This window comes from Gopherus evgoodei, chromosome 3 (genome assembly GCF_007399415.2).
Source record: "Gopherus evgoodei ecotype Sinaloan lineage chromosome 3, rGopEvg1_v1.p, whole genome shotgun sequence".
NCBI classification, from domain to species: Eukaryota; Metazoa; Chordata; order Testudines; family Testudinidae; genus Gopherus; species Gopherus evgoodei.
The window spans coordinates 141222406-141341303 of record NC_044324.1 but is presented as its reverse complement, the minus strand read 5'-3'; the positions used below and the strand labels follow the sequence as shown (position 1 = coordinate 141341303).

The 118898-nt window shown below is 43.7% G+C and overlaps 2 protein-coding genes across 3 annotated transcripts; one reads left to right on the top strand and one right to left on the bottom strand.

Annotated features, from left to right (window-relative positions):
* Window positions 1-5500: 5500 nt before the first annotated feature.
* Window positions 5501-25428, bottom strand: AGT (angiotensinogen). The gene is made up of 5 exons (XM_030554272.1): window positions 25390-25428; window positions 15127-15943; window positions 8715-8982; window positions 7808-7952; window positions 5501-5921 (listed from the first exon to the last, which is right to left on the bottom strand). Exons 2-5 carry the CDS (start codon window positions 15917-15919, stop codon window positions 5733-5735), a joined length of 1395 nt encoding a protein of 464 aa, XP_030410132.1. The 5' UTR covers window positions 15920-15943; window positions 25390-25428; the 3' UTR covers window positions 5501-5732.
* Window positions 25429-41253: 15825 nt separating this feature from the next.
* On the top strand, window positions 41254-91843 carry CAPN9 (calpain 9). Of its 2 annotated transcripts, XM_030556852.1 has the most exons (20): window positions 41254-41612; window positions 56253-56322; window positions 59034-59152; window positions 61273-61406; window positions 61983-62151; window positions 63124-63207; window positions 64220-64305; window positions 66274-66351; window positions 70290-70450; window positions 71164-71321; window positions 71818-72026; window positions 73031-73067; window positions 74968-75048; window positions 76195-76252; window positions 79065-79129; window positions 80950-81018; window positions 83723-83801; window positions 84142-84258; window positions 86476-86534; window positions 87659-88643. In XM_030556852.1, the coding sequence occupies exons 1-20, from the start codon at window positions 41400-41402 to the stop codon at window positions 87683-87685; spliced, it is 2073 nt and encodes a 690-aa protein (XP_030412712.1). In that variant the 5' UTR covers window positions 41254-41399; the 3' UTR covers window positions 87686-88643. The 2 variants fall into 2 exon arrangements, with proteins under 2 accessions (XP_030412712.1, XP_030412713.1); XM_030556853.1 differs by lacking the exons at window positions 86476-86534; window positions 87659-88643 and adding an exon at window positions 91737-91843.
* Window positions 91844-118898: the final 27055 nt, after the last annotated feature.

The following is a 118898-nucleotide window of genomic DNA, read 5'->3' as shown; positions in this document are numbered from 1 at the left end:
ACAGACAGTCCAACACCCCCCCCACACCGCCCGATCGCTACAGAGGCCACCCTGCCCCCAACCGAAAGGGGACCTGGGGGGGGGGGTCTCAGCTCAGTTCCCCCCCCACTCTGAGAGCTGCGGCTTGAGCGCAGGCCAGGCACCCCTCCCCTCGCTCGGCACTTACCGGCTCTGCCTTGTGCCCAGCACTTCCCACCTCTTTTCAGACATCAAGGAAGGCTGAAGACTTGCAGCAAAGGAGTTGGAGATGATAGAATGTCTACATGGTTTCTCAGGCTTTGGGTGTTTCCTGAAGCCCTCGCTAGGTCCAGTTTTTTTACATGTAAAAGGCAATAGAGAACAGGGCTTTTTATAGTAGTAGCAGCAGTGGTTTGTTTTGCAAAAATGATACACTGAATATTGTCAAAAGTGATAGCACTGTGTGGAACCCACCATGTGCTTGTCCTGACAAGCAGACTGATAAGTCAGTACCTTTACTGCCCTGGATTGAGGACTTGTAATGCCTTGGACTGAACTAATGCTGGATTTTGTGTGTAAGGTGGGCTGTGCATGATTGTTTGCTACGCCTGTCACTAGAGGTGGCTCTAGGGATTTTGCTGCCCCAAGCACTGCAGGCAGGCTGCCTCCGGCGGTTTGCTGCGGAGGGTCCGCTGATCCCGCAGGGAGGTCCGCAAGGAGGTCCACCGAAGCCGCGGGACTAGCGGACCCTCCACAGGCAAGCCACCAGAGGCTGCCTGCCTGCTGTCCTCGCAGCGCCGGCAGAGCCCCCCTGCCCGGCTTGCTGCCCCAAGCATGCGCTTGGCGTGCTGGGGCCTGGAGCTGCCCCTACCTGTCACTTTTCTCAAATATAATCGAGTCCTCTTCCTATCTTTTTAATAAAATGCAGTTTGAATTTTGCTATTCTCAAGCTATAACTGTCAGCTTCCCACTGAGTTTTAAATACAGCATGTGACATCCTGACTGAACAAAAGAATACATTGAAGCGTATTTTGACAGTGTATTCGGTATATAGTTTGCAGTAAGAATTTTTCACCTGTTCAGAATCCACCTTTTAATTTAAATGTAATAGAATCTGGCCTCTATTTTCTAGATTTACAATATTACTGTCTCCATTTCTGTAAAATAGTGGAAAATCATGTCTGACTGGTAGCCATTGATTGTCATTTAAATTGCAGTCAGCATCTCTTCCTGAAAACCAGGAATAATGCCTTTGTTAGTGCTGTGGAAGATGGACATTTTTTTTTAAGATTCATGGAACCACTTTTTACTTTGTGAAATGCGCATGGATTTAAATTCAACTATATTCCTCACATAGTGAATTCCAAAGCCTGCATGGGCCACTAGGTGCAGATGGAATATTTTGTGCTTTATTTGCCACATTTTTTTCTCTAAACCACAACGTTCTTTCCTCCTCTCAGGACCCCCACGCCCATATGTGTATATAGTTCAATTTCTTTTCTGCTCAAGACCAGCTTTAAATTGAGAAGAGGAAGCAACGACCATATAGCAAACAAGTGAAGACTTAAGGGCTCTTTTGGCTGTTATACAAATGCATATTTACATCTTAGTTTTCTACATCAGTATCCCTAGTCTGTTCTATTTTTGATAAAGAAAGGAGAGTAGCATTTCAATATCTTTTGGTGAAATTTACAATAACCTCTTACAAGATGCCAGATGAGAGGTGAAGTGGTCCCCTCTTTGAAAGCTGTTTAAAAAGGCACACTTTCCAAATAGTTTAGGGGAACTGGAACAGGAGAATCTATCTTGTCTCTACAGTAAATACTTCAATAGAGTGTTTACCTCCTTCCTTCAAAAACTCATTGGATTTTTCAAGGAACATCTAGTTATGAAAGATCCCGATTCTGCACCCTACCTCTAGTCCTCTTCTATCATTTTTCCACAACTGGCTACTCCTAGTAACTGAGAATTTTGTGTATAAAGTACGGTAGATTCATGGTCTCAAAGGCCTTAATGGTCTTCTTGAAGAGTCTGGCTCTTCTCCCTTTTTAGTTTACAGAAAAGTCTTGAAGTAGGGTTTCTTTTGGTTGCGAGGGGTGGTTGCTGTGAATATCATGGATTATGACTGAAAGCTTTATTAAAGAAGCTTTTGTAGTATTTTTTAAAGATTTATTGAAGTCTGGGTTCTTCTGATCTCCAGAAGTTTATTCCACAGCCAGATCCTCTCAGCTGAGCGTACTGTTTTCTCATTCTCCTATCAGTCACCACAGTTCCACACTTTCTTCAGGTGGGAAGAAAGATGGTCTTGTTTTAAATAGAAAATAGCTTACATCCACATTAATATATTAAGTTAATCAATTAGTTCAGTGTTTAACTACTTCATTCTATGGACCATTGTTAGAGAGTCTTCTCCTTTCTCTGCCATAGGCCCTATCTGCCACTGCATTGTTCGCTGAATATTTCATTTTGTGAACTATTGGTGAGCCACAGACTTCAGCTGAGAAGCCTGAAATCCCACAGAATAGGGCATTATTATACTAATCAAAAGGCTTTGAGGAATTTAATAGAAAAACCAGGACTATCAAAAAGTATGAAATGTGAGAAGTAGTATGGCAGTATCCTGAATCTTGACACATGAATGGGAAGTTATAAAGAAAGTACTTGTGAGTAATAGAAAAGCTTAATGCCCCAGCTGTCCTTTTAAATAAAATGTTTGTTTTGTTGAGAAATGACAGACCTAAAATGTGATGATTTTGTTTGTGGTGTGCCTTAATAGAATTTATACTGCAGTTGTACACTGTAAAATAAGATTAACATAAGAACAGCCATACTAAGTCATACCAAAGGTCCATCTAGCCCAGTATCCTGTCTTCTGACAGTGGCCAATGCCAGGTGCCCCAGAGGGAATGAATAGAACAGGTAATCATCAAGTAATCCATCCCCTGTCACCCATTCCCAGCTTCTGGCAGACAGAGGCTAGAACACCATCCCTGCCCAAGCTGGCTAATAGCTATTGGTGGACCTATTCTCCATGAACTTATCTAGTTTTTTTTTAATCTTGTTATAGTCTTGGCCTTCACAACATCCTGTGGCAGGGAGTTCCACAGGTTGACACTGCATTGTGGGAATAAATACATCCTGTTTGTTTTAAACCTGCTGCCTATTAATTTAATTTTGTGACCCTTTGTTCTTATGTGAAGGAGTAAATAATACTTCCTTATTTACTTCCTCCACACCAGTCATGATTTTATAGACCTCTATCATATTCCCCCTTAGTTGTCTCTTTTCCAAGCTGAAAAGTCCCAGTCTTAATCTTTCCTCATATGGCAGCCGTTCATACCCCTAATAATTTTTGTTGCCCTTTTCTGAAACTTTTCCAATTCCAATAAATCTTTCTTGATGGGGCAACCGCATCTGCACGAAGTATTCAAGATGATATTTTCTGTCTTATTATCTACCCATTAATGATTCCCAACATTCTGTTCGCTTTTTTGAATCCTGCTGCACATTGAGTGTGGATATTTTTCTGAAAACATCCAGTGACTCCATATTCATTCTCTCCATAAGTCCTGCACAAATATGCTCAGTTTAGAGAGCTTTTCTAAATGCCAGCTTTACAGATTCACCCTTGGGCATGAAAATCAATCTGGATTCTCCCTGGCTTATGCATCATCCCCTGTACTAAAGATCCTGCAGCTTTACCAATTCTGGTGGTGAGCCAGAGAGGATGTGATCTTTCTCTCATGGCTTTATTGACTCTGCAGGGCGAAGGAGAGTAAAAAGTAGTAAACTTTTAAAACTCATAACAGACAATGGGAACAAATCAAAGTACGGTGAATTTTTATATAGACACCTAGTCTTTAAATGCCATGTAAGCTTGCATCTCATCCTCACAATGCTGCAGTGCTTGAGCCAGCATTTACACTTCCTAGCCTTCACTGTTACTCAAAATCCACTCATTTTTGCCTGTAGCAGTGTATCCCTTTCCTCTGGTGCATGTGCTCTCCTTTCCTCCTCACTAAGCATCCACTGCATGGGACCACTGCCACACGCATCTCCCATTCTGCTAAGTGCTCTCATTAGTATTACCTGGGCAAAGCAGGGAGGTCAGACAATATGGAATTCCTTGTCTGTGGATAGTGCTTTGTTGCTACGGAACTCCCTAGCACCACGGCTAGGAGTATTTTCTGTTTGCTGAATAATGCATGTGGGGTAATCATCTTCACCAGGAAAATAAAGCCTCTTGTGCTTTGATGATGAGAAGAGACAGGTTTTTAAATCAATACCAGATTTTTGAAAGTTTGGCAGTTGTCTACATTATACTGGCATCTATGCCCATGTACATGGTGTGCTAAGTTACAGCTTAACTTCTGTTGTAAAATGTGAATCTTAAGACTTACAGCAAATCTCAAAAGTGGGAATGAATAAGGGATCCAGGTATAAACTGTATGTTAACTATAGTACTGACAAGGCCATTTGTAAATGTTTTGTGAATTTTTCCTAGTTTAAATATTTAAAGTAAAAGTTGCTTATGTATACAATGCAAGCACAGTATTTAAATGTTAGTGTCTTCTGGAATACGTACAGCATAATCAAATAAATATATAGATAGTGTATTTGAAATCATAGTCTTTCCAGGTTTGGCTGTATTAGTTACTCTTGTCTATTAGGATGTGTAAAAGGTTGCGTTCTGGAGCATTTTAGCACTATTTGTAGAGTGCCAACAGTGTGTTGTGTGCTTTACAGACAGGTTGTCAGACAAGGGGTGAAATCCTGGCTCCTTTGAAATCAATGGCAAAACTCCCATTCACTTCAGTAGGTCCAGGATTTCATCCACAGCCCCTACCTCTACAAATTTACAATCTAAGGGCCTGATTAAACTTTCACTCCCAACAGGGAATCTATTGACTTCAGCGACTTGACTGATTGGGCCCTAAGAGCTTGGTTCTGCAACCTTGACTCGAACGTAGTGGCACTTACTCATGTCACAAGTCCAAGTGACTTCCAATGGGACTACATGCTTGAGCTGGAACTACTGTACTCAATGAGAGTTAAGAATTAGAGCTGGGCCCTAAATAGTAGTACAGTAGTTCCTTTCATTAAGGTCATCATAAATGTGTATAATAAATGGTTCTCAGTGTAGATATCTAAATAATGATGTGTGGTTTTAAAAAAATCTGAACTTTTCTAGTGGAAAAATAAGGCTTTCCAAAGAGGTGTGTGTAATAACATTGGTCTTTCAGTTCATCAGTGCAAACCAATCTTATATTAGCTTCCCAATACAATTAGGAAATACATATTACTTTCCATTCGGATGGGGAGGTGGCGGGGGAGAGAAACATCCCAAAAGCATGCTCACAAGGTATTGTTTTAATACTACTTCTGTAATACAATCTGTGCTGCTCCCACACAGCTACCCAAGTTTTCAAATGTATAAAAGAGCTGAAGATACCCCTCCTTTATATTTCTCTGCAATAAAACACCAGTTACATTAAGCAGTCAAACTTCACACTGGAATCATCATGTTCTCAACAGACAGACAAAAGATTTTCCTCCCTCTCAGTGGATGACTAATTGGGGAGGGGGGGTGAATACATAATTATCACTAGCATTTTATCTTTTAAAAGTTGTATTTGAAATACCAACTACTTCATTTCAAAGCTAACTCCAGCTGCTCAACAGGATCATAGCTAGAAGAGGGAAATGGGGACTAGAAACCTGGGATGCTTTGCCCTTCTTTCCACTCCCCCTGCCCCACCCTGCAGCTTTTGGCTTTAAAAACTGTTCAGTGGGTTTGTTACTCTGCCAATTAAAACCATTGCCTTTGAATTCTTCTCATAAACTGCTAGTAGGAACGGTTTGTTCAGTGTTACTTCCAGTGGCAGCGAGCCTCCATTTTCTTCTAAGAGGTCTTCTGGTAGATCTGCTCCATTCTTCAGTTTTAAAAGGGCCTTATTTATAACCTGAAAAGCAAATACATAAGTGAATCTGGAGTCACCAGAGCATGAACGTGAAGCGATAAATGAAATCCTATGAAATATTTTCATTTGTTTGTAATAACTAGTGACATGGAGATCAGCAGCAAACACATAAGCAGTTTATAGATAATTGAGGTGTTTGTTCCAGTAAAGCGCGCACACCAAAAAAAGAAGCTAGACAACCAGGCAAAGGCTCAGTCTCATTCTACGGGTTAAATATAGAAATCCTATTCACTTTGATGGGGTGAGATTTCACCCTAATCAGTCCATCTAGGTAGAAAAATCAGGAGTAAAGTCACACATGCTGTCTCCAAGAACACTTTTCTCCTTTTCATGAATATAAAGACCATCTCCCTAGTGTTCCCTCTCAGGACCGAAGGTTAGGTCTCTGCCCTCAAATAGGTAATGTGTCTCACTTCCTGACAACCTCATTGCACTGGTTTTCTGCACAGACTTATTTCTTTACCTCTGACTTAAGTTCCAGGTGCTGCCTATTTTCTGCTGATTGCCCATTAACAGGGTGAGAGAGGTTTCTTGATAGGGGCAGTTTTTATTAAAGTCAGGTTGGCACTTTTGGAGCAACAAAAACCTACCCCAGCATTCAGAAGCTTTCCTTCCATTGCTCAGTGACCATCTCTCAGCTTCTGAGACCTACCTGATTTCCAAAGTTATCTACCTGGGTATTAATTTGCAAAGGATAAGCCTTTTAAAGGTTTGAAAGAAGTTTAATTAGTAACACATTAAATCAGCCATTGATTATATGGAAATTAGTTGATGGATGGACTAACTGATGTTTGTACCGTGCTTTGAATATGAATAGTGCTATAGAAAAGCAGGGTGTGTCTGTAGTAACTGAACACACAAAAACAAGGTAAAATAAATTAACCATCCCGATTCTATGCACAGTTGTCATCTTAACAGTCTAGTGCAGCTGTTGTATCCTTGGGAGCAACAGTTTTAGGAAGAAATCACTGGAGACACAGGGAGCTGTAAACCTTGGAGCAGCCATTTATTGCCACACACAGAACTAACCAACAACCAGCCAAAACTGGCTGGGCTATCCCCTAATAATCTAACTCAGTTGCCATAGCAACACAAGATTCTATTATCATGACAACCAAATACACAAGGGGGATGGGTTTGGGGTGGGGAGGTGTCGCAAGTGCTGGACTGGCATTAGGGGATGGCAAGCAGGGCAACTGATCTCACCACAGAGGGCCCTACAAAGCTAAGTTATATGCTTCAGTCCATGCTCAGGCTTAGGGAGGGGAGGATGAAAAAAAAAAATTAAGTCCAAAGTGAGCTGCCAGCACAAAAAGTTGAGAAATACTGGTCTAGTGTGTCCATGTTCCAGATGCAGGTTTCAGGTAATGTAGCAGCTCCAGTGCCCCGTGGGCTTTGGAATATGAACAGCTGAATACCTACAGCCCGCCCTCAGCTACAGAGGTTACAGTTTGAGCTTGCTGAAATATTCATAGTGGAATACCTTTGTCAAACCATGCTCCTGCTCATAAACAAACAAAACAAACAAAGTTCTATTACATTATTTATGAATGACAGGGACCCTGTCTCCCTATATTTTTGTACAGTGCCTTATGCAATAGAACTTCAACCCTGGCTTTTTGATTGTGGTGCAATTTTAATGCATGTGTAGCAATGATGTCTGAACTGTTTATGCAAACAAACTTCAGCCTGGGGGTTGTTCCCAGAGCAGTTACTTTGTTGCTCATGGCCATTCAGTATGGCACATCCTTCCCCCGCCCCCTCTAACACCACTTCTTTGCTGTTTATGTAATATTTTTAGCTGATTTATAATTTGGACAAGATACATGAGTGAAGGTGTTTCTTAATATGGATGGTGTGTACTGTACCTTTCCAACAGTAAGATTGGCATCGCTTATTTTAGTAAGATTTGCTTTCTTCCCCAGCAGTGCAGACAAATTCATGTTCGTGAGCAGTTCCTGAAGGTCATAGGCGCTTTGTATTGTTAACTCTGGCAAAGATAATTTAATATCTCTATAGAAAATAGATTTAAAAAAAGAAAGATATACATGATTATTCAACCAATATCTATTTGAGGGAGGCATAAAATGACATTGGATTTTAAAACCAGTGGAGGCTAAACAGAGGAGGTGTGCATATAGGCATACAAGAATAATCACTTTTCAGTGTCACAGACCAATAGAAGCTGTGTGTGCTGTTTCTGAGGGGTAACTTGCCCCCTGTTATGGGTGGAGTGATAATGAAATATGGCCAGTAAAGTAATGAAATATGGCCGATCCAGTAAAGTATTTAGGTAAGTGTTTAACTTTAAGCATGAGTAGCCCCATTGATGGGGCCTGTATTACCCATTCTAGCAAGGCTTTTGTTTGTTTTTTGCTTTTTTGGGAAGAGGTAAAATCTTGGCCCCACTGAAGTCAAACTCCAACTGACTTCAATGGAGACAGGATTTAACCCCAAAATCCTGGTTATCAACACATAAAGAGAGGGGACAAAATAAAGGTGAAAGGTTATGACTTGAGAACACACATAGTTGTACAAACTGGGATAAATACAAGGGTTAGCTTTCCTCATGCTTCTAGACAACTGATCATCCCCTGGTGTAATGGAGTTGTACAACCAGATGCATTGTTGTGTTTCAGAAGGGTTGTTATGCCTTCCTCGGAAGGACCTGGCTACTGTTAGAGAGAGGAAACTGGCTAGCTATGGGCCATTGGCTTGTTCTGTTTCAGTAATCCCTATATTCTTATGTGAGATTGTTTGTACATTTAAATATACCTTGGGGATAGATTTTGCAGCCAAGTAGAAGATGGATCCAAGGAAAGTTCCGACTCTATCTTGTTCAGGTCATTGCTGTTGATGGGCTGCACCAGTACAAGTAAAGCGTTCTCACTGACAGGAACTTTAATTACGGAAAAATTCTTGCTGTCGTCCCTCTTGTACTGAAATGTTCCAGTTATGGACATCATGGGTACCAGGATCTTTGTGCTTGAGTCAGTCCAGAACTCCTGAAGCTCTTTCACTTGGGAGGCTCTCTTCACATTGGCTGAAAACCAGATTGAGAAAGGGACGAGGTCCAATTTATTTATGTATTATCGCTATTTAATCATTACAAGAGTAACTTTTTCTTTTGAGAATACAAATGTCACATTGTGTAAGAGAATTACATGCCTAATGTTCACTATGTGAGTGTACGTGCTGTGCTGCTGAATGCACCCGGATAGGCAAAGGCTAAGGTACCCATGGCACCATATGTAAAAGAACCATCAGACTGTTATTGGGACTACTATGGTCATTCAACAATTTCCTATTGTTGTATTCAAATGTTTTGTATCTGATGAATATTAAAAAGAAACTCAAAAATTGATATAATATTGTTGGAAAGTAGGAATTGTCTTAACCTGAGAGCTAGTCTCCATCAATAATTTAGACATGGCTGAATTTGATTTTATTTTTTAAAATAATTTTTGATGAATAATAGCAGTTTATTTTTAGGATTTTTTTCTGTTTTGAATTATGTAAATTTTCACAATTGCACAAAATTATGATTTTAAGCATTTTTTTTATTTTTATAAATTTAAATTTTCATAGTTGCAGAAAATTATGTGGTGGTTAGACAATTTAATGACAGTAGATGTAGAGATTCAAAAAGTTTCAGCTTTATAACCATTAAAACACAAATTTTCAACATTGTGACAAAATATACGAAGTAAATATCCTTAAATCAAATTCTAATAAGTTCTCAAGCTGCATGTTTTTAATTTGCCTACCTGTAAATTTTTATAATCTATTAAACAGTTTTTTCATCAGTTTGTGAGTTCACGGTGAACTTGACATTTACATATAATCTAGACCTTCCAAGCCTAGATGTATCAATATTTTGAGTATCAAATATGTTATGAATAATAAATATGGAAAATGAGGCTGCTGTGAGCACATGTAATGTACACACTATGTACATTACTGTACAGAAATTCTTGCTTCTGAAACACGCTTGCATGAGAAAAGTATTATGCACAATATTACCTCACCTGAAAGAAGAAATGGATAAGAAGATACATGAAAGAATTATACACAATAATGAAGGGTAGAGACGGTATATTGGCCACAGGTATTCACCTCTTCTCATAATATAAGAATAAGGGGACATAAACTGAAATTAAAAGGAAGCAACTTTAAAATGATAAAAGGAAATTTTTTTTTCATACATGGTAAAAAAAAATAGTCTGTGGAACTCATTGCCACATGATATTAGAGGCCAAGACTACAGCAGTATTCAAAAACAAATTGGACATTTATATGGAAAACAAGCATATCCAGCATTGTAAAAGTAAATATGTTTTTAAGGAGTTTTGGAACCCTCACACTTCAGGCCATACCTTAAACCAACCTCTAACTATTTTGGGTTAGGAGAAAATTTTCCTGGGGTGTGGGGGGGAAGTCGCAGGTTATCCCACAACTGCCTCCTGTAGGGATTCTTTTTGCTTCTTCCTAGGCAGCTAGTGCTGCCCTCTGTGAGAGCTAGGACACTGGATTAGCTGGACATAGGGTCTGCTCCAGCACAGTTCCTATGATCATATTAAATAAACATAACTCTCACTTTGAGTCACCTCACTCTGATCACGGAGCTAATCTCACTGGGATTATTAAACACAAACCCAAAAGCCTGCAATCTGAACACTGAACACAGTTGAGGAACTTCACTTGCTGGTGACATGTTATTTTGCTAAATGCTGTCAGTGAAAAGTCCTTGGTTTGACAAACAAATCAGCAACACTGACATCTGCGAGAGCTTTGCCATTGACTTTGGGTGCAGAGTCAACCTCATTACCATTTGGTGGGCCAGATCCTCAGCAACTGTAAATCTGCACAGTTCCATTGGCTACACAGATATCCCCAGCTAAGTTTCTGGCCAACTGTTTTGTAAATCAAGATGGGATGTTTGTCTAAAAGATAAGCCTTAGGATTTATTTTGGGGAAGGTCTATGGCCAGTGCTCTACAGGAGGTCAGACTAGATGATCACAGTGGCCAATTCTGGCCTTGGAATTTATGAATACTGTGTGTATTTAATTAAAGGTTCTTTCCCACTTACTCCTGCTGAATATAATGATGTGACAAATGGGCTGGCAAAGTCTCAGTAGCTTGGTGATTGCTTTCAATATTTTTGGAGGGTGAATACTTCCCAGGATAGAATCCCCCATTGTGTAAGTATGGCCTATGTTCTCTGTTCCTCTCTCTATACCTTTACAGTTAGTCATATTAAAGTGCTTTTTTCTTATAATAGGAAACGAAAGAAAGAAGCGAGTGCCTATATAATAGGAAAAGATCATCTTAGCTGGACAACTGAAAGAAATGCTTTTTTACTGAAAGTCAACTAGTATCAAGTCACTGCCTTTGTGTGACCTGTACACTGCTTTATCAAAGGAAAGAAGGGCAAGAGAAGGGAGGGAGAAAGGCATAGAGGCTAGCAGAAACATGCTGAAACTGTAGGCTGACAAGCTAGGAGAGGACTGTAGACACACACACACACACACTCCACTGCATCACCACCAAGAGAGAACCATTTAGGGTGACCAGATGTCCCAATTTTATAGGGACAGTCCCAATTTTGGGGTCTTTTTCTTTTATAGGCTCCTATTACCCCCCAACCCCATACTGATTTTTCACATTTGCTGTCTGGTCACCCTAGAACCATTCAAGTAACATTTCCCATACTTAGTAACACGATTTTTGCACCCACCTAGTAAAGCAGGTCAGAAAATGGCTTTTTATTCTGTGGAAAACATTGACCTTTTGTCAAAAAAACAAGCATTTTCCATTGAAAACTAATGTTTTGGGCTTTTCAATGAAGTGTCTGTGGTTTGCAGAAAACGTTGACTTTCTGTGGAAAATGTTCCACTGAAAAACAGTCTGGATGTGGAAAATTTTCACCCAGCCCTACCATCTGACTGTGCTGTTGTAGGATCCAGCTTCTCATGTTGATTTTTAATTATTTATTTTTGCAACTTTGAAAAACATTTTCTAACCACTCCACCCCATCCCAATAAATTGTGTGTTTAATCAAGCATGGCCTGCAAGGAATTTCAAAAATGGTTCTTGTTCCCTTTTGTTGTGGCTGTACTATGGTCGACAGTCCCTTTATGAACATGGTGGTTGTACCACAATACATTCTGTAGTGTGGAGAGGGGCTCAGTCTTTATTTAAAATCACTATATATAAGTGTGTTACAACTCGGTGGTCTAGAATATTGAAACCTTGGTTTCTAATTGGATCACTACCACCTAGACAGTCCCATGGCTATGGGTAATTTCTTATGATCACATGTAATATAGCCTAGAAGAATTTGATATATTTTCCTTTCCTGCGTTTACTGGGAGAAAATGTGAAGCATGTAAGTGTAAGCTAACATGGCTGCTCTTCAGTAAACAGAAGAGCCAAGCAAGATCTGCTGAACCATAGGGATGGGCTGAAGCAATGGTTATTTTCTAATTCCCCCATGTCTGAACTGCTTTTCTCCAGCCCCCATGTGGAATCTGTGGCACATGTGTGCGTGCATCCTCCTCCTAAGAGAGTAGACGAAATAGAGCTAGACCGGTGAAGCAGAGAGACATGACACACGTACATTCCTAAATCAAACAGTGAGTTTCTAACACATGAAGGTGATCCAAAGAAATCGCTTTGTTATAGAAAATGCTACCCACTCACAGCAAAGTTAAAAGGTAAGATTCATCTCATAATAATACCTGTTATTTCTACAGCACCAACACTGAGCTAAGCACCTTATAGACCAGTCTGAAGATAAGCTTACTGCCTCGAAGAGCCAGTGCCTTTCATCTGAGGATCATAAATTAGTTTACAGAGGCCTGGTTTATCCTAAAAAGTTAGGTCGACTCAGCTACATTCCTCAGGAGTGTGAAAAATCCACACCCCTAAGCAACTTAGTTAAATTTACCTAAGCCCTGCTGTAGAGAGTGCTAGGTCTAATTCTTCTGTCCACTTGGCTACTGCCTCTTAAGGAGGTAGATTACCTATGCTGACATGAGAACCCCTCCCATTGGTGTAGGGAATGTCTACACCAGTGGTTCTCAAACTTTTGTACTGGTGACCCCTTTCACTTAGCAAGCCTCTGTGTGCGACCCCGCCTTACACATTAAAACATTGTTTTATATATTTAACACCATTATAAATGCTGGAGGCAAAGCGGGGTTTGGAGTGGAGGCTGACAGCTCGCAACCCCCCATGTAATAACTTTGTGACCTCCTGAGGGGTCCTGACCCCCAGTTTGAGAACCCTTGGTTTACACTGAAATGCTACAGTGGTGCAGCTGTACCATTGTAGCATTTCATGTGTAGACAAGCCCTAGCATTAAAAAAATTGAAGCTCATCACACCCACAAGAGATAAGGAAGTCTGATCTCCAGCTTACAGGTGGGGAAACTGAGGCACAAAAAGCACCCAAGCTCCATTAGATGTCTAAGTTTCATTGAAGGTCAGTTGGAATTTAGACACTTTTGAAAGGGGGACTTAAGCTGCTGTCACTGAGGGTTTTTTGTAAATTTTACCCACATGGCTTAAGTGACTCATCCAAGGTCACAGAATGTGACAGTGGCACATCCAGAAACGGGACCCAGTTCTTCTGACTCCTAGGGCTCTAGCTTAGTCACTAGCCCACAATTCCTCCCCAGTTTCTTTTGGCCATTAATACATTGTGCAACGTATTTGACAATAGAGTTCTCGTCATTACAATTGGTGGTCGCAGCCACTTGACCCCTTGGTATCACTGACCCAATGTTAAAGTGTGCTCTCCACCCTTCTTTAATAAAGACTTAGGATGAGGTTTTCCAAAGCACTCAGCACTGAACTAACTCTGCTCCCATTGAAAGCCATGGTCAAACTCCAGTCGACTGCAACAGGAGCAGAGTAGCCCAGCCCCGAGCCCGTTTTGAAAAGCCTATTAATGGAGACCAGCACCAAAGTGACTGCAATATAACCATTTAATTAAATATTAATATTATTTGGTTCCTGTTGTCCCAGTAGTAGTGCATAACTCTCATGAGAGAGGCTGTATGGAAGTGGAAGCGTTCAATTTCAAGGATCCCAGCGTGCCTTAACAGACTGTAGGCGTAGACATTGCTCATCCACCCCTGAAGAGCAGCCACCTCTTGGATGGACTATGGCAGCTCCTGTGTGCCAGTAGCAGCCTAGTATTTTAGAAGGGAATGTGGAGGCTAACTATCCAACTGGAGCTACAGGGGGAGTTCTAGGTAAACAGAAAGGAACTATCCTGGTTGGAATTGGCCAGAGCATCAGATAGAGTTCTTCTATTCTTGTGAAACTCCTCTTCCTCTGAAAAATATGCTGGCATTTTTGGGGACCAGGAGCCCTTTCCACCTGTGCCCTGTGAAATGTGCAGGAATGGAACCATTACTTTAGGACTTTGGCAGTACTCAGGGACGCTTCTGATGTAGCATCTTTGCCCCACCTGGGGCCCGCAGAGAGGCAGAACAGGCAGGCAGTGGGTATGATTGGTCTGCTTCATAGGCTGGGGACACAAACTTATGGATCTTTACACAACTGGTCAGAGGAAATCTCCCTCCATTCTCCCCTCAGTCCCCATTACGCATGGCAATGACTCTGTGGCTGGCTGACAAATGTTGCCTGACACAGTCTGTCTGTAGATGGGACACTGATGGCATATGCACCAGAGGAGAAGGATGACCGGGAGTGGGACTCAGGAGATCTGGGCTTAGTTTCTGAGACAGACTTCCTGTGTGACTCTGGGCAAGTCATTTACTTTAAATGCAGTTTCACATCTGTAACGGGGATTGTAATACTTCCTTTTTCCCACCCTTTGCCTTGTCTATTTAGACCATAAGCTCTTTGGGGGAGAGTGACTGTTTTTTGTCCAGCGCCGAGCACAAAGAGGAACTTGCTCTACCAACAATACAGACAGTACGGCTATTATTATTTATTAAGTGCAGTACTAAGGCCACATCTTGCAGCACTCTAGGGTTTCAGCTGAGGTCATCTAGCTGCTGATCAGGCCTGATCCTGCTTAACCTAAGAAAGCAAAGCCCAAGGTGGTAGAGCTGCGAGGTACAAAATGTGCTGGATTGCAGAAACAGATGAATCTGAGGTCATTAGTTGCCCCCCTGAGATTGCCATTGAAATTCATGTTCGTTGTTCTTACCTTTAAACTGAATGTAAGTCACAAACAGTAGGGTGGTAGAAGGGTCTATATTTGTCAGTACATTCTGGGTTCTGCTGACATCTTTGCCCTTCACAAAGCTTTCGATTAGTTCTGCTGCCTGAGTTGGGTTTGTAAAGTCAACAGCTCGGGCATAGAAATAATCGGCAGAAGAGGCCAGGCTGTGCGCGAGTGATTCAGATAAACGCACACTGGGAGCAGAGAAGAGGCAGGAAAGCTTGGTAAAAAGCAGATCATCAGCTCCGCTTGAGAGGAACAGATCATCCATGGTCTTCAGGGTCAAAAGGACTTTGTGTCCATCCACTTTGGAGGTGCAGTCTGGGTCACCGGAGGGGGGAACGAATCCCAAGAAGTTCTGTAAATCAGCTGCCGTCTGTTCAGAGGCCCCTAAGTAGAACGACAACAGAGACCTGTAGAGATTGGTAGGTGACAGGAGAATGTTTTCACCCTTCAGCGTTTCCTTCAGCACGCCATAGAAGCGCATACCAAGAACATGCACTAGGTCTTTCAAGTAGCTCAGCCTCTGGTCACGCTTGGTATCCGAGCTTTGTGTTCCCAGCTTGGTTTTGTCTTTCAGGTTCTCTTCGTAGGCAGGGATGGTTTGGGACTCAATGGAAATGGGGACAAACATTTTCTCCTCCTGCGTCAAGTTGTCCAGCTCCTCACAGCTGCTTTTGTTATAGGAAAACAAATGGAAGGGGTGGACGTAGACCCGGTCACACACTATGGGGCTCAAGCACAGGAAGAAACACAGGAGGCTCACTGCTGGACTCATGTTGAAGAACAATTTCAGCAAAGTCTGTTTAAAAGAAAAAGAAAGTGTGGGGAGGGAGGGTTAGCTAATTAACATGCTGTTTACTTTGCTCCTCCCACGTACAGTGTGAGATATTAATATAGCTTTTCCTCACAGATCAGGAAATCAGATGGGTGGGAGTTTTCAGAAGGGTTTAGTATTGGCCTAACTCTGAATGAAAACAATGGTAAAATATCCATTGAGCCAATGGGAGCAAATGCTGGGTGCTCTTGAAGATCCCACCCGCAGTGTGTGTCACTGGTATTCATATAGCTCTCAGGCACGTAGCATCTGAGTGCCTCTCATTTCAATGGGCATATCTTCACAACACCCCTATGAGGTAAGGAAGTGCTATTAACTCCATTTCACAGATGGACAACTGAGGCATAGAGAAATTCTGACTTGCCCCAAGTTATACAGGAAGCCTGTGGCAAAGTAGGGAATTGAAGCCAGGTCTCTGAACTCCCACCCTGCTGCCCCCGACCCCATCAGCACTCCTTTGTGTATCTAATCATCATAGTACTTAGCACTTATTTTCAAAAAGCAGTACAAACACTCAGTAATTCTCACATGTGGGTTGTGTTCTCTCTCTACCTCTCTCCCTCCTTCCATGGAAACTTCAGTATTAGCAGATATTGGAATATTTTTTTCCACATTACTTCCCTATAACAATTGCTGTTCTAGAAGTCATGAACAACTTTTGCTATACTGGATTAGTAATTTCCATCTTGTACTGAGACAATTTTTGACTCTCATTTTACTTCTCTAGAAATCCTATTTCACTGTGTGAGTTCAGTCTGGATTTCTGAGCGTATCCATGCAGAGAGAGAGATGCATGCATACCCAATACTGATGTGTTCTTACAGATTTTGCATGTTCTAATTATCTTTACTGTTATACCAAATTTTGCCTGTTTCTGTATTTTTGGAGCGTCGTCTTTAAATTTGAAGCTGTGGATTGGAAACCTGCATGTTTCATATTAAAAGGTATCTTAATTTATGAATTTGCAAGATAGTAACATCCATCGTACTTCAAAATGTGTTTATATAGGACCAGATTCTGACACCTTTCATCACAATGAGCAGTGTCTTATTCCACTTATGGGGTATAATACAACTTAACGTGAGCAAGGGTATCAGAATTGGATCTCTCTTCTAGCCCTTTCCTGGCTCTGCAGGGCTCATGAATGATGCAAGATGAGAAAACAGGCTCAGTTTTCAGCTCTGCTCTTCTTTGGTAGTTGTAGAAGGTCTGACTGGCAGCTGCTGTGAATCTGGCAGTCTGACTGAGCCTGCTGAGAAGTGCCCTTGCAACATTCTCTGCAAAATGGGCTGTGTTCCTTTTCACCACCTTCCTTCTTGGTGCTCATTGTTTACACTGATTGGTGGTGTCGTGATCTGAATACATTCTCTGGGTGGTAGGCACTTTCATGGCATGATTTATGATACCCGATTGTCCAGATGGATGGCACTACAGCTGAGGATCTCAAAGTGCTTTACAGTTAGTAATGCTGGAAACCTCCCAGCACCTGTCTGAGGCATTACCCCATTTTACAAATGGGAAGATTGAGGCACAGAGAAGTTAACTACGAACTAAAATTGACACCATAAGACAGATGCACTATCAGGTCTGCCTGCACATTAACATGTACATTTAAATCCCCAGTTGTGTACACCTCTCTAGCCACATGTGTGCAAGCTGGGGATTTGCTCATGCACAATAGATTAGCTGGAAATTTGGACACCCGCCTGTTAGGATATAGATATTCAGGCCTGTCTGCAAAGGCCTATACTTTAAGAATTTAAGTGTATCCTTATTACTTAGCTAGTTACAGAGGTATAAAAGAAAGAATAAAAAACCACTGTCTGTCTATATAATGGCCTTCTCTTACTGTGACAGTCTGAGGCCTGGTTCTTCAGCTGAGCAGCCATAAACTAGGAAATGTATGGTCACATCCTCACATTCCAAACTAGTCATATTAAAATAAGGCAATCTGGGGCTGTTAGGAAGGTGATTCAATCAATCACCTCCAGAGAAAGGGAAGAGCGTAAAACATGTAAAAGGAAATTTAGGGCTTGTCTACATCACAAAGTTGCAGCGCTGGTGAGGGGGTTACAGCGCTGCAACTTAGGAGGTGTACACATCTGCAGGGCATCACCAGCGCTGCAACTCCCTGTTTGCAGCGCTGGCCGTACTCCCGTTTTGTCTCAGGTGTAGAGGAGCCAGCGCTGGTGAGCCAGCGCTGGTAATCAAGTGTAGACACTTACCAGCGCTTTTCTTGACCTCCGTGGAATAAGCAGCATACCTGAGGAAGCCTCTGGTAATCAAGCAGGTCTCCTTCCCCGGTTTGCTCTCGCGTTCCCCGAACCCCCGTGCAAGCAGGTCTCCTTCCCTGCGGTTTGCTCTCGCGTTCCCCGAATCCCCGAGCAAGCAGGTCTCCTTCCCTGCGGTTTGCAGGGGGGTTCGGGGAACGCGAGAGCAAACCGCGGCGAAGCTGGTCTCCTTCCCCGGTTTGCTCTCGCGTTCCCCGAACCCCCGTGCAAGCAGGTCTCCTTCCCTGCGGTTTGCAGGGGGGTTCGGGGAACATGAGAGCAAACCGTGGCGAAGCTGGTCTCCTTCCCCGGTTTGCTATCGCGTTCCCCGAACCCCCGTGCAAGCAGGTCTCCTTCCCTGCGGTTTGCAGGGGGGTTCGGGGAACGCGAGAGCAAACCGCGGCGAAGCTGGTCTCCTTCCCCGGTTTGCTCTCGCGTTCCCCGAACCCCCCTTGAAGCCGCCCAACAGCGCTGCAGTGTGGCCACATCTAACACCACTTGCAGCGCTGGTTGCTGTAAGTGTGGCCACTCTGCAGCGCTGGCCCTATACAGCTGTACTAATACAGCTGTAACAACCAGCGCTGCAAAATTGTAGATGTAGACATACCCTTTGTTTGATAGTTTTCTGTCTGGTAAGAACTCACTTATCAATAGACACAGCTGGTGAACCCTTATGTCTGTATAGATGTAGTTTTAAAACCCTGATGTCTGTATAGATGTAGTTGTGAAATCCTCACTTCTGTATTGTTTGTATGTTTATTTGCATGGTCTCTGTCTGGTTCTGTGATTGTTTCTGTCTGCTGTATAATTAATTTTGCTTGGTGAAAACTAATTAAGGTGATGGGATATACTTGATTAGCTAATCATGTTACAATATGTTAGGATTGGTTAGGTACATTTTAGTAGAATGATTGGTTAAGGTATAGCTGAGAATATTACTATATAAATTAGGGATAAACAGGAAGTACGTTGGGATTCGAAAATAAGGAAAAAGGAACTTGAATTTAATCTTGCTGAAAGTTCACCCCAATAAACATCAGATTGTTTGCACCTTCGGACTTCAGGTATTGTTGCTATCTGTCCATGCGAGAAGGACCAGGGAAGTGTGAGAGTGAAGGAATAAGCTCTCTAACATCTTGGTGCTGTGACTCGGATGCATCGCATCGGATAGGTGAGTGGCAGCCTGTAGATCCCCCTCCCCAACAGTCCGCGCAGCTGCTTGGAGGGGATATAGCGAACTCTCGTGATGGTAGTTGTGGGTTCTGGCAAGCTGGAATAATGGATTTTTTGAACAAATGGATAAGAAAGAATCAGGGCCCATACCAGGTGCAAGGATCCACCTGGGATAAGATGGGGGAAGTTTTGGGATACCTCAAGGGAAAGGAGTGTAGGAAAAAGGAAATGGTATTACAAGGTTTGTGCTCTGGGATGGCATACTGGGTAAAAAGGGAAGCTGATCTCCTCCAACATATTAAGGATTTGGAAGGGATTGTGGATCAGCAGTGGATTTTAACAGAAAAATCTGTGTTAGCAGTAGAAGTAGCGGATTTGAAGGCATGGGATGCTGCACGGACAGAGGAGTCTTGTGAAGCAATCTGGAGAGAGAGAGACGAACTGCTGGGGACAGTAGGAGACTTAGAGGAGGAATTGTATCAATGTAAACATGGGAGCAATGGACTTAGGGACCCCAGACCATCCGCCCCACTAATGGACCTGAAGGAGACACCTCCACCACCTTATCCTGAAAACACACTGTACCCACCACTGCCAGTGGACGTTGTAAGCCGGTGATCCACTGTTACAGCCCCTGCAAAAAAGATTACCCAGGAGGAAGTACAGGAGGCAGGAATAGTGGCCTCAGAAGGGTGGGGGAATCATGTCCCACAAGTAATAAAACAGGCAGAAATCCGCCCCTTGTCCCAGAAGGACTGGGAGGCAGTACTGGGCCGTTTGGAAAAGGTACCCCGGGAGGATTGGGATCAGTTTGTGCTGTGGCTAGTAGCTAGTAGAGGTGGGCAGGGAGATAAAGGGTCTAACTCGTAAGAACCAGATGATCATATGGTGTAGTCTTTTGGGATGGGGCACCTTAGAAATCAATGTGGCAGAAGTGGCACACCCATTTCTAATCCCTAGACAGGTGGCAAAACAGTTGCAGGGATAAATAAAGTAAAGCGAATCCCTGGGAAAACAGGGAGAGGTGCACTTAATTGCATTCAGGCATAGGCACGGTGCTGGGTGGATCCCCTGGACAGTCCTTGGGTGATACCCCAGACAGGGGCACCAGGACCTGATAGGGGTGTGGAGCACGGTAGGAGTGTGGAATTGCTGGAAAAATGATTGGAGCTGAGCAATCCTCAGTTTGTGGGGCATTTAAGTTTGCAGCACCCTGAACTTGCTCCCAATCAGCTACCCCAGTTTCTGGAACAGGCAAATGTGTGGAGGCAGATGCATCAGGGGGGAGAGCCGGTCCATGTTATTACTGAAGGGTATCTGTACAAGGTGGAAAGGGGTGGGTCAGCCCAGAGGGGAGGAGGTAGAGGGCAAGGTCATGGCTTTGGGGGGGTAGTCAGGGAAGAGCAGGAAGCTATAGAGCAACAGATCCAGAGACTGCAGGCTAGATTGATTACCCAGGATCTCACCAGATCAGGGGGAACGTGGCCCCGAAGGCCAGGGGACCGGGACTGCCTAAAATGCCAGACACACAATTTTGCTTGGAAACAGGAACGTTTTCAGTGCCAGGACCCCCGCCCCCCCCCCCATGTGAACCAGTGGGAGGGACAGAGGTGAGTGCTGCGATTTAGGGGTGCCTGGGAAGGCATCCTGTCCATGTTCTCAGTTTAGGACAGGATGCATCTGGTCACCCCACGCTCCAGGGAGTGATCAAAGGGAGTCCCAGGAGAGATTTTTTGATAGACACTGAAGCATCCATCAGCTTAACCACATGGGAGCAGGGAAGGCCCTCAAAAGGAACTGTGACAATTGTAGGGGCAACGGGAGTGGAGACACAGTTAACCCTAAGGCGAAAACAAATCAAAAAAATCTGGGAAGAAGGGAAAATTATGTGGGGTTGTAATGATGTGCTAGATCTGTTGGGGGCAGGAGATTTACACAAGCTGGAACTTGTACTGAACGTAGCCAATTAGGTGTGTTTACTGGGGCAAATGTAGGACGGTCAGGGCTATACCATTCCTATGGGGATAGCCACTATGACCATTAAAGCAGCACATGCCCTCCCACCACCCTCGGCTGGGTGGGAACGCATCCCTGTGTGGGCACGGATAACCTGAATTGTGGTAGGGGCAGCATGAAGGTATTGATAAAGAAAGGGCACCCTCCCCCCCAAAAATAATATCCTATTCCTCGGGAGGCATTGGCAAAGGTGGGGGCAACTGTTGGGAAATTGAAACAAAGGGGACTAATTAGAGCAGTTGCATCCCCTTGCAATGCTGCTGTGTGGCCAGTAAGAGCCAAACGGCATCTGGCGCCTCACTGTGGATAACAGGGCACTAAATGCTCTGGCCAATTCACCAGCCTCAGTAGTGGCAGCGTACCCTGAAATGCTAGCCTGCATTGAACCCCAGTTCCGAATTTTCACTGTGTTGGACATAGCAGATGGATTTTGGTCTCTGCCACTAGCTACCTCATGTCAGTATAAAACTACATTCACATGGGAGAGCAATCAATTCTGCTAAACAATCCCCCAGGGATATCGGGACTCCCCTGCAATTTTTCACAGATACATAAAACAGGCTTTGAAGGGGGTGAATTCAGCAAGGTGCATACAATATGTAAACAACCTGTTGCTAATGTCAAAAACAAAGAAGGAAAACAGGAAACTAACCAAGCAGATCCTGCAAGCTTTGGCAAAAGCAGGGTTAAAGGTCAATTAAAAAAAGGCGCAGATGGGACAAACAAAAGTAACCTACTTAAAAGTAAAAGTGTCCCAAATGGAAAGGAAAATCAATAAAAAACAGGTACAACTAATCCAGTTACTGCCACTGCCTACAAATGTTAAAAGCTTGCAAAGTTTTCTGGGTCTAACTGAATTTTGCAGGAATTTTGTGGCCAATTATGCAAAAATAGCCCAGCCTCTATTTAACCTAACCTGAGCCTCCACTTAAAAATGGTCAAAAAAGTGTACTGAGGCAGTAAGAGTACTAGCCCATATTTATCCACAATTGCAAACACATACCCATCTACCTAAAAAATAACATCCCCCACCTGTGAAAAAGTTCTCATTGTTGCTCTCTGTCACGCAAGAAGGACCAGGGAAGTGTGAGAGTGAAGGACTAAGCTCTCTATCACTGCCTACTTACTGAAAATCAGGCCTTAAGGGACTTGTTCAAGGTCACGCAAATCTGGGAAAGAGGCCTGGAATAGAACCCAGCTTTATGGACTCCCATTTCTATGCCTAAATTACAGATCTATTCTTTCTCCCTATTTAGCTAGCATACTACCTCCTTTATTAGTCCAGTCATGGACTTCAGCACTACAACATTTCCTTCTTTCCTTCAGCAGCAGCTTTTGGCTTAAATCCATTGGTGGTGCTCAAAGCAAACTTCCCATCCCAGAGTTTCGATCAAGACGCAGCTAAATCTCTAAGGCATCAAATTTATGTTGGGATTATTTAGTAAATTATAGCAGACTGCTTGCAACTAAACTGAGCAAGAAGCTTTTCTGCATAAGATGCTTTCCTGCTCCTCTTCTCATAAAAGGCATAGCTACTCCTCCAGCTGTGCTGAATGTATTTCCAGCCAGATTGTCTCCTTAGCATTTCCCAGGTGATCAGTAGGCAAATGCAACAGAAAGGCCAAGAATTAAAGGGCACTGCAATTCCATCCCTAGTCCTTATCTCTAATAGGACTTTAGCTCATTAGAAACCAAGTTTTAAGAATCCTTTCCCATGGTGAAAATGATTTTGTCCCATCTACACTAGCAGTGAATCTGTCTTCTGCCTTGGGGCATGTGATTACCAGGCTAGCTGTACTGTGTCCCTTCTCAGCTTCTTTCCACACACGGCAGGCTTCTCCTGGACTGAAATTCTGCAATTCATCCATTCTCAGAACAGGGCCTGAGTTATACGCCCTGTACTAATCATGTCTAATTCTAGGTCCAGCTCTCCTTGGACCCTGCCAGGGTATCTCAGTGGGAGCCTGAGCCAACATGTGCTTACAGAGAGAGAGAAACAACTTATTTGAAACAAAGCCTGATTTATTTTGCCCCAAAGGGAGACAGCTCTTAAATAAGTAGGTTTAAACCAACATAGAGGCCTGACATATATGCCCTTACCTCAGCTGAACCTCTCTCTTTATCTGTAGCTTAGGTGGCTCTGACTTGGGAGAAGCAGCCTACGCTGCTTGCAACCTTCTCTCTGTCAGCCTTTTCACTGGCACATGCTGGCCAGACAACCTCTCTCACTCATCCAAAACCCCTTCTGCTTTCTAATACCTTTCAAGGTTATTTGTCTCCTTTGATCCAGGCTTAGCCTTGGGGAAGCTACCCCAATTTACCCTGAATGGAGCCAGCTATTGTTACCTAAAATTCTTTGAAGCTGCATACTTGAGGGTAAGTCCACACTGGAATAAAAGCCCCTCAGCACAGCCACAGCTGGTCCCAGTCATCTGACTCAGGTTCATGGGGCTCAGGGACTGTAAAATTCTTGTGTAGACATTTGGGGTCAAGCTGGAGCAGGGGCTTTGGGGACCTGTGAAGGGGGAGGATACCAGGGGCCAGGCTCCAGCCTGAGCCTGGATGTCTACACAGCAATTTTACAGCCCTGCAACCAAAACCCAAGGCAGCTGACCAGGACCAGCCGTCAGTGTTCACTTACTGAGTAGACATACCCTGAGAGGCTGTCTTGTCTGTGAGTCTGTTTCACATTTCCTGGGTTTCTTACCCACCCCACTTTACAGCCTCCTTTGATTTTAACTCTGCATTCAGGCAGGTAACTGTCCCAAACTGAACAGGGGGACGGTCACACTCAATATTAATAAAAAACAGTACAGACATTCTCCCGGTTTGTCATAGCTCCATTGCTGGCCACCCTTGTTACCAGCAGGACAGTTTCCTAGTGCAGCCAGATCCATAGCATTACTTCTTCCAGATGAGCACTGAGGCTGTGCCTGTATCTGAAAGAGAAGATTTCACTCTCTGGGGATGCCAGTCCAGACCCTTTCACCAGCACTAAAAAGTCATTTAAAAATTAACACTCAAAGCAAAACCATCTATTCAATCAACAGATTTGCTAGCCATTGTCCTTAGTCTCACCTTGCCCTCTTAGGGTATCTTCCGCAAACCCGGCTCTCTCAGCACCTGCTGTATCTGAAGCACTCTACCATGACTGCTGGCACATTTATGCCTTTTTGAAAGGGAAGACCCTTTCCAGTGCTGTCTGCAGTGCTGTTCCACAGAGCTACATTGCATCACCAAGTGGAGGGGTGAGTGGAGGCTAGATCAGACCAGATGGGACCAGATGAAACATGAGCGTGGCTGAACACTAGACCTATTGGCGGGTTTACAGATCAATACACAACCTTTAACCAAGCATAGCACAGTCTTCTGTTATACATTCACTGGCCTGGCCTGTGACTTTCTGTTATGCATATGGGCCCACAGTAATGCCAGATAAAAAGCCAGCTCACGTTCTTGTAACCTTTCACCCCTTTCTCTTCTCTGCTGACTACAGATACATTGCTACATTTAGGACCAAATTTGTTCCTGGAGTAACTCCACTACAGTGTGACTTTTAAACCATTTTTAAAGCTACCCTGTAAAGACATTCTTCTAATAATTAGATGGCAGCCCTTTGTCGGGTTTTATCTGCACTAGAGTAGGGTTGCCATGGTTTTGGAAATTAATACAGGCCTAGTGATAGAACTTGGGCTTTCAGAAGAAAAGAATCTCTTTCCGATCTTCCATTTTAGGCCATCCAGCAATGTAGACTCCAGAGATAGAGGTGGCAGAATTCTACTCAAGGAGAACTCTGACTGCAACCTGTGCAGCCATTAGGAACTCTAGGAAGTTGTTTGCTTTCCTCTCCCTCAGATATTGGTTGTACACACAAAGACAAAGGAATAGGCATGTTTCCCAATTAATCCCACCTGGCGACAGCCACTTGAAGGGTACACAGAAAGCACACACCTGTCAAACCTGGTCACAAGTCAGAGCAGAGGATCCCAGTCTGGTTTCCCACGCTTTGGGTCTGATTTCAAGATGATGATTTGCTTCCTATATTATTCCCACCATTGCCTAATCCAGGTTACACATTAGCTTTCCCTTCTTATCTGATTTCTGTTCAAAATGTTCTGGGATATATTGCTGTGTTTTTCCATTGGTTATTAATCCTCATTGCCTCCTTCAGTGAAGAAGAGCAAATAGTGGCTGAAGAGCTGATTTCATCATCTTCACAGCCATTATTTCCACTGTGTCCTACTTTCTCATCTCTTTGGCAATATTGAAATTAAATCAGTCCTTGCCAGGTATGCTTACTGCCCTGCCGTGCCAACATGGAATCGTTGCTGTCAGATGAACCAATCTCAGTGTGCAAATGTTATCAAATACTCTTCATAAATGTTAACCCTAACAGAGAGACATTGACCTGAAAGCTAGCTAAAAAGTAAATATTAGATACAGAGAATGCAAAGACATTTTAGTCCAGGCACTTGTATCTGCTGATCAGCAGAGGATGTGGCTACTCCTTTGCTAAGGACAGTCTGCACTCTGAATAAGCATCTAGCATGAGGAGGAACGTTCTGGATAGGACTGAGGGAAATTCAAGCACTTTCCTTTTCCACAGAAGTAAATGTAAATAATGTATAGTTAACCCAGATATAGCGAAACTCTCTTGATAGTGAAGCAGAGTGACTGTGTTAAACTTTTCAGTGCATAGCAATATGCTAATAACAAGTTTGAGTGTAATGAACCTCTGCCTTGTTCTGTGAATAAGAAGCTTTGTTATAAGAGCTTCCACTGTACAGGTTTTGGAACTCAATATAGGCCTAAAGATAGACCTTTTGGCTTAAAAATAAATAATCTCTTTACCATCTTTCATTTAAGAGATCCAACAATATGGACTCCGGAGAGAGAGGTGGTAGAATTCTACTGGATTTGGGGGCTTGTCACTGTTGTCTTTCTTTCTCTTTCTTTCTCTTTTTCTCTTTTCTTTTCTTTAAAGAATAGGATGCACCTTGAATAGAGCTGTGCAAACGCACTGAATTACTCACAAAAATTAATTTGCTTTCATATTTGTGAGCCTTTTTGTTTCCCAGGAATGCTTGTAACCATTCATGTCTTGTTTGCTTTGTTTGCAGAAAGCAAAGTGATGTCTAGGTGTGCATGTGCAGGGAGAATCAGGGGAAAAGGAGAAGCATGTGTGGGGCGAAAGAGAGGGGCAGAGGAAAAGAAAGCATGTGCAAGGATAGAGGAGGAAAAGTTGACATAGTTACAGTCAGGGCCGGCGCTTCCATTTAGGCGACCTAGGCAGTTGCCTAGGGTGCCAGGATTTGGGGGGGGGGTGGCATTTTGCGGCCCTTGGCAGCAATTCAGAGGCGGGGGGTCCTTCCACGCTCCGGGTCTTCGGCGGCAATTCTGCGGCGGGTCCTTCACTTGCTCTGGGACCTGCCTCTGAAGTGCCCTGAAGACCGGGAGCACGGAAGGACCCCCCTGCTGCCAAATTGCTGCCGACCGGGAGTGCGGAAGGACCCCCGCCTAGGGCGCCAAAAACCCTGGCGCCGCTCCTGGTTACAGTGAAAGATGTACAGAAGGATCAGGAGAGAGAAAGGATGGTCATGGGGAAAGGAAATGAAAGGGGACAATGTCATTAATTTTTTTTCCAAAAAGGACAAACATCTATTGTGTTAAAGGCAGTTAAAAATACTTGAATACTTTCCTACTTCCCTTTCCATGGAAGCAGCAGCTGTAGTTGTCACAAGGAGGCCAGGCAGTAGTATAGGAACCGGTCCATGAGATACTTAGGGTAATATTTTCAAAAGCTCCTAAGTGACATAGGTGCCCACGTCCTATTTTCAAAAGTGATTCAGGCACTTCGGTGCCAGGGTCTCATTGGGAGACACCTAAGTGCCTAAATCACTTTAAAAATTAGATGTGGGACCCTACATCACTTAGGTGCTTTTGAAAATTTCCCCCTTTCTCTTTTAAGAAGTCTGCACTATGAATAATGTTGAGAACTCTGCTCCCTGATGTATATGTTGTATTGGGGCCTGAATGTAATTTCTGCATATCCTACAAAACCCATGTTCTCTATGCTCACTTTGCTGCACATGAGTGGCCTATTTCAAAGTAAACAGACTGAGGAGGGCAAGTTTTGTTTAAAAAATAATAGATTTATGTACAGAACTAAAAAATTAGTTTTCCCCTTACCCTCTGAGAACTGTTGCAATGCTGTCTCTGGTTTGAGCCTGATTTATTTATTTTTGTTATCTGTGATGGCAAAAGACTATACAAAGTGATTTTGTTAACTATTATAATGAAATGTCAATAAGAAATAGCTTGGTAAATGGTTTTTTTTCCTGGTTTTTTTTTTTCTGTATTTATTTACAATGTTGACTTCTGCCCTCAATCTCTGAAAATGCTATTCCCTGAAGGCAGCTGGTGAGCATGGGGCTGTTCAAAGGGCTTGCCAATTTTTGCATTAAAAAAACATTGAATCACAGCATTCAAATACAGATGATAAAACAGGGACATTATGGAATACCTCAATATTTGCTACAAGTTCTCACGGTGAAGAACAGTGGACAAATTTGTGACTAATTGGAGACAATAAGTAAGAAGGAAAGTTGAATAGCTCTGAGGTTTAAAGTTGAAGATTTTTCAGTCACTGTCACCTTGTGTTCAATAATATAGGGCCCCAATCATCAGCTGGGTATCATTAGATTCTTACTCAGAATGCCTCCTGAAGCCAAGGAAAGGCTGAGTAAGGGCTTCCAGGAGTTTGTCTTGGATAACTGCCCAAAAGAGGGCCAGATCTTCACAAGTCCTGTGACTCACCTATCATGGCTGTCTCCAAAGAAACAGAAGTTCACTGCTTCCTGCAAGAGCTAAAAAAGCACTATTTTAAGAGAATTCACTATGTGTGAGAAAACAGAACTGGGTGTGAGAAAACAGGTGTCAGAGAAAGAGAAAATGAGAAAAGCAAAAACATTATTACTACTTGTTTTACTTTGTATTACGGTAGCACCCACAGGCCTGAGCCAGCATAAGGGCCCCACTGTGCTAGGGGCTGTATAGTAGCATACCAAGAGACAGTCCCTGCCCTCAAGGGCTTACCATCTAAATAGACAAGACAGGCAAATGGTGGGAGAAAAGCAGAAAATTGGGACCTGAGTCAGAGAGTAAGTGATTTGCCCCAGGTCACCCAGAAGTCTGTGGCAGAGCTGGGAATCTCCTGATTTCTAACTTCTTCTGAAAAATAAAAATAGAAACTTAGCAACAGAAAGCAAAAAAGAGGAGAGAGGGAAACGAGAACAAGGAGAGCAAATGTACAGAAAAAAAGATGAACCAAGGTACCTGTATCAGAGCACACAGCATGGAAGGATGTTGACAAGGGAGTACCTAAGCCCCAGTCTATCACAAATTAGAAGTCCAATGAAAAAAGAATACAAGCCCCTGGGATGTAGAGTGCTATCACTTTGAAGGGAAAATGCCTGAGCTGCAGCTGCTCATGCATGGAACGGCTTCACTGGTGACATGTCAGGTATATTAAGCAAAATTCACAGTTGTGGTCCAGCAGTGATGCTGCAGCGCAGATTCTGGATGGGGCTAGCCACAAAGAGGCTAATGCACAATTCCTGATCAGCAAGGATAAATAAGAGTAGGATGTAGAGGAGGAGACAACTGTTTGCCAGCATGTCTCTTCATAGACTTTGCCACTGCAGCTATTTCAGGCAGTATAATAGGCCTCAGGGTTTTCTGCGGGGGTTTTGTGCTACTTAATTTTAAAAGTATATAAAGGTAGAGCACTCATGATCTGGGATTCTCTGCATCATAACAGCTTTGTCTCTTAGATTAGAACATAAGAATGGCCATACTGAGTCAGACCAATGGTCCATCTAGCCCAATATCTGGTCTTCTGGCAGTGGCTAGTGCTGGATGCTTCAGAGGGAATGAACAGAACAGAGCATTTTATTGAGTGATCCATACTCTGTCATCCAGACCCAGCTTCTGACAGTGAGAGGTTTATGGACACCCAGAGCATGGGGTTGCATCCCTGACCATCTTGGCTAACAGCCAGTGATGGAGCTATCCTCAATGAACTTGTCTAATTCTTTTTTGAAACCAGTTATACTTTTGACCTTCACAACATCCCCGAGCAACAAGTTCCACAGGTTGACTGTGAAGTACTTGTATTCATTTTAAACCTGCTGCCTATTAATTTAATTGGGTGACTCCTGGTTTGTGTATTACTTACTTTCTCCAAACCATTCATGATTTTGTAGACCTCTAGCATATCTCCCCTCAGTCATCTCTTTTCCAAGCTGAACAGTCCTAGTCTTTTTCATCTCTCCTCATATGGAAGCTGATCCATACTCCTAAGCATCTTTGTTTTCCTTATCTGTACTTTTTCCAATTTTAATGTATCTTTTTTGACATGGTGGCCTTTTTTGGTCCTCTTACTGTTTTTATTTATTTATTATTATTGTTGTTGTTATTATTTGGGTAGACATTTAATTTGAGCCTCTGTTATGGTGTTTTTTAAGTTTCCATGCAGCTTGCAGGAATTTCACTCTTCCTTTTTATTTCTGTTTAACTAGCCTCCTCATTTTTATGTAATTCCCCTTTTCGAAGCTAAATGCTACTGTGATGAGCTTCTTTGGTAGTTTCCCCTCCTACAAGGATGTTAAATTTAATTCCATTATGATCACTCTTACTGACCAGTTCAACTGTTTCACTTCTCAGACCACATCTTGTGCATCACTTAGGACCAAATCAAGAATTGCTGCTTCCTTTGTGGGTTCCAGGACTAGCTGCTTCAAGAAGCAATCATTAATTATGTACAGAAAATGTATTTCTGCATCCCATCCTGAGGTGACATGTGCCCAGTCAGTGTTGGGATAGTTGAAATTCCCCATTGTTATTGAGCTTTTTTGCTTTATTGCCTCTCTAATCTCCCTGAGCATTTCACAATCACCATCACCACCTGGGTCAGGTGGTTGGTAGTATATTCCTGCTGCTATATTCTTATGATTCAAGCATGGAATTTCTATCTATAGATATGCTATTGTACTGTTTGATTCATTTAAGATTTTTGCTATATTTGACTCTGTGCTTTCTTTCACATATAGTGCCACTCCCCCACCTGCATGACCTATTCTGTCATTCCCATATATTTTGTGCCCTGGTATTACTGTAACTATCTGATGTCCAGCTGCTATGCCTGCTGTTCCTGAATAATCCCACTCTTTAATGTCATTAAATGATATACCAAATTCTGGCAGTTATTCCCAGTTTATCCATCGAGTCATTCAAATTCAAAAGCCAAATAAGTCTCCCAAAAGTCTATTGGGCTCCCCCAATCACCCAGCATGAGCAAAGTAAACAGCTGCTTTGTAGATTACCATGCTGAGCAATTTGTTCAGAATGTACCTTCGTGCTCTTGAACAGAGTTATCCTTTGCTCAACTAAATTAACTCAGTCCTCCTCAAAATGTCATCCTGGCTACTGGTACATGGAGTGTGGAAAGCTTCTAAAGGAATATTGCCCTTGAGGAAGATCTGCACTGCATTGATATTCTATCCGTGGTGCTCATCTAATGATTTATTACCTACAAATGAGTTTATATTAATGCTAGCTCACTTTGTTCCATCTTACAATTACGTTTGGTTTAATAAGACGTCTGTTTGCAGGTCCAGGATATCGAGATTTATCTGCATTTGTATACATTTCTCTTTCTTTTTCCACCCCCTGCTCCCCAGGGAAGATGCATGTTTTTACCAGTGTTTTTAAAATGATTCCTATATAAGGATAAGTAATATTCCTGTGTGTGTGTGTGTTCAGTTTTTCATCCTAAAGTATCTCAAAGTACTTTACAGATGGTGGTTATGACTACAGTAACACACAGAGGCCTAACTTGAGATTGTACTAGATACAGTACACATACATCGTAAGAGCGTCCCTGCCCCAAAGAGCTAACAATGTAAATAGACCAGACAGACAAAGGATAGGAGGGGCAACACAGACACAGTGTGGAAGTGATTTGCCCAAGGTCACACAGCAAGTTTGTAGCAGTTCTGGGAATAGAATCCAGATCTCCTGATTCCCAGCCCAATGCTTTAATCTACTAGACCATGCAGCTTCTCTGTCAGCATTGCTCAAGGGAAGGGAAGGAAATACACCGCCTGAGTGGCAGTGCCTGTAGAGTGTTATACATTGGGAGAGCCTGCAGGAGAACACTGGACAGTGAGAATTGCTGCACTGGCATTGCCTGGTGCAAGAGAGGCAGTGCAGCCCTACCCCAATGCTTTCCATCTGAGCAAACCAGCAGTATAAGCTCTGTCAATTTATTGAATTATTGCATCACAAACAAGTGTGGGGGAAGAGGCTTGACTATTGCTTTCTGGGATGTAATGTTGTATGCCCTAGGATTTAAATTCCTACAGTTCCTGGAAGCAAATATCCAAATCTCTTTAACTTTCCAAGGTGAAAAATTAAGTTCCATGCAAACTTACTGTGTGTGTATGTGATGGGGGTGTCTTTCAGATGAGATCTTTAAAACCAAATCTGGTCCGCTTTGCAGGGATGTTAAAAAAAATCATTGCATTTTTGTTTGTTTGTTTTCACCCTAAGACAAATTGTCCCCCTCTCCTCATCACTGGGCAGTATTCTGGGCACTGGCTGGCTGCTACTTTCCATCCCAGAAATGGCTGCAATTTAGCAGTGCTACAGATAAATAGTTTGTAAAATGCATTAAAGCCAAATGTGCTAGATACATGTACATTGGTTTTACTTAAAAGTTTCCCATATTTTGAAAGAGTCTACCAATTTGAGAGAGGCTCCTCATTCTTAAAATGGGGGATACTGGGAGAACTGGAAGTATTACTCAAACTGGCAGAAACATTTTAAGAGAGAAGGATTTGGAGAAGTGAGCTATGTAGGTGGTTTTCAGAACCCAGGGCTTGGGTTCATGTTCAATAGCCCTGAAATCTTTTGAACAGTTCTTGTGAGATTTCAGTCTCAAATGGCAAAAACCTCATTAGGGCCCTGATCCAGTGTCCAACGAATCAGTGGGAAGGTTCCTTTGGGCTTTGGCCCAGGCCCTTACTCAACTGCTCTCTCAAGATTTTGGTCATCTCTGAACCAGAACTGACAGACTAGGTCTCTTCCAGTTTGACATCCTCTCCAGAACCTAACTGGGTTTGGATCTACAGATGGGAATCTGAACTTCCCTGAAATGTCAAGCAATTTGATTCAAAGTTCCAGTCTTGGCTTCATTCTCATAGATATATAGAGAAAGGGTTTTCAAACTGGGAGCTGGGTCCCCTCATGGGGTCGCAAGGTTATTATATGGGGGATTGCGAGCTGCCAGCCTCCACTCTAAACTCGGCTTTACCTCCAGCATTTATAATGGTATTACATATATATAAAAAAGTGTTTTTAATTTATGGAGGGGGTTGCACTCAGAGGCTTGCTGTGTGAAAGGGGTCACCAGTAAAAAAGTTTGAGAACCACTGATGTAGAGTGAGCTATTACCATTAATAATGTGTATATATATATATATTTCAAGATGAAGGAATAGAAGGAATACTGTGAAGCTGGCCTTAGGTGAGGGCTGTGCATAGACTATTTACAATAGAGCATACAATTTTTATTTTACTGAGACAATATATCTTAGTGGCCTGGCAGTTTTTTCTGGTTCTTTATCAGGTCTTTTATTTACCAGGCATACTGGTAGAGCTCTGTGTCTAGCTGCATTCACTCTGTGATCTTATTCTGTATGATGGTAGCTCTGCCTCAGAAGACTAGGGACCTTCTGTTGGCAGAAGACAACATGTCTGCCAATGACTTGCTAGCTACAATCCTGTCAGCATAGGCTCATGGTGAACGCTACTCTGCATAGGAGTAGAAATGCCAGCGTGTCACTATTTGCTGGTCTAAGGTTTGAAAATTCACACCACAGGAAAGAGTGTTATCAGATCCATCTTAGAACTACACTGCCTATTTTCTTAGCTGATTCTGCCCCCTTGTGAAGCTGTACAGCTAGATCTCCGATAATCTGTAATGCATAATGTATGTGGGTTTGTATATAATGATCGTAGGTATGTGTGGCTATCAAATAGTCACTGGGGACAGTGTTATTTCTTTACCTTATTAAGCCTATAATTTTTTAAACAAAAGCAGACAAAGCTTTAGATATTAGCTATATCTACTATTGTTTTACAGGAAGTAAAACTAGAAGTTGTCAATTTTCTGTATTTCGGAAGTAAATAGCACAACAGTCGTTTTGAAAATAAGAATTTCATGTTCTTACATTTTTTACTGGATACTTTGTTAACAAATATTTATTGTGCTGCAGTTTGGGATTCATTTTCATTCTGTTCCAATTTTTTTAATGTAAAGAATCAAAGACATGAAACAAAACGTTACTTTAGTTCCTTCCTTGGTTCAGTAGTTAGGTTTGTAATAAAATGAGTGACATCAGGATTGTTGTGTAGTGGAAAATTTTATCCAAGGGATAAAGATAAGGAAGAATAAATTTGGCCTAGAGTATTCTTAGTGGGTAAGGTATTAAGAAATTCCCAGAGTCCTCTCTGTTCCCTGTCAGGACTTTGAAGGACCCAATAATGAAAGTCGAAGAAAACTATTGTGGTACTAAAATTCTGCATGAAATTTATTGTACTTATTAAGACTGATAACTGCTTCTAAGGAGAATAAACTATGCTCAAACTGACAATCTACAGCTTTTTAAATTAAGGATTTTTGGTGACAATATAAATCACTAAAGTACAGGAGTGGTTAGTATGTAAATATTACATATAAAACTACATTAGACGGATGTTATTTATGTTGCAAATTCAAGCACTTGCAAGTTATGGAATGCCTGAGTTACAGTTGCCTGTGCAACCTTAATTCTGTCTCCTTATGCATCCTTCCTGAACATTGACCGAGGCAAGGGTCCTGTCAAAAAAGTAGGTTCCCTTGTAAATAAAGACTGTACTATAATGCTTACACACAAGAGGATAGAAGTAATGTTCATGTTTAGTTATTATTTTGTTAGGCTACTAATGTTTTCCTGAGCAACATAAATGAGAAGCAAATGGTGATTTTCAAGCGCTTGTATCTCAGCAAAACCTGAATGAATTTCAGGGACCCTTCTGATGATTGTCAAAGCCCTGCTGCAAACAATGAAGTGGAAAAGCATCTCAAACAAAGTGTCAAGACTCTTTTATATTATAGTGTGAAGCAAGGCAACCTAAATATAGAGGATAGTACCAGTTCCCCCTATAATGAAGTACTGGTACTTAAAACACAGGCTTTGTCTTCAGTGACAAACAAGGTGTGTTTTTTTACCACAGGATAACTAACGCGTGTTAGCTATCTCAGTGTAAAATCCTAGTGGAGACAAAGCACTGTAGTTTGACTGTGAGGTCGGCTAAGCGAGATTAACAGCAGGCAAGGAGCATAGTTTGACCTCGCCTATCTATATCACAGGAAAAAGGACACACTTATCTTCACTAGGGTTTTGCAGCAAGAGAGCTAATTTGCATTAGTTATCCCACAGAACAAACACAAATTTTTGGCTATGAAGATAGCCACAGAGAGTTGGAGTAAAGATTGTTATTACTATTTATTTGTATTACCATAATGTGTAGGAGCCCTAGTCCTGAACCAGGGCCCCATTATGCTAGGTACTGAGCAGACAAAGACCAATTGTGTACTGTCCTGTGTAGATACTGACAAAACATTTTAGATTGAAATGTCTTTTATTTGATGTTTGTATAGTGCCTGCCACAGTGGGTCTCAACATGGCTACAACCATTTATCACTATCCCAATATAACTGTTTAATACTAATAATGAGCATTAATTGGGCTTCCTTAGTAAACTAGAATTTTGGTACCTATTGTTTTTAATGCATTTTTTATTGGCTTGAGGGATTTTCACCCTTGATCTTCAAAATCTTTTTTCTCACTGTTCTTCAGACCGAATAGTAAATCTGAAACATTCTGAGCACATTTGGCTAGTGTAGAGCAAGTGATCTCTAGACAGACAGACAGGGTGGTCCAGTGGATAGGGCATAGGAGAGCCAACCTAGCCATGGACTCATTGTGTGAGTTGGATCACTTAACCTGTCTAAGCCTCCGGGTTCACCCCTTGGTAAATTGGAGAAAATAATGCTTAGCCACCTATGCAAAGTACTTTATGATCAACAGAGAAAGTGTACTAGGTGTTCTATTATGACTCTGTGCCAAACAAAACTTTCTCAACAAAAACTCTGTGCTGGGAATGATTTCAGCTGGCTTGAACGGTCATTAAACCCCAAAACATGATCCTGATTTGTGAAAGGTTTGCTGCAGCTTGTGATCCTTTCAGTGAACTTGACCCGAGGTATGAGTGAGGTTGGACAGAGTTTCAGACAGAGTTGGGCCCAGTTGAGCAACTTTGAGCCAAACGTTGGCGACCATGAGAAACTCTGTGATTTAATGACTGTGATAGGAGCATTTGAACTTAAACCTCAATGTGAAACTCAAATGTAATCTACCGATACAAACTGAGACTAGTGTTTTAACGTAGTAAAAACAAAGGTGTCTTGTATCATTTAAAAAAACTCAGAGAGGGAAAGGAAAGAAACAGATATTGAGCTTCATCAGCATATGGATGATATTTTAAACAATTAAATGTTTAATAGTATCCTTACAGACACAAGGGAAATGATAAAATACTCTGGACAAAACCCAACAGTGACCCTCAAAATACTGCCTACTCGCATGTTAGTTGGATTAGGATAAATTCAAATAACCTGAAACAATCCTTTAGAGAGGGATGAATCATGTTGAGTTGAGCTTATGTGGAAGATAGCCAATGAACAGGAGTCCTACAAAATCAGGCAGGTCAAAGGCTTTGGCTAAACCCAGCAAAATTAAAAATGATGACAGACCAAGAGATTTAACAATGGAAGGGTTATTGAAGACCTTAATCAAGTCTGTTTCATTGGAGTGATCTGCTTTAAACCCAGAATGGTAAGAGTAAGCCAGGTCTGGATAGCAGAGAAATGGTATAAATATGACTAAGAAAAACACACTCAACAAGTTTACTGACCAAGGAAGAGATTCGGTGCTGTGCCTAGACAGAGCACAGAACTCTCAGGCATAGGCGCTGGGTCATATGGGCCTGTGGGGCCCAAGCCCCATCAATGTTTGAGCCAGTGGCACAAGGAGAATTTTGTTAAGGAGAGGGCCCAGGTTACCTGCCCCACCACCTCAGATTTGAGTGGCATTGCAAGCTGGCACGTGAGGTGTGACACCAGTAAAATTTGGCCTGTCCTCCCCTCTGTCATGCCGTGCCTACCTGTGGTGCTTCACCCCTCCCAGATCAACAAGTATAGGTGGATCTGGCTCTTACACCCCTACTGAGGGCTTCAACCTTGACCCCCTGGGCTCGACCAAAAATTGTATTTGTAAGCCTTTGGGAGCTAGGGGCTAAGATGGCTTTAAGTTTTACCTCCTGATTCCGGGCTGCTCTGGAAACTAATGCAACCCCCTGGTATACTTTAGTTATGGCAGCTTGTCTCCATTTCCCTGTGGACAGCAGGACTGCCCAGAATCTCAGCAGTGCTCCATGCTGCAGCCCTGCCTTTGGCACATCCCTATACCAGGACTTGGGATGGCATCCACCGTTCCTGTATTTGGGGTGATTCTCCCCTGGTCAGACCCAAAACTTTCAGGGTCCTTTATGCTGCTGTGACCCTTTTACCAGCTATACTAAGGCTGAAGGAGCAGGTGAGAATCTCACCCAAAGGAAGGCAGAAAAAAGGAATAAGAATTACAGGTCTAAGGCAGGGTCTTTCAGCATTGGTCTTGCTTATAGCACTCTTGAAAAAAACCAACAAACCTCCAAGCAAATCAGAGCTTGTAGTATTTGCCAGTACGACGCGCAATGACAGAAATGAGCAATGGAAGGAAACTCACAAGAAGACATGTAGTAAACTTGATTTTATTAAAGGCAACAAATAGCCTCTGAAGAGCAATTGCAGTGGGAGTTAGGCACCTAAATACCTTTTAAAATCTGGGCTTAGTTGTTCAGATACACTGGAGACACTGATAGTTACTGCTGTGATGGGTGTGTTATAAGACAATAGCTAGATGGATTAGAGAGAGACAAAACTAGAACACTGAGAGCTCTAGGGAAGACGGCATAGAGAAGAGAACCCCGTACGGTACATACATTCCGTTACTGTTGTTTAGTGGTTCCCAGACTGTGGTGAGCGGAGCACTTGCTGATGGACTATGGAGAGCTGGCTGGGCACATAGTGCTGATGCTCCTCCTTGTGGCTACACGTTCAACTGCTTTAACAGACAAAAAATACAGTAAATGCTAACCTGATATTACTCTTCATATGGGTGTTGTATGATCCCCAACGAGACTTGAGGTAAGTCTGTGCAATCACCGGCCAGAGGGGGGACAGATTTGTGCCATCGCCAGTGACAGGGCAGCCATGTCCATGAGATCACCAGGGGGAGGGGAGTCAGATCCGTACGATCACCAGCTAGGGTGACCAAATGTCCCGAATTTATAGGGACAGTCCCTATATTTGGGGCTTTTTAAAAAATGGGTTCCTATTACCCCCCTACCCCCATCCCAATTTTTCACACTTGCTATCTGGTCACCCTATCACCAGCATCTAGGAGACAATCTCTATTAGCCTGTGGCCCACACTATGAAAAAGCATAAGAACCCTGGCTGTAGGCAACATAAAACTGTTTGCAAGGTATCTTATGAAGAGACATCTAATGTTGCCTGGAGGAAAAGAAGAATAAGAATTCAGCCCTAGCATGAACTGCGAGCCTTTACATCACTCATGTCGCAGTGCTGTGCCCTCGAAGAGTACGTCTTGATACGTAGCTCCTATTAAGATATTTACACCCCACAGGAATGAATTACAAAATCAAAGGTTTTTCAGTGGCCTGCAGGAAGTGAGTTTATCTCAGTCAGTGTCCACATCACAGCTGGCAGCACCTTAGTGCCTTTCCTGCCCAGGGCCGCCCAGAGGATTCAGGGAGCCTGAGGTCTTCAGCAGCGGGGAAGACCTGGCACTTCAGTGATGGGTCCCAGGGAGGAAGGATCCCCCGCCACAGAATTGCCACCGAAGACCCGGCACTTCAGTGGCAGGTCCCAGGGGGGAAGGACCCCCCAGCTGCATGTCTTCGTGGCACTTTGGTGGTGGGTCCCGGAGCAGAAGGACCCCCCACCACCGAATTGCCATCGAAGACCCGCAGCAGAAGAAGCTCCGGGGGCCTGGGCCCCGCGAGAGTTTTCCGGTGCCCCAGGAGCGAGTGAAGGACTCCGCTCCACGGGCCCCGAAAAATTCTCGTGGGGGCCCCTGTGGGGCCCAGGGCAAATTGCTCCACTTGCCTCCTCCCCCCCTGGGCGGCCCTGTTCCTGCCAGGCTTAGTGGAGATCAAGGACTGAATTGTCTTCTCACTCCTGGAGTGATCAGTTCTGATCTTGAGGTTTTAAGTGGGATACTATGGAGGAGCGTGCACTGCTGCTACCCATGTTGTACCTGTTCTGTGAAAGAACAGAAAGGACATTGGTATTCCCGGCTATCCCAAGCACTACATTTACTTCCCTTTAATGTCACCATCTGTCCATTCACATGGTCATATTTAGCTATGAACGACTGGCATCACACTGCCTCTCGCAGCTTGTGTTCACTCTGAGAGTTTGAAGGAAGGCCACAATGCTAAAAACCAGTGTTCTCTTGCTCAAGAGAGGAATAATAAGTCACAAGGCTTCTAAGTCACCAGTTCAAATCCAGCCCAGCCGCGTTCAAAAGCTGTTAGCAAGTTAGATGAAATGGGTTGTTACTCTCAGTCCAGACGCAAGTATCACAATAATCATCGCTGTAATCCGCATCCTTGTTGTTAGTTTCACCAGCCTGTCAGGAATCTTCAGCATTGTCAATCTGGCACCTATCATGAGCCTGAAGTTCACAACATCATTTCATAGTTTTCTTGCACTCCACTAACCTGACGTGCAAGCTTGGGCAATTCATTTCCCCTCTCTGTGCCTCTGTTCTCCCCACCTCTTGTGTCTGTCCTGTCTGGTTAGACTGCAAGCTCTTTAGAACAAGGGTTATCTCTTACAATGTGTTTCTGCATAGCTGAGCACGGTGGGGCCCTGAGCTCAGTTGGGGTAGCTAGGCAGTCATAGCAATAATACAATTCTGGGAGGTAAATAAGGAAATATGCACTCTGAAAGTGAAGGGTTTGCTTCCCACATTGTTATGGAAAAGAACAGAACAGAAAGGAATTCATTCTGATTCACCTAATTGATTATTTTAGCAGGAAGATTGACTGAGCTGGCAGAGCACCAATTAAAGTGGAAGAAAAGCTAGCAGTGTTTGTATGTCAAGGCAGTGTTTTGTAATACATTAACTATATTTTTTGTCAAGTAGTCTGCATCTTCAACCTTTGCAGGCATGGAAGAATGTCCATTCCAACTTTGGCTTTGAAATAATGTTTTTTATTTTTATTTCTTCACAGCACTCACAGAGTGCTAGGCACTTTGCAGATCAGATAGATGGACACACTCTCTAGTGTGAAGATTCTACAGTCTAATGGACATGCTGTGATAGGTGAAAGCTCCAAACAAAAGTTCATGAAATAGAAGGTTGGGTAGACATGGGTCACAAACCACTAAAATTTCCTTTCAGGGCAAAGTGCCCCCTTCCTTACCCCACATTTGCCCCCTCTGTCCAGTGCCCATCTTCCCTCACCATTCAAACCCCACACACATACCTTCCCACACCACCCAGCCATGCTGTGTTCGCACTCCCCCGACACCCTGGGCAATTCATCCTGTGAGTATTCCACACACACCCCTCATCACCCCTTCCTCATTTTGATATCATGCTCAGCGCTGAAGGTTCTTGGGCCTATGGGCAGTTCCCATCCTTGTCCTGTCCCATGGAGTACATAGCAGGAAGAAGACCCCCCTTGTTCCACTTAGTCTGTGAGGAAGCTCTTGAATTCCTTCTGGTTCTTCTGTTATATGAAGGAGGATTGGGGCTTTGTTGGCCTCCTTGCAGAGGTAATATCAGGTGACCTTTGGCAGAGGCAGCTCCAGACACCAGCATGCCAAGTGTGTGCCTGGGGCGGCAAGCCACAGGGGCGCTCTGCTGGTCGCCGCAAGGGTGGCAGGCAGGTTGCCTTCAGTGGCATGCCTGCAGAGGGTCCGCTGGTCCCGCGGCTTCTGCGGACCTCCCGCAGGCGTGCCACCGAAGCCGCAGGACCGGGGACCTCCCGCAGACAAGCCGCCGAAGGCAGCCTGCCTGCCGTGCTTGGGGCAGCAAAATACCTAGAGCTGCCCCTGACCTTTGGTCAGGGATAGGGAGTGGTGAAAGGAACCTAACTGGTGAGAGCCCATAATTAGGTAACTTTCTGTCAGGAGCTGTGAGAGTTTTTCATGCACAGTAGCATTTCTCAAAGTTATTCAGCCAGGAAAGAAAATAGTTTCACACCCTGGCCATATCATTAGAGCATAAAAGGGTTGGCTGTCTCTTCCTGGGTGCAGCAGGTTCACATCACATGAACAAAATAGAGTTATCTCTTAACTCTTGTTTGTGGTTCCTGAGGCAGTACACCAGAGGGCCTATGCCAAGTAGCTGGAACTCCTAAAAAGGGCAAACAGTTTGCTTTTCTGTTTGCTCTCAGGGCGTTCCTTTCTATTGTTATTTCAGGTGCACAGGGAGGTCTCCCTGTCATTCAAACAGGTGCAAAAGAGGAGGTGGTTAGGCACATTTTTCACTTCCCTGCAGCACACAGGCTCCTTTCATTCTTTCTTGTAGAGAGCATCTTGTCCTTTTCTCTTCTGTTTGGTGGGTGCTGGAGTTTTTCTCTCCTTCCTTCCCTTGACCTTCCACTTCCCATTTATCTCTGTGATCACTGAAGCTTTTGTTACTGCAAGTGGGGCAGAACAATGCCTTACACATACCGGCACTTGAGACCGCGGTCTCCCCCTCTACCTCAGAATGCTCGTGCCACACACTCCTCTGGCCAGACATATGAGGAGCTGAAGCGCCAGTGTCAGCAGAAGGGGACCCTATTTGAGGACTGTGACTTCCCAGCCAATATCTCCTCTCTCTTCTACAGCGAGAAGCCACCCATCCCCTTTGTATGGAAAAGGCCTAGGGTGAGTATGACACAGCTTAGAGGTTGTTTCCACTTTTGCTGTGTGTCAGATATATATCTCCATCTCTCCTGAAAAGAATCAGATGACACTGGACTTCTTAATGAACAATCACCAAAACAAAAAGGAACATAACAGGGACAGAGCACCATACTTGTGTATGGAGCTTTATAGACAAATAAGAGATATGGGGTGAAATCCTGGCCCTGTCAAAGTCAACGGGAGTTCTGCCTTTGCCCTCAATGGGGCTAGGATTTCACCCATAGTCTCTGCCCCCAAAGAATTTACAGTATGGATCAGGATCTGCTCATGTAGAATAAGAGAGAGAATCTTGACATTGTCTGTGTGTGGAAAGAGATGGGGTGGATAGATGAATAGATACATTAGACCTCTTGTAGCTTTACATATATGCAATATAGATGTGTATGCTGTATGTCTTATTTTTGGTCTGACCATCCTCTGGTGATTTTTACAGCAGTGTAACTTCATTGTATTCAATAGAATTATTCCTGGTTTGTGCCTGTGTAATCCAGAGTGAACTGAGTCCATGATTTTTAGTAAATTTGTAAGGGCCATATTGTCCATCCCAAGTAAGGGCTGTGGTAGGTTGTATCCACAGCAGATTGAATGTTGTTGAGTTCAGTGGCACTACACACATGTTTGAAGTTAAGCACCTGCCTTAATCTTTGCAGGATCTGGCCTAATATAAGACAAGCTGCATAGGTGTGTTGGAGGGGCATGAGAAAAATGATGATAACAGTAATCAGATCATACCATGCACAAACAATGTGTGTGCACAATGTGGTGGTTTTGAAACATTTTTTTAAATGGCATTTAAAAATTCCATATCAAACCATAACTCCTGTAACCCCTTCCCATTGCTTCTACACTGCCAAAAAAACTGACTTATTAACTTTAGAATTTTGCATTTAGTTAGTTTTGTTCTTTTGTGCCCCCCTTCTGTAGTCTGTATAGTAGCATGCTGCATAGCAGTCCATATAGACTGCCTCCAACAAGCCAGCTGCTTAGCATTATTCCCAGACAAATACTATGTTAAGATAGAGCTAAGAGTGAGAGTACATATGAGTCATTTAGAGTAAAATATATTCCAGGTATATTATAATGATCAAAAAACCTACCGTAATAAACCAGGAAATCCACAGTTAAGGTTAGATTTAAAGGAAATTCAGACATGTTAAGACCTGGAAATGCAGTTGGGCCACTCAAGCAACCTTAGCTCTGCCCTGTCTGTCACACACTCTTCAGTCACTTAAAACTGGCTGGAATCTGGTGTATACGTTACATTTGAAATATTTGTTAAGGATTAATGCTCATCTTTTCCTGCCATTCTTCACAACAGAAAATTTCTCCTTCAGCAGGAACTTTAACTCAGCCCAGTAAGGACACGGTGAAGGGGGAAAAGAATGGAAAAATAAAAACAAGTTTGTCTTTAAAAATTGATTTAATCCAAGCTGCAGCCACCAACACTAAAATGCCTTGATCCTAATCCTACAGGTGTGGCATGGTGTCACGACAGTGCAGAGTCAAGACTTCTGTCTTTCAGCTAGGAAGAAAAATTGAGGGAAATGCCCTTTGATCATAAAAATATTCAAGTGAAGCCTATGCACAAGATTTCAGTGAGTTTTAATTATATGGGACATTTGAAGAGCCTGTGTTACTCTGTTACTGAGATTTTAAGAGCAAAACAAGGGTCTGCCAGCAGGTGCTATATTTCTCAAAAGACCCATTCTTAGTTCATTATAGTTTCTAAACTAATTAACAGATTTACTGGTAAATTCTCAGAAAATTCATTTTGTATCCAAAGTGTATGTGCTACAATTATGGGAAGGATGCTCTCTAGTTTTCATACATAAAGAAGAGGCTGAATCCCTGCTTTGAGTGAAAAATTCAGCCTTAACTATGGAATTGCTACAGACACTTCTCACATTAGGTCCTACTCCCCAGGCTGCCGAACCCACATGGGACTGAGGCCACCTGAGTGCTGTCTCTACTGCTGCCCAGGGACAGGATGGATCCCTGCAGGTGTTAGGTTCGAGAGGGCATGAAGTCCATTGACTCCATCCAGTTGTGCAACATATACTCTGAACATAAGCTATAAATTTGAATGTGTGGCCATAGTAAAATAATATGGCTGTGTGATTCTTACATACTGTATCTGGTACCAAACACAAATATTTGTGAATCTAGGGCAGCAAAAGCCCTGTTTACCTTTCTTCTGAAACACACAGTGACTATCAAGTAGTCAATAATGGTTTTTTTTTCTACCAGAGGTCTATTAGTATCATTATTGTTTCAAGTCGTTATTTGTAGCAATGGAGAGTGGTCTGTCTTCAGTGTCTCTTCCAGATCCAACCATCACTAGTTTTTGCAAGCTAAATTGTGAAGAATTTCAAGCCAAATAAGTGACTTGACATGGGATGTGCCTTTAGGCTATGATTTCTGCCATGTGAAAGTGTGTGTGTGTGTGTGTGTGTGTGTGTGTGTGTGTGTGTGTGTGTGTGTGTGTGTGTGTGTGTGAGCAGTGTAGCAAGAAAAGCAGCTAACAGGAGGGGGTAAGAAAGTTTAAGGTACAGCAGCCCACACGCTACTTTAAGTTTCACCTTCTTCTGGCTCCTCAGCATGTAAATCAAGCCTGTTTACTCTCCCTTCCATATCAGAAGGACTTTCTAATTTGTCAAAGGTGTGTGTGTGTGTGTGTATGTGTGTATACACAGTATAGGCCAGCTGGTGTACATTCGCATAACCTCCCTGAAGACAATGGAGCACTGCTGATTTACAAAAGCTGAGTATCTGGCCCTATATGCCAAATCCCAAATGCTATAAGATAATAAAAGCTATTTAGCAATAGTATCCTGATTTCTCTTTCTTATTTGAAAAGAAAACCTTAAAACTGTATCTTCTAACAGATACTTTTAAAATTAATTTTGGAGAACATGTGACCCCTTCCTCATTTTTTCCCTCTTGGCATGATCCACCTCTCTTTTCTCTATACCCTCATGTATTATTTAGATTGTTAGTGGCTAGCCCAGTATAAATATCACATATTCTGCAATAATTACAGTGCCTGGGAATGTTTTTTCCCCATCGCTTGCCAATGCAAATGAATTTGTGGTCTAGAAATGGACTTGAACCAAAACTCTCCCTATCTGAAGAACCCCCACCAACCTCCAGCTCTGGAGTTGAATGTTGCAGTCAGTTTGGGGCAGAGATGAAATGTAAGGTCATGAAAATGAGATTGATTTACACCTGTTCAGACTCCCTCAGACCGGCTTACACACACATTCTCAATATGGAAGGGAGACCAAGTTAATGTAAATCACCCTCTTTTGAGCCAGAAGAAAGCGTAAATTAAAGTAGTGTTTGGACTACTGTAAGTATCACCTTCTTTTATCGCTTTGGTATGTAAGTTACATCTACTTAGGGAATGTCAACATGGGGAAAATTGACCTGAATAGCTACTGCAGAACAAGCCATTCCGTAATAGCTATTCCAGTCAGATTCCCATATATGTAGCATATTCTATAGTGTTATATAATGTCAATTCCCAGATTTTGGAGGCGTGTTGGTGTTGGACTGAAATCATATCACATAGTAAGGCATTGCCATGCACCTGTATCTACATTCCATTAGTAAGAAAAATGAAGGTGTGTCTTGAAACTGCACGAAAAAACAGGTTCAGTAAAAGTTCAGTACCTCAAGTACCTTAGTGGATGGATTTTTCAGGTTCTTCGTAAACCTGAAGCCTCAGCTGATAGTAATGTGCTCCAGATTTCTAGTTGCCTTTAATTAATACACTAAATATTAGCAGCTTTATTGCATGGATCCAGCCTGGCTAGAAGTCTATGGAAATTATAGGACCTGATTCTCCTGTCCATTACTTCAATGTGAATTGATAGTGGTTCCACTCAAGTCAATCAAGATACACAAGAGTTAAACTTGCTCATACTGTCCCACCATGTCCTGTTCCAGCAGGTGTTGGTATTCTGTATTCTTCAGGGGTGATCTCTGCTTTCTTGGTTCCAAAAAAAGCAGAATACAGAGTGGGGGTTGGGATCTCTCCACGGCAATATAGACTACAAGACAGGATGAGGATTTTAAAGAGGCAAATCTGATGTACATTATGGAGGGCAGGGACCAATGAAGGCAAACTCTCAGCTATGTAATAATTTGATCCAAACAAGGCTTGAATACTGAGTATTTTAAATTATCCACAGCCAAGCTTTATGGACTGGATCCACAAGCCAGTGAAGTCAATGAAAGATCCCTGTTGACTTCAGAGGACTATGGATCAGGCTCATGAAGACCAGGAGTCCCCCACAAGATTCTCACCACACAACCACAGGCTCTGCACTGAGAGTTTAAATGTTCCCTTAGGTCCAAGCCCAGTCAGCATGAGAAGCTGACTCAATGCCTCATCTACTGGAATCTTCCCCATCTCCTAGCCACCACTGGTTTCAGAGAAGAACGACCACACACCAGTGACTTTAAACTCTGGCTCTTCCACTCAGGAATTTAATTTAACCCTTGCTCCCAGGATAAACAGCTTCTATACAACAGGCTCTATATCTGTTTTATGGGGAACACTCTTTCTGTCTCTCCTTTTATGGTCCATATGCATTCCATGTTTGGTTTGTAAATAGATGTTTGTTCCATAACTATTGAATATGAATTGGTTTATAGCCAAATCAGCAAATTTGCCATGGAGAGCTGTGACAGTCTCCTTCCTGCATCATAGAATACTGTTGCACCCAACAGTGGAACTCCTCTCTGTGGAGGACAGGGGGCTTTGTGTGAACTCTGCTGATGGGAATCTCTGGGAGTCATTACATCAGTGGATTGCCTGCCTGCCCTGGTCACTGTCCCTTTTTCAGCCAATACCTCCCACTTTGGGGACTGAGTTGGGCTCCTTATGACCTCCCATCTCCCCTTTGTAAATGAAGCTGCTGCTACTTTGAACCACTGCAACTTGCCTCTGACCTAGCCCTTGCACCATCATTCATGCTGGATTAAACTGAGGGATCAGGGCCTTCTTTCAAGGTGACTCCAGGATGTTGTGTAGCACAAAACTCTCACAATTATAACACTGTAATATGGTAGGGTTGTATACAGGCAGAACAAGAGCAGCTGCAAAGTCACACTCCCGAAGTTTGGAGTGTGCTATGCAAAAATCACAAGGAGATGTGCTTTTAAAATGTAGTGATCCTGAAAGGTGTAGGCTTGGTAGCTCTGGAAACTGAAATCTGTTAAAGCAGATGAGGGCCACCCATGGTTCAGCTTTCATGTCCATTCATTCCTTGGGACCTGATTCTCCTCTGGGTTACACTGACGTAACTGACAGTCAGGGACGTTACCCCCAATTTACACTGTGGTGAGCAAAAGAGAATTGAGGTCTACGTCTCTCATAAGATTGGCCACAAGAGTGCTAATTATGATGCAGAGTCAGTTCTCTAGGAGCTGCCATGTGACTACCAACTCATTTTACAGCTGCTACCAAACAATCATCAGATAGTAATACAGTTTGGTTTCTATTAATCTAAGAGAGATTCCCACTAGTGGCCTGGATTTGAAAGGCTCCTTATCTCATTACTACCACAAGCCATTTAGTCTGGTGGGAAGGGTTTTCTATACAAGTAGGATATGAAATACCATTTGTAAAAATGAGCTATGATACCTCAATACCATGCAATTATCCAGAGCTAGCTGGTGTTGGTTACCAACATCCTGCCTCGGGAAGTTGTGCACATAAAGAGCATGGTGGGAGCTCTCTGCACCCAGTATGTAGAGAGTAAACGGTTATTGAGCGGGGTACACAGTTTTAGGGCTTTACAGATTACGTTAAACAGTTCTCTTCAAATGTGAGTTTCTTAATCGCTGCATACTTATGTTCCCTGTAAGCAGCAATTCTAAAATAATGCATATTGTTAAAATCACAATCCCCTCACTTTTTCCTCCACTGTAATGTTGCAAGGACTATGAATGGTCTTTTTTTTTTTATCATTTAGTTACAGGTCACACATTCCAGGGCCCGGGGGTATTTAACAAGCAGGTGGGTCAGGTAATGACAAGTTCTGGTTTGACTTGCCTTTGTTTTCTGTAACTGTGACACATAAACCTTACTAATGCTTCTTGCCGGAAGGCATTTGGCTTGAAGGAATGTGGGCAGGTCACTTGCCCTCTGCCACCTCCTTTGAAGCCAGAAAACACTCTAAAGGTACCATCCTCGTCCCTAAATGAGCATAAATTATGTTGATTTAATTTGTGACTTGCAGCTCTGGATAAAGACTTTAATTGCCAATGGACATTTCTCATTTGCACCTGTGGGGAGATGTTAATGTCTGTCTTCTCCTCTGTAAGGCTATGCTCTTTTGGCATGCTTGTGTCTATTTCAATAGGAGCAGGATTGAGCCTTTTTGTTACAAAGATGCAGTATTATCCTCCCTAAGGGCTGAATCCTGAAAGGCATTGAATGCTTTCCAAATGAAGGAAGGTGGCTTTAAACCACCTTTGTGCCTCACTGTATTCTTAGCCGGGCATCCTGTGTAAATTAGAGCAGTCTCATGGTTGCTCTAGCTTGTACTCAGCCAGTATCAAGTCTCTTAGGGCTCTTCCTCAGATGAAAATAGCTGCAGGACAGGGATAATCTGAACCCTTCCCCTAGCCATAACCCCAGCACTCTCTATCACGGTGCTGTGAGGGGGATCTGGCACAGAGCCATATGTCTGGCTTTATGCCACTCTGCAAAACCCTTATTCTTGAGGCCAATTCTACCCTCCCTTTGCCACCAGACTACTATAAAGAGACCAGGATGGAACAGAGAATTGGCTTCAATATGCTCAGCGCATTGCAAGTGGGGCACTCAACGTCTTATTGGGTTGGGACATGCAGTTTGATCATTGAGAGGATGGGTCGCTTTTTTAATCACTTGGCTGCTGCCTCCTGAATTGGGAACTTTGGTCAAAATGCACCTCCAGGTCTACCCTGTTTGCCAGGTCCACTACCAGGTCTTTAACAAGTCAGCATTCAAATGGCATGTTGGCAATTCAAAGGGATGCTGCCGTATTCAGCGGGGATTATCAGCAAAGGGGTTACCTACAGAACTTGGCAATATTTCATTGCAACAAGACTGGGTGTAGCAAACTGGCTCATGTAGATAGGAAAGTGAAAGGCTTGCCACGTTATAGGGTTTTATGTGATGTTAGCTACCCACTTTTTAAAAACATGAGTTGTTCTAAAGCTTGTTCAATAGATTCTTCCCACTTCTAAGGTGCCTAGCACCAAAAATATATACAATATAATATGTATACAACTTCAGCAACTTATCCCCATTCCCCACCCCAACATAACACAATAATCACACTCTGTAAATAATATAAAAATATCCCACCCTCGCTAAGCATATTAATCCCCAGCCATCTGCCTCATGTACAAAAGCCTGGCAAAACAGATTCACTTTATAGTGTGCCCTGATAGTCTAAACCTGCAGGCTGTTTAACTTACTCATTTTGGGCTATTGCCAATTTTCATTGCCCGGACCTGGACCTGGCCTTGGTTAGCTATGAAGGAATCAGAGTCTCTGACACTACAGAATTATGACTGTTAAATACACTAAAATAAATACAAACTAACTCATTTTCCTTCTAGGGAACTGCCGTGTTTGAAAGATTGCATTTGCTCCCCTATTATTGTTTTGCTGTTGAACTTTCTCCTTTTGCAAAAGCATCAATAAAGGGGCTTCTTGCTCGGCTGCTTAACTGAAATAGTGTGGCCCCACTTGTGACAGATATTGCAATTGCATGCAGTATCTTTGGGGACCATACCTTATTCAGTTTATAGATCACGATTGGCCAGAGATGCTATGCAACTCCAGGGGGCAAGGTTATCATAGCTCTTCCAAGAACCAAAAACAACTGAGGGGCGATTAAGGAACCACATAGGTTGTAAACATCTTCAGAGATATACCACTCCCGGGGGAGAGGGCGGGGGTTGCATATACTGGTTCAAACTGGGTTTTCCAGAGACCAAGAAATAAAAAAATGGATTTTGCTATAATGAGGCTGGGTTTAAACTGACTGAGGGCCTGCTTTCTGATCCAGCAAATGGACAGGACCTTCTGTCCAAGAGGGCCACTGGGTTGGAAGAACTTTGGCTTACCTAAGACTGATGGTTGATCTCCGGTAAGCTTTTAGCATATGTCTAGGACCTTTTGTCATTTATTATGTTTTCTCTGGAACCCTTTCAATAACTGTGCTTGCTTAGAAAGCGTGGTGCGGTAACTTGTTATTGCTGGCAATACACTGTTCACAGCCCTTGGAGAGAAAGCAAAGCACAAGCACTGGCCATTTGGCAGACTGGCTGGCCGGGGATGTCACACGGCAAAGCAAGAGGTTGTGCAGTCTTAAAACCTCCGGTCAAAAGGGCATGGGACAAGGGTCCCTGCCCAGAGACAGATGACAGCTAGCGACCCGAAACCTAACTGAGCACTCCTAGTATGTACCACAGAGGATGGTGCAGGTACCTTGAAACATGGAGCTACCACCTATACAACCAGTTCTGCAACAGGATTTCAGGACAGATTGACTGACTGGATTCACAGGACTTAACCGTTTTGTTCAGATGAATTCAACGAGGCTTTATTGGCATGACAAGCTATACAAATGTTGCCAAAGTGTAAGAAAACAGAGAACTTAGGTATGTGTCAGAGGCATGTACAACACCCCCAGGGTAGGGTTACGTATAGTGCTTAGGGTCTGATCCCGTGTCCAGTTGTCTCAGGAAAGATTTCATCAGGCAACGAACAACAGACTTCTGGTACAACGTGAACCAGAATTCACTGAGCAAGAATCACTCTTGCTGGGGATATTTAATCAGAGGTGGCTGCCTCTTTTCCATTGGGCTGTCCTTTGGGGGGAAGCAGCTTAAAAATCCTCCAGAGATCCACAGAAGCTGCACTACTACTAACTGCTGCTGTTAGGTGCTGAATCAATGCACCCTGCCTCCTTTTGGACCAGCACCAGCCACTTTTTGGACTGTGCTAGTCTCCTCTAGGCCCCCTGGTGGAAGGGAAATTAGAGATGGCTACTGTGCATCACCATATCATCACTTGGTAGATTTTCCACCTCAGGGACCCTGTGTCTGAGTTTAAGCTGGTGGAAGCTGGCATAGTCCTAGGGCATGTCTACACTACGGGATTATTCTGATTTTACATAAACCGGTTTTATAAAACAGATTATATAAAGTCGAGTGCACGCGGCCACACTAAGCACATTAATTCGGTGGTGTGCGTCCATGGTCCGAGGCTAGCATCGATTTTTGGAGCGTTGCACTGTGGGTAGCTATTCCTTAGCTATCCCATAGTTCCCGCAGTCTCCCCCACCCCTTAGAATTCTGGGTTGAGAGCCCAGTGGCTGATGGGGCAAAAATCATTGTCGCTGGTGGTTCTGGGTAAATGTCTTCAGTCATTCCTTCCTCCGGGAAAGCAACAGCAGACAATCATTTCGCGCCCTTTTTCCCTGGATTGCCCTGGCAGACGCCATAGCAAGGCAACCATGGAGCCCATTCAGCTTTTTTTTTTTACAGTCACCGTATGTGTACTGGATGCCACGGACAGAGGCAATACTCCAGCGCTACACAGCAGCATTCATTTGCTTTTGCAAGATAGCAGAGACGGTTACCAGGCTTTCTGTACTGTTTGCTGCCAGTGTAATTTGGCAATGAGATGATGGTTATCTGTCCTTCTGTGCTGTCTGCTGCTATCATGGGTGCCCCGGCTGAGATCGGCCAGGGGCGCAAAGGCAAAACTGGGAATGACTCCCCTAGTCAATGCCTCCTTTATGGTTTCTAAAAATAGAGTCAGTACTGCCTAGAATATGGGGCAAGTGTACTAGAGAAGCAGTGTATCAGAGAGCACAGCTGCTCCGTGTCAGATCCTGCAGAAATGATGAGCTACATGCTATTCATGGGGGATGCCCCTGCAACAACCCCACCAGTTGCTTCCCTCCTCCCCCAACCTTCCTGGGCTACTGTGGCAGTGTCCCCCCCATTTGTGTCATGAAGTTATAAAGAATGCAGAAATAAGAAACAGTGACTTGTTAGTGAGATAAAATGAGGGGGAGGCAGCCTCTCGGTGCTCTGACAGTCCAGGCAGGACTTTAAGCGGTGCGAGGAAGAGGAGCCCAGCATGCCGCTGCTATGATAGTCCAGGCAGGACAGAATCTTCTCTTTTCACATGAAAGGGAGGGGGCTGATGGAGCTCAGCCCCCAGTTGCTATGATGAAGACGGTTACCAGCCGTTCTGTACCATCTACTGGGAACGACCGAGAATCATTCCTATTTTCACCCAGGCGCCCCCTGCCAGCCTCACCTGAAGCCAGCCAGGAGCACTCACGGGTTGATAAGAAGGACGGTTACCAGTCCTACTGCACCGTCTGCCACCGGGGAGGGGAGAGGAGTGGATAGTGCTCTTCACTTCTGCAGCATCGCGTCCACCAGCAGCATTCAGTAGACATAGGGTGACATTGAAAGAAGTCAAGAAAAGATTTCTTTCCCTTTTCTTTCACGTAAGGGGGCGGAGTAAATTGACGAGCTATTCCCTGAACCACGCCGTACAATATGTTTGAACCTACAGGCATTGGGAGCTAAGCCAAGAATGCAAATACTTTTCGGAGACTGCTGGGGACTGTGGGATAGCTGAAGTCCTCAGTACCCCCTCCCTCCCTCCATGAGCATCCATTTGAGTCTTTGGCTTCCCGTTACGCTTGTCACGCAGCACTGTGTAGCCTGTAGATTTTTTTTTCAAACGCTTTGGCATTTAGTCTTCTGTAACGGAGCTTTGATAGAACAGATATGTTTCCCCATACAGTGATCAGATTCAGTATCTCCTGTATGGTCCATGCTGGAGCTCTTTTTGGATTTGGGACTGCATTGCCACCCGTGCTGATCAGAGCTCCACGCTGGACAAACAGGAAATGAAAATCAAAATTTTGCGGGGCTTTTCCTGTTTACCTGGCCACTGCAACTGAATTGAGATTGCTGTCCTGAGCGGTCACAGTGGTGCACTGTGGGATACCGCCCGGAGGCCAATACAGTCGATTTGCGACCACACTAACCCTAATCCAATATGGTAATACCGATTTTAGCGCTACTTCTCTCGTGAGGGAGGAGTACAGAAACCGATTTAAAGAGCCCTTCACATTGATATAAAGGGCCTCATAGTGTGGACGGGTACAGCATTAAATAGGTTTAACGCTGCTAAAATTGGTTTAAACGCGCAGTATAGACCAGGCCCTAGGATGAATTTATTCTATGATGTTCAGCCTGGAATAGAAACAGGACAGTTGGGTGGTATCTAATGGCTACAGTGGGCAGAAATCATGCAGAAGACACGTTCCCCAATGCTTCAGAATTATTTTCTTCCCTAAGAACAGAGGAATTGCCGTACTGCCTCAGACAAGGTCCATCTAGTCCAATATCCTGTCTCTGATGGTGGCCAGTACCATATGCTTCAGAGGAAGGTGTAAGATCCCTGCACTAAGCACATCTCATCACAATCTCTAGTAGTTAGATATTGGTTTAAATCCTGAAACATGAGATTTAATATCCCGGCCACCATTTTTTGTTGTTGTTGTTAATTATATTAACTCTAAACATTCTTGAGATCCATATAAATGTCCAATCATTTCATAAGTTCTTAGCCTCAAAAACTTCAGGTTTAATGAGTTCCATAGATGCTGGAACAATTTATATAGTGGGGATGCTGAGAAACATTGAACCAAACGGTAAACACTGGATATGATGGAAACAACTTCAAGCCAGGAGCTGAGGCAGTACCCTTAGTTCCAGCACCTAAGGTGAGTTCCACAGTTTAATTACACGTTATGTGAAAAAAAATCCTTTAATCAGTGTTGAATTTCCCGCCTATTCATTTCATTGACTGTCCCCTTGTTCTTGTGTTATGTGATGGGAGACCAGAGCTCCCAACCTACCTTGTCAAGACCATTGATTATTTTGTATATTTTTATCATGCCCCACTTATTAATTTCCTTTCTAAGGTAAACATTCCTCATTTTATCAATCCCTCTTCACAAGAGAATATTTCCAGGCCTAGGATCATTCTCATTGCCCTTCTCTGAACCCCTTTGAATCCTGCAATATCCTTTTAGAGATGGAGGGACCAGCTCAGCCCACAGTCTTCCAGATGAGGCTATGCCATTGATTTATAGAACTGCATTATAATATTCTCCATATTATTTGCCACCCCACTCCTTATGCGACATAACACCTTTGCTTCTTTTTTACCCCAGCTGCATATTAAGCAGAGAGGTCTTAACTGAGCTATCCACACACATGCCTGCGTTGCTTTCCTGAGTTGATCCAGTTAATTTAGAATGCTGTGAGACGTTTTAGTGGTTTACATTAGCCCCTCCATTGTGCATTACTTTGCATATATAGACATTGAATTTCATTCGCCATTGTGTTGATATGCCTCAGAAGATGACATGGCGTCACTGAAAGGTATTTATTCTTATGGTATTGAAACTGCTACTGGATAGAAATAGAGGGCCAATTTATGCTCTCACTTACACCCCACCATCCCATTAATTTTAGGAGCTCAGCACTTTGCAGGTTTGGACCCATAGCATAGGTGCTGGAACTAGGGGCTGAGGGCGGGGGGGTCTACCGCTGACTTGAAGTGGTTTCCATCATATTCAGGGTTTACAGTTTACTTCAGCCCTCCTGATGACACTCAGTATTCCCTATGTAGTCATGAGAGGCAGGATGGCTTTCTAGAGAGAAATGGAGATAGATCGCAAAATGTATGAGAGAACATTTTGTCCATATTATTTCTTTTCTTTCCCTAGGGCCTGATTGAAAGCCCAGTGAAGTCAATGAGAGGCTTTTCACTGGCTTCAATGGACTTTGGATAAGGCCTTCATTCTGTAACAATCAATTCTGCCAGCTTACATTTATTGTTCAGGATGGTGGGCTAGATGTTTATACTATCATATTTTCTGTGTGTCCTTTCAAAGTTTCTGTTTGTCACTATAGTAGATTTCATTGCTATAGAATATTGAGGTGATTGCTTTCTGGTTGTCCTGAATGAATACTAGCTAGTTCCATTCACAGATGGGCACTAGCATCTAGCTTCATTCTCAAGGGAGACATGAGAAGGTATTTGTAGCTACCTGTTTTCCAGGGCAAAGGTGAAAGTGCAGGGAGATCTCTTAGGTGTGCCAGGGAGTCTGTGAGGGTAGAAAAGGAGAAGGAGGCCTATTCATTGAAAGAAAAATGATCCAGGAGTAGGGCACTAGCCTGACATTTTAAAGGAGTGGGTTCAGATCAGTGCTCACCACAGACTTCCTGCGCAGTCTTGGGCAAACCTCTCTATGCCACAGTTTCCCATCTGTAAAACAGGGATGAGAGTAGTTCCTTAGCTCACAGGGGTATTGCAAAGATAACTACATCGAAGATTATGAGGCACTACAGTAGGGGGAGCCATATAAGTACCTAAGATATTTAGATAAAAGGGGTACTTCAAGGACAAAGATCAATAGGTGCCCATCATTAAGGCTAAGTTTTCGTCCTGGATATTTTTAGTAAAAGTTAGGGACAGGTCACCTGTCCCTGACTTTCACTAAAAATACCCATGACAAAATGAATCACCTGGGCAGCTGCGAGGAGTGGGGGTGGGAGCTCCAAGGTTTCCCTCTGTTGGCTGCTCCAAGCAGTAGGGGTCTCCCCTGCCTCTGCGGTGGCCAGGAGCTCTGGGGATCCTCTCTGCCACCCACTGTAGCTGGGAGCTCTGGGGGTCCCTCTTGCCACCCACAGCAGGTGGGAGCAGCGGGGGTCCCTCTTGCCTTCTGCAGATTCTGTGACTTCCGTGACCTCTGTGACTAAATCGCAGCCTTACCCATCATGCCCCAACGTTCCATTCAAGGAGACACAAGTGCAATCGAGAACCAGCGGCAAAGCAGTGAATGCTTTTTTTTAAAGTGACAAGTTAGATTTCAAGGGGGGAAATCCCTGACAGATTAATTGTTTTACAGACATAATTTTCGATCCAATGCAGAACATATGTGATATTTTTAATTGAACTTAAAATAATCAAAGAAATGCCAGTCAACATTGCTTTCCTTTCTACAAGTGTCTTATCGGCTCAGCCTCTCTCAACCTTTGGACACTCAAGGGTGTGGAGTGTCATACTTGAGCCAGCTCCCACTTAAAACTAACATTACTTGGTAAAGCAAACAAAGGTTGGGATCAGCCTCTTTTTTCTTTTTTTTTTTTAAGGGAAGATGTTATGGTTGCTCACCATTGCCTATGCTATAAATGCTCTACAAGTAAACACAGGCATGCACTCTCTCAGGGTTGCCAATCCAGTACCTTTCATCAGCACTCCATTCATTAGAAAAAATTAGAACAAATGATCGTTTCATTGGGACACGCTATAATTAGCAACAAAGGCTCAACACAGTGTAACACAATGTCTGTATTATTGTGTGGTAGCCAGTTTCTCAAGGCTTGCAGTAATACATGTAGCATATTGGTGATAGGTTCATCCCCTAAATGTTACTATATTTGTCCAGGCATATTTTAAATGATTTTTTTCCTCTCTTACTCTTTCAGGAAATTGTTAAAGACCCACAGTTTATAGTTGGAGGAGCCACAAGAACTGACATTTGTCAAGGGGATCTTGGTGAGTGTTTTCCCTTTACAGAATTATTCCACACTTATCCAAGTGCTGTGGTACAGGAGATTCTAGAAGGGGGCAGGGTGGTGGTGGTTATTATCGAGTAGTAATTCCTAGCTCTTATGTAGCACATCTCATCAGTGGATCTCAAAGTCCTTTACAAAGGAGTTTAGTATCAATACCCCCATTCTACAGGTGGGGAAACCAAGGCACAGAATAGGGAATTGATTCGCCCAAGGTCACCTAGCAGCAGAGCTGTGTCTAGAGCCCAGTCCAATGCTCTATCCAGTAGGCAAAACTGCCTCTCCAGTCTTTTGTTCCCTAAACTGGTGGAAGAAGTGAAACTCAGAAGTAACGTGTTCTCATTCTAACCCCATACCCATTTCTGGATGCCTCAATAAAGTATTGGTTGCTGTGGAAGCAAACATTCACTTTCTTCCCTCCAAATTAAAGAGACAGAGCTGTGAAAGGCGAGGGAGAAGTTAGTGCTGCCAGTTGCCATTCATCATGAAATTCACAGGAGAGTCCCAGGTCTGTGTCCTGTAAGCGCATAATAGCATCTACAGCAATGTAGAGTCTCAAATACTTTCCGAGCAGTCTTAAAGTCATGATGCAGCTATCCTCATGGCAAGGCACTGCACAGACACATACTGATGTTGTGTCCCACCGTGTCAAAGCAACACCACAGGTTGATGCCAGTGTTGTGTTTGACATGATGCTGCAATATTATGCACTGATGCAGCATGGCTGCATAGTAATGCTATGACACATCTACTTGATCCTGCAAGATAAAGTCTGGAAAGTGGTTACCCTCAGAGAAAGAGCAAATAAGAATATAAAAATTCATTTTAAAATGATGAAGGTATTTAGTACAGGCACATAGTGTTATGTGACTAACTTCTAAATTGGTTTTAGCTTCTGACTCATCCCACTCTAAATAATGGGTGCTTTGGATTGAATTTCACTACGCTCAAAAAGTACCACAGCTATAGAATCGTACAGAATTTTAGAGAATTATATTCTTGCTATGCAACACTATAGGATCATCCAAAAAACATAAAGAAAGTTTGCAGTGGTGTTGTAGCTGTGTTGGTCCCAGGATATTAGAGAGACACAGTGGGTGAATAAATCAAAGACATTACTTCACCCCCCTTGTCTCTCAGAAGAAGGTTTATCATTTTCTATTGAATTCTATAGGTTTTAGAGTAATTTCTATTCAATCCTATTACATTTCCATAGAAACCTATTTGTTTAATCCCAGCTGAATTCCATAGGACATTTCCATAAGGTGTACATTGCAAGTTGAATGATTTCCTAATACTCTTCCAAAATGGCTTATAAGGATTTTTCAGACCTTTGTGCCTCCTATGAGACACTCACTACTCCCTTCACTCCATGCAAATAACCCAGGGCTTGCAGCAGGCCTTTTGGTTTGGAAAAAGTGCACATGACTCATTTTTGTTCTGTTTCATTCTTGAGCAGTTTCCCTTCCTGTGAGTCACTAACACAAAGCCAAGGTTTTGCCTTTATCTTGAGGAAGAAAAACACACAGAAAAGGGCAAAGCCTGGCCCCATTGAGGCCAATGGAAAGTGTCCTTTATTTCAGTGAGATCAGGTCTTGGCTCAGATGCTATATGATAGGGGTAGGCAACCTATGGCACGGGTGCCGAAGGCGGCACACGAGCTGATTTTCAGTGGCACTCACACTGCCCGGGTCCTGGCCACCAGTCCAGGGGGCTCTGCGTTTTAATTTAATTTTAAATGAAGCTTCTTAAACATTCTGAAACCTTATTTACTTTACATACAACCATAGTTTAGTTATATATTATAGACTTACAGAAAGAGAACTTCTGAAAAGGTTAAAATGTATTACCAGCACGCGAAAACTTCAGTTAGAGTGAATAAATGAAGATTCGGCACACCAATTCTGAAAGGTTGCCAACCCCTGCTATATGACTTCCAAGGAAGCTGAGAATTGAGTGGTTCCATGTGGCATCTTGCCTGGTTGGTGCCAGCTAGCCAGCCAGTCTTCTCCTGAAGTTTTAAGTTAAACAGAATATTGATGTGTCCTTAGGTGGTGGGCAACCAGCCATCATACTGCTTGCTTATAATAGGAAGTCATGTGAAATGTCACATGTAGCATCAACAAATTAAGCCTCTTCAGACTTTTTTTTCCCCCAGTGGCAATAAGTACTTCCCAGACTTTGTGAACTTTCACTATAATGAGCTAAAGTCTACTTTACAGTAATATCAGTGTAAACCCAAATAACAACGGTCTTTGCAGAATTCATCTGGATTTACAATAAAATAGTAAATAAGAGCAAAATTAGCCCACTGCATGGAGGAAAACTGCTGACAGTAGTTGTATTCATAGTCAGTTATGGCTGGTTATAGCTGGTTTGTGTAACATCTCACATTGCACAGGAAATAAAATGCAAATAAATGAAATGGATGTGAGTTTACTCCACCCAATGAGGACTCTTAATACATAGTTAAATGCAGAACCTGTAATACATGTAGGGCAGGACTGTGATCTTTGTTACAGTGGCATAAATCCAGAATAATTCTACTGACTTCAGTTACACTAGCATAACTGATGTCAGAATCTTACCTGTACAGTTTGAGACAAGGCTGCTACAGTATCTTTTTCCTGTAGATTGTGAATATTTTCACGATATATTATTGGTGATCTGTGTGTTGGTGTTTTCAATTTGCAGGTGACTGCTGGCTATTAGCAGCTATAGCTTCTCTTACACTGAATGAAAAAACATTAGCCAGAGTTGTACCTCAAGATCAAAATTTTGGACCGGGTTATGCTGGAATATTTCACTTTCAGGTAAAACAGCATAAAATGCAAACACTTCTAGGGGCAGGGTAGCTAAATGCATGGTCCATTTAGTGGCAGGGTTGTCCGTTTGCTGTAGAGGTGGATTTCATAGTGTTTAAGACCAAAAGAGATCTTTAAATCATCTAGTCCAGAGGTTCTCAACCTTTTTCTTTTTAAGCGCCCCCCCACCCCCAACATGCTATAAAAGCTCCACGGCCCACCTGTGTTGCAACAATTGTTTTTCTGCATATAAAAGTGAGGGCTGACATTAGGGATAGCAAGCAGGGAAATTGCCCAAGGCCCCACACCATAGGGAGCCTCGCAAAGCTGCATTTCTTAGGCTTCAGCTTCAGCCCCAAGTGGGGGGGCTCAGAGCCCCAGGGCTTCAGCCCCAGGCAATGGAGCTTTCGCTTTCTGCGCTGGGCCTCAGTGAGTCTGATGCTGGCCCTGCTTGGCAGGCTCCCTGAAACCTGCTCGCAGCCCCCCAGAGGCCCCAGATCCCTAGTTGAGAACCACTGATCTAGTCTGACCTCCAAATGATGACCAAGGCATTCAAAGCAGTACTTGCTAAACTCACCTTAAGTGAGAGTCTTGAGAAGAAACCTAGAAAAATTTTAACTTCCCACAGTCACATACTGTTTTTCTATTATAAAGGGAAATACGGAGTTCGAAATCATGGCATCATCTCAGAAAGGTTTAAATACCCTGGGCCAAATTCTACGCTCAATTATATGTGTCCAATCCCACTGCCAGGAAGTCATAGTTGTAATCAAGAGGAAGACTTGGCCCTACAGTATATTTGGGTTTTTAAGATGGCTTGAGTCACATGATATTTTATATCTAGTTCAGATCAAGAAATATTGAACAGTTCCTAACCACTTTTAATATCCATGTATCTGACTTAGTTCAGATTTCTGCTCCATCTAAATAGTCCAATATAATGTAATAGTGATAATTGTACACATTTTTAAAACAAACTTCTAGAATGTAATATATAACTATAGGTGCTCAGATGCCATTGTGGTGGGCATGATGTAAGAACATGGATTGAATAGAATAGATCTCTGCTATAGAATTCTTTAGGTTGATTTAAAAATTCTGTATAAATGGTATATTCTGTTAAATGTTACAGATTTTTAGAATAATTTATATAGAACTTTACTTAATATCTGTAAAACTCTATGGATTCTATTGGAGTTTCATAATGACTGAAAGAAATTGTGGGAGGATGTACAAAATTACTGCCTGTTATGAATTCAGTCTGTTACTTACTATTTTGTTGCATAGCCCTCAGTGTCCTTCAGTTTGTAATGTATACGTTAACTGATGTCTGTGCCGACACCCAGCTCTAATATGAATTCAATATAGTTTAAATAATTTACTACAGTTTATGACACTACAGCATGTATGAAGTGGCTAAGGATCAGGAAATTGATGCATTTCCAGACATGGCAGTTTGTGTCTATGGAGTTTCACAGCAGCTGTGTCTTTGTGTTAGGGTGACCAGATGTTAAGGGGAAAATATCTGGACCGCCATGGGTGGGGGAGAGGGGGGCTTTTTTTTTTTTTTTACACTCACCCATCCGGGAGTTTGGCAGCAATTCGGCGGAGAGTCCTTCAGTCGTGGACGGTCTTCAGTGGTATTTCGGCGGCAGGTAATAAACTGCCACCAAAGATAGAAGCACCCGCCTCCGAAATACCGCTGAAGACTGTCCGCGACTGAAGGACTCTCCGCCAAATTGCTGCCAAAGACCAGGAAACAAAATACTGGGACAAATGGTGTGCTGACCGTACTCTGGTTGGGATGCAGGACAAACTCCTCAAAATCGGGACAGTCCTGATTTTATCGGGATGTCTGGTCACCCTACTTTGTGTCAGGTTAGAAAATAGAAGCCCACCAGTTTCTTTATTGACTTGATTGAGAAGAGGCTTAATGGGGGAAATGTGGTGCTTACTTTGGGCCAGATTTCACCTGCCTCACAAAAACGATGTGTTTTTAGTCTTATAACAGCCCCCAGATGTTACTGAGATAGTTTAAGAGCATGGGAACATGGTAGTTAGAGAGGCATGCTAGCCTTATGAAACATTACAAGTTATCAAACAATTCTCTTACCCTCCATTCAACACAGTTTTGGCAGCACAATGAGTGGCTGGATATTGTTATTGATGATCGATTACCCACCTTTAAAGACCGCTTGGTTTTTCTACACTCGGCTGAACACAATGAATTCTGGAGTGCCTTACTGGAAAAAGCCTATGCCAAGTAAGTACTACCTACCTTTGGTGCATGCATTGCTCAGTTTGTCACACAATGAAAATGGTCAGCTTTTCTTTGTTCAATGCATTTTCCTCAGCCTTGACCTGGAGATACTATGTCCTAAATTAATCCCCCATGGATTGATTTAACTTCCAGTAATGTCAATGGAGAGACTCCAGTTGGCTTCAGTGAGAATTGGATCAAGTCCTAAAACCTGCTCTTTGTTTTTCTGCTGAGAGCGCTAATAATGATGCCAACTCTTATGGCTAAAAACTAGAATAAGACTATCTACTGGTTTTGCATCCAGCAGGCCACTGAACAACTTAAAGTATTGTCACTGCCAGTCTGGGCTGGATTTGAACCAATAATGAATTAGAAATTATGATGAGGAGGGGGCAAGGGGCTACAATGTAATTAACAAGCTGGGACTGAGATTCTCCTCTCGCTGAATCCAGTTTTTACTTGATTGACTTCAGTGGAGTTACTGCTGGTTTACACCAGTGTAAATAAGAGAGAATCAGGCTCCGTGTAACCTAAAAAAGTTTTTTAAAACATTTCTAAGTACTGATGTCTATTTTTCAGACTGAATGGGAGTTATGAAGCCCTAAAAGGAGGCAGTACACTGGAAGCCATGGAAGATTTCACTGGAGGAGTTGGAGAAATGTACGAAGTCAAAAAGGCTCCAGAAAATTTCTATGAAATCTTGGGAAAAGCTCTTGAAAGAGGTTCAATGGTGGGCTGTTCTATTGATGTAAGTAAAACACTAGAAACGGTGTCGTTTTGTGGTGGGTATTTTTTGAGTAAAAATTTTTAAAAATCCAGCTGAAATTAATAGCAAATAGTTTGCAATAGTAGCAAATAAGCACTGCAATCATTTATAACCAATAGCTGTAATCTAATGTACATGCAATACCAGTTTAGTCATTATAGCAGCTGCTCAGAAGAAGAGCGTCATTGGATTTCAGCTTCATATGTGCAATTAATTCATGTATGGAATGTGTGTAATAACAGTGAATTTTATTTCACGGACCCAACCACCTGACCTGGGTCAGAGTTAAATCTGTTCACGGCCCTGTCACAGGGTGGGAGTCAGTGTCTACTGGCTTCAATGATTGCTGTTACAATTCTTGTGCTATTATTATTTTTGTCTCCAATCTGGAAGTAAGCTGTGCATGGGCACAGAGGCCTTTGCAGAGTCAGTGCCTGAGTTTGTAAATTAATGTTGTTGTTCATGAAAGATACCAGATTTACGACAATACTGAGGGTTGGCAACCCTATTTACAACACCATAGAAGAGGTACCACATGGGCAGCGGCTGTAAGCTTCCTTACACTACTCTGCCAGTGTCTCTTATATGTGAGCTAGAGGAACCTACCATAGAGGTAAGAGAAGATAATTCACTCACTATTCCCACTAGATTCTTGGTCTTCCCCCCTGGAACTCTGGGAGCATTCCTACTGATGACAATCTTAGTAGAAAGTCCCATGTTGTGAAAAAATAGAATGATTTTTTGTGTGTGGAGAAAGTGTCTTCCCTAAAAGGCTGTGCCAGTGTGCAGTATCGTAGGAAAAGGAAAAGCTATACTGTCATTCACAGTACTTTTTAGTACTGCTGCTGACTTCTTAGTGTATCTAGCTGCTGCGGGCCCAGATACTGACAGAGTGTCACCATGTACAATGTCCTCTCAAGGAAGGGTACGTCAAAGTGTATTTTCATATTTCAGATCAGCAGTGCAGCTGAGTCAGAAGCTCGAACCCCTTTCGGCCTCATAAAGGGTCATGCTTATTCAGTAACTGGTATTGACGAGGTATGTCCCAATTGTTGCTATGTTGACAGTATGTGGTGGAGAGTGGGCTGGCAAGGGGTGCAAACTCAAGTGGTGGAAACCTAGCGCTGGAGAGTGAACTGTCACAAATCCTGTTCTCCACACTTTCTGGATGCAGTTTGTCTGGAGAATTGGAGTGGCTGCACTGTACAAGGAGGGGACAGGATTTTGGCCAGCCACACAGAGCATGCCCCTTCTCCCCCCATCTAAAGTGTTGTGCTCAGCTTCTTGTGCCTAAAGGAACTTAGGGCGTGATGCCTGGGAGCCAGAGGACTGTATGTATCCTCTGGTTCTTCCCTAGAGCTGAGTGAAAGTTTTCAACTAAAACTCTTTTTTGGCAAAAAAATGTTGATTCTGACACACTAAAATATCTTACGAATTTGCACTGATTTCACCAAACTGATTTGGTTGGGAAAAAAAATTATGTAAAAACCAACAAGTTTAGTGTTGACATTTTGTAAACAAAGCGGGTTGATTTTTTGGCTCAAAACCACTTTTTATTTTGAAATGTCCTTTCCTTTCATTTTTTAAAAATTAAAAATATTTTCAAATGCACAAAATTGAAATGGCATGATTCATTTGGGTCAAAGTGGTTTACTCAACCTGAAATATTTTTTTCAACTTTTTGAGGTTTGCCAGAAATATTAGACAATTTTATTTTCAGTTCAGCCTGAAATTTTTTTTTTTAATTTACAGCAAACCAAAAACTCCATTATTCACCCAACACCACTCTTCTCCCCATTGAAGTGAAACTAGAATCCAACCCCGGTGGGAGGTTTCTCCTTCCTCTCCACCATCCCTTCTACCCTGTGCACATTTGCTCCAGCTGAGTTCCCCAGTGCCCAGCAGAGTTATCCAGCCTATTCACTCTGGAGGAGATTGTCTCTTAGTTAATGACAGCAGCCAGCCAGGGATTATTTATTACAGTAGCAATAGTCTCATTATATTTTAAGGCCACTCAGGAGTTTCTCTGTTTTTGTCTTCTTTTTTCTAGGTGAGCTACCGAGGCCGAAAGGTGCAACTCATACGGCCAAGAAATCCATGGGGGCAAGTGGAGTGGAAAGGCCGTTGGAGTGACAAGTTAGTTTTATGTATAATAACTATTTGTATTGCATAAAGGTCAGACTGATGAGGAGGGAAGTCAAGTCAGTGTTCTGTATATAGTCTTCTGCAGTTATTTGCAGCTTAAGCTGGTTTTCGGCCTTTTCTAATTAACAGCCTACACATGCAGAACAGGGCTGTTGTCATAACATCCTGACTTCAGTAGTGTCAAGACTGCTCAGTTAACATTTAAAGAGGCACTGTCAAGATTGTTTAGTCCCACAATGTAGGTACTGCTAAAAATAGAAACATAATCCATTATTGATATAAATGTCATTATTTTTAAGACAATTCTAGTGGAAAATGTATAATTTGTATTATTTAAACGTTCCCCTGCAGTATTTGCAACACAAACATCCAAACACTGTGCTATTACATGAGAGCTGGAAAGTGCTGAGGTAGTGTATAGGAATTGGACAATATCTCTTTAGATATTTTGTGAGCCCTCTAATGGCACTCATTGTGTTCTAAGTTTCTGAAGCCAGAGCTCCAAGGTATATATGTAGGTTGGCCTTGCATGCTTTGTGTAGCTAGTAAAGACCATTGTTTGGACCACACTTGCCTGTGTGGTTCCTTCATATTACATCTGCTGTGTAAAGAGCAAAAGACCCAATAAATGCCAGCTGGGAAAAAAGTGAAACTCCCTAGTCTCTTTCACTATCCAATCTGGATGAAATGAAAATAATAGTCATTTTAAAAGCAAACAACAGAAATGGTAAACAGTAGATTCTATTTTGGAAATTCCTACTAGCTATATTTGTCATGTCTGATTACATTTATACATGGCCTGTTTCCGAGATCACTTAAATTGCTTTACCTCCATTGTCTTCAACTGAGTTTTTCCCATTGTCTTCAACTGAGTTTTTCCTGATTTACTCTGGTGTAAATGAGAGGAGATTCAGTTCCATAATATATCCTGACTGCCACTTTAAAAATGGTGAAATAATTAGCAGACTTGATAAATTTCCAGAACTGATTCAAATGTCCCTTCTCTTAAAACTATCAACAAATAAATCCCAGATATTTACATTTCTAAGTGTAGTTACGATCCTTTGTAAATTCCAAAAATGGGAGAATAATTGAGCGGTATAATTAGAGATGATTAAACCTCAAACGATTTAGCAGTTAAGCTTGGAATAGGTATCAGACCATTTGAGATTTTTATCCATGGTGCTGTATATGCCAAAAGGGGCTCTGATTCTGCATGTGGAACTGCTAATGCAGATCACGGTGTCCACACAGAGTCCTATGGAAGCCAGTGGGACTCCATATGGGCATGGGAGTCTACACTAACATGTTGACTTGCACGCCCCCTCCCCAACTCCACCCCTTTCCCAAATCCCCGGCCCGCTTCCTCCCCCAGGCTTGCAGCCCAAAAGTGCTGGGAGGGAGAGATGGAGGAAGAAGCCAGTAGAGGCACTTGTAGGAGGCGGAGCAGAGGTGAGCTGGGACCCATGGGCACGGGGAGTAACCCGGGGGGAGCCAGGAACTGCTTCCCGCCCCAGCTCACCTCCACTCCACCGCTGCAATCCCCCGAGAGCGCCACATCTCCCCCCTCCCTCCCAGGCTTGCCGCAGGGAAGCAGAAGTGAGCTGACACGGGGTGGGGTGGGGATGGCGGCAATTTTTTGAGGGCCCAGAGCACCAGATTTGTTAATCCACCTCTGACTATGATAATCATTGCAAACACAGTGGTACTGTTCAATACAGCAGTGTTGTAACCTCAAGATTTTACATGTGATCCTGCTCTGTCTAAGTAGATGGAAAGTTTGCCACTGGTTTTAACAGCAGCAGGATCAGGCTCCTTAAAGGCACCTGTTGTGGCTACTGCTCAAATAAAATCAATCTGAAAGCGGTGTAATCTGCTAACATATCCAGCTGCTGTCTTTGAGCCAAGGGAAATGAAGTGCTTGATAGCCTTGTAAAGCTTGACTTTGTTTCCTTGTAGTTCTTCTGAATGGCAGTCAGTCAGTCCATCGGAGCGAAAACGCCTGTGTCAGACAGTGCTAGATGATGGAGAATTCTGGTATGGTACCCCTTTGAATTATAAATATGCTGATGAGAATAAATACAGTAAGCAGGCAGGCCAAGTGAGGCAGAGGAGGATAGCTCTAAACTGGGAAATTAGTGCTTTAATCCAAAGAGGGGACTGGTACAATACAACCTGATATGTCACTCTCAGTTTACATATTCTTAATAACAGAGTATATCTTTAAGATGTTTATAATGCATACTTAGCAACTGGCATTAATATATTTAAAACATTGTGAATTCTAAAGTTCTCAAGATTGAAATGAATGACACCGTGATTGACTTGTTTCCTGAAGGGGTTAATCAGACACAGGTGATTTGCACAATGTAAGGAATGCTTCAAAAACAAGTCTAGCAAGTTTTATATTGTCTAAATACTCCACTCCTGTACATCACATTTCATCTTACTAATGCCATTTGAATTGGGTGATTCTCTCAATGCAGCATTTGCCACATTACTTCTTATGTGCCACGCCTGATGAAAGAAAGACTCATAAAGCTACACAAATGCTCTTGGCATATACTATGTGTGCTGTACATCCTTAAGGACCTGAGAGTAGTAAAATCAGCACAGAGCAGCCTAACAGCTTCCGAAAGTTTTCAGTTGTTTTTTTCTCATATTTTGCTGTCATTTAGAGCAGTGTGGTCTAGTAGATAGAACACTTGACTGGGACTCAGGGGACCCATGTATTATTCCAAGCTCTGCCACTGCCCTGCTGAAGCTGACCTTGAGCAAGAAATGTCGCCTCTCAGTGCCTCAGTTTCCCATCTGTAAAAGGATGCTGACCTCTTTGTAAAGCACTTTGAGATCTACTGGTGAGAAATGCTATATAAGAGTTAGGCATTATTTAGAATTCAAAACAGCTTTGACAAATTGGAGAATTAGTCTGAATTCAATAAGATGAAATTCAGTAGAGATAAGCGTAAAGTTCTCCACTTTGGAAGGAAAAATCAAATGCATGGCTATAAAATGGGGAATAACTGGCTAGTGGGGTAGTACTGCTGAAAAGGATATGGGGGTTATAGTGGATCACAAATTGAATATGAGTCGTCAATGTGATGCAGTGGTGAAAAAGGCTAATGTCATTGTCGGGTTTGTTTATAGGAATATTGTCTGTAAGGCATGTAAGATGATTGTCCGGCTCTGCTTGGCGCTGATGGAGCCTCAGCTGGAGTACTGTGTCCAGTTCTGGGCACCCCACTTTAATATAGACATGGAAAATGTGCAGAGAGTCCAGAGAAAAGCAACAAAAATGATAAAAGATTTAGAAAATCTGACCTATAAGGAAAGGTTAAAAAAAAGTGGGCCTGTTTTGAAAAACAGTCTTGAAAAAAGAAGACTGGGGTCAGGGACCTCATAACAATCTTCAGATATGTTAAGGGCTGTTACAGAAAGGACGGTGATCAATTGTTCTCTATGTCCACTGAAGGAAGGATGAGAAGTAATGGGCTTACTCTGCAGCAAGGGAGCAAGGTTAAATATTACGAAAAACTTTCTAACTATAAGGGCAGTTAAGCTCTGGAATAGGCTTCCAAGGGAGGTCATGGAATCCTCATCACTGGACACCTGTCAGGGATAGTCTAGGTTTATTTGGTCCTGCCTCAGCACAGGGAACTGGACCTGATGACTTCTCAAGTTCCTCTACAATTCTGTGATTCTGCTCAACATCTTAAATGTTCAGATTGTGAGCTCTCTGTGTTATGTGTACAGCACCAAGCACAATGGAATTGAGGGGGTCCCTAGATTCTACTGCATTAGACATAATAATAAGATTTAACCATTATTAATTAATTATTAATTTCAGGGATCTCAACAGATATTTACTTTGCAAGCCATTACATACTGCACCTGAAAATTAAAGGGAAAAAAGGAAACAAACAGCTCGCTAACAGTTTAAAAACCGGAGCTATTCTATAGCTTCTGGATATGACTAGCTTTCATGCATCTCTCAGAGCACATGGATTATGTGCTACGTTATAAATAATAATAGGACCTACATGTGGAGGTTTTTTCTGTCATGTTTTACCAATTTATTCGCATGCATTCTATGTGGGCTCATCTCAAATAGAAAAGGGAAATTTGTCAAAAAAGATAAGGCAGTTTAAAGCAAGACAAAAGATCAGAGTGGCATAAAGTAAACCACAGAAGGCTTCATGAACTGTGTCAAATATGGATGAAAACACATTTTAAGACATTTTAAATGGGAAATATGTTTTTGATAAGAATTTTTGTCTCTTTTACCCTTTGGGTTCCTGGTAACTAGGAACTAGCAAGACCTTCAGGGTAACATGTTCAGAGCTAGATTCTGATCTAAGTAACTTACAAAGAGTTACTCTGGATTTATACCAAGAGTAACTAAGGTCAATCTTGATAAGGGAGGGTAGAGAGGAGAGGCAAATTCCACACTCATTATTGTGCTTCTACCAGAGGGGAAAGATTAACCCAGGGGCTAGTTAGCAAATCAGCTTCTAATTCTCTGTCTCTGCCTCCCTCCCTCTCTTTTAAAGATGTAGGGCCATATTCTCCTCTCAGTCACTCCAGTGTAAATCCAGAGCAACCCCAACGAAGTGCTGATAAGTACTTCACACGTACATCAGTGTAATGAAGAGCAGAATTTGCAGTACTTGGCCCAAAAGACATAAATTATGCAACACGGCCAGGAAATTTGTGCCAGGTACACAAACGCAAAAGGGGTTGTTATCCAGCCCTTATTCTCAATGTATCAAGGACAGACGTGAGATGCTGGAGTGCGCCTGGCTTGCAGAGCTAGCAACACATTGGAGGGAGACACAATACAAAAAGGGAGACACAGACAGTGAAATCAAACTGTGTCATTTGCTCCCTTATCAAAAATGTGCGGTGAAAAGTTTCTAGGACAACGTAAGTTAAAGTAACCCTAGACTCCTATTACTCATTCTGCAGAATATGGAATCTATTATAGCTGGTGGGCCTGTGATGTTGCTACCCCTGTGTGCTATTGTGAGGATCGCATCCTGTCAACACCCACCCATACACATTCCCTGGAGCACACTGGCTTTTTCCTCCTATTCATTTGTGTCATTCAGCCACTAAGGCCCAGATCTTCAAAGGCTGATTTCAATGGATGTTAGAAACCTAAATATCTTTGAGGATCTAGGCCTACCTGCCCAACTTGATACCTGGTTTCCGCTACACTGTTTTCCTGCTCTATTTCCCGTGCTATCCAGCAGTGACTGCTGTGTTGTACACCAATCTCTGACTTGGTAAATACTTCCCCTACTGGTTCTTACTCCAGTTCAGTTCAGGTCTGAGTGCTGACCCGTTCACAGCAAGCAAAGTGCCAGTGGGCCCCTCCAATGTCTTGCTGCACATTGGGCTGTCTGCATGCTTCTTGGTATGTGCTTTGGAATGGTGGCACACGGCGTATTACACTTGGTGATAGTTCAATTTTGGCAGACCTTTTACTCCCTCCGTACTGTTTTTCCACTAAAAAGGATCACTGGGCCCAGGAGTTGTGAGACTAGAAGACTAAAGCCTCCCTTCTTACACCAGTTTTACACTAGTGTCATTCTGTTGGGGTTGATTCTGCTCTCTCCCTGACGCTGGTGTAAATCAGGCGTAACAGATGAAATCAGTGGTGTCTCACTATATTAAGACTGGTATAAGAGAGATCAGAATCAGGCCCATTGGGGCCAATGGAGTTACTTGTGATTACATTTGTGTAACAGAGAAGATAATCAGGTCTATGGGGAGAGATCTTCAACTGGTGTAAATCAGCATAGCTCCAATGATGTCAATGAAGCTACACTAATTTACAGAAACTGATGATCCGTCCTTATATTCTGATACTCTGCATTTTGAATTGGTCTGTGGGAGTAGTTTCTGCCTAGGCTGCTGCTTCTGCTCAGTCACTAGTGTGATGCACTGATTGGTTTCCCTTCCCTTTCATTTAGGATGAACTTTGAAGACTTCAAAGCACATTTTGATAAAGTTGAGATCTGCAACCTCACCCCAGATGCTCTTGGGGACAATGCTACCAAAAAGTGGGAGGTGACGGTCCATCAAGGGAGTTGGGTCAGGGGTTCCACTGCTGGAGGATGCAGAAATTTTCTAGGTGAACAGAGATGTCTTTAGAAAAATTTCACACTCCCGTGGAAGCATCCATTATAGACACAGAATTCTTCACCCCTTTGTAACGTCCACAAGCATGTCCTGAATAAAGCCAGAGGAGTCTCAATTAGCTGAAACCCAGCAAAATATCAAAAGAGTCAGCAGATTCCACTTGAGAGAAATAATTTTCTTTGTCTTTCAGTTTTGTACACCTCTTTCTCCTTTCATGTACATTTGTGCAAACTCGGAGTAACTTCACTGAGGTCAGTTACGTTACACCCATGTCAAAGGGCTATAAGTGAGAAGAATCCAGCCCTTTCCATCACATTCTGATCATGCTGGTGTAGACTTGAAGTCATTCCCCTGATTGAATGCAGTTACGCCAAATTTACACCAATATGAATGAGATCAGAAGTTGATCCTTTGTGCTTTTATATTTTCAACAAAACCCCATTTAATTGTCTTGTAACTTTCATCTCCGATTTAAACCATTGCTGTTCAATGAGATATTCTGCTGTTGTTTATACTAAATCCAAGTCCCTCAGGATTTGGCTCTTTGTCTGCAGAATTGCACTGAAATCATCAAGATACATAATGGAAAATGGAAAAATAAAACAAGCATAAAACCCCCAAAGCTCAAATTACTCTCTATTGTCCTTTTTGGCTCAGTTTAATTTTTTTTGAGGGGAAAAATGTCTGCGTTCTTTGCTTTGGCAGACACCTTTTGGACCAATCCACAGATCAAGCTGCATTTGACAGAGAAAGATGACAGTCAAGATGAATGCACATTTATAGCAGCTCTGATGCAAAAGAATCGACGTAAACTCAGGAAACTCGGTGCTGAAATGCTGACAATTGGCTATGCTATTTATGAGGTACTTGGTATTTTACGATGTAGTAGCCATGTTTGCTCTTTCTCTCTCTGTCCCTCAATGTATCTCTGTGTGTGTCAGTCTAGATTTCTGCATCACACCCATTGCTGTGGTATCTAATCACTTGTATTCTTTAAATAATGATGAGAATGGTAGCTTTCCCTTTAAAATGTCCTAATATTGGTGCAGAAGGACTTTGCCAAAATGGATTTTCTTTATCCTAGAGCCCCTGCATATAATGCCTGCCTGACCTTAGAGTCTGAGAGCTAGATTCCCCTGGCATCCAAGCTCCATCCAGCACAAGAGAGTGGGTGGGAGGAGTGCCAGGGGCTAATGGTGACTTCCTGATCCTGAAGCCAGTGAATCATGCATGAATCTGGCCCTATGATTCTAGATCAGGAAGGGAGGTGGGAATCTGACATGTCTGAACCACACACTTCAGTTTCTTTGCATACAATAATGAATAAACCTGAAATCCCTGCTTCAAATTCTATTGCAGAGCCCTAGCAAAGATGGACACTTGAACAAAGACTTTTTCAGATACCACCCTTCCAAGGCAAGGAGTAAAACCTACATTAATTTAAGGGAAGTCTCTGACCGAGTCAAGTTGCCACCTGGGGATTATGTTATTGTTCCTACTACTTTTGAGCCACACCAGGAAGCTGACTTCTGCCTGAGAATCTTCTCTGAGAAAAAAGCCATCACCGAGTAAGTAATCAGTGGGGAGTGGTCAGTCAAACAGATCTCCTGCAATGTCCAAAACACTCACACACCAGTCATGTTAATTGGGTTTTTAAAGAACCATGAGAGATTCCTGAGGGCATTCTCCCCATCTTACTCCAGGCAAGAGACCCCAAAGATGAAGAACCATCCCTCCTATCCACTTCCTGCAGTGCCCTTGCCTGCTATGTGAGGCTCCCAATGAAATAAATGGAGTTCATTGCCAGAGCAACTCTTGTAATTAACAAAAGTTAACCTGTGGTGCTGTGCACTAGATCTCAGCCAGGGGAATCTAGTAAACTAGGCTTTTCCCCTTTTCTTTTTGTTTGTTATTATAGGGTGTGTTGTTTTTGTTTGTTGTGGTGGTTGTGTGGGAGGATTGGCAGTTTTTTGCAACAAAGTAAGGAAGAAAGAATTAGACAAGTTTTTGAACTCTAGTGAACGCTTCTATTTCAGGAGGTCCTAAATCAGAAACCCCTTTTCCAATACACTTTAAATGTGGTAGAAAAATTCTACCATGACTCCAGACTTAATTTTCCAATTTTTAGCCCACTCTGGCTATTTTTGTGAGTATTAGGAGTTGGGGAAATCAGACTTGTAATGAAAACTCAATTGCAACCTTAACCATGAAGAGTCAGTAGCTGCTCCGTAGTATATATTGTTCTGCACATGTAATAATGTTCCTGTTTGTTTCCTGTCTGAATGAGCATGTTTAATAAAGAATAAGTTATTTTTAACAAACATTTTCACAACCTATAAAAAGTGAAATTAACCCTTGTACAGATGGCTCACACTAGGCCTAGGAACCACTTAAATTCTCTTTTGAGTTTAAGTGATGCAAAGACCTGACCCTCTGCATGGGGATGAATTTCACTCAAAGTGAATAATTTGTTCAGTAAAAATACTATGTTTGCTTTTACTTCTGGAAAATTTAAACAGAAAGGATCCTCAGCAAAGTCTTTTGTTATTGAGTACGTTTTTGTTTCCCTCAGGGATGTGGATGAAAACGTTGACATTAATCTCCCAGAGGTAAATCTACAGAGCTAAAATAAGGAGTGGATAATTCAGCATAATCCAATATGCTCCATTTGTACTTTTTCATTTTACTTGAATTTTATGAGAATGCCAACCTTGTGTGTGTGAAATCTGCAGTTGTGTTGAGCTTAGTAAAACAACCATAATAATACAATAATAATAATTAATAATTCTTCCAATTGTTTGCTGATAGGCAGCTGAAATCAGAAGGAAATTAAGGGCTGGCTCCTCACCCGGTATAAATCAACATAGCTATTGAAATCAATGGACCTGAGCCGATGTGCACCAGCTGAGGATCTGGCCATTAGGTGTACTGTGCAATATTACACAGTTAGGGGCACAGAACTTATTCACACTCAAACATGCACACATATTCTTAGAACATCTTGGGGTCAGAAGCTTGGTACTACATTTTCATAACAATGATTAGACAATTTTTGCTGCTGAACATTAAGCTGATTTTTACACTTAAAAAAATCTGACAGGCAGCCCTTGAACCACTTTGTAGTCACTATATTTGGGTGTTGACCAAGCTAGATCTTATTTTCCTTATTCCTGCAAATAGTCCCACCGATTGCAGTGGAGATACTTGTGGAAGGAAAGTAAGCCAAGGTTCAGCTTTGCATCTCTTTTACTCAGTTTTCCCCTTGCTTCCACAAACTGGGTAGCAAATTGAGCTTTACATTTCCAGATTCTCAAAGTCACAGTCATTGGTGATGTATGTCTATTCATCTAGCCTAGGTATAAATTAATGGAGATATCCCATCTCCTAGAAGTGGAAGGGACCTTGAAAGGTCATTGAGTCCAGCCTCCTGCCTTCACTAGCAGGACCAAGTACTGATTTTTGCCCCAGATCCCTAAGTGGCCCCTTCAAGGCCAATGCACAAACCACTGAGCTATCCCTAGGCCCTGCCATATGGTATCTGAATGGCAGTAGATAAATGGTGGGCTACGTGTCATGTTGGATGTATATTGGTCAGAAAAATGAGTGTAAGTGTCAAATCAATGTGACTTCCACCATGTTGGCATTCAGTGGATATATAGTAACTTCTTTGTTGGGCAGCGTGCGGAACCTTCCTCACTTAGTTGATTCTCCTTCGGTGCACACCCTTCCAGTATATGGGCATGCAAGTTGCACTCATTTTGTACAGCCACTGAGCATCAAAATAGGGCAAGTTACACTACTTGGCTGCCTACATCTATTTTATGATCAACTTACACCCAGCCTTATATTTCACACAGTAGTTAATATCATCACTGAAATTTGGCCCAGAGACTTCCATGACAGTTGCACCTGTTTATCCCAGGCTTCACTTGGCTAAACGTGGTTATAAAATGGAAAACTGATAGTTTTGAGACAATGTAGCATTGGAGGCCACCAATGATCAGCTGTTCAGCTCCAGTGCTCTGCCTGCTCCTTAGCCCGTGCTATTGAGTACTCCTATTGGAAATGGAAGGTGAAAAATTCTAAGACTTTGAGTGCTCGGGTGGGTTAAATTTTTCATACATAATACATCTTTCAGATTTTGTTATATCTGTTTCAAGATGCATAGAACTCCCAAATGCGCTGAAAGCATGGCTGGCTTGCTTAATTGTTACCCTGCAATTGCAGGGGCCTCAAGCATCAGTGCATCTCAGTTCCTCCCGTTGGCTGCCTGTGACACATCATAATTTAGTTTCCTGTGGGCTGTAATACTTGGGTTTTGTTTCAGTGGTTGAGTTTAGTGTGCGGGTGCCAGCTGTGTCACTCTCTTATGAGATACAGGAGGCCAGACTAGATGATCTGGTGCTCCCTTCTAGCCTTAAATTGTGTTACTGTGACTGTTGCTCATAATCTGTGTGCAGGAACCACTGTTAGCACTCCAATAGTTTTAATGTCTCCCTGTTCTTGTAGCCCCCTAAACCAACCCCACCGCAACAAGAAACCGAAGAAGAAAAACAGTTCCGGGAATTGTTTAAACAGGTTTCCGGAAAGGTGAGTGCATACTCATTACGCTTTTAGCTTTGTCTTATGGTGATGACTATGATCTAACGTCATGCTTCAGGGCTTTAGCTGGTCCCCTGAGGTGGTCAGTAATTAAGTTTTTCCCAATACACACTTGTAATCTGGGGGGAGGGGGCCTCCCCTTCCTCTGACACAGCAGAGATCTACCACAGGGAGAGCCGTGATTCCAGCTGGGGTGGGCCGGTGCTCTAAGGTGGTGCAATCAGGCTGGTGAGTCTTGTTCGTATGATCACCAGATTTTGAGTCAGGAAGGAATTTTCTCCCAGGTCAGATTAGCAAGGAAACTGGGGGAGAGGGTTGCCTCCTCTGCAGCATGGGCCGTGCATCTCTTGCGAGGATCATCGGCATATGTCTCAAATCCAATCAATTCCCTGGCATCACAGGGGCCTGGGGCAGTGGTCTTTCCTGTTCTTTGCTTGTGGCACACAATAGTTTTGTCTCCTGAGGACTAAAATGCTTTAGTTTAACTGACATCATTGGGCTTAACACAGAGGTATTTGGATGAAATTTAACGGCCTGTAAAGTACAGGAGGTCTGATGATCCCTTCTAGCTTTAAACTTTATGAAACTATAAAAATCATGAATGTTTTACAAAAACTGGGATGGGAACAACCCTATGTAGCTGAAAAATATATTTCTGTTGTCACATAAATCCACGTGAAGTGAAAATTCAGGGTTCCATATGTAATATGTTTACTTGCAGTATATATTCAGCCACTAGATGTCTCTGTGTCCTTTATAAAGTTCATAATCATGTGGTCCCTGGTAAACAAAGGAGACAACACTAGAACACAAGCTGTGAGGGAGCCTGTTTCTGTCTGAAGCTGCAGTTATTTTGTTTGAATAAACACCTCCTGTTTGAGAAGAACTGTGCTTCCATGTAACATGTCAGTGAGCAGCTCAGTTGTATTTTGCCATCTCCTCCTTTTTTTTCAGTCCTTCTGTCTGTGTGATTCACTATTTCTTGGATTTCAGCAGCAAGCTGTAAATCCAGTGACAGTAGTGCAGTAGAGTTTTGTGCTTGTCAGATCGATGATATTTGCATTCTCTTAGGCTTTCCATATGTCTGATTCTAGACACCCAAAAGTAACAGCTGCTTTAATTTCTCAACTCTAGGACATGGAGATAAGTGCAGAGGAACTTGAATATGTTCTGAATGCTGTATTAAAAAAAGGTAAGTGTTAATAAAAACTTTTTTTGCACTTATATAGCAGCTTTCATCCAAGGACTTCAAAGGGCTTTATAAAAGTGGATATTATCCCCAATTTACAGATGGGAAAACTGAGGCACTGCCTAGCAACTTGCATAATGTCACACGGCAAGTCAGTGACAGAGTCAGGAACAGAACCCAAGTTTCCTGACCTAACTCCAAGCCTACGCTGTCTCCCAACAAAATCCATCTCAGGGCAGTTGTGGAGAAAGAAGATTGTCTTATGGTTAAGGCAGTGGACTGAGACTCAGGAGATCCTGCCTCTACCATAGAATTTCTGCATAACCTAGGCTAAATCATTTAATCTCTCAGTTCCCCATCTGTAAAATGATGCCACAAACAAATGATAATAATAGTAATGAAATAGTGACAAAACCAAAGAAGAAATTGTGAAAAAGTACAAAGTCTATTTGCATCCTCCTGAAGAAAACGAGACTCAATGAGTTACTGGGAGCAGAACTGATGTTTTCTGGTTTTCTGGGGTATCTAAATTTCATGTGGGTTTCTGATTCTTAAAATAGCCAGAGAAAAGAAAACTCCAAGCCATTCTCCACAATTCAAGCAGCAGCTTGTGTTTACATTTGATGGGAGTGTGCAAGAGGCCTGTGTGTGCTCATCTCAGCACGTTCTCCATTCACTGAAAAGCATCAATGCCCACTAAATATCTGCTCATGCACAAGGCATACTGGGTCCACAAAATGAGATCATAAACACAGCTGCTGTTATTTTCTTCCTACCTGAAATTACCCTGTAGCTTCCAGTGTGACAGTGTTCTTCACTTTCCCTCCTCAGCTGTTCTGTAGCTCTGCAGGGCGCTGTTACACAGTTGTTTGGTTTCAACCCAGAAGTGGCTTAACTTCAGTTGGACGACCATATTTTCCCAAAGGGAAAATGGGACACCACACTGGGCCAGCCCAAGGCCCGCCCCCACAAGTCCCCTCATCCAGACCTCCCTTCCTCTTGCCTGTGTGGGGCTAGCCTAAGGCGGTGCCAGCCCAAGCCCCCTCTGCTGCCCGCCTGCTTGGGGCTGGCCTGAGGTCCCCCTCCACCACTGCCTGCTTGGCGCCAGCCTGGGGCCTCTGACCTCCTGCATGTGGGGCCAGCCCAAGACCCCCTGCCACCAACCCCGTAGGACTGGCCTGGCCTGATTCTGAGACCTCCCTCCCATTGCCGCTTGCTCCCCCCCCGATTCCTCTGCCCCCTGTTAGGGGTCACACCCCACTAAGGATTGCACCTGCTTTTTTGGCAAAACTGGGCATTTGTCCAGTTTACTTTTGCCAACTGGCCATCAGCTGGCAAGAACAAAATGGACAAACGCCCAGTTTTGCCAAAAAGGTCAGGATGACCATGACATGGCTTAAAAAAGGGAGTGTTCTGGCCAAAACAGGACATATGATCACCTACATGGGGAGGTGGCAAGGGCTGGTTATGTTGAGGCTGGTGAATGTCTTGCCATACTCTGCAGTTATAGGTGTAGTTCAGCACATTTCCCCTTCCACTTAACTCAGGACTGAGCCCATACAGCCCAGATCCTCAAAAATACTTAGGCACTCAACTGCCACTGAATTAATGGGAGTTATGAATCCATATTTTTGCAGATCTGGGCCTGTGACTAACAATAACAAAAGGGCATGCCCATGAAGGTTAAAAACAGAAGAAAAACCTCCCCCTGCCCAGGGTTTTGGTTTGACTCATCAAACAAGTAGCACAAAGGACCTCCAGTTACTTTAGAAATTGTAGACCCTCCTCAGAAGAGTTTGCCTCCAAAACAAAATGGGTTCAGTTGCCTAAAGCATGCCTTGCCCAAACCAGGATTCCAAACTAGTTGCCAGGGAAACGACATTTCCCAGCAATTCCACACCCCTGGATCCCACAGCCAGACCAGTAGGAACTACCCCAGTCCGTTCTTACCACCAAAGGAGAGGAGAGGTCAGGCTTCCATCTCAGGGCCTATGCGCTGAGTCAGCAGTGTGGTGTTCTACAAATCCCAGCTCACCTCCCCAAGATAACTTCCCCCCTTCACTGACCATATCCTTTGCTCCATAAATATTTTAAAAAGTCACAGCTGGGATAGGGTAGTGCTGGCTTACAGGTCTCACAAATCTTAAATGAGAAGTGCATCCTGTTACGCTATTATACTACTATGATTCTCCCCCTCATCATGAAAACACTGGAAATCAAAATGTTTAATATTTGTGTTAAAAGGTAAAATGTTACCTAAAGTAAATTCTAAGGGACTGATCCAACATCCAGTGAAGTCAATAATGGTGGGTCCCATTAGACTCCCAGTGACTGCATTGAGCTTTGGATCAGGAAATAATTTTTAATGGCTAATTCAAGAGTATGTGTAACACCCGTTAAGACAACAATAAATACATAAAATAGATGGACGTGTATTTTTCATACTGTGAGTCTATCAGCTCTACTGTGCATCATCAGATTGATGAGATGATCAATTCCTGCTTGACTGTTAATAACGTCATTTTATTATATTTAAAAATTTTAAAGGATTTTTACAAAGCTAGTCCTGCAGCACTTACTGTCTTGAGTAGTCCTATTGAATGAGATTTTAACTGACATCACTGGAGGTTTCTCATGTGAGTAGAGGCAGCAGAGTTGGCCTCCAAGTGAATTACTCTTTTGGAATTACAGGTAGTGGTCATAGGAGTATCTTTGGAACTATATCTTACTTTTTTCCATTGTTAATTTTTTAGACTTTAAGTTTATGCCCAATGACTTTATTTCTTATTTAACTTGATTGTTGTGCTTTTTTCAGCAAAGGACATCAAATTTGAGAAAGTAAGCCTCATGACATGTAGGAACGTCATCTCTCTTATGGATGTATCCTTTCAAATAAATGCTAATGTGAATTCTCTGGGGCACTGAATGTATGCAAGGGCCCTGAGGGATCTTTCTCATCCCCGATACTAGATATAAATGCAATATTGTGATACAGTGGAGGTGCAAGAAGCACAGCAAACAGATGGTGTCAAAATTGTATTCCAGCTTTTATTATAGAAACTTAGGGTGGGACTTTTAAAAACCATTCAGGTTGTATCATAGACTCCAGTGTAGTAGCCCATGGCTGAGCTCTTCTGAAAATCTCACCCATTTTATTTATATATAAGATGTTGTTATTTCAACTACTGGGCAGCAATCTGAAAAACCTGGAAATGACTGTCAGTCAGATCCTTGTGCTCCAAAAAGTGGACATTCAGCCCTTTACAACTGCTTGATCACTACTGAAGCTTCCTAGAATAGCTTTTTCCCTTCTATAGGTACTTTGTTGGGCCTGCTCCTCTAATAGCTGGCCATTTAATATTGCAGCCCAAGCAGACACAGCCCTAACATGGCAGCTGGCTGCTGCTTTCTGTATCTGTCTCCTATCCAGCTAGTAAGTTCTCCTCTTTCTTTTTTGTTTCTCCAGCCCCTGTTATTTGTGGCACCTTCTCACAAATACTTGCAATAAAAGCCCAAACAAAACAAAACAAAACTGCCTCTGGTTTGAGATACAGCTACCAACTCAAAACTCAGCCCAGATTGGTCAAAGATGATTGTTAAGATTTGTGAGGCTCTCAAGCAAATCTGCCCAGTTTTGAATAAAACCTGGGACCATTTATTCTTTTGCTGAATAGTGGGAAGTACCACTCTACAGAAGATGGCAGCTTTTAAAACTACTCTGGCCTAAGTTTTTAAACCTGAGTGTGTGAAGTTCAGCACCTAAATCCACGCTTAGGCATCCAAGTAAGTGGTTTGATTTTCAGAGGTGCTTGAGCACCTTTACAATCCTGTTGGAGCTGTGGGTGCTCAGTGCCTCTTCAGATCAGGCCACCCACTCAGGGGCTAGTGTGTGTAGGATGTAGCTGCCAGACTTCAGGCAGACCCAGATTTGAACACTGTGGCCTGTAGGAATGCTTGCTGCATTGGTAGCCATTAGGAGGGCTCTCTCCTGAAAAATTAAGATAAAATGTTGAGACGAACTGGAAGTAGTAGTCATCACTGGCCACATCCTGATGCCCTTACTCATGCAAAATTTCTGAGTAAGGGCCCCATCCAGTGACAGACTTAGCACCTCTGGGGAGGTTCTTCTGAGTGTCTCAGATCCCATTAAAATCAACACTTTGCAGGATCAGGGCCCTAAGGACTGAGGGAGCCCTGACAGGATTTTCCCACATGTGAGAAAGAAGCATGTTCTAACAAATCGCCTCTATGAAAAGTACCTCAGCTTTCTATAGCAACTGTCCCAAACACCAAGGCCAGGTTCTGCCACTCACACTACAAGTAGTTCCATTGATTTTTGACTGACTCCGGGTAGCAGAATCTAACCTAAGATAGCAATACTGATAATGCAGTGGGTGAGCAATTCCCGTAAAATATGATAGCATTTTTTATCAGGTAATTTAATTCTCTGAATCATTCCTATCCAATTTGAATCCAAAGCTGCTCTTGCTTTGGGACAGTGTTCTCTCTACATTACTCAGCAGAGATATCACACAACGTTCTAGATTTCCAACCGCAATCATTGCAATTGTTTGCTCTCAATACCATCATAGGCTTCCTAGTGTAGATATTGTTATCTGAGTAAAGGAATGACTGGTAGATTTGGACAGAACATGGGATTTCACTTAACCAGTATTTTTCCTTAATGTGGTTTTTACTAGTCCAGTGGTAATGGGAAACTGGAATTTAATGAGTTCAAGATTTTCTGGGATAAACTAAAGAAGTGGCTGGTATGTGACTGTATTCATTATTTTGAGTCTTCAGCATTGGAGTTTTTTAGGAAAATGTCAGACAAACATATTTCAGAGATGGTCTAGATATACTTGATTCTGCCACAGCACAAGATGAACTACTAGATGTCTTCTTATGGTTCCCTTCCAGCCCTATATTTCTATGATTTTCAGAAACAAAAAGCTAATGGCATATGTCTTCAAAAGCACAAAATATTGATTAAAAACACAAGCTCTTAAAATATGTGTTTTCTTCTGGGAAGTATGACCAGTTTTGAGTTTTCCATTGCCCCAAACCAGAATGGTTTACTGGGACTATCAGTGATTTTGGTAAGCTAAGAAACTGTATTTGAGGTAATGAATTTCAGAAATGTGCTTTAATAGGAGGCCAATCAAAATAACACTTGAGGATTCTATTCCGATTGTTTCACACAAGAAGAAAATGCTGACGTGATTAGTGGAAAATAGTCACATGATAAATTATTGTGTTTCCATTGCTTATCTCCTGAGCAGTAAGCAATACTGAGGGTCTGGAACAATATTAGCCGTTAGGCTCCAATTCTGCAAACGCTTACACATTTTACTTAACTTTACTACCATGAGTAGTCCCTTTGAAATCAATGACATTATTATGGTAGTGAAGTTAAGCATGTGAATATGTGTTTGCAGGATTGGATATCAAGGCAAAATAATTGTTTCCTCATGGGTCATTAATAATCTCTGAATTTATGCTCCATCCAAGATGACCATTGCAATTTTCTGCTTCCTGGATTTTTCATCCAAAGTCTGAATTGTTTCTCTGGATCACTTCAGTTCATCAGTCTGTTAATACAAATGTTTGATTTTTTTTAAACTGGTACACTTAAGAAATGCATGATCCTAATGGAGAGATTTCCCGATAGTTCTGATTAAAACATTCAGAGTGAATATAACAATGGATATAAGTAATTCACAGCTGAGTGAAGATCATAGAATATCAGGGTTGGAAGGGACCTCAGGAGGTCATCTAGTCCAACCCCTGCTCAGAACAGGACCAATCCCCAACTAAATCCCCAAATGGGCCTCTCAGGGATTGAGCTCACAATGCTGGGTTTAGCAGGCCAATGCTCAAACCACTGAGCTATCTCTCCTGCCTCCATCCTCTTATTTTTTGGGGGGGAGTTGATGAAAAAGCACCCCAGTGCAGCACCGCCACAGGGCTCTCCCTCCGTGTGCCCCAGCCCTGAGGGGGTGGAAAGAGAGGACAAGTCAGGGGTGTAGCAGCTCAGATATGGAGACCAGCCCTGGTATAGCCTAGAAGTCAGGATGGGGCTGGGAGAATCCACAGGGGCGTCAAACACTGCCCCTCCAGCCATCCACCATCTTGTAGGAGCAGGCTAAGAGCCAGGGCAGCAGAGAGGGATGGGGTAGGGAACAGCAAGAATGGGAGGGCAAAGAACGGGCCCCCAAAGGACTCACTGTAGCCCCAGAGAGTCCCCCCAGCCCCACTGTCACTAGACCCCCATCTTCAAGAGAAACCCCAAACTTTACTTTTACTGCACCCCAAGAGACTTCCAACCACACTGTCACTACACACCCACCCCTAAGGCCCCCAACCCCAGTGAACCACATTGTACCCCATCCTCTGAGAGATCCCCAATCTCGGTGTCATTGCATCCCCACCCCTGAGATCCCCCCAACCCCACTGAATTTCACAGAGCCCCTTCCCTCTGAGAGATCCCTATCCCCATTGTCACTGCAGCCCCATGCTCTGAGAGACCCAGAACCTACTGAATGTCACTGCACACTCTTCCCCTCAAGGCCTCCCCAACCCTACTGACATTCACTGCACACCTACCTTCAAGAGATCCCCCAGACCCACTGTCACTGCAACCCCCCAGACACCCCCAAGCCCCACTGATTGTCCCCCACTCCCAAGGCTCCCCAACCCCACTCTTACTGCCTCCCCAGTCCCTATTCCCAAAGAGACTGACAACTCCACTGAATCTCACTGCACTCTAGCCCCCTATGCCCAAATAGACCCCACTGAATTTCACAAAGCCCCCAGACCTCCCTACCTCAAACTCTCAGGATATATTTTGTTTTAGTAATTTGCATAATACAAATGGATATACATACTACTGAGCTGAAAATTGCATGTGTTGTATATTATATGTATGCAAAAATTATGAGTTGTCCGTGTCAAGTGCATGAAAATTAACTTTGGCTAAGATTGTGATAAACTTCCTCACCCCCTTACTTCTCTCAGACCACTTTAAGCACTGCCTCTCTCTCTCTTTCTCTCTCTCTCTCTCTCACACACACACACACACAGACACACACACAAAAATACTCAGCAAAAAGTTTTGGATGGTTTCACATACTCCTTTTATCTTAGTTAAGGGCTCACCCTTGCAGATATGTTGTTTGAAGAGTGAGTTCACACACCTAATGATCTCAATGAGCTTTTAACTAGTCCCAGAACAACTTTCACTCAGCTCATAACAAATATGATAGAGACAGCTTGATCCCAAATATACCCTCAGTTACACAATCAGATTGGATCCAGACCAAAGTCCCCTCAACTTCCTTAAATGTTTGTGCTAAATCGAGAGTTTTTAAAGATAGGCATCTAGAACATGAAACACCATTGTTTTATGTGCTACAAATACGTGAGATTCGTTAACTTACTAAATGCTGAATGTCTACGTTTTCCCTCATGCAGAGTATCTACGTTCATTTTGATTCCGATCGTTCTGGCACCATGTCCTCCTATGAGCTTCGTAGTGCCCTAACAGATGCAGGTAAAAGAAATATTCTGTTTAGGCTGGGAAAACAGAAAAACTATGGGGCAGATCCTCAACTGGAGACTGAACTTTCACTGACACAGGAACAATTTGTAGAGTGAGAGCTGTCAACATTTCTTATTTCTGAATTCTACATCTATTTTAGATGAAAACCAGTTTGCAGTCAGCTCAGTTTCTGCTAGAGGCAGGGAATCAGTCGATGGAGTACTTACCCACTAACAATTTTTCAGCAAATAACTAGATTATTTATTAAAGTCTCACAGATTTCTTTTCAGGTCAGTTAGGTCACTGCTGCTGCTGCTTCTTTATTTGTTTGTTTGTTTGTTTGTTTTTAAAGGATTTCAACTCAATAATTACCTGCTGCAGCTGATTGTCCTCAGATATTCTGATGACCGGTTCCAGATTGATTTTGATGACTTCCTAAACTGCTTAATTCGCTTAGAGAATGCAAGCCGTGAGTATCCACTTTTGCTGAAATCATATGTGTAACACATTCACAAAGTTTGGGTTATGTTTCTGGTAAAGACTGGTCTACTAAAGGATAACAGTCCACTGCTGCAACTAGCTAGTGGAGTTACTTCTCTAGCTCAAGTACTAGAGGTCTGCCCTATGATCTTGAAGGCCCCAATTTCAAATGCTGTCAGTGATCTATGTAAGGGATTGTTAGACATGCACATGTGTTGACATTACTCACTTTTTAACTATTTGTTTGGGTTTTTGACTGAAAAATATAACTCACTATACAGCTATGAATTCTGGCTCTCAATTCATTTGCATGCTGGGATCTTTCTCTGTCCAGACAAATAGCAATTAAAAGGGATGGGCAAATCAGCCTCTGATTAAAGTGATCCTCTGACCCTAGCTCAAACCTCAGACCAAACCCAACCCCTTTATGAGGATCAAAAACAGTTTCGTTAACTTTTTTAAACAATATTATTAAGTGTTTTGCTTCTTTCTCCTTTCTGGTTCCAGCCTGTGCTGGAAATTGAAGGGTCAAAACACAGAGAGAGAGTAGGTATTTCTGCTATATTCTCACCATAAATTTTTAGAATCAGGAAATGCAGATAGTCTGGATAAAATTAACACGTTACTCCTGGAGGAAGTCTGTGCCATTGCACATGCACAGAATTTATGCCCCTTGCAGGTTTCTTTGCTTTCCCGCAGAAAAATGGCTTTCTGATGGAACAAGCAAAGGGATGCCACAAGAGCAGTCATGTGACCCTCCCCAATAGTATGTTTTGTGTGCCCAGGGCAGCCGTCAGAGAGGTAAATCACTGTGGGTTAGGAGGTGGGACTGGGGAAAACCCAGTTGGTGGTTCTTACCTTGTGCCGAATTCAGTGGCTAGACTGGGCTGGGGAGGATGGGACCGCCTGTTCCCCTGCACGGCATCCGGGGCCAGGTCAGACCCACCTCCAGATTTCTCCCCCAGCTGCAGGAAGCTCTACAAACTCCCGGCCTGCCTTTCTGGCATCCATTGCTCCTCAGCTGCAGGGGGAGGGATCCCTGTAGAGGGAACTGCTCTCCCATCCGTCCAACCCTCGTGCATCCAGATCCTCTTGTACCCAGACCCTCCCACCAAGCCTCATCCCCCCTGCACTCAGAACCCCCCAGTGAGCCCCACTCCCCCTGCACCTGGTTATCCTGATGAGCCACCCTCACACAGATTCCCACTTCGCTGAGCCCCAATAAGTTGCACGTGGATCCCCACCCCACTGAACCCCACTCCCCCAGCATCTGGACATTGCCCCCCAGGTTCCCCCACACCCCGACACCTCCCCAAGTTCCCCCACACCCAGACCCCACTGCCAAGCTCTATTCCCTCCCCCCCGCTGAGTCCCAGCCATCTTCACTTAGATCCCACTGCAGAGTTCCATTACCATTGCACCCTCAACCCCCAACAAGCCATTGTGCATCCAGATCCCCTCCATACCCAGATACTCCATTGAGCTGCCTGCACCTAGATTGCTACACACAGAACCCTCTCAACCCACACCTGGATCCCTCCACACTAAGCCCCTCCATATTTGGATCCTGCCTTGCTGAGCCTGCCTCCCACACTTGGTGCACCTGGCATGGAGGGGCAGGGCCCTGGGGTGTCTCTGGGGAGGGCCCACTCCTTGCACTATGTCAGGGTTGGGTGCAGCCTCACCGCTGAGTCCGTGTCCTGGGGGGGGGAGGGAGAGCTGCACAGTGATCTTCCACCTCTGTGCCACCAGTGGGCTGTGCACCCCAGTACCATGCTGGAGCCTCCACATTTATTTGACAAATAAAAATTTACTGAATTTTGCAGAATTTTAAAATACTGTGCACAGAATTTTCATTTTTTTGGTGCAGAATTGTTAATTTTTTGTCGCAGAATGCCCTCAGAAGTAAGACGTGTATCCAAACACCTGGGTGTGTCTCACATCCAAGCGGCCAACTTTGGATTAATTTCTGAAGTCCATACTCAGACAAAAGTCCCAGTGAAGTCAATGGTTGTTTTGCCTTCACAGGGACTTTGGTTTTCAACCCGTTCTAAGGGTTCGCTTGTGATCTAAGCCTTTATAGAAAGCCAGATCCTTCCTTTCTATCAAGCAGTCACAAATGGTGCTTCACAGTGGATAAATTGCTCATGTGCATGAATGTGAATGGGGACTGTGTGTAACTGTGAGGTCCTGATGTTTATTTCAGGGGTATTCCTGGCACTAAGTAAGAAAAACAGAGAATTCATTAACCTGAATATAAATGAGGTATGATCATAACTTCATATAAAAACTGACAACCTGGAAATCTGCTTTAGAACTTCGTCACTTTTTAAAAATTGGGACTAATCCCAGCCCTAGTGAATTCAGTGGGGGTTTTGCCATTGACTTCAGTGGAGCCAGGATTTCACCGTTTCTGCATAACTCTGTCTCCTCCAAGCTGATTTCCCACCTTTTCGCCCCATTTCATATTCACTGCTCCCTTTCCCTCCTCTTTCTGGGTTCTCTCCTCCTTACTCTCTCTGGGCCCAGTTCACTGCTGGGGTAAATGGATGATTGGAGCAAAATGCCTCCTGGTTCTTCCTAAGTCATAGAGGATCCATACCACCCTTTACTGTAGGCAGTGCCTGACAGGCACTGCTGCGCTTTGTGCTCTTGTTACTGTGCTGATCCATATCTTCTTATTGTTTCCTTGTGCTCCCCCCTCTGTCTGTTGTGCCATCTGTTCTTCCGCATTTCACATTTCAGTTATGAGCTCTTTGGGGAAGGGTCTGTCTGGTTGTTAGATGGTGGTACATTGCCTAGCACAATGGGAATGGAAGCTTTTAGGTGCTACCACAGTATAATAATAAAAATAAATAATCTAATTCTTAGAAATCTACAGTGCATTCCTTTTTTAACTAAAGACCGTAATGTTGAACAAGTTCCATGTTGGGGCGGGGGGGAAGGGTGACGTTCAACTTCTGTCTCTGCTACTGGGAATTATTACCTTTTCTTTTTTTGGCATCCCAAGATTTCTTTCCTTGTAATAATTGGGCTAAAATGTTACTCTTATTTACACTGTTGTAAATTCAGAGTGACTTCAGCAAAGTCAACTGAGTTATTTCAGATTTACATGTGTAGGTGAGTGAAGAATTTGTCCTGTTGCCTTTCTTCTAGTCATGAAGAAGTGCTTGAATCTCGTCATTAACTTTGCTGACAAAAATTTGTATTAACTACAACTAAACTAGGGCACTAGCTCGTTGGCACAAGAATCAAAATTCCCCTGCATTGTAAGGCACTAACTCAAACCAAGATGGTGCTGGTACAAGGGCCTTTCCTCTGGCACATGGGGTTTGATGGTGGTAGCAGGGATTATCAGTCATAACTTTTGGTCTTTATTTCTCTGATAGTTTATCACCCTGACAATGAACATTTGAAGCTGTCCAACCTGGATTTCAGCAGGATCTCATGATTGTGCCACTCAACCTCCAACCTAAGAGCTGTTACCCTTTCCTCGCAAATGTACACAGGCGCTGTGGTGCAAGGGGAACACTTATTCTTCCCACCCTTTTTCTCCTCCACCCCCATTACATTACCAAATAAGATCTTTATGAGATGAAATTTGTTTTATTTTGTATAAAGGTTAATACTGATTGCTACAGTGTAAATATGCCTTTGAATGAGGCACGTGCACATTTCAAGCAGCCCAAAACTGACAGTGGTGAGTGACCAAGGCCTTTTATGAGATATAATCATGTTCAGCCCCAATATACTTATTCGTTGCACCCCGGAAACCTACTCATTAAGAGTCCTCGTGGTTGCTTGTCTACAGGTTAGCAAAATGCTTTTGAAGGAATAGTATCCTGCAGAACTTCATTAAAATGGTATTGACTTCCAAGTGGATTTTGCCCAACAAATGCTGGGCCAGCGTTATAGAAGAGCATCCCAGAGTGTTGCAAACCAGAGAGCACTAGGGGAGTGATAGATTTATTATTAACATTCATCCTGGAACATTTATACCATGGGGGCTGTGATTCTAGCTTCCTCGGAATGATGTTTAATTCAGTGGCTGGCCGGTCTACAACACTCACTGAGAAGCAAATTATTTCCTTTGACTCTCCTCTGTTCCATCCCCTAACACCAGGCAGACCAAAGTGTATCCCACAAGGCAAATAAGTTTCACACCATTCTACAATGCAGCCAGTGGCTGTGTTCATCTTCAGTAGGAATGTATGGCACCACAGGTGCCAGCATGCAATGCTCCAGCTTGACCTGAGCAGCTAGGACCCATGTTCCACACAGGAAGATAAGTGGCTGCATTCTGCTCCATTATATGAAAACTAGGTCTAGCCAAGGCAGCAAAGAATCCTGTGGCACCTTATAGACTAACAGACGTTTTGGAGCATGAGCTTTCTTGGGTGAATACCCACTTCGTCGGATGCATTCACCCATGAAAGCTCATGCTCCAGAACGTCTGTTAGTCTATAAGGTGCCACAGGATTCTTTGCTGCTTTTACAGATCCAGACTAATACGGCTACCCCTCTGATATATAGGTCTAGCCAGTGGCAAGTGCCATTCCCTAGCCTTGCAAGTCTCTGCTCCAGCCCGAACTGCAACTTCAAACTGCTGTCTACACAGCTATTCTTACAGCGCTAGCACGAGCTCTGCTAGCCCAAGTCTGTCAACTTTGGCAGGGAGGCTCATTCCCACACGCTCCAAATTGCTGTGTAGACGTACCATGTCAGTCAGTTTCAGATAGCTTTGATGTCCAGTGTTAATTAGAAAATAATAAAGTCAAAGACCAAGCAAATCTCCATCTGCCCGTTCAGGCTGGTTCCCTCTAGTATATCCATAACTTGTCTTTGCTTTGTAATAAATCATCTCTGCTGGGTTTGTTTTCCAAATCATTTCTCGCGGCAAAAGAACCATCTGTAGAGAAGCTTCCCCTTTCTGAAGGTCCGAGTTTTGTCACACTGATGCAGCCATGGGTTTATTTTTGGAACTGTGGGGTCCCGCAAACCGTTCGGAAAGGGAAATCAAGCTTTAACAAGCATAAGGTTAAAGCAACAACATCACTAGGAGTGGTGATGTTTAAAACAGCCACTTCTCTGACTTTCAATGAATTGTCCTGTGCCTGGGTAGAAGCAGAAGATGCCTCTGGGGACGCTTACAGAATTTGGTAAACCAAGATATGCAGCCCACGGAGTGTGTCTATTTTTCAAATGGTAAGACTTTGTGCCTCTATGGCAGCCCTGGGAGGAAGTCCTCTAACTTTGGAAAGTTTCAACATTTTTCAGATCTTTGGTTTAATAGGACATTTGGATCTGGAGTTCTAATAGGGACCTTCAGTTCAGGCCCAACTCTAGCCAACATCCATTCACCCCCACAGTTAAAATCTAACCTACAGCTACATGGCTGGCTAGCAAACCTATATGTAGGGTCAGGGCTTTGTTAATATTTATTACTGCCATGTGTAACATTGTTACTGCCACAATAGTAGCAAATGATGCAGAATAGAGAGAAGTCACACTGAGTGGTATCTTATCTTCACTATATTTGGATATTTCTCTACCAGGAGCCAGGAGTGTCTTGGGGAAAACAGGCCTGATATGAGAGATTGAGACATGTCAGGGAAGAGCCAAGGGTGGCTTTAAAAACATCTCTCTCTGCATTTAAAAAGAAAAAAAAATGGCAAAGTAGAAAGAGACACAAAAAGCTTCCTCCACCCAGTTTGAGGCCACGCCTGCTGCTTGAATCAAAAGGCAGCAGAAGAGCTAACAACCAAAACCTTGCTAGTCAACATAGCCTCCCATGCAGTGCGTAATTTGTGCCAGGGCTGAGCCCCGGCACCTCTAAGTTTGGCAGTTCCTAGCCCTGACCCCCCTAGGCTTGGCACATCAGTTAGGAATGTAAAAGAATTGCTTGAGCCCTGGCACCTCTTTCGTTACAAATTAAGCACTGTTCTCACACCCAGTTGAACAGACTCAGGATTCCAGCTCTCATGAGTTCTTATCTGGCCCCATCACCAGCACCTCACAGTCTGTATTGTATTTAGCCTCACAACACTGCTGTGAGGTAAGTGTCATTGTCCCCATTTTACAGAGGAGCACAGAGAAAGGCTAAGGCCCAGATCCTTAAAGATACTTAGGAGACTAGCTGTCTAGCCCGCTATTTAGGTGCCATGGCTATTTTCAAAGCTGCCACTCAGCTGCCACTAACTTCATAGGTGTCCACATTCCCTAGATGCCTTCATTTCTGGCAGGTGCTGTTTGCAATGCCACCTAAGCGCTGACCCCACCTCACAGCTAGCAAGCTGATCAGAGCCCTAGTTCAAGCCAAAGCAGGATTCTCAAACTAAGTGCCCCCCCCTACAAACACACCCCTGACTTGCCAGCAAGGCCTGATTCCATAGGTGTGCTTAGAGCACACCTGTTACCTGCCAGCCCCTGTATCAGGAGGGCTGGAGGCAGGTCACTGATAGGTGGAGGGGAAGCAAAGCACCCCCCACAAAAGACACACAGGAGTACAGGGCAATGTAGGGTGAGATGAGAGAGGTATTGAGCAGGAGATAGGCAGTTTTGGCTTCTAGGGTGTGGGCTGCCTCAGCGACTGAGCTGGCTTAGGTGCCTTGCTCCACGAGAGGGTTCACCACAGAGGATCCTGAGCAGAGGGAGATGCCTGTCTCAGGCCCATCAACCAGGCACCCTAGGTCAGCTCCTTAGGTGCCTACTCCCATCTTCTCTCCCCCTCTGTCTCAGCATTTCACTCCTGGCTCACTTTGGTGGCTGCCAGCTTCTGAAAGCCCCTTCCTTAGATGCCTACATCTCCCTGTGTACAGTACGGGGATCCTGGGTGCCGAACTCAGGGCTGAGACTTCCACTGGAACATCAGAGCACCTGGGCATAGGCATTTCAAGGCGCAGCAGAGCAGCACCTAACTACCTTGGAGAGTCTGGGCCCAAGGTCACCCAAGAAGTCTGTGACAGAGCAGAGAATTCAATCCAGCTCTGCCAAGTCCCAGACTACTGCCCTAAGCATTGGACCATCACCCTCCCTGCATGAGAATGAGGCCCATTCTCAGAAAGGAGAAGCGACCTCACATGTAAAGCTGCTGAGCACGTGCACAGCAAATTTTGTAGTTCCTCACAGTTCTTATTGTGATGTCAGCTGGGCTGTGAGTGAGAGAGAGGGAGATTGTGAGTCCAGCTCCTGATTTTGCTGGCTTTTCGGAAAGGCAGAGTAAGCACACAGCTCTGGCTCTGGCAATCTACTTTGCATAGTTTTGAAGATAATTTGAATATCTCAGTTTCTAATGTGTCAGACACCCAACTTTTTGGCAACTATTGCCTCATTCTGGTGGCCCTGCCTGTCTGCGGATGAAACTGCTAATGGAACTTATCACAAAGATATTTTTTATAATGATTTGATTAACAATATTCACATAGCTGCAGTGGTTAGTCAGATCAATGAGCCTTCCTCCTCCTGCAGAGAGCCCAAAACCAAACACTTTTATAAAACCTCAAACTGCTGGATGATAGCTGAGCTGCCTGCTGGAGCCATCATGAAGAATCCCCTAGCTACCACCTGAGCTGGAACAAGAGCTGTACCAGGGGAAAGAATTGTGCCCAGGCCTGGAAGGTGTCCAATCTGAGGAAAAAACTTACTGACGCATATCTGAGGGTGAGATTATCTGTATTCTGCTTGATTAGACATAGATTTGCACATTTTATTTTATTTTGCTTGATGACTTACTTTGTTCTGTCTGTTACTTCTTGGAACCACTTAAATCCTACTTTCTGTATTTAATAAAATCACTTTTTACTTATTAATTAACTCAGAGTATGTACGAATCCCTGGGGGAGCAAACAACTGTGCCAACAGAATTTGCTGTCACCTGATTTCTCATGAGCTGAGTTATGTGGTCCTATCAAGGCACTAAAATAAAATGCCACAGTTCCTAAAGCATTTGCTAATTGGTTTTTATGCAAAGCACACTTCTAAATTGAAAGGCATAGGATCAATCAGAATTGCAATCAGTCAAAAAGAAATTAAAACTAGGTTCTTTCTATTCATGCCCTGGAGTCCCTCTCCCAATTTTGAGGCATTACAATTACATTGTCTTAGGTTTTAAAATGCTTTGTCCCTCCCCAATTGGTGTGTGAAAGAACCACGCAAATACCAGGAGAAACTGGCTAGTTAAAAAGACAGTACAGAGGAAATAGTGAAACTGAGTATACTGAAGTGCTCTCTAATGCAAAAAGTAACAAACTGGAAAAATAGAGAAACATAATTTGTTCTAATTTTGCAGTTATCATGAACTGTACATAAAAAATGTCAGACTGAAGTATGACTTTAAAGTTGACAGCGCTTCTTTGAGACCTCCAAGTATTATAAAAAAGAGGCCAGAAATTACATTGAAATTGAACACTATAATTGTCATCAGTTATTTCCAATAATTGAAGTGATTAGAGAGGAAGAGAGAATGAGATCACATTGTCTTTAACTGTACACTCCTAGATAAAAAGTAGAATCATTCTGTTTGAAAATAAATAATCTCGCTTCTTCTGGAAGCACACAAAAAAGCTAAAGGTGCTTTGCAATGATACCCAGCAATGGCGGAATGCAGGACCTACGGAAATGAAATACGGATGTCTACCAATAGTTCTAAATCCATCAGCTAGCAGTGGTGGTGGCCAGCTAGCTGACCTCTGTGGGCTGTCCTGTGTATAAACATGTTATAACTCCATGCCAAAAAAGTAATGCCGATTTTCACTGGCTGATCCTTATGTGAGCCTTCCAGTGAAGTCAACTCTGCATAGGTGCAGGGGTCTGCCTGCATAGGTCAGATTGTAGGAATGGGACCTATATTTACTATTTTAAACATTATACACAAAAACAAAAGACCTTTTCCCTCTCCTCATGTCCCTCCCTGCCCATAAAAAGGCACAATCTCCATATTAGAAAAGTATGACAGAGAGAAATTAGCATTGACTTTTAGCCAGACTACCTGAATGGTCATGATAGGAACAATGGCCATTGCTGCCATTCTAAATAGACAGCTTCAGAACAACCATATGTGATAGAACTAGCAACAGTCCTATTGGAATCCTGTTTGGCAAACAGTCAACCACAGTTTCACCACCACCACTCTTATCAGCAAGGGAATTTCCAGCTATTTTGTGACAGGTGAGTAAGCAGCCAGAAGGGCAAATATGCTGAAAAGTAGTTAACGAAAGGGAAAAGAAACCCCTCTTCAAAACAATGAACTAGAAATTTACATCCTGATGCATTTTACATCTATCCCACTCTCTGTCACTTGGGTAGGTGGCGGCTCTGCTTGGGTTGCCACCCATCCCAGATTTCACACGGAGGGGGTTAAGTCCCAACCCCTGCAAGCTCTCCTGTCCCAAATGTACTCATTATATTGATGCCATCTCCATGGTATGACACAGCAGTGCATTGCAATGTCATCTGTGCTGTGCTGATGGAGCATGAGGACAAAATGAAAAAGTTGGGATGTCCCCCCCGGCTTGCAATGTTTCTTCGGAGTACCCAGGAGTGTGTGGCACCTTGTTCCCACCTGCCCTTAGCTTGAGGAAGCCTTGTCTGTGCCTGCTGTGGGTCAGCTCCCCACCTCCACTGGCCATGGGCCACACAAGCATTAGCCTCTCAGCCTATGCAAGGTCCACTGTCCCTCTGCAGGTTAGTGTTAGGCACACTCCAGTCCTCCGAGCATCTCCTTGGAGCAGCCAACCCCTGTGCCACTGGCCGCTCACAGTCTCCTCACAATCCCAGATACATCCAAACAGTCATTTGAACTTTACTCATAAACTGGAACACACAAACCCCTCCCACTGCGTGTGCCTTTCAGCAGATTTCACAGTCTCATCTCGACTTTTCACTCTTGATTAGTTGCTGGCTCCATAAGCAAATGGACTTGTAGTGTTGTCATAACATTTCTTCCCAGATCTGGACCTTAGCGTCCAAAATACGGGTGTTAGCATGAAAACCTCCAAGCTTAGTTACCAGCTTGGACCTGAAAACGCTGCCACCAGCCAGGGATTTTTTAGGGCCTGATACCCTCTGGTCCCCCCACAACCTTCCCTGGGGGACCCCCAGACTCAGATTCCTTGAGTCTCACAACAAAGTCAAATAAACCATTTCCCTTGTTTCCTTGTTACTTCCTCCCAGGCTCCCCTCCCTGAACGACCCTAGGAGATTCCCTGCTTCCAGTCCTGGAAACACAAGTACCGAGAGAGCTAATCTCTCTCCCCCCCTCACCCAGAGGGTATGCAAAGTCAGGCTTAGTAAATCTAACACAAAGAGATTTTTTCCCCCTGACTTCTTCCTCCCACCAATTCCCTGGTGAGCTGCAGACTCAATTCCCTGGAGTCCCCACTAAAGAAAAACTCCAACAGGTCTTAAAAAGAAAGCTTTATATAAAAAGAAAGAAAAGGACATAAAAATGGTCTCTCTGTATTAAGGTGACAAATACAGGGTCATTTGCTTAAAAGAAAAAAATGAATAAACAGCCTTATCCAAAAGAATACAATTCAAAACACTCCAGCAACTACACACATGTAAATACAAAAGAAAACAATATAAACCTATTGTCTTACTATCTTTGTACTTACAACTTGGAAACAGAAGATTAGAAAGCCTGGAGGTAGAAAAATCACTCTCAGAGCTGAGAGGGCACAGACACAAGACAAAGAACAAAGAACTCACACCCAAAACTTCCCTCCACCCAGATTTGAAAAAGTCTTGTTTCCTGATTGGTCCTCTGGTCAGGTGTTTCAGGTTACTGGTGTTACCCCTTTACAGGTAAAAGAACATTAACCCTTAGCTATCTGTTTATGATAAATGTGACACACACAATGACCAGCCAGAGAGAGAAGCATCTATTGCCTCCTGCCCGAACAGAACCTGTCTCAGGCATGTCACCTCCTGGTGATGGACAGTGGGCTATTGGCTCTCAGTAAAGACCTTTTATTCCACCTTCTGGTGAATTATTGTCCATATACTTGACCTGGGGGGAATCCCTGTATAACGCTGTGCTCCCCATGCTCTCTGCCAGTTGGCACAAAGAGGTTCCTGGGTCAGGGTGACGTTGCAACTTGATTATTTATCCTGCAGCGCACAGACAGAAGGGTGGCTCTGAGTCCATTCCAGCTTGAAAACAGATTGTCTGGTGCCACAGTGCAATGGATTTGCCATGTTACTTCATATCCTGGAGCATGTTGTGTGACTGAAATAGAAATGGGGTCAGTGATTACTCGGGCAGTTCTCAGTCACAGCCAGCATATGTTGATATGGCGGATGGATGGGTTACAAATATTTATCCTCTGGAAAAGAACTTCTTGAAAGTTCTAGCAGGATACAGGCCAGTTAGAACAAAAGTAACTAGGCATGGACTCTTTCAGAATTGAGTGTGTTCTTTATGGAGGCTAATATTCCTAGCATCCGGCTGTCTGGTCCGAAAAGTGTGTGACTAGATAGTTCTACATCTAAATAAGGGATATGAAGGCTCAGACAATAGTGGCCTGACAGATTTTTTTGTGTCAAGAGTGTGTCACACATGGGTGGTATGGGTGACACAGTGAAGATATTTGAGGGAGAAGGGGGTCAAGCAGTCAATCAAGGCTGGAAGAGCCAATGGGAAAGGCTGACAATGCACTCTGGTCACAGTGGATTGGTCAAGGGGAGCTAAATTGTGAGAGGCTTTGAAAATAAGCATGAGACGCTTGCATGTGATCCAGTGGAAAAGGTGGGCATCACTGCTAGGACTCAAAGATGGGGGTGATCTGGCAGAATGACAGGCTAGGAAGGTGACCTTAGCAGCAGCATTCTGACTGGACCTGGGCCAAGGTGCAAGGTTACAGTAGTTTAAGGCTAGAAGGGAGAAGGTTGCAGTAGGCAAGATGTGAGCTGATAAAAGCCTGGTTGGGGTATGGGTGTGAACAGAAAGGAAAGGCTGGACCCGCCCCCTCCCAGCTGTTGTGTAGGAAGATGCAGGAAGATTTAGCAATGGACCAAAAATGTGGGACTCGAGAAAATGGCTGTACTCAGCCTTGTGAAAGACACATTGGAAGATACATCTCCTGCCCTGCAGTCCCTCATAATATAAACAGGTAGACAAAGACTGGAGACAAAACACACCAGGAATCCCACAGGATGAGGCTAACTTGACATTTCTTTCTGTTTGGTTGTTCTGCATTTTAATGAAGGGTTGCTAGAAACATTTTTACTGGTATGATTGATGCTTGTGGGCTTCCCAGAAGTGGGTTTTAAGGCAGGATTTGATTGGTTTGGTATTTTGTCAGTTGATCTGGTTACGGCTGAAGCCTGTGACAGAGGCTGCTGCCTCTGCAGGGTCTCCAGATGTGTGACAAGTTAGATGAGAACAAACACTAAGTAATAAATGACAAAAGCAGCTTTGCAGAGATTCATTGAACTGTGTGGCAAAACCCTTCCTCACAAGAGAGGAAGATTTAAAAGTTCCTTTAAAATTAATCCAGGAGGGTGACCAAAACATACCCACATCTTTTACTGACACTGAAAATCACATTGAGAAAGGGGAGAAATAGAATATACTTGATACTGTCACAATAGCCAACAACTCTCCTTAGTCAGGAGTCCAACTTCCCAAAGGGCTTAGACAGGAAACTGTTAACATCTCTCAGCCAGAATATAGTGTACTGTACTACAGAAATGTAATTATTCCTTCCAGATACAGGACATTTCAAGCATATATAAGCCCTTTTCTGAGCCAACAAGAGCTGTGGTAAAAATTTCTGATCAAAAACAGGTTCATGACTGCGTGTCTGAACAAAAGAGTTACTGTACAGTTTGCATAAACCACAGGAGGGGATGGGAGTAGGGGTGGGGAGTGTGTGTGTATGTACATGTTCAATGCAGAACCAAATTAGTACAGACCTAAATCTGACATTTAAACCCACAAGAAACTGGCCAATTCAAAGATATAGTTCCCTCAGCAATCTAAACGCCGCAAATATTTCTTTACAAGTCTGGGTTGGCTGTGTGGTGGTATAGCCTAGACAATGCCATATAGTGTGCTTTATTATGTAGTTATGTTGAATAAGTGCAAATCATAAATAGCCACAACAGCAAAAGGTGTTCAGTTTGGGTGCCTAAAGTACATCCATCCATATCTAAGCCACTAAGTATAAAAGGCCTGATTTTTTAAAGCTGTCGAGCATCTGCAGGTCCCACTGAAGCCAAAGGGAGTTGTGGATGGTAAGTACCTATGAAAAAATTGGGCATTTAAATGTACGTGCCTAAATATGGATGTTAGGCATAGACATTTAAACACTTGGCCTGTTACCTGGAAAAAGTTACATGAAACGTAAATTGTGTAGGACATTGACAACATATTAAACAAAATCAAAGAATGGGTGTTTTTCCAGTCCATTAATGTCTGCATAAACAATAATCTGATTGAAAGTCTATCCCCACTGAAGTCATTGTGACTTTTGCTGCTGGCTTCCATGAAGCTAGGATTTCACTCACTATATATAGTGCTTTTGTTGCTTTTAAAGCAGTAATGGATTCTTAGTATCCCTTAGATGGTGGACAGCTGAGTTCTGCATCGGCTGACATCTCCAAAGACTTGGCTTCATTACAATATTCGATTGTGTTTGAACCTGATGTCTGTGAAGAGTCAAGTCAGCTAATACAATGCTAGCAATCAATGCAGAGTCTGGCTCGGGTTTAACAGCTGACACAGGACTGAATACAATGAGCCTGGGTCTATTCTGACCATTAAGGTGTGGTCAACAGTGTGTCTGCGAACTCCACTCTTTACAGCCATGTTTGATCAGGGTAATATCATGGAAGATAGCCAAGCCCCAGGTGGCCCTCACAACCAAGTACAGTGCATTTTAATTTTATTTTAAATGCAGCTTCTTAAACATTTTGAAAACCTTATTTACTTTACATACAACAATAGTTTGGTTATATATTATAGACTTATAAAAAGAGACCTTCTAAAACCGTTAAAATGTATTACTGGCACACAAAACTTTAAATTAGAGTGAATAAATGAAGATTCGGCACAGCACTTCCAAAAGTTTGCCAACCCCTGCACTAGAACATAATGAGTCTTCTCAGGCAGCAAGCCCAAATGCTTCAGACCTTGGTTGACCTACAGGTCCAAATATCCCAGAACTCTCACCCTCTGAGAACTCCATGGTAGCACCACCTCCCAATATACCATGTGGCATCACCAGCAGCATCCTTTACCCCCACCATGCCATACTTGGGGACAGCAAGAAAAACCACAGCTTCACATGCCCTGCCCTCTGAGAACCATGGTTTGTGTATGTGTAAGCACAACAGCCTACATTTGTGCACTGAAATGGGCAGAAATGTTTGCAGCCTTTCCAATTTTATAGTTCCGTTTCATTAAGCTACTTTAAAAGTTAGTATGGCATTGCCTGTTGTTTTATGTACATTGCTTTTCTGCACTGGTTTTGCCACTCAATACATTTCAATACCTTTCTTAGTTCACAACACATATTGCAAGATGCATAGTGGTACTCAACGCACCCACTTCTTGTAACTGTACAGCACCACAGAACTGTTAGGTTCAGGAAAGCACCCAGTCATATTTATCAATGTACAGCAAGAACCATGTAATTCACAGCTTCAGTAACACACAGAGTCTAGTATTTATCAAAGGACAGCAAGCACTGCATAATTCATAGCTTCAGTAACACACCATGGTAATATTTATAAATGTACAGCAAGCACCACATAAATCATAAAGTAAAACACACCATCTAATATTTATGAATGTATGGCAAGAACTGCATAATTCATAGCTTCAGTAAAACACACAGTCATAATGTACAGTAAGCCTCACATCATTTCTAGCAGCACTAAAGCTTCAGGCCCAGCAAACCGTCCTGCACAGAAAACAAGTGAGGCTGACCAATCAAGTGCTCTTTCAAAGCCTGCCTCAACTGCATAGCTCCACACTGAACTCTTGTGCTGACCCTTGTGTCTGGCTGTTCAAACTCAGCAGCCAGCCACTTCACCTCCACCCTAATGGCAGCTTTCCTCCCTTTGCCTCACAGCTATTACACAGGACACACCACACAGCTATAACCTTTGGGATGTTGTTTTCACTGAGATCCAACCGAGTGATGTAAACATCACAAGTGCCCTTTCAGTCTACCAAAAGCCCATTCAAATGTCATTCGGCAGCTGTTGAGTCAGTAGTTGATTCTTTCCTTGGTGCTGTCAAGGTGGCCAGTGTATGGCTTCATGATCCAGGGAGCAAGGCGTAGGCTGGGTCCCCCAATTTCACTATTAGCATTTCAACATCATCAATGGTAATCCACTGGTCAGGAAAGAAAGTACCTGCTTGAAGCTTTCTGAACAGTCCTTTGTCCTTAAAGATATGAGCATTATGCACCTTCCCTGACCAACCCACACTGAGACTGATGAAGCGCCTTCAGTGACCCACCAACGCTTGCATAACCAGAGAAAAGCAGCCCTTTCTGGTGATTCACTCTGTGGCGAGGTGAGCTGGTGCCAAAATAGGGATGTGTGTGCCACCTATCACCCCATCTCAGTTCAGGAGCCCCATTGCTGGAGGTCCATCCACTACATCCTGAACTTTGCCAAGAGTCACAGTTCTGAGAAACAGAAGACAATTAACAGCCCCCCACTGTGGAGTCTCCAACTCTAAAATGATTTCCCACTAACTGGTAACAAACTGGCACTACAAGCTTCTAGAATGTGAGCGTCGCTCTTTTCTCCACTGTCCATGCAGCTCTCATTTTGGAATCCCTGTGCTGGAGGGCTGGGGTAAGAGTGGCAAACAGATCTAGGAATGTTCCCTTCTGCATCCAAAAGTTCTGCAGCCTCTGCTGATCATCCCAAGCCTGATTACAATGGGATCCCACCAGTTAGTGCTAATTTCTTGGGCCCAGACCTAGTGTTCCACCAGCTACAGCTACTCCATGATTGCCAACAACAACTTTGAACTGGTTCTCACTAAGTCCATCAGCAATCTGTCCTAGAAGAAATCCTCATGTCCCCCATTGGAGCAATGCCTCCTGCAGGTCTGCCAATATAGACTTGTGTGTCCTGTATTTGCATTATTCATGGGAATAGTGCAGAGCTCTGTGGGCTCCAAGCTTCTGTCAGAAATGGCAGCGACCAAAAAGTGCAACAGGAGTTTGTAGGATTTTAAAAAATATATGGGCTATGGATGGTATTATGGGATGCAGAATGATGCATGCTGGGAACTTCACGCCTGGCTCCCAGAGATACCTGCATGACTCATTTCTACCCCACAACACATTGCAAAAATTCCCCAAAAGGCATTGCACCAAGCAGTAGTGCATGGCATTCTGGGATACCTACCCATGATGCCCCGTGTGATGGACGCCCCCCACATCTGGGATGCCACCTGATGTGCTGGGGTCCCAGTGGTTTTGCCCATTCCACCACCCTGGGTCTTGCTGTGCCAGGCCCTCAAGCCTTCTCTAGCGCATATGCAAGGAAGACCACACCCAGCTGCAGACACAGACTGAAATCAGCACTGTGTAGGAAGAATCAACTCATGGATTTACTCAGCACTCATGTGCACACCTCCTTTGGGGAGTAAACCCAAAATAATATTGTTTTGCACTATATAGAAAAAATCTGCACAGCGCAAACTCATAAAAATCACCTTCTCCCTCAATGTGAAGAGAGATATGCACAGCTTCTTGCCCCCCCAGGTATGAATTGCACAAACTGGGTTATGTTATAAGCAAGAAATAAGTTTACTAACTACAAAAGGCAAGAATCCTTTGTTCCCAGTGGACAAATACCAGCAGTGTCCAAGGTAATATTTTGTACCAGGTGACCTTATCACCTGACCTTGCAGTGTCAAAGCAACCATGAAATAAAGTTTATTTGCAATGTGCACTGGAAGGAACTCCAGGGAAGATGGGAGAGCCACATCTTCAAAGATTCATTGTCTTTTCCTAATGGCCCATTAAGGCTGATTGCTTACTGTCTGGTGAGCATTCCCCCAACTACACACACAGTTGTAATTGTTACATAGTCTATATTCCTAACTTCAGATACAGAAATGATACAGGCACACAAATTGGATAAACACACTCAGCAAATCATAGCCTTTCCAATGATATTTCACATGACCCATCTTGCATAAAACATATCCCTAGTTAGACCATATTCATATGGTAACAGTATTTCTATGAAGAATGTGGAGTGTAACATCACACCCTGCTCTTTGCATCGACACAAGTGCTCCTGGTGAGTACGTGCAGCACCGATGGAAGCAGTCCCAAGTGATATACAAAACTTCAGCAGCTGTGCGCCAATGTAACTTGTGTCAACCAAAGTCTGTAGTGTAGACATGACCTGAGACACTGGGGAATAGAGCAATACAGTTTGAGTGACGGACAGAGAAGCTTTGTAACTGGTGGCTGTACCAGTCTCGCATCCTCTGTGGATTGGGCACAGAGAGGGGCATGTAACACACATGAACTAGTGGGTAATAGCAGGGTTCCATCAGGAAATGTCAATCCCTTGAACCTGAAAAGTTTTGCGAAAATGTATCAGGTTTGACAAACTTCAGTGAACCACAGGCAGGGGTCCAATGGGTTCAGACTTCCCTGCTGCCCTGCTATGTGGACTGCCCCTGGGTTGGGAAGTTCAGTGCTTCCAGGCTGCAAGATGGAAGCCCTGAGAACTCTGGCTCAAGATGGGGCTCTCCGTGCCTCCAGGCTCCATGCTGGGAATCTAGGAGCCTGGAAGGCCTAGGATGAGCTTCCAGATCCACAGTTCTGTGGCATCCCTTCCATGCAGACTGGCCCAGGCTGGGAACCCCAGGGCTTTCAGACATCTGGTCCCTCGGCCTGCCCAACTCCCGTATTTTAACTATTAATAGTGTACTAACAAGGCAAATGAATTACCCTTCACAGCAAAAGAGAGAAAAAGGCACTCAGGTCTGATGGCAACAGGAGCCATATAAGTACCATAGATAGGTTAGATTAGATAATTTTGCTTGCTGTGGTCTTGCGAGACATACAATAAACCCATTCTAGGGTAGGGCATGTCACTGCTGCACAGTGCCTGGAAGCCAAAGGGTACCATGCATGGGGACTCCCTTAGGTGCTATCAGCAGACACTGCCCATAACTTGGGACTAATCTGCAGGCTGGAAAGATGATCTTTCACAAAGGCTGTGTAGTCTCCTATCCTGGGTCCATGGACTTGTGCTAATGGGACTCAAACTAGTGCACTAAAAATGGCTGTGCAGACTTTACCTTGTCATTGTGGCTCAGGCTAGAGCTTGGGCTTTCAAGCCCACCCACTCCCATAGGTTTCTGAGCCCAAACTCCAGCCTGAACCATAAGGTCTTCACAGCTCTTTTTAGAGCACTAGCATAAGTCTGGGGACTTGGGCTGGGAGACTTGCTCTCAGATGCAATGTGGATGGAACCTTAGTGACTCACCTAGGGTGAAATTCATTCTGGTGCAAAAAGCATCAGTTGAGTCCCACTAAATCCTTATCTCATGAGTGTCATTATATTTAGTGTTTTTCTTAAAGCCCCTGCTCTTGGAGTCATGTGATGATGTGAGAATCTCCATTTTAATTTTTTTTAAAAGTAAGTTTAGAGCCCTCACAGCTGTGGGGGAAAAGCTAGAAAAAATGACCTCAGTGCACCCTAAAGGTTTGAAAACCAGAATGAAAATGAAAGAACCCACAATTTATTATTTTTTAAAGTACTATATTGTGATTTTAAGCCAATCTCATGATTTTGGGACAAATTGACTCATGGTTTTTGAACACCTGGGGTTGGCGATACTGTTTGGGGGGGGACCTTTCCTGACCCTCTGCACAGAGCTGAATATCCCCCACATGAGTAATAAAATTAATTTCTTCCTTCCTTCCTTTTTGGCCTGAGGGCCACATTGGGTTTCATAAATTGTATGGAGGGCTGGTTAGGGGTGGGGGTTGTGGCCCAGTCCTGACCTCCTATCTGCCCCCTCTCCGCCCAGGACTCCTGCCCCATCCACACACCCCCACCCCCACTCCCTGTCCCTGGACCCCCACTGCCCCATCCAACTCCTCCTCTCATTCCTGAGAGCCCCCCCCGGACTCCTACTCCATCCAACCACCCCTTCTCTCTGTCCCCTGAGTGCCCCCTATTGCCCCATCCAACTCCCCCTCTTTCCTGACTGCCCTCTCCAGAACCCCTGCCCCCATTCAACCCCCTGTTTCCCCCTTGACCCCATCCACACCCCTGCCCCCTGACCACCACCCCCGAACTCCCCTGCCCTCTATCCACCCCCTGCCCCACTCCCTGCCCCCTTACCATGCTGCCTGGAGCATCGGTGGCTGGAGGCACTACAGCCATGCCACCCGGCTGGAGCTGGGCCATGCCGCCGCCGCCACCACCACCACCACGCAGCACAGAGCACTGAACCAGGCTTGGCTCTGCAGCTGTGCTGCCCCAGAAGCTCACAGCCCCGCCACCCAGAGCATTGTGCTGGTGGCGGAGCGAGCCGAGGCTGTGGGGGAGAGGGGACAGCAGGGGAGGAGCAGGGGCTAGACTCCCAGACCAGGAGCTCAGGGGCTGGGCAGGATGGTCCTGTGGGCCAGATGTGGCCAGTGGGCTGTAGTTTGCCCATCTCTGCCTAGGAGCTTTAAATTACACCAATCCTGCAGAGGGAATTCCACTGAATCATAAATCCCCATCTAAACCTCCAAACAAAAAATCTTCATTGTGTGATACAAAACATGCTAAAAAAAAGGAGTATAGAGGACCAGGTGAGAGAACACAATAGTCCTGCAGCTGCATTGGGAGACAGAGAGAGGACATCAACAGAATAGTAAAAAGCTAGCAGATCGATTCCCCCTCATTCCTCAGTGGCTGCACCTGTGACTCCCTTCCTGAAGGATTTTACAGTACAGTTTCTCACACTGCTCCACTAGCATGGATGTGACACTTCTAGGGGCTTGTCTAAACTTAAAACGCTTCAGCAACAGTTCCACAGGCCACTTCAGTGTAGACCCCACCTACACCGACAGGAGGCGTTCTCCCATCAGTACAGGTAATCCACCTAGGGTGACCAGAAGTCCTGATTTTATAGGGACTGTCCTGATTTTGGAGTCTTTTTCTTATACAAGCTCCTATCACCCCCCAACCCTTGTCCCGATTTTTCACATTTGCTGTCTGGTCACCCTAAATCCACCTCCCCAAGAGACAGTAGCTACGTTGATGGAAGACTTCTCTATCCACTTACCACTATCTGTACCGAGACTGAGTGACATAGTTACCCTGATCTAACCCCCAGTGTAGTCAGCGCTAGGTAGCTGGAAGAATTCTTCTGTTGACCTAGCTATCACCTCTTGGGGATGTGGATTAACTACAGTGATAGGAGGCCCCATTCTGGCTCTTGCTTGAACCTCTCAACATCTGCTGCCCTAGTCCTCAGGCGCATTGTGTAACAGCATGTGGAAGGCAAAGCACTTCAGCGCTGTTCAAAGTAACATTTAAAATTCAGCACTTGGCCTCTTCCTTTTGAAAACCAGCTTTAGCCCAAGTGGTGTCAATATGGTGGGTGAAATTGACTCCACTGAAGTCAACAGCAAAACTTCCATTGACTTTAGTGGGGCCAGGATTTCACTCATAGTCTCTATACAGACCAGAGATAACAGAGAAACCTAGTAGTACTTGGGATTTGCTATTGGGCAGGAACCCCATGCACAGACTTTCAGCTTACAGGGGGTGACTCAGGTAGGCAGATAGCTTCTTATTGTTTAAGGATGAAATTTGTCCCCCCAAAAAATTTTCAAGCCCCCCAAAATGGGGCTTAAGTGAGATGTCAGCAGTGCATAGTACTTGTGCTGATTTGTTGCAGAGGAGTGGATTCACCCTCAATGAACAAGGGGGTTCAGAGTGAAATGTTAAACAATCAAGAGCCAGCTGTAACTTTTACTGGTCCAAAACTGATTTCCAAAAGATACTAGCATGTGATGATCTTAAGAATTTTAGAAATGCCCCCCATCCCTTTTCTGGAGATCTGGCCACTAGCACAAGTGCAGTAAAAGGTGGATCTGAAAACTGAAGTATCTTGAAGGATGTTTGACGCTGGGTCGATTATAGCTGAGTGAGGATTTGGCTCACATAACCTGGCTTGAGTAGACAAACTGGGCCTTGTCTCCCATAGCACAGGAATTCACCTCAGGATATGTCTACATTCGCAGAGTTTTTGTGCTGTCAGTTTCACCGGTTACAGTAACCAGTGAAAGAAAAATGCTGATTTGTGGACTCACTTACTTCCACAGGCATCAGATCATGTTCACATTTGAGAGCAACGCACTGAGGGCAGCTATCCCGCAGTGCTGCTATTTCTGTTTTGATAATAGGTCTTGTGGGGGGTGATCGTGGATCATCCTAGGTGCTTGCACAGCCTCCTCTCCCCAAACACTGATCAGCTCCAGGAGCTCAGCACCGCTCATTTGCTCCGTGAAGCAGCCATTGTCACCTGGCCAGATAAGAGAGCACTTGCCAAGAAAACAGGAAGAGGAGTTTCAAAGTTCCCGGGGCTTTACAGTGGGAGAGGTGGATGTCTGTTTGCCTGGCATCAGAGCAGCGGAGTAACCGGCCAGAGTGGAATATCCTCCGCAGGCTACAAACTGTGTAAACAGGAAGAACGTGTCTTCACTTGCACACCACCACAAACGCATCACTGGTAAGAGCTGTTCACCTCTCGTGGAGGTACTTTTCTTTTTGCCGTGAAAGGTCTGAGTTTCACGGCAAAAAGTCATTGGTAAGTGTAGACACTCCCACGCAAAAGGGACTTTTTCCACTTTAAATGACGAGTGTAGACATGCCCTCACATTCACTAAAGGCAAACTCTTTTTATTCCCTGCCCTGAAGGGAGAAAGGTGTCACTGTGGAAATCCTGGAAGGAGAATTAAAATGTATCTTCTGCAAGAGCCAAGTGTCTGCCTTCAGGGGACTGTGACCTTTGTCTAGAGTTACCAGATAGCAACTGTGAAAAAACAGAACAGTGGGTGAGGGGTAAAAGGCGCCTATATAAAAAAAGTCCCCAAAAATGGGACTGTCCCTTTAAAAACAGGACATCTGGTCACCCTACCTTTGTCCATATGCCCTTTGTCCATTTGACAGTATGAGATGTGCATTTCTTCACCCTCTGTTCTTTGTTTTGTGTCTGCACTGCTAAGAGGAAGGATGAACTTGTGGTTAATGCACTGGAGTAAGAGTCAGGAAATTAAAGGCCTGATTCTCCACTGAAATCCATGGTGTTACACTGGCATAAAACACAGTGACAAGCCAAGCCCCAAACGTCCAATTTTAGTGGTGTTGCAGGGCGGGGGGGTTCACTCTGCCTTGGCCTTGCGGCATGACCTTGAGCAAATCTCTGGGCATTGGTTTTTCCCCATCAGCAAAAGGAGAATAACAATAACAATTGTTTGCCTAATCTCCCGGGGATAAAGGCTTAATCCATTATTGTTTGTAAAGCACATTAAGATCCTTTGGCAGAATATGCGTTAGGAGTGCAAAGTGTATCATCCTCATGGTGCAGAGCCCTGGGAAACTTCTCTTTGCTGGAGACATGGGGTCAGTGAAGTGTCCCTTCCTTCTGCAAAATGTTATGTCGAGTAGTGCTAAAAGCTGGTCAGGTCCTTCCGTGCTGCCTTTAACTGTTCCATACCAAGCAATCTGCTCCTGATTTTATTGGGCTACAGCACAGATATTCATCCACTGGCTGCTTTCAGGAAGCTTGTCTGCCTGTTTGGGGCCAGATGTACCATTTCCTTCCCTGGGTAAGGGAAGAATACTGTATGTGAAAGATGCTAACTGAGGTATAAGCACTCAGGAAATGTCCCATAGGAAAAGTTGAAGCTGCTTGCAGTGACTGCACTCAGAGGGCCTTTAAGGGCACTGTGTGGCTCAGAGCTCTCTCCTGTGTCTTCACTGGTGCCTGGAGCCAGCCCTGGCTGGAACATGCCATATGCTGAGAGCTTTTCCTGCCTTTAATATCTCTCCAGGCTCCTGTGAGGGTGGCCTGCCATAAATGGCTCTGGCTAGGCCTGCAGGCAGGAGGGATAGGGTGGGGAAGTGGGTATTTTGGTTGTTTATCCCTGATTTTGTTTCCTATTTTCACCTCAAGTTTATTGGGTGGGGATGGGGGGGACACAGGGAAAGGAGAATGATTCTTGCCAGCTCATGGTCACTGAGAGGTGTAAAATGGTCACTGCTCCTACCTCTTCTCCTCCATTTCACCTTCTCTATGGTAGGAAGAGTGAACTGTTTGCAGGCCTCCACTTTCTCTTCTTCCCATTCACTTTGCAACTGGGCAGGTGAAGGAGAGATCTCCTCTTCATCCACTAAGGGTTACGCTTTCAGGCACTTTCATATTTCTTCTTGCCGAGTTTTGTTTGGGAAATGGGTGGACTTGAGTCAGGGTAAATTCTAATGTCTCTTTCTGCAGCTCCTTGCTCACTGTCACTAGGTGCCCTTGAAAGAATGTCCATTACAGGAAGCTCCTTACCAGGCCTGTATCTGACATTTAACAAGTACTTTGTCCTCTAGCTCTATGTTTATAAATGTATTTTGATCTTATATTTATTTTCAAATTGTGCCCACAGGGGCTCACTTTTGCCTAACAGTTGTTTTTCTTCTATGTGTAAGCAGAGTCAGGATGAGCCCTACCCTGACATCTGCTGGTGAATTATGGGGAGAGTGGAAAGGAATTTTAGGTATTTGCACTGGCACACCCACCCCACCTAGCATAGCCCATGGCAGCCTGGGATGGTTATTTTGACAGCTCTGGGACCCCCAATTTCTTTATTCCTCCTGCGCCAGTAACAAAGTGTTGCCACCCAGATTATGTGAATGAGGAACTACCAGACTGCTTTATGACAGAGATGTCTCAATATAAATTAAGTTACACTTGCTAGACAAGGGACATGGGTTCCAACCCCCCCCCCCATTGAATGGAGAGAGGCTGGCAGCTGGTGTGTGTACCTGATGGTATGGGCCTCTTTTGAGGGCCTGGAACACCAATTGCACATCCTCCTCTCTCCACTGTTAAAGAGTAGAGCTAATTTTGATTCCATTAGGAGTCCTTCTAAAGGCTGCTGAGCTGAACTCATGTTGGGCTAATAGTGCACCAGCACTGGGGCTCCCTTGCTACGAGCTGAAATCACTGAGTGCTGTGTTACCTAGTGGGGGCGCCTGAAGACCTATTGCTAAGCGGCTGGCAGAGCGGAGCAGTTTGCAGCATGTTGGAGCAGCCCATGGAACAGTGAGCAGAATGGAGGGGTTTGCGGAGACAGCTGGAGTGGCTCACAGGTTGGCTGGAGGAGCGGTACAGCTGGTGTAGTGGAGCTGGTCATGGTGAAGGCCACAGCAGAACTCCACGGAGAGGCAGAGCAGTTGGCCTTGGCCCACATAAGGTGCCCCTTACCACCCTGTGTGGGCCCCACCACCCATTTCCACCAGGCTGAGGGGGGTAAAACTCTGCAGATAAACTTTTGAACTCTGGGGTGGCACTGACCAGAGACTTTTGGGTTGTTGGACTTTGGGGTGATTGGGCTTAAGATCCTAAGGGGAAAGGACATTGCCAAGCGTACTTGGAGGTGGGTTTTTTTTATTTATGGTTTAAGTTATAATCTTGTTTGTGGTGTTTCTCCAATGTGATGCCGCATTGTTTCCCTTCTTTATTAAAAGGATTTTGCTACACTCAGACTCTGTGCTTGCGAGAGGGGAAGTATTGCCTCCTAGAGGCACCCGGGGGGGGGTAGTATGTAAGTTTCCCAGGTCACTGGGTGAGGGCTCGAGCTGGTTATGAACCGGAATCCCTGGATACTGAACTCGGCCCTTGTTGCTGCCAACTCAGAGGTGCAAAAGGGTTACATATGCATGACACTGCACACCTTGTGCTGGAGACCTTTGTGTTATGCTGTGATTGCTTCCTTGCTTATTTCACTCAAAAGTGATATTTGCAGTTTGGTTACCCTTGCATTCTGCTTGTATGCCTTGCCATGCATTTTAATAAGATCCATGTCAATTCCTTCACTGCTTACACTTCCAGTTGGAAAGTTCAATTTTCACTAGTCCTGCATATATCCACCATTCTTTACAAAGTCAAATCTATTTCTCCCAGTAACCTTGCTCTGACTTGGTTATCAGTTATCCCACACACCTGATGCGGTGTCTAACTAGTTCATCCATTAGCTGTTCATACTCACATGACTTAGCTTTATTATGCAGCTCTATAACATGATGATCAATGGTCACACCTGCAAACTAGTTTCTTGGAAAGAAAATGTGTCTTCCTCAAGTGACATTCTTGCAAGGAACAAAGTATTCTTGAAAGTTCCAAATGTCTTTGTCTAGCAATTTGCAGTCCCCTTCTTCACACTCCCAAAGTAGTATACTGAAAGTCTCCCATGAACTCCTGACACATGCAGGATTTCAACCTTTCCAATTTCTCTTCAGTTGTTTCCAGGACAGTTTGGATGAATTATAACAACCTGCTCCAGTTCTCTGTGAAGATCCCTTCCAGACTAAGGGATTCAGTTGGTTTCATTTGCTCTCTTTAGCTACAGATTTAGTTTATTCCGATATTGTGAAATAAATGTCTGATCTATGGGAGTGCTGGTACGAGAGACTGAATTGTATCTCCCTGACATAGATCAAGGTTTCAAAAGGCTAATGCTTTTTGCCACACAAGTGAAGGACTGCAAGAGTGGGGGGGCCAAGCCCTGCCCCATGTCCCACCCTTCCACCGGCCCCACCCTTTTGGAGCACTCTCTCTCTCATGCTCTCTCTCTTCCCTTATCTTACTCTCTCTGCTGACCACCCTGAAAGTCCTTGGGTGACAGATCTTTCCTGCTTCCTAGACCCAGTGGGTCCCCAGCACCAAGAGGAGCCTCAGCTGCAGAGCTGATAGTCAACAGGTGAGGACCCAAATGCCAGTATGTGGCTCAATGCAGAGTGGGATGTGGGTGCCGGCCAACTGGGCCAGGTCACAGCATGGTCCCTCCCAGCCAGCTTTTAAAATGAGGGAGGACAATGGCCCTTCAGGAGCCAGAACCTTTGTAGAAGTGGGAGGGAGAGGGGACAGGACCAAAGTTGGGGAGGAATTAATACCTGACCTATGCGCTCACTGTGAGATATTTTCTTTGTTAAAATGTGGGGCTGTGCCTCCCTCACTGTTCCAGCACCAGTGACACAAGGAAAGGTCAGTCTCCACTGACTCAAACTGCTGCTGCTTTTTTACACAGAGTAAAACTACATTTCAAGGGATTAAGTGAGACCTAAAATAATGCATTGAGCTACATGCACGCCTCCTGCACTAGGATGACTTTTGTCCTATGATAGCAAGACAGCCGTCTGCCACTCTCACTTGGACGCTGAACCTTTTGTAATAACTGGACACATCGATGGATGTTTCACTCCATTTTAACCAGACTGCAAGACAGATTATCTAGGAGAAAGCATCCATGCATCCAATCCAATTCTTCATAGGTTACATCTTAACGGCAAAGCCACATAAATACACACATATGTTAATAAATACTATAGTATTAATTAGAAGTATAAAGGGAAACATCACTGTTGCTAGCCTTGTTTATCAGAATGAGATTGTCTCTGTTATGAAGGGTCAATTATTTCCAAATAATTAAATGTTAAAATGCTAATCAAGCTATGAATGCTAAGATCTGTGAATGGCACACTAAAGCACTGGGAATCAAGATTTGCATTTGATAAAATATGGCACATGCAAAGCAAAGCCCTCTCTGGTATAAATATTGTATCTCGTGAGCCGCATGGTTGAATGAAGTGAATTTTACAGCTTGATAGTACTCAGAGGGTATGTCTACACAGCAAAGGAAAACCTGCAAGCTGGCCCAGGCATGGATTTTTCTTGGCTGTGCAGATGTATCCTCTGAGTACTTAAATGAAAACTTGAATGTATTGCTGCATCATATGCATAGAAGGCCCTCTCTAAACTGATCTGTAAAGCCACTTCTCTCTCCCAGCACCAAGCTTCCACCAACCAGTGTGAATCTCTCCTCAAAACCCAGGTTCCCATGATGCCAGTGAGAAATCAGCAGGGCAGAGGGGGAGACCTGGTCCTTTTAACCTTTTCTAGTCATAACAAAATACTGAATTGATATGTGCATATACATATTGTGTTGTATTTGGCTGTGTCCTTCCCTTCCTTCCTGTTCTTATCTTACTCAATCCAAAATCCCCATTCTTCAAGCAGATGATACACATAGATGGCCCTTGTGACCACATGGAGCCCCTTGACTTGTGTGGAGCACTGTGTGGGCATAAGTCTGCTCATGCTGCTCTGGTTGTAGGCTCAAGTCTTTCTAGTGGGGCAGTGATCATGTTTCTTCATGTGGGTTTGTACAGTGCTTACCACCAAATGGGCCTCAATTCTTATGTGGGCTTCTAGGTGCTAGTGTAACATAAATAGTACAGAAATAAGGTAACCCTTCTCTAAACTAAGCTGCAGCAGGACGTATACCTCTTGTCTGTCTAATAGATACTTTTGTGGACCCTGGTGCCATAGAATCTGACCACATCATAATTGTCAATGTGATTATTTACACAACACCACTGTGAGGAAGGGAAGCACTATTGCCTCCCTTTAACAGACAGGGAGCTAAGGTACAGAGAGACCACGTGATTTGCCCAAGTTCACACGGGAAGTCAGTGGCAAAAGCTAGAAAGGAACACAGCTCTCCTGAGTCCCAGGCTAATGCCCTAACCACTCAATCATCCTTCCTCTCTTTTCTGGACCAAATTCTGCCTTTGCTTGTACCCTTGCCACCCTCAGCCATAAACGTAAGCCAAGGCAGAACGTGTGCTTTCTCCAAGGGTACCTGGCTCTTCATGACTGGCATGGAGACAAACACACACTCTCTGACCCCAACCACACTAACAAGCAAACAATGCTACAATCTGTTCTGAAAACAATGAGTGGCAGATGGAGCTGTCCATGTCCCTAGGAGTTTTTCTAAAAGTGGAAGCAGCAGCAGATTGGGTTGTATGATTAAAAGAGAGTTGGCATTTCCATTCTAAATCCTGATTTCCGGGTTTTTGTTTTTTTTTAATATTGTAGCAACTCCAAATTGCATCCAGCTGATACTTGGTCTCCCCAAACGTTGTAGGCAAATTTGTTTTTGTTTCCCAGTATGATTTTGAAAGGCCAGCTGTCTTTTATAGTCACTGAGCAGGGAAGGATAGGTTTCCTGCCTACTCTGTACCCCAATCAATGAGATACTAGCAGGTCTTGGGGAGGCTGAGTACGTCACCTCTCTCGACCGTATGAAGAGCTACTGGTATATCCTCCTGGCGCCTGATTCTAAGGTGTTAACTGCATTTGCCATGTCCTATGGGCTGTATCACTTCCATCTGGATTCCATGGCACACCTGTGACATTTCGGAGACTCCTGGACTAAGTGCTTCTGCCCCACAGAGCGTATGATGGAGTGGTCTACCCCACCTCCTAGGCAGAGTACTGCCAACACGTCAGAGTAGTACTCCAGTCCCCTAGGGCAGCGGGTCTCACAGCCACCCCAGCCCAGTGCCAGGGTGGCTGCACAGAGATGAAGTACCTAGGCTTTATGCTGGGGAATGGGAGGCTCAGACCCTTGATAGATAAGGTAAAAGCCCTGGTAGAATGTCCTATCGCCACCACAAAGCAGCCATCAAATCTTTCCTCAGGCAGGCCAGGTGCTATCAGTGTTTCGTACCCCACTTTTGCATGATTATGGCCCCACTAACAGACCTGTTGTGAAAACCAGGCATCCCAAAAAGTGTGATGGACTTTCATACGTGCAGATGCATTTGGTGTAATAAAATGAATCGTCAGCAGTGCCCTGGCACTCTGCAACCCAGACTTTAATAAAGAGTTCATCTGACGGATGGCTGCATTGGAACGGGGACTGGGAGCTGTCCTCCTGCAAGAATTCGAGGATGGAGAGCACCCCATTTTGTACCTGAGTAAGAAGCTGCTGTCCTGAGAACAAGAATGTCAGTGGTTGATTTGGGTGCCTTGGGATAAAGTGTACTGTTGAGGCCCCTAGATACCATTTATGTGGGGCACCTTTTACTCTCCTCCCAGACTGTGGCTTCGGCCCTGGGTGCTGGGGCTCAGACTTTGGCTTCAGCTTTGGGCCTCAGCAAGTCTAATGCCAGCCCTGGAGACCCCTTAAAATGGGGTCACACCCCACTTTGAGGTCCTGATCCACAGTTTGAGAACCGCTGTGCTAGAGGCAAAGAACTACCATAGCAGTTCCTTTGCCATCCCTCCCCGTGGTAACAGCCTTTTGAGGCCAAGGGCAGCAGGTGTAAATCAGAGCAGCACTCAGGTGCCTCTAATGTATGCCAGGAAGCAGCACAGCATGCAACCAGTTCAGGCTTGAGGGAATGGTAAAATGGCTTTAAGTCTCCTCTGCACAAACATGACCTCCAGAGTGCCCTGTTCGCTCCTCAGCCGCAGTAATGGAGTGTAGCCAATGTCTTTCATCAGTCAGGATAAACAGAATGTTCTCTAATTCCCCATTCAGTCCCTTATGGGGAGGCTTAAGGAATGTTATTTGGTGTTTACATAACATAATTTACTCAGCTAAGAGATTTGGAGATTCTGGCTTTAGGATTGCTACACTGCAAATGCCAGCAAATCTAAAGTGTCTATTAAGCCCCATCTCCTATGGAGTAAGCTATGGAGAAAGGTTGCCGTTGCTGGAATTGCTAGGTGGTGTAAATTAAGTGTGTTTCCTAGATAAGCTTGTACACCCTTGCAAAATCTATCCCTCTTGACAGAAGGTAATTCATCTCCCTCCTTGTTTTAAAGGTAACGAAGCTGAAGTTTGAGTTCACAGGGGTGAGGCTTGGCTGTGGAATTTGTCAGATGCCTAAACAGTGAGGGCTTTCTCTTGGCTATTTGAGTCACTTGAGTAGATTGCACTAACTTCGCCTATGTATCGCTATAAGGGACGCTGGGGAGGTCACGTCCCGTTTTAGAGGGGAGAGTTTTTTATCCAGCCAGTCATGCTCAGCAGCACCATCCTGCTGTTGGTGGAACCGGAAAAAAGTGGGGGAAGGGCTGTTGGTTCAGCGTTAGCTAGAAGTCCCTTAAAGTAGGGGAAACTTAGCTTACTTGGCAGGACACTGCACTGGCAGTCAAGAGACCTATTCCTAAGTCTCCCACCAACTTCAACTCTCTGCCTCAGTTTCCACCACTCGTGCCCTTTGACTATTTAGATTGTAAACTCTTTGGGACTGGGACACTACTTTTTTTTTTAAGTCCCTAGCCCACCGAGGTCCTGATCTCAGTTGTGGTTTCTTGGTGTTACCATAATAGAAATAACAATATACGCTGTGTTACATATGCACAACTGCTAACATGTATCCACTGAAGCAGACAGTTCCAAGCTTCTTGAGTGGCTGGTATATGAAGTTCTGCAGTTATGAAACCCTCGATGCGTTGTGTCCAACAAAAATATTTTTAAAAATGAAGGTTTACCCATAGTTTTAGCATTCCTACCAGCCAACTAAAAACATCTAAAATTAGCTTGCCTAGACAAATACACTTATCATGTTTATTACAATCTTGTGGAAATCAAAGTTCTAACTAGTAACATTCCAAATCAGCTGTTCAGACCAAGTGGGAAGGCACATGGTTTGTTAGTTAGTTTGTTTGATTTTTGGTAACTGTAATATTCTGGCACTGTTTGTGTTGGGATTAATTAATAGTTTTCCTATTCAGCACACTGGACACATCTTTTTTCCATGTTAGGAGAGAGCTGGAGGAAGCATTATGAGGGTCACATGATTAAAAAATGAAACACTTTGCCATTGCAGTTAATCGTAAGTGCTAATGGAACTTCTAGGAAAACACAACCGAGATCAGAATGGATAGAAAATGAACTAATGATCCAGTGCTATTATTTTCATGAATATTCAATGAACTTCTATAGCTGCAGGAGGGTCAATGACACTAAACCTTTATGACTCCAGCCATTAACGATTTGGTGAAAGGAAAATGTGAAGCTAGAATGTGAAGCTTTTCAACCAGTTGTTGGCCATGGAGTAATTTCTTTTACTAGGACTGTAGCCAAAAGTGGCCTTCTTTTTATCTCACTGACTCTGGCTGTACAATGATATAAATCCACTCATTTCAGTGGACTTACTCCTGATTTATGCTGGTGCAAGTGAACAAAGAATCAGGCCCAAAGATTATACAAAAGCATTATGTGCCTGATCCTATCAGCTTCCTCTGTGCAGAGCTCCCATGAAAGTCAGTAGGAGTTATGTATGGTGAGAGATTGCAGAATCAGGCCCTATGTAAAGTGATATCTGAGCAGAATCTGTTCTGTAAAAAGCAAGTGTTTAACAGCTACAAAAATAGTGTAGAGTTAAAATAATAACAAATGCAATTTATTTGTAAAGAACAGCCTTTATCACGAGCATTCTTAAGTGTTAGTTTTCAAGCACGCCTGAGAGGTTTTTATGAAAGCTGTAATCAAACCAAACCTGTTGGTGATATATTTAGAGCTGTGCTATAATAATCTATTAATACTGTATGTTGACCTGATTATTGGGATGTTTATTGTATGAATAGGTTGTTTGAGTTAACTAGGGGCCTGTCAGGGAAAAGATAGTAGGAAAGGAAGAAAGACTCAAGATAAACATTTTTCTGCAAACACCTGAGGGTTGTTAAGAGACAATGCCAGGACAGGGAAAAGGCCTGTACACATGGGAGATCAAAAGAACTACTGCAAGGGTTAAAAAGAAAAAGAAGAGTTGTTTTGGGGGGCCAGACAGAGTCACCAGAGACCCATTGATGGTGTCTGACGAAGCTAGGCCTGCTTAGGTTACCATCATGGGATGTGCGCAGACTGTTTTAAAATCGTTTTTATTCCTCTATCTGCTTTGTTCCTACGCAGTGGCACTGGAACACTTTAAACAGTAGAGGTGCTGAAAGCCAACCCCATTACTCTGTCCGCACTCCCTCCTGACCTGGCCCCCTCTCACACTCCCCTGAGCTGTGGCTGGGACCAGGGCATGTCTCAAGGGACAGGGCTGGCAGCTGAGACCCTGCATAAAATCTGGTGGCCCCCGAATCTCTAGTGTCCACGTCTATGTTTCTACCACTAAGATAAATAATACTTTGATTTAAGAAGGCTGGCTGATCACTGTACACTGCTGGTCAGATTCCTGAAGGGAAGAAATGATGGCATCCATCTCAGTCAGGTCTTCCAGGTAAGCAGGGTTGATGCTCTGAGGGCCTGGTTTAAGGCCTTGGCTACAGTGGTCATAGGTGCTGATTCTGTGAGTGCTCCAGGGCTGGAGCACCCATGGGGAAAAAATGGTGGGTGCTAAGCACTCTCCGGCAGCTCCCCCATCATAACCTGCCTCTCTCCCCAGCACCTCCTGCCAGCTGGCAGGCTCCATGGGTCAGTGCCTCCCCCTCCCTCCCCATGCCTCCCACCTGCCACAGTCAGCTGTTTCACAGTGTTCAGGAGGCTCTGGGCGGGGGAGGACTGAGGATGTGGCATGCTCGGGGGAGAGAGTGGGACTGGGTGAGAAGGGGTGGGGTTGGAGCCGGGGCAGGAAGAAGCAGGATGAAGTGGGGCCTTGGGGGAAGGGGCAGCGTGTGGGTGGGGCCTGGGGCAGAGATGGGCGTCGAGCACCCCTTGGCACTTCGGAAAATTGGTGCCTGTGACAGTGGTGATGGTGTGTAAGGTTTGTGTGGCTACAAGCCATAGTGAAAAGCAGGCTGCATCTATGTTACAGCATGTAGCTACACACAGTTTCAAAGAAGCTCTGGTAGGTGGGAGGCAGCACGGAAAGACCGCCCTACAAAGTTCATTCAACATGAGTTATGTTGGCATACGCCTGGAGATGTTTATATATTGGTTGGTCATGTGCAGACCTGGGTGCTTGCATCAGTGCAGTGCAGACTAACCAGGAGTGCGTGTGGAAATGTAAAATGTGGTGCACCATGGTAGGTAACCCAGTATGGCCTGCACCACTCTCTGGCTCCATGCCGTGGACACGTTCACATTGTTTTGCAGCGTAGTAGTGATTCATTCAGGGATTTCTGAGAGCTAGAGTTCAAGTTTTCACCATGCCGTGGTTCCACATCCCATAGTGCTTTCTACATCCCATAGCTTCCGTGCCATTTTTTAAAACTCCCACCGTCCTGCACGGTGTTTGTTCAGTCACCATCATCTCTCTGACAAAAGCACAGACCATGCAGAGCTCAGCACTGTTCTCAGCAGCATTGTTAATACAGGTGCACAATCTTTGTGCTGCTTGCACTCCAGGGAGTAAGGATTACTAAGCAAATGTCACCAGTGCTTAGCCTGGGTTAGCCCTAGTGCAGTGGTTCTCAAAGTTGGGCCGCCGCTTGTTCAGGGATAGCCCCTGGCAGACCAGGGCGGTTTGTTTACCTGCTACTTCCGCAGGTTCAGCCGATTGCAGCTCCCACTGGCCACAATTCGCTGTCCCAGGCCAATAGGGGCTGTGGGAAGCAGCGTGGACCGAGCGATGTGCTGGCCACCCTTCCCACAGCCCTCATTGGCCTGGAACTGTGAACTGCGGCCAGTGGGAGCTGCAATTGGCCGAACCTGCGGACATGCTAGGTAAACAAACTGGCTCAGCCCACCAGGGGCTTTCCCTGAACAAGTGGCGGACCTGCTTTGAGAACCACTGCCCTAAAGGACATACATAGTTTGTTTATCATAGCTTCTACTACTTCTTGAAACTTAAGAGTAGAACTCATTTGTGTGGGTGTATATTTACAAAGGTAAATCAGGTAAATACCTAATTCCTTTTCCTAGGTAATTCTTTTGATATTTTTATTATAGGATTGGCTACAAGCATTGTCTTTGGTATGAGATCCAAAGTGCAATTGATCTGGGGTGAATGACTGGTTCATTCAAACTGGCAGTAACCTGAATATTGGTGTGATCTGTTCATGTAAGGCAGTGGTTCTCAGCAGGGGATTTGTGCACCTCTGGGGGTACATAGAGATCTTCCAAGGGGTATTCAACTCATCTAGATCAGTGTTTCTCCACCTGGGAGTTGCGACCCTCAGGGGGCTCGAGGGATGGGTTTAGGGGGTCGCAAGCACATGGCCAGCATTAGGGATGGCAAGCATGGCAATTGCCCGGGGCAGGCCTCGTGCCACAGGGAGCCCTGCAAAGCTACATTACATGCTTCAGCTCTGGGCGGTGGGACTTGGGCTTCAGACAAGGCTCACAAGTGAAAAACAGGCTCCAGTATCACACTGAAATGTAAGTACAATATTTATATTATAAAAATGAGAAAGGAAGCAATTTTTCAGTAATAGTTGCTGTGACACTTTTTGGTGTTTTTGTCTGATTTTGTAAGCAAGTAGTTTTTAAGTGAAGTGAAATTTGGGGTCGACAAGACAAATCAGATTCCTGAAAGGGGTACAGTAAACTGGAAAGGTTGAGAACCCCTGGCATAAGGGACCATCTTAGGTAGGCTTACTGGGTGGCAAGACAGATCAGAGTACCTAAGGGGACTGTCTGTGACTCCACATTAAGGCTGTTATAGTGCCAGCAG

Bases quoted from the DNA above. Each gene is read 5' to 3' on its own strand.
- AGT (XM_030554272.1), bottom strand. From the start codon at position 15,919: ATGAGTCCAGCAGTGAGCCTCCTGTGTTTCTTCCTGTGCTTGAGCCCC. The intron at 8,983-15,126 runs GTAAGAACAACG...TCTGGTTTTCAG, and splicing joins GACTTACATTCAGTTTAAAG to CCAATGTGAAGAGAGCCTCC. The intron at 5,922-7,807 runs GTACAGTACACA...TTTGCTTTTCAG, and splicing joins CCAATCTTACTGTTGGAAAG to GTTATAAATAAGGCCCTTTT.
- CAPN9 (XM_030556852.1), top strand. From the start codon at position 41,400: ATGCCTTACACATACCGGCACTTGAGACCGCGGTCTCCCCCTCTACCT. The intron at 63,208-64,219 runs GTATGTCCCAAT...TCTTTTTTCTAG, and splicing joins CAGTAACTGGTATTGACGAG to GTGAGCTACCGAGGCCGAAA. The intron at 83,802-84,141 runs GTAAAAGAAATA...TTGTTTTTAAAG, and splicing joins TAGTGCCCTAACAGATGCAG to GATTTCAACTCAATAATTAC.